The sequence below is a fragment of the Nerophis lumbriciformis genome, linkage group LG35 (assembly GCF_033978685.3).
Source record: "Nerophis lumbriciformis linkage group LG35, RoL_Nlum_v2.1, whole genome shotgun sequence".
NCBI classification, from domain to species: domain Eukaryota; kingdom Metazoa; phylum Chordata; class Actinopteri; order Syngnathiformes; family Syngnathidae; genus Nerophis; species Nerophis lumbriciformis.
In genome coordinates, this window is record NC_084582.2 from 18,519,370 (window position 1) to 18,663,548 (window position 144,179).

The 144,179-nt window shown below is 39.5% G+C and overlaps 6 protein-coding genes across 15 annotated transcripts in view; 1 reads left to right on the top strand and 5 right to left on the bottom strand.

Moving 5' to 3' along the window:
• Nucleotides 1-6,159: 6,159 nt before the first annotated feature.
• xiap (X-linked inhibitor of apoptosis) lies at nucleotides 6,160-17,579 on the bottom strand. Its single transcript, XM_061927720.1, has 7 exons — nucleotides 17,434-17,579; nucleotides 15,405-15,675; nucleotides 14,796-15,339; nucleotides 14,620-14,719; nucleotides 14,461-14,539; nucleotides 12,187-12,226; nucleotides 6,160-6,867 (listed from the first exon to the last, which is right to left on the bottom strand). The coding sequence occupies exons 2-7, from the start codon at nucleotides 15,642-15,644 to the stop codon at nucleotides 6,674-6,676; spliced, it is 1,197 nt and encodes a 398-aa protein (XP_061783704.1). The 5' UTR covers nucleotides 15,645-15,675; nucleotides 17,434-17,579; the 3' UTR covers nucleotides 6,160-6,673.
• A 3,816-nt stretch (nucleotides 17,580-21,395) lies between these two features.
• Nucleotides 21,396-43,900, bottom strand: psmd10 (proteasome 26S subunit, non-ATPase 10). The gene is made up of 5 exons (XM_061927854.2): nucleotides 43,633-43,900; nucleotides 43,432-43,530; nucleotides 35,949-36,095; nucleotides 24,221-24,387; nucleotides 21,396-21,774 (listed from the first exon to the last, which is right to left on the bottom strand). Exons 1-5 carry the CDS (start codon nucleotides 43,744-43,746, stop codon nucleotides 21,621-21,623), a joined length of 681 nt encoding a protein of 226 aa, XP_061783838.1. The 5' UTR covers nucleotides 43,747-43,900; the 3' UTR covers nucleotides 21,396-21,620.
• Nucleotides 43,901-44,064: 164 nt separating this feature from the next.
• nxt2 (nuclear transport factor 2-like export factor 2) lies at nucleotides 44,065-55,541 on the top strand. Of its 2 annotated transcripts, XM_061927856.1 has the most exons (4): nucleotides 44,065-44,230; nucleotides 44,327-44,413; nucleotides 52,241-52,385; nucleotides 54,998-55,541. In XM_061927856.1, exons 1-4 carry the CDS (start codon nucleotides 44,216-44,218, stop codon nucleotides 55,180-55,182), a joined length of 432 nt encoding a protein of 143 aa, XP_061783840.1. In that variant the 5' UTR covers nucleotides 44,065-44,215; the 3' UTR covers nucleotides 55,183-55,541. The 2 variants fall into 2 exon arrangements, with proteins under 2 accessions (XP_061783840.1, XP_061783841.1); XM_061927857.2 differs by lacking the exon at nucleotides 44,327-44,413 and having other exon boundaries at nucleotides 44,082-44,230.
• On the bottom strand, nucleotides 55,247-81,279 carry acsl4a (acyl-CoA synthetase long chain family member 4a). Of its 3 annotated transcripts, none has more exons than XM_072912326.1 (15): nucleotides 81,146-81,279; nucleotides 76,078-76,592; nucleotides 75,824-76,001; nucleotides 74,343-74,452; nucleotides 71,026-71,161; nucleotides 66,944-67,094; nucleotides 66,618-66,741; nucleotides 66,465-66,536; nucleotides 66,235-66,374; nucleotides 65,927-66,099; nucleotides 62,410-62,478; nucleotides 62,123-62,311; nucleotides 61,936-62,050; nucleotides 56,247-56,404; nucleotides 55,247-56,162 (listed from the first exon to the last, which is right to left on the bottom strand). In XM_072912326.1, exons 2-15 carry the CDS (start codon nucleotides 76,429-76,431, stop codon nucleotides 56,005-56,007), a joined length of 2,127 nt encoding a protein of 708 aa, XP_072768427.1. In that variant the 5' UTR covers nucleotides 76,432-76,592; nucleotides 81,146-81,279; the 3' UTR covers nucleotides 55,247-56,004. The 3 variants fall into 3 exon arrangements, with proteins under 3 accessions (XP_072768427.1, XP_061783836.1, XP_061783835.1); XM_061927852.1 differs by having other exon boundaries at nucleotides 62,410-62,484; XM_061927851.1 differs by lacking the exon at nucleotides 81,146-81,279 and adding an exon at nucleotides 80,469-80,583 and having other exon boundaries at nucleotides 62,410-62,484.
• A 2,324-nt stretch (nucleotides 81,280-83,603) lies between these two features.
• Nucleotides 83,604-112,993, bottom strand: LOC133575128 (centrosome and spindle pole-associated protein 1-like). Of its 6 annotated transcripts, none has more exons than XM_072912255.1 (28): nucleotides 112,873-112,993; nucleotides 108,524-108,642; nucleotides 106,628-106,700; nucleotides 106,388-106,488; nucleotides 104,760-105,073; nucleotides 104,580-104,680; nucleotides 104,403-104,499; nucleotides 102,366-102,423; nucleotides 99,438-99,709; nucleotides 99,104-99,216; nucleotides 98,891-99,023; nucleotides 95,745-95,856; nucleotides 94,944-94,982; nucleotides 93,978-94,125; nucleotides 93,740-93,883; nucleotides 92,929-93,056; nucleotides 92,502-92,651; nucleotides 92,262-92,432; nucleotides 91,993-92,097; nucleotides 91,792-91,852; nucleotides 91,211-91,343; nucleotides 86,827-86,981; nucleotides 86,649-86,762; nucleotides 86,023-86,063; nucleotides 85,856-85,934; nucleotides 85,504-85,613; nucleotides 84,396-84,531; nucleotides 83,604-84,319 (listed from the first exon to the last, which is right to left on the bottom strand). In XM_072912255.1, exons 2-28 carry the CDS (start codon nucleotides 108,629-108,631, stop codon nucleotides 84,132-84,134), a joined length of 3,384 nt encoding a protein of 1,127 aa, XP_072768356.1. In that variant the 5' UTR covers nucleotides 108,632-108,642; nucleotides 112,873-112,993; the 3' UTR covers nucleotides 83,604-84,131. The 6 variants fall into 6 exon arrangements, with proteins under 6 accessions (XP_072768356.1, XP_072768357.1, XP_072768355.1 ...); XM_072912256.1 differs by having other exon boundaries at nucleotides 86,845-86,981; nucleotides 106,388-106,491; XM_072912254.1 differs by having other exon boundaries at nucleotides 106,388-106,491.
• Nucleotides 112,994-114,393: 1,400 nt separating this feature from the next.
• snx25 (sorting nexin 25) overlaps nucleotides 114,394-144,179 on the bottom strand; it is a 33,131-nt gene continuing 3,345 nt past the window's right edge. For both annotated transcript variants that reach the window (XM_061928135.2, XM_061928134.2), the window contains 21 exons: nucleotides 137,699-137,783; nucleotides 130,737-130,953; nucleotides 130,128-130,300; nucleotides 127,165-127,351; nucleotides 126,685-126,755; nucleotides 125,926-126,116; nucleotides 124,497-124,628; nucleotides 124,267-124,416; nucleotides 124,049-124,174; nucleotides 123,770-123,934; nucleotides 122,687-122,818; nucleotides 120,326-120,466; nucleotides 120,091-120,204; nucleotides 118,177-118,254; nucleotides 118,005-118,088; nucleotides 117,809-117,926; nucleotides 117,637-117,703; nucleotides 117,373-117,554; nucleotides 117,181-117,281; nucleotides 115,394-115,463; nucleotides 114,394-115,313 (listed from right to left, as the gene is read on the bottom strand). In XM_061928135.2, the coding sequence (XP_061784119.1) occupies nucleotides 115,398-115,463; nucleotides 117,181-117,281; nucleotides 117,373-117,554; nucleotides 117,637-117,703; nucleotides 117,809-117,926; nucleotides 118,005-118,088; nucleotides 118,177-118,254; nucleotides 120,091-120,204; nucleotides 120,326-120,466; nucleotides 122,687-122,818; nucleotides 123,770-123,934; nucleotides 124,049-124,174; nucleotides 124,267-124,416; nucleotides 124,497-124,628; nucleotides 125,926-126,116; nucleotides 126,685-126,755; nucleotides 127,165-127,351; nucleotides 130,128-130,300; nucleotides 130,737-130,953; nucleotides 137,699-137,783 (2,580 nt within the window). In that variant the 3' untranslated portion in view covers nucleotides 114,394-115,313; nucleotides 115,394-115,397. The remainder of the gene's footprint in view (nucleotides 115,314-115,393; nucleotides 115,464-117,180; nucleotides 117,282-117,372; nucleotides 117,555-117,636; nucleotides 117,704-117,808; nucleotides 117,927-118,004; nucleotides 118,089-118,176; nucleotides 118,255-120,090; nucleotides 120,205-120,325; nucleotides 120,467-122,686; nucleotides 122,819-123,769; nucleotides 123,935-124,048; nucleotides 124,175-124,266; nucleotides 124,417-124,496; nucleotides 124,629-125,925; nucleotides 126,117-126,684; nucleotides 126,756-127,164; nucleotides 127,352-130,127; nucleotides 130,301-130,736; nucleotides 130,954-137,698; nucleotides 137,784-144,179) is intronic.

Consider the following 144,179-nt stretch of genomic DNA (forward strand, 5'->3'; position numbering starts at 1 on the left):
ATGGTATTTCTGTTCTAAATTGGCCCGCCAACTCCCCTGACCTTAGCCCCATAGAAAATCTGTGGGGTATTGTGAAAAGGAAGATGCAGAATGCCAGACCCAAAAACGCAGAAGAGTTGAAGGCCACTATCAGAGCAACCTGGGCTCTCATAACACCTGACACCAGCAGATGACATGGCACCCCAAACCATCACTGATGGTGGAAACTTTACACTAGACTTCAGGCAACGTGGATCCTGTCCCTCTCCTGTCTTCCTCCAGACTCTGGGACCTCGATTTCCAAAGGAAATGCAAAATTTGCATGGTTGGGTGATGGTTTGGGGTGCCATGTCATCTGCTGGTGTCGGTCCACTCTGTTTCCTGAGATCCAGGGTCAACGCAGCCGTCTACCAGCAAGTTTTAGAGCACTTCATGCTTCCTGCTGCTGACCTGCTCTATGGAGATGGAGATTTCAAGTTCCAACAGGACTTGGCGCCTGCACACAGCGCAAAATCTACCCGTGCCTGGTTTACGGACCATGGTATTTCTGTTCTAAATTGGCCCGCCAACTCCCCTGACCTTAGCCCCATAGAAAATCTGTGGGGTATTGTGAAAAGGAAGATGCAGAATGCCAGACCCAAAAACGCAGAAGAGTTGAAGGCCACTATCAGAGCAACCTGGGCTCTCATAACACCTGAGCAGTGCCAGAAACTCATCGACTCCATGCCACGCCGCATTAACGCAGTAATTGAGGCAAAAGGAGCTCCAACCAAGTCTTGAGTATTGTACATGCTCATATTTTTCATTTTCATACTTTTCAGTTGGCCAACTTTTCTAAAAATCCCTTTTTTGTATTAGCCTTAAGTAATATTCTAATTTTGTGACACACGGAATTTTGGATTTTCATTTGTTGCCACTTCAAATCATCAAAATTAAATGAAATAAACATTTGAATGCATCAGTCTGTGTGCAATGAATAAATATAATGTAAAAGTTACACCTTTTGAATGCAATTACTGAAATAAATCAAGTTTTTCAAAATATTCTAATTTACTGGCTTTTACCTGTATATATATATCCCCAGGTGCATGTCTTTGGAAGTGGGAGGAAGCCGGAGTACCCGGAGGGAACACACATATATATATATATATATATATATATATATATATATATATATATATATATATATATATATATATGTATATATATATATATATATATATATATATATATATATATATATATATATATATATATATATATATATATATATGTACTCCGGCTTCCTCCCACTTACAAATACATGCACCTTGGGATAGGTTGATTGGCAACACTAAATTGGCCCTAGTGTGTGAATGTGAGTGTGAATGTTGTCTGTCTATCTGTGTTGGCCCTGCGATGAGGTGGCGATTTGTCCAGGGTGTACCCCGCCTTCCGCCCAAATGCAGCTGAGATAGGCTCCAGCACCCCCCGCGACCTATATATATATATATATATATATATATATATATATATATAATACAGGCCAAATGTGTGAACACACCTTCTCCTCATTCAATGTGTTTTCTTTATTTTCATGACTATTTACATTGTAGATTGTCACTGAAGGCATCACAACTATGAATGAACACATGAGGAGTTACTATGTAACAAAAAAAGGTTAACAACTGAAAACATGTTTTATATTCTAGTTTCTTCAAAATAGCCACCCTTTGCTGTGATTACTGCTTTCCTCACTGTTGGTTTTCACTTCACAGGTGTGCTTGAAGCTCATCGAAAGAATGCCAAGAGTGTGCAATACTCCTCCTCCTCCTGCACTTTGCCGCTCACTGTTAAAGACAACAGATGCCTAACACGTACCACCTGTGAAATCTAATCACCTGCCAGCTGTGTCTTGCCGTCAGCACATGCCCCGCCTCTATCCGATGGTGCTCGTCCTCAGCACCATAGACAGCGGCGGTGACCTTTGCTCCTGCAAGCACGCTGGCCACACCTCCCTCCACACCCTCCTTTTTGGGACCACCCTAATTTTGATAGATTTCACCACCAGGGGTGCTAATGAGATCTCTATTTTTTGTTTTTGTAATTTGCTTAAGGCCGATGACAAACGAGTCACGGACCACAAATGACCCGTGTGCCGCACTTTGGGCAACCCAGCTGTAGAAGCTAACTGTTAATGGCCACTATAGTCTTCGTAGCGTAGTGTATTTTTCCTTCTTTGGTCCCATATGGGACGCGGGTTGTCTTACGTTAGCACCGGAAGTCGTAAAATCAGCTGTTTACCTGCTGGGTTTTTTCGGGGATGAATAGGGAAGTTCTTCTTTAGCTGTCGTCTTGTTTTATCATATATTGCTGCCTTTGCACCTGTCAATGTTTACTTTTGTATGCACATTAAATCAACAAAAAAATCCTAACTTTGGAGCAATGTTCACAGACTCTAGTATTTGGCTCTCTATTAGATGCAATGATTTCGGTCCTAACTTGGTCACCAGCCCTCATATGGAAGGCACTTTTTCTTGTGGATGTCTCAAGAAGGGTAGAAATACAAGAACACACACACACACACACACACACACACATACGCACAGTGTATAAATGTCAGAGAGGAGTAAAGTGCAAAGTATGATAGGTGTGTGTATTATTTGGAAGTACTTTGGTTCCCTCCCACACATGCATGGATACTAACCATGTGTGAATGATTATGTTTATGATATCTGTCCCGTGATTGGCTGACGACCAGTTTGGGCTGTACTGTATCCAAGTCAGCTGGGATAGGCTCCAGGACAAGATAGGCAGCAGAAAATGCATGAATGATTGTCATTCTTATTTTAGGGTTGCAGTTTAGATAAAGTCTCAAATATGATTTTATGGACAGTAAAAGTGGATTTCTCTCAAAGTTTGTTAACCAAAGTCTAAATGTGTGTTAGTGGCCACGTCTCCTTTGCTGAGATAATCTATGCACCTAAATATCGATACTTATGATACTTAAGTTCCTTTGCCACCAAAAGGCTGCATACTAACAAAGTCAAAGTTTGCGGGGGCCATATTGATATTGTTTTTATTTAAAAAAATGCTAAAAACAGATATTGTGTCAGCTTTGTATTATAGGTGACTCATTATATTATTTTTATTATTTAGAACATTCCAGCTTTCTCTCATTACATACCATTGTTTTCCCTCTTTTTTCTTACATTTGTACTGTTGTTTTTGGCCCCATGTAGTAATTGAATAATAATAATAATAGTACAGTTTCTTAACTGCATAACTGAGTCCGTCAAAAATTATATTACCGTAATGTTCAGTGACACATTTACCAGTGTTTATTATGGTTGTTGTAATTTTTCCAATTAATTAATAATTTAGTTTTTTGTTAATTTTATTAACTAACTGAACTTTGTTGATATTTTTATACAAACCCCGTTTCCATATGAGTTGGGAAATTGTGTTAGATGTAAATATAAACGGAATACAATGATTTGCAAATCCTTTTCAACCCATATTCAATTGAATGCACTACAAAGACAACATATTTGATGTTCAAACTCATAAACTTTATTTTTTTTTTTGCAAATAATAATTATCTTAGAATTTCATGGCTGCAACACGTGCCAAAGTAGTTGGGAAAGGGCATGTTCACCACTGTGTTACATCACCTTTTCTTTTAACAACACTCAATAAACGATTGGGAACTGAGGAAACTAATTGTTGAAGCTTTGAAAGTGGAATTCTTTCCCATTCTTGTTTTATGTAGAGCTTCAGTCGTTCAACAGTCTGGGGTCTCCGCTGTCGTATTTTACGCTTCATAATGCGCCACACATTTTTGATGGGAGACAGGTCTGGACTGCAGGCGGTCCAGGAAAGTACCCGCACTCTTTTTTTTACGAAGCCATGCTGTTGTAACACGTGCTGAATGTGGCTTGGCATTGTCTTGCTGAAATAAGCAGGGGCGTCCATGAAAAAGACGGCGCTTAGGTGGCAGCATATGTTGTTCCAAAACTCATCTCCATAGAGCTTTTCAACAGATGGAAGCACTTAGTGCACTAAAATCTCTAGAAGCGTCTGACTGGGGCTTTGGAAAAGAAGCACTGGACAGTTGCAGAGTGGTCCAGAGTCCTGTTTTCAGACGAAAGCAAGTTTTGTATTTCAGTTGGAAGTCAGGGCGCTAGAGTCTGGAGGAAGGCTGGAGAGGAGCAAAATCCAAGTTGCTTGAAATCCAGTGTGAAGTTCCCACAGTCAGCAATGGTTTGGGGAGCCATGTCAGCTGCTGGTGTTGGTCCACTGTGTTTCATCAAGTCCAGAGTCAATGCAGCTGTGTACCAAGAGATTTTAGAGCACATGCTCCCATCTGTTGAAAAGCTCTATGGAGATGATGATTTCATTATCCAGCATGATCTGGCACCTGCCCACAGTGCCAAAACCACCAGTAACTGGTGTACTGACCATGGCATTACTGTGCTCGATTGGCCTGCCAACCCCCCTGACCTGAACCCCATAGAGAATTTGTGGGGTATAGTGAAGAAGAAGCTGAAAGACACCAGACCCAATAATGCAAATGAGCTAAAGGCCGCTATTGAAGCATCCTGGGCATCCATAACACCTCAGCAATGCCACAGGCTGATTGCCTCCATGCCACGCCGCATTGATGCAGTAATCCGTGCAAAAGGATTCCCAACCAAGTACTGAGTGCATTAATTGACATTTTCAAATGTTTGATTTTGTTTTGCTGTTATAAATCTTTTTTTTTAACTTGGTCTGAGGAAATATTCACATTTTTTGAGATGGGATTTTTGAGTTTTCTTAAGCTGTATGCCATAATCAGCAATATTAAAATACAAGGCTTGCAATATTTCAGTTGATGTGTAATGAATCCAGATTGTATGCCATTTTTGTTTTTTTAGTTGCATTACAGAAAATAAAGGACTTTATCACAATATTCTAATTTTCTGAGACAGTCCTGTATATATATATATATATATATATATATATATATATATATACATATATACATATATATATATATATATACATATATACATATATATATACATATATATATACACATATATATATACATACATATATACATACATATATACGTACATATATATATATATATACGTACATATATACATACATATATATATACATACATATATATACATATATATGTATATATACATACATATATATATACATATATATGTATATATACATATATATGTATATAAACTGTATATAATATATACAATATATATACATATATATGTATATATACTGTATATACATACATACATATATATATGTATCAGTGACGTGCGGTGAGGTTGATGGCTGGTGAGGCACTGACTTCATCACAGTCAGATTTACAAACATATGAACCCTAAAGAGTATCTTATTCACCATTTGATTGGCAGCAGTTAACAGGTTATGTTTAAAAGCTCATACCAGCATTCTTCCCTGCTTGGCACTCAGCATCAAGGGTTGGAATTGGGGTTAAATCACCAAAAATTATTCCCGGGCGCGGCGCCGCTGCTGCCCACTGCTCCCCTCACCTCTCAGGGGGTGATTAAGGGATGGGTCGAATGCAGAGGACAAATTTCACCACACCTAGTGTGTGTGTGACAATCATTGGTACTTTATATATATATATAATATATCCATCCATTTTCTACCGCTTGTCCCGTACACACATATATATATCCATCCATTTTCTACCGCTTGTCCCGTACACACGTGTGTGTGTGTGTGTATATATATATATACATATATATATATATATATATACACACACACACACATATATATGTATATACATACACATTTCTTTGAGACTCTCCAATCAATTTGGTTAGACATGTAGTTTATTTTTTTTAGATATAATCAAAATATGCATTTTATTTTTTTAGACTCTCCAATCAATTAGGTTTGACATTTAGTTTGTTACTTTTTAGATATAATCAAAATATGCAACATAGAAATACATGCATGATTGAACTGGCAGCTGGTTGCATCAGCTCTGTCCTTTGTGTTCTTTAATGGTTCGCTCCTTTTCACCTTATTTGTTGTGTACTTCTTAAATGTGAAATGCAACCACGTAATTTCCACATTGTGGGATAAATAAAGTGTGTCCTATTTTATCCTAATTGTGTGTGCACATGTATAAACAATCAAGCAAACATGTTTGATGATCAAATAGTACGATTTATTGCTGAAACAAAATTTACATCACACAGATAACTAAAAGTTGATTTCTTTCCCCCTCTGCGATAGCGTGGATTGATTATTTACCACCTATTTAAACACAAAATAGCTGCTTGAGTAAGAAATTAAATCTTAAATATATCCTGTATTCAGTACCTAATAAATGTATGATAATATTAGTGCTTATTATATATATCCCATTACCAGTTAATTTAAGCAATCCTAAACACATCAAATAAAATCTATGGTAAAAGTCTGAAACGAAAATGGGCAAAGTAATTAGTGTTTCTGCACTGTTAACCTATAAACAAATGTCATCTTTGAATAATATACTTTTGATCGGATTTTAATGTGATGACGCGACATTCCTTTTTTAGTCTGACATACAATATAGTCCTGTGTAATCTTACAGCCTATCTACACTTAATATTAAAATACAATTTGAGAGAGAAAAGCAGTAGGGAAAAGCTGGATTGTCAAATGTCAGTCCATCTTAAGCAATATAAGTTTTGACCTTTTGTGAAATGGCCCCACAACAGATTGGACACTTGTTGAGTGCCTGCGAACATTTCTCACAAGTGGCCAGATGACCACACGGGATAAAGACAACGCTAGTATCTCTGTCCATACACACTTTGCACTGTTTCTCCCTCTGCAGCTTCCTTAGTGTCTCCAGTGGATCCTCATCTGAAAAGTAAAAACAACAAATAATGTTGGATTTCTCTATTCAAATGCCATGTTTGTACTTGACTTTGTAATAGTGGCACTGTTTTTGTCAGACTAGAAGAAAATATAGTTATGTTGCACTATTTATGCGCTATTGCCGTTTTTACTTAACTTCAATGATGCTGCTAAAGAGAGACTATCAAATGTATTGGTTGTTTTACCCCTATCACAGCATCGCCACAACAGGATATTACTGTTACTGTGACCCATCTATTGCATTGTGTATCCTATCATGAGGTAGTCTGAGATTTTCAGCCCTAATCCATAGTCTCAATACCAAGTTTCTTTACGTTTGCTGTTGTGTTGTTCATACTGTTTCATTGTTGACATGATCTTTAGAGGAATATCAATGTAAATTTGATAAGGCATGTGAAAAAACACATGTGATTAATGAAATATTCCATAAAAAGGTATAAATGCAGATCACCCATTTTATTTAGACCGCACATGCTTTCAATTTTGCAAGCAAACAGGCACTGCGATTAATCGAGATTTATCAAAATTCCAAAGTGTTATTAATCTGATTTTGAAAATGTCTTAAACAGTAGTTTATAAATATAGGGAATACATTGTTGGACACAGGAGGGCTTTTAGGTGGTGGAGGAAGGGTATCCAAAGGATGATAAATATCAGATCAATATGAGGAGTTATGAGGTCATACTCCGGGTGGATGAGATCCGCCCGGAGTTCCTTAAGGCTCTGAATGCTGTGGGGCTGTCTTGGTTGACAAGACTCTGCAGCATCGCGTGGACATCGGGGGCAGTGCCTCTGGATTGGCAGACCAGGGTGGTGGTTCCTCTCTTTAAAAAGGGGAACCGGAGGGTGTATTCTAACTATCGTGGGATCACACTCCTCAGCCTTCCCGGTAAGGTCTATTCAGGTGTACTGGAGAGGAGGCTACGCCGGATAGTCGAACCTCGGATTCAGGAGGAACAGTGTGGTTTTCGTCCTGGTCGTGGAACTGTGGACCAGCTTTATACTCTCGGCAGGGTCCTTGAGGGTGCATGGGAGTTTGCCCAACCAGTCTACATGTGCTTTGTGGACTTGGAGAAGGCATTCGACCGTGTCCCTCGGGAAGTCCTGTGGGGAGTGCTCAGAGAGTATGGGGTTTCGGACTGTCTGATTGTGGCGGTCCGCTCCCTGTATGATCAGTGTCAGAGCTTGGTTCGCATTGCCGGCAGTAAGTCGGACACGTTTCCGGTGAGGGTTGGACTCCGCCAGGGCTGCCCTTTGTCACCGATTCTGTTCATAACTTTTATGGACAGAATTTCTAGGCGCAGTCAAGGCGTTGAGGGGATCTGGTTTGGTGGCTGCAGGATTAGGTCTCTGCTTTTTGCAGATGATGTGGTCCTGATGGCTTCATCTGGCCAGGATCTTCGGCTCTCACTGGATCGGTTCGCAGCTGAGTGTGAAGCGACTGGGATGAGAATCAGCACCTCCAAGTCCGAGTCCATGGTTCTCGCCCGGAAAAGGGTGGAGTGCCATCTCCGGGTTGGGGAGGAGATCTTGCCCCAAGTGGAGGAGTTCAAGTACCTCGGAGTCTTGTTCACGAGTGAGGGAAGAGTGGATCGTGAGATCGACAGGCGGATCGGTGCGGCGTCTTCAGTAATGCGGACGTTGTATCGATCCGTTGTGGTGAAGAAGGAGCTGAGCCGGAAGGCAAAGCTCTCAATTTACCGGTCGATCTACGTTCCCATCCTCACCTATGGTCATGAGCTTTGGGTTATGACCGAAAGGACAAGATCACGGGTACAAGCGGTCGAAATTAGTTTCCTCCGCCGGGTGGCGGGGCTCTCCCTTAGAGATAGGGTGAGAAGCTCTGTCATCCGGGGGGAGCTCAAAGTAAAGCCGCTGCTCCTCCACATCGAGAGGAGCCAGATGAGGTGGTTCGGGCATCTGGTCAGGATACCACCCGAGCGCCTCCCTAGGGAGGTGTTTAGGGCACGTCCGACTGGTAGGAGGCCACGAGGAAGACCCAGGACACGTTGGGAAGACTATGTCTCCCGGCTGGCCTGGGAACGCCTCGGGATCCGCCGGGAGGAGCTGGACGAAGTGGCTGGGGAGAGGGAAGTCTGGGCTTCCCTGCTTAGGCTGCTGCCCCCGCGACCCGACCTCGGATAAGCGGAAGAAGATGGATGGATGGATGAGGTCATACAATAAATCCGATAACAAAAATAAAACACACTCTAATGAGGCGAGATTACTCTAACTGTGCTGGAGGTGGGTAAGGGTGAGCGAATCAAGCGCTCCTCTCCTCTTAAGTACTGTGCTGTAAGCCTCCTCTGAGCTTGTTGCAAACAAACATGGCATCAATCATGTGGGCCCTCTTCACTGTTTCAGAGGAATTATTTTCACCAAATGTTATGCAAAAATTCCCCAAGGAGGGACAAAAACATTGAGCTTCAACAAATCTTGTCAGCCACCTGAAGAAACGCCAGCATCACTACAACAGTGTTTTGAAAGCCTACCAAGATGCCTGCTGCTAAAGAATCTGCCCCAAAGACAGCCACAAAGAAAGGCAGGAACTTGTTATCACAACAGCGTTTGAAAAGTGCAAAAAGTTTACCAGTGACGACCTAAAGGCTAAAGTGATCTATTTTTTCATCATGGAAATGATGGCGCTGTATAACCAGCCCTTTACCATAATTGAATATATCGTCAGGACAAATCTATGGTTTGTCAAATCCATATTTAAATGAGTATTTCTTACTTCCATATGTGCACAAACTACAGTTGAATCTAAATAAAAAAATAATAGATATTTTAAATAAGTTATCGGTTTTGAAAAGCAGGAAGTTTTTGGTATTGGTATTGGCTTTAAAACAAAAATGGTGCGCATGCCCAATTACATGAGAGCAAATAGTAGTTTTTGCTCTTCTTTACATATTTAAAACATGGACATAGCGCAGGCACCAGGACGCTACGCCTCACCTCTTGAAAATGGTAATGATCCTTCCACAGGTTCACATGAAAAAACTTTGTGACAACTTTTACTTCCTAGATTTAGTCAAGTTTAAAGTCTTCTTAGCGCTGCGCCAAAGCCGAGGTCCTCAAACTGTGGTTTAGCCTTTATTTGAGTTGGAAAACATTGCAAATGAGATCTTTCACTTTAATGAAAGACAGCATGGCATGCCTTTCATAAGTACCTTTTAATTACCTTTACAATATTCACATATACTCTATGTGTTACAGCACTTCCACGTGACATTACTTACGCTTAAATCTAACAGATTAGATAGATAGATAGTACTTTATTAGATTCGACAATAATGATCTTGATGACAGCCGTGATTAAAATGATCATCAACACACTTAAATCTAACAGATTAGATTCAACTATGACAATCTTGATGACAGCCGTGATTAAAATTATAATCAACAAATCAGTGGCAAAATAATGAAATCATTAAAACAAAATCTTGAAAAATGTTCACCTCAAAAAGTATAGTATCTGTATCAGTATTGTTTTGTTAAGGTATATTATGAACATGTTGGTTTGCTTCACATGGTTCTGTTTGAAGAAAATGTTTTTGTAGTCCCTTCTTCAGCTACCTACAGTAATGGTGGTTATCTTCTATCTAAGATACTCATTATTTGACAATCACTGTGTTGCTGTTATTGTAACATGTCCACCCTCATTACCTCCACCCGGAGGTATATGTCATTGATGGGGTTTGTCTGTCTGTCAGTCGGTCGGTAAAGTGACTCAAAAAGTAGATTTTAGTCAAATATTCAGGACTTGTCTGAGATGGGGTAAGGAACAAGGAATAAGCTTTTGGGGGTGATCTGACTCATTTTTCATGTTACCTTACGTTCACGTTACGAGGCTCAGCTTCTCTGTCTGTGTACAATTTAATTTTCCTGAGGGAACTCTCCTGAAGAAATCAATAAAGTACTATCTATCTATGCTAGCGGCCCCGTCTCCACCCACAGAGACAAAGACAATGGATGAATGACAAAATGGTTCGCTCCATTTATTTCAGCAACATAACAGTTGAAGTTGGAAGTTATCCAGAAAAGTCAAAAATTGGATTAAAAAAAACAAGTGATTGAACTACGGCTGCACGATTTTGAGAAAAAACCTCATTGCGATTTTTCTTTCTAAAATTGGGATTGAGATTCGATTTTTATATTTTATACATAAAAATGCATAAAACTGCTAAAACAACAAGTGAAAGACGACATGTTAATTTTAGACTGAACATATTTTTGTCTCCTGGTGCCACACATTAGAACACTATCCCATTTATTACCCAGAGCTTTTGCCTACGCCATGCTCTTTAACTGAAGAAATAATCAATAAAAAACTATACCGTGTTTATAATGTAATGTAATCAAAATATGTAATAATAATGCAAGTAAACATTAAAATTATATACATTTTTATTTCTCATTACTGTAGAATTGTTTGTCATTGTACTGTCTTTGGAAAGTAAATAACTTTGTTATCCTAAATAAAAAAATTAAATGGACTCATTTCTGTAAGCAAAAATTCAACCTAAAAAGATATTAAACATCTTAAAGTGCATTTTTGTTCCCAGTTGAAAAAATGACTTTGGACGTAGTCTTTTTGTTTATAGTCGTCATCTGATCACAGCATTTTTGCCTGTTCGTCCGTGTTGATGGGCTCATATTGCCCATCCGATTTGAAGCTGAAATATTCCCACAATTGGAAAATCGGCTTTATAATCTTATTTTTACCTCCTAATGTGTGTTACTTTGCAACACTTCTCACTGGGGTGTCACAAAGCCCTCTGTACTGTGACTGTGTAGGCGGGGACGCCCCGCACTAGTGTCTGCTGAGACAAAGATTGTAAATGTCTGAAAAGAGGGTCACTCTGTTCAGCTATTTCTACTCTTAGATAAACACACTGAGGTGCTGAGAGCGATACACAAAGTAAGACCTCTTTCTTCCTGTTTGAAGCGACAGACGAACAAACGTGAGGCTGAACAATTTTAATTGACAATCATGACTGTTACTCAAATGCCGGTGACGACGGAGAAAGAAAAAAACCACCTCAGCCTCTTGTGGTTATCTACTGCACTAAATAAAACCTCAAGGTCGATTCGATTTCTATTCATTGTGCAACCATAGATTACATTTTGGGGGAGATTTGAATCCCTTGATTTTTCAAAAGGATTTTTAGGCAATAGGGCCTGGCAAAAGTATTTGCTCTCCGAATGCTTTTCTAGTTTCTACTGTGAGTAACCCGCTGTCTAAAAGAACATTTAGATTGACAAACAATGTAAAAAAAAAAACACTCCATAAATGTATTTTACCATTTTGGTCAGCTGTCAATCCATTCTGATGACTTGATGTCTGAAAGCACATGTGTTTATAGTTAAAAACAAAAACAAAAAAATGCACAATTCTGCACATCTCAGAAAAGAAATCTGCACATCTTACAAAGAGAGGAGTTGGATAAAGAACACATTTTCAATTGATCTGCTTCTTTACCCTGCTAGTATCCTTTCACTGAGTTTGCTGTAACAAGTCCCGATATACATCTGCATTTTATTAAATCAGAATATCATGCAAATATTTAATTCTAAGAGTTCAATTCAGACAAAGAGAGCAATGAAAAACTCAGGACATTATTCACTTGTTAACAGCATAAACCATTCGTTTACTATAGTAAACTTTTTCTTTACCATGTTTCACATTTTGTGACACCATACATTTAGTGTTTAAATGAGCTTTTAAACTATTACCATACATGTTATTTAAAAAAATACATTCTTGAAATACTTCACTCTGTGTCGTCAATGTATAGTTTATAGGATTTTCACTTTTTGAATAACTACTGAAATACAATTCCCTTCTAAAAATATTCTAATTGATTGAGATGCACCAGTATTAGGAATGAATATTGCTACATTTTAACTGATACAAGTACACAATCAGTACTTTAAAAACGGTGCAGGCGTGTAAATGAAAATGAAAAACAATTTTTTTTTTGGTATTTATGAAATTTTTTGACATTCAAATTGAACATACTAGTAATGTAAATACTTCAATGATATACATAAAATAGTTAATACATTAAAAATAAGGAATAAAATCCACAACAACTTATTTTACTGCATAATTATTGCAGTAAAATGTGCAAAAAAATTATTGCTTTTGTTGTAATGTTGATGCTCATAAATCCGAGGTTTTGTGAATGTAACCTCTCTTGTTATGACTGTCGTTGGTGTATAAGGAGGCAGTTGCAGTTTAATAAAGATGTGACATTCGCAAACGAGTCTTTTGGATGACTCTTTCAAGTGGATGGCTCTTTCAAGTGAACAATGAGAACCGATTCGCAGTTGTAATTTGTTGGTTTGAGAGTCGTTCTTTATACAAATTGCCCATGCTGCCCTCTAAGAATTAGAATGAGAATAAGAATCAGAATTAAAAGCTTTATTGGCTTTATTTATTGAAGAAGTAATGACATCAATGAGTTAGTCGTCCCAGAAGGCTCTATTAATGTGAAAGTTATCATGCGCATGTGCTCATGCAGGCAGTTACAAACCTACTTGAGCCTTTTAGCTGCTGTATTCGCAATTAGAAAAATATATTAGCAACTGGCAAAGAAAACAAAATGAACAAAAGTCAAAGGAAACGTAGCGTTTGGATGCACTTCTATGCAATAAGCGGGGGTGATGACAAGCAAGGTAAAGCGTTACATAGTGACGTCACTGTCAAAAAAGGGATAAGGAACCATCTTGTGGAATGTTTACAATGGAAAACAAAAATCCCAATTAGATTATCAATATTTCAAAATAATTCTCTCCTATAGTGTCTATATTGGTGTAATGTATACATTTTGATTTATTGACAAAACTTTTTATCTTATTACGGCCACGAGTGATTGTTTCCTTGATGAAAAAAACGTACTTTAAAAAAATATATACAAGAAGAGCCAGTCATTTCAACAGCTCTTTTAAACGAATGGCTCCATAAAATCAGGATATCTTCAAAGAGCCATAAATCCCATCTCTAAAGTTTAGCTATTTATATTGAGGGCTGCTGTTGTGGCATATCAAAGTTGGCAATAAAATTAAAGAAACAAAACCGCCAGGCTGTGTGCTTCTGTCAGGACGCTACATGACTTACAAGATGTTACTTGTACAATATCACTGCCAAGCTCTTGTTGCATTCATTTAGCACCGAAATTGAAGCACTGATCGCTACTTGTGTTTTCTGTATGTTTACTACCGTTTACGATGGCATCGGCGCCATTATGGTATATATATCCAGGGGCGCCGCTAGGGATTTTGGGCCCCATGAAAATAATCTTTACAGGGCCCCCAACACAGTGTCATTATTTTTTCTGTATTATAATTTCATCATCATTAGGGGCCTCTCTGGGCCCCCCTCCATCATGGGCCCCTAGAATCCGTCTCCTTTACCCCCCCTTTTCGGCGCCCTTGTATATATCCATCCCTAACCAGTACTTTTTTTTATAAAATACTATAATTGCACAAACTTTGGCGATTCATTTTTAATGTTAATTGTGTTTTTGACCGAATATTATTAGTAGTGAAAATAAAAAAGTACTGTTGTCTTACTGCTCTGTTTCGTTGGGGATCTTGCAGCTGGATGCTGTTGATAAATTCTTGTCCTTTTTCTTCCAGCAAGAAACTGCATCTAGAATAAAAATAATGTTGTTAACGCCAAGGAAAGGATAAATTGTCATGTGTCGGGATTATTAATAATTCTGCTGTTACCCAGGGTAGTTTTTGGCGTGTTCTTCCCATGGGTCTTCATCAGGCTGCCAGCCTTTTAACCCTCCACCACAACAAAAACACAACACCCTGTCTCCTGCCCCTGCACACACAGCATGTAAGACATTTAGGCACTCATTCAAAATACTGTGATATTAAAATGTAATACAATGATCTACCCATGCTGTAGAAGCCAGCCCTTGCAAGCCTTGCATGATCTACAGGGTGCTGGATCTCTGCAAAGCTAGACAGCCTCTCTTCAAAACTCGCCATGAGCCCACGAGTGTTCACTTGTGGTCGACTACCACTGCGGGTATCCTCTGCCATACCTTCCTGGCATGGGATGTTACCCACATCATGGCCAAGGATGAAGAAGCAGTAGGGGAAATGCTTGGTGTGTTCTCCCCAGGGCGTGTCCCCCGTTTCCCAGCCGCCCAGCATGCCCCCGCAGCAAAAACACTGCACACGGTCGCCCTGGTTCAAGTAGTAGAGGCCGGCTTCAGCTAGGTCTCTAGGTATCACGGGAGAAGACGATGGCCAAGTTGAGAACGTCTGACGCCTGGCCTCCTCTCTCCGCATGTGAGGGACCATTGGGTAGGTGGTCTCGTCAACAACCTCGCCTGTCCTTAATCGATACTCCATATCTTCTGCCTCTTCGTTGTACCTTGATGTGCTGTAATCAGTGCGATGGGTGCAGCTGAGGAACTTGCATGATGGAGAAACCTATAAAACAGAGAAAATATGTTAAAGCGTAAGCTGAGAAGAACTGTGTCTCACAATTCTGTTACCTCCTTATGCCTCTCGACAGGTGTGTCTCCCTTGCACCAGTTTTCCACCGTCGTCTCACAGCTGAAACAGCGGACACGGTCGGCATGGCCGGTGAAGTAGAAGCCGGCCCGGGCCAGTCTCTCTGCTGGCACCTGCGTGGCCACACTGGATCCATGGAATGACCCCAGGCGGTTGTCCATCAGGGAGAAGTCAGCGGCGCGGTCTGTTTCCAATTCGCTGTCTTCTCTGAAGTCGGACATGATGGCAGCTGGCGGGAGATTGCGGAGTCAACTGAAGGAAAGAATTAAGAAAGGTTAGAAAACTGGTCCACAAAAAACACATGTTAGGTTAACCAGAGACTCTATAAATTGTATATAGATGTGTACCAGACAGGTGACACAACTAGTATGTATAAGCGTCAATAGTTACGTCAGAACTTGATGCTGCCCATGAGCTTTGTTGACTGTATCCAAGTATTAAAAATGTTGCTTCTATTTACAGTACCTGTCAATAAATTTTAAAATACATAATTCTAACCCAAACAATGAGCAACTGTGTTTATCCAGCCATCCATTTTCTACCGCTTGTCTCTTACGGGGTCGCTGGAGCCTATCTCAGCTGCACACGGGCGGTAGGCGGTGTACACTCTGGACAAGTCGCCACCTCATTGCAGGGTCAACACAGTTAAACAGACAACATTCACACTCACATTCACACACTAGGGCCAATTTAGTGTTGCCAATCAACCTATCCCCAGGTGCATGTCTTTGGAGGAAGACGGAGTACCCGGATGGAACCCACGCAGTCACAAGGAGAACATGCAAACTCCACACAGAAAGATCCAGAGCCCAAGATCGAACCCTAAACCTTCTTATTGTGAGGCACACGTACTAACCCCTGTTCCACCGTGCTGCCCAACTGTGTTTAAATTTGCAGTAAATATACGACAGATACCGAAGGTAAAATTGATTTAAAGTAAGCTTATGTGTGCAGTCTATTGTTGTTAAGAAGTTGTCACACGGAGGTGTTTGTACATGACATACAAAGTATTGTATGTGGGATGGGCATGGGCGAGGCAGAGTTTCAGTACACACAGCAGATTCATTTATAATTGACTGGATTCTTTAGCTATCTAGGAACACATCATGTCAACAATAATCAACTAAACAAAATAATATATATAATAACAGAATAATGGAGACCTATTGCAGTTGTAGCTTGGAGATTTTTTTTAAGAAATAAAAACAAGAAATTAGCTCTGCTTGGTTACAGACTACTAGACTTTTGCATAGTTAATCACTGGATACAACGCAGACACTTATCACTGCGTAAAATATTAGTAGTTAATAGAAAATTAATGGATGGACATTATTTCTTTGTCTATGTCCTGCATTATTTACACATTAAAAGTATGTGTGTTTGTTTTCATGATTTGCCTTTGCATATTTCCTATTTTATAAAGAAAATTATATATTAAACCCAGCCCAAGAAGTGAAGAAAATATCAATACTCGAATTGAATATGCTCGGTTTCTTCCTCCTCCTTTTCGAACACATGATATGTTAAATTGTGCAAGGGTGAATCACAAGCACGTTTGAAACAAACAAGTACAATCGATTAACAAGTGATCTTTGCACTTTCGTTGTATAAGAACTGATATGCGAGCTAAATTAAAGTTTGTGTAGATTGCGTTAGGGTTATTATAGTTGACATTAAACGCTTCAATGTGTGGAACTTGAAAGCTACACACAGCATGTGTTTCACTATACAGTCTAATCTGATTGAAATAACACGAAGCGACTTTTGGTATAAGTAACCAAAACTACTCCCCTGTAAAGAGTTACACAATAAATGGTTGTTAAACATACAATCAGACATAAGGTCGTGTTTCTGAGCAGAACAGAGCTGTAAATATACCGGAAGGGCGAAGAAAGGAACGAAATGACATTCACCTTATCGGCTTCGAGCTAACTGAAACCATTCAGCTCGTTTAGCTATACTACATATTGTTTAGTATCACCGCTAAATGTTAAATACTTTTTCTTTTACCTTTAATGGTCCAGTACTTGACGCATTACATCCACAACTTTAAAGCTAGTAAGCCAGCACGCAGTGACATTAAAATAGGTGTTTCCTCTGACGTTTCTTTAGCCCGGAAGTGGGTGATTGTGCGCAGTGAGGTCTGCGCATAACCACGTGACCTCTTGAAAGAGCGAAAACGTAATAAAGACAACAGAAACTAAACTGTCGTTTTTAAAGGGGAACATTATCACAATTTCAGAATTGTTGAAACCATTAAAAATCAGTTCCCAGTGGCTTATTATATTTTTCGAAGTTTTTTTCAAAATTTTACCCATCACGCAATATCCCTAAAAAAAAGCTTCAAAGTGCCTGATTTTAACCATCGTTATAAACACCCGTCCATTTTCCTGTGACGTCACATAGTGAAGCCAACACAAACAAACATGGCGGATAGAACAGCAAGCTATAGCGACATTAGCTCGGATTCAGACTCGGATTTCAGCGGCTTAAGCGATTTAACAGATTACGAATGTATTGAAACGGATGGTTGTAGTGTGGAGGCAGGTAGCGAAAACAAAATTGAAGAAGAAACTGAAGCTATTGAGCCATATCGGTTTGAACCGTATGCAAGCGAAACCGACGAAAACGACACGACAGCCAGCGACACGGGAGAAAGCGAGGACGAATTCGGCGATCGCCTTCTAACCAACGATTGGTATGTGTTTGTTTGGCATTAAAGGAAACTAACAACTATGAACTAGGTCTACAGCATATGAAATACATTTGGCAACAACATGCACTTTGAGAGTGCAGACAGCCCAATTTTCATCAATCAATATATTCTGTAGACATACCCTCATCCGTGCTCTTTTCCTGAAAGCTGATCTGTCCAGTTTTGGAGTTGATGTCAGCAGGCCGGGGAAGCTAGGGTCGATACAGGGTTTAGCTCGCTCGTCTGCGGGAACAAACTGCCGCCATTGCTTGCCGTGCTACCGAGGTCCTTTGTCCCTGAATTGCTCACACACTCCGGCAGATTCAATGGGGGTCTGGCGGCAGATTTCTTTGACTTTATCGTTGGAAATGCATCTGCTTTGAGTGTCGCAGGATATCCACACATTCTTGCCATCTCTGTCGTAGCATAGCTTTCTTCGGTAAAGTGTGCGGAACAAACGTCCAATTTCTTGCCACTTTCGCATCTTTGGGCCACTGGTGCAACTTGAATCCGTCCCTGTTCGTGTTGTTACACCCTCCGACAACACACCGACGAGGCATGATGTCTCCAAGATACAGAAAACAGTTGAAAAAACGGAAAATAACAGAGCTGATTTGACTCGGTGTTTGAGAAAATGGCGGATTGCTTCCCGATGTGACGTCACAACGTGACGTCATCGCTCCGAGAGCGAATATTAGAAAGGCGTTTAATTCGCCAAAATTTACCCATTTAGAGTTCGGAAATCGGTTAAAAAAATATATGGTCTTTTTTCTGCAACATCAAGGTATATATTGACGCTTACATAGGTCTGGTGATAATGTTCCCCTTTAACGGCTTTGAAACGAAACAAGAGCATGGCCATGTTGTTGAAAATGTATTTATGTTTTGCTAACCCTTTAACTGTTACTTATTAACATTTATTTTGAAACGCTTTTTCATGTCTCATTTTACCATAACAAAGGCGATAATAAAGCCTGCAACAAAATAGCACTGTATAATCAGAATTATTGGCCAAGTATGTTAACACACAATGAATTCGACTTGGTTCAATGCAAGAAACAAAGAAAATTGCAACCACTAAAAGAGAAGCGAGCACAGTACAGTGGAGGCCATCCGCGGCACTAAGTTAGTATTGCGGATGAAGAGACAGGGCTGCGGAGCTGGCGCTGAGCGTCGGGAGGGACAAGCTTCACAGTGTCTTGGCTGAATGAGCAGGTATCGGACACCTCGGTCTCCTTGGATGTATCCTCGCTCATCCATGCAGACTGGACACTGGCCGAGAGTTGGTGGGCGGCCGAGGGTGGAGTCAGCTCTCTTGGTTGCTTTGTTGGGTCTGCTCCTGTCTCTGGTCATGTGTTGTTGTTTTTCTCACCCACCCTGGCCCCCCTTCCCAGCGTTTACCTGTTTCTCACCTTTTTTGTAAGGGGCGCCGGAAGTTGGCAAACCCGTCAGCGATCCTGTTCTGTCTTCCTGTAATGTTTGTCTGATCTTGAATGGGATTGTGCTGAAAATCTTAATGTCCCCTCGGGGATTATTAACGTATTTCGGATTCTGATTGTTCAGGAGAGACGTTTTCAGCTATACATTGCAAAACTACTATCCAGTTATTTTTAATGTCATGCTAGTTAAAGAACCTCTACGGTGGACAGGCGGCTCGGAACCAAATATTTTGTAATATCAACACCAAGGATACTGGATAGTATCACTATTGATTCGACACAAGCAATATAAGTTCAAAATGTTTTAGTACAGGCCTATGTTTATTTGGTTGAATATCAATATCAATATTTACCATGAATTGTCGATCTACGTTCCCATCCTCACCTATGGTCATGAGCTTTGGGTTATGACCGAAAGGACAAGATCACGGGTACAAGCGGCCGAATTGAGTTTCCTCCGCCGAGTAGCGGGGCTCTCCCTTAGAGATAGGGTGAGAAGCTCTGTCATTCGGGGGGAGCTCAAAGTAAAGCCGCTGCTCCTCCACATCGAGAGGAGCCAGATGAGGTGGTTCGGGCATCTGGTCAGGATGCCACCCGAACGCCTCCCTAGGAAGGTGTTTCGGGCACGTCCGACCGGTAGGAGGCCACGGGGAAGACCCAGGACACGCTGAGAAGACTATCTCTCCCGGCTGGCCTGGGAACGCCTCGGGATCCCCCGGGAGGAGCTGGACGAAGTGGCTGGGGAGAGGGAAGTCTGGGCTTCCCTGCTTAAGCTGCTGCCCCCGCGACCCGACCTCGGATAAGCGGAAGAAGATGGATGGATGGATGGATGGATGATTAACGTGTACCCCGACTTAAACAAGTTGAAAAACTTATTCGGGTGTTACCATTTAGTGGTCAATTGTACGCAATATGTACTGTACTGTGCAATCTACTAATAAAAGTTTCAATCAATCAATCAAAGCTTTCTTGTTCATTTTGTTGCATCGTTCATACTGTCGTAGTGTTTACAAACTCAGCACTGTTTGATCCTACTTATTTTCTGACACATGGAATAATAATATAATTCACGAGAACAATTAATTGTCTTATTATATTGTCTTTGTAATGTTATATTTTTCACAAATAAGTTAGATATACCCTCCTTCTGCCCGAATGCAGCTGAGATAGGCTCCAGCACCCCCCGCGACCCCAAAAGGGACAAGTGGTGGAAAATGGATGGATGGATGAAGTTTGATATATTTTTTAATATTAAGCCCGTTGTTTTTTTCGGATTCTAACAATGATCAACAAATTAAAGGCAAAATCATTTACAGAGCTTGAAAATTTGTTAAATAAAATGATTTTTTATTGAGTACAGCTGCAAAATAAGCCACTGTGGGGTCAAAGAAAGTTGTGAGTGCCAGCACTTTGATAAATGTGAGAAATATTATGTTTAGTAACTTGTAATGCACAACGGTGGGTCGGCATTGTTTTTCTCTCATCGCTGTCTTTCCCAAAAGGAATCTACATTAAATGTATAAGTGATGTATAATGTTATTTTATCCAATCATTTATTTATGCTTCACATTGCTTTCTGCATGTAAAACTATTAGTATTTTCTATATAATGTGTTGTGTTCATATTTGTGGATGTCTTTAACGGATTAATTGGAATTACATTATTTCTTAAGGGAAAATACATACGATTTTCGTACCATTCTGTCTTTGTTGGAGCTTTTGGAATGGATTACTGAGGTACTCCTGTAGTGTATAATTACAATTGTTTTATGATGGTGGCAGTTTGAGGCTGTAACAAATAAAGTTACATGATTTCAGACGTAAACAGAAACAAGTAAACACAATGCACACATTTTATTAGGTTTTGTGCAACAATTCAAACTTCACAGAAGATGGGCTGCAGTTCAGACCAGAATGTGTCAGTGTTTTGCCAACAATAATGCAGCTGGTGAGGAAGCTGAACACTTCCACTTCCTCTGCACACGGTCACATCATCCACCCGCCACTAGTCTTGTGACCAGTCATGTTCCGGCGAGAACCACACTTTAGGGTTTTGGTACCGCATCATCCTTCCACAATTCGACGAAGCATGTTGCCCAGACTACCCTTGGCTATCTGGAGAGGGGTTTTCTCCTCCTTGTTCTCAATGTAGATGCTGGCCCCGTGTTCCACCAACAACTTGGCCGCTTCGACGCGCTCCTCATCACACGCTAGGTGGCTGGATTGACAAAAATGTAGTTGCAAATTCAAAAAAATCCTTGTCATTTTACACTTCCACGTATTTGACTTTAAAAGGGACACATTAGAATAAACTTGTTAATCGCTAGTACAGTTTGCACCATATTACAGTATACACCAAATTAAGGCCTGCACAAAAGTTAAAGTATGAAATGACCCAACAGAGTAATTTTAGTCATTTGTAGCAGGGCGTTCTAACCACAGGGCAGTACCAAGTAGTGGAGCAGTTATCGAGGAATAAATCGATTAGTTTGATTAATCAAGTAATCGGACAAAAAACACTTTAAAGCCTCAATGCATACTTTAGGGCAGGGGTCACAACGTGGTGCCCGCGGGCACCAGGTCGCCCGTAAGGACCAGATGAGTAGCCCGCTGGCCTGTTCTAAAAATAGCTCAAATAGCAGCACTTACCAGTGAGCTGCCTCTAGTTTTTAAATTTTATTTATTTACTAGCAAGCTGGTCTCGCTTTGCTCTAAATTTTTAATTCTAAGAGAGACAAAACTCAAATAGAATTTGAAAATCCAAGAAAATATTTTAAAGACTTGGTCTTCACGAACTGACAAAGAAACAGACAACAGATTTGGTGTCCAGTTCAAAGTGTGACATGATTTATTTAAAAATTTGAGAGTTGACTTTTGTATTTTACATGAGTTATTATTTGTACAAACATGGTGCAAAGTAATTCATGATTTGTTAAAAAATGTTAGTGGCTAGCTAGTTAAAATGGGATATTGTGATTTCACAAGACTGTCTTAGAAGTGATCATTCGAAAATGTTCAATTTGAAAAATGTGCACTTAGAGAAAATATAAAAATAAAGTGTTGCATATTGATATTTATCTGTTTCTATATATATTTATTGTGAGAAATCATTAAGATGATCAGTGTTTCCACAAAGATAAATATCATTAATTATTAATAATAACATAGAGTTAAAGGTAAATTGAGCAAATTGGCTATTTCTGGCAAGTGTGTATCAAACTGGTAGCCCCTGCGATGAGGTGGCGACTTGTCTAGGGTGTACCCCGCCTTCCGCCCGATTGTAGCTGAGATAGGCTCCAGCGCCCCCCGCGACCCCAAAGGGAATAAGCGGTAGAAAATGGATGGATGGAAACTGGTAGCCCTTCGCATTAATCAGTACCCAAGAAGTAGCTCTTGGTTTCAAAAAGGTTGGTGACCCCAGCTTTAGGGAATTTAGTTTTTTTGCTTGACATAACTTTCATTTTTTTCTTTAAAAGTGCACATGATCTACATTAAAATTGCACTTTTAACATTATATGTGCAAATTTTTGAGGCACTTGTGATTTACAGCTATATAAATAAACATTGATAGATTGAATTGTGCATACATACAAAAAAAACGAACATATTTGCCAACACACAGATCAGGGCCCCCACACATCACCGCTCTCATGTGCGTTCTATTGCAACAGCCGTGTAGAAACTATGTAGACATATTTAAACTTCTGGGCACTCCAAGCGGTCCAGATGTGATACATTTTTATTAATTACTCTCAAACGAATAATTGAAGTAACAGAAAATGTATCAAACCTTTTTTTCAAACTAAAAATCAATATAATCGGTGAATCATTGCAGCCCTTAAACCAATGGAAACTTTCACAAGCAAAAAATTAAAATATGTTTTTTTAAATAAAAATATCTAATATAATAATACATTTTGGAAATGGAGCCGTTTATTTAATGGAAAACATTTTACGCAAATAAATGTATTTTACTCTGACGTCTCATTGGGGTTAAAGTTGGGCACGCACCAGCATGTCCCTTCTGTGCTAAAGTAGAGGGAAGTGGGTTGTTTTGTCTTTCAGCATTAAAATGAATTTAGGAAGTACCCAGAACATTCCACAATGCCAAGTCTCCACCTCATCGCAGGGCCAACACAGAGAGACAACATTCACACTCACATTCACACAAGAGGAACAATTTAGTGTTCCCAATTAACCTATCTCCAGTTGCATGTCTTTGGAGGTGGAAGGAAGCCGTAGTACCCGGAGGGAATCCACGCAGTCTCGGGGAGAACATGCATACTCCACACAGAAAGACCCAGAGCCCAGGGATCGAACCCAGGAACTTTGTATTGTGAGGCACATCCACCGTGCTGCCCCAAATAAACAACTCGATACTTGAAATCGTTTAAGTTCTGGGGCCTGAATCAATAATGTGTCTGTAATCTATGGAAGTTTAATGTTTTGAATGGAATTATGGAAATAAACTTTTCCATGATATTCAAATTTTTTGGAAAGGGTCTGTATATGTACTTTTTTTTCCACTTTACTGATACTTTAAAGACGTTAAGAGGGTAAAAACATGCGGTGCCTGTCACCCACACACATAAAACAAAGCAGAATATGTCCCCTTTAAAGTTGAACAACTGTGGTGCTATGGCTGCATGTTGCTTCATACGTACAGTGCTGTGTTGCCCTGCGAGTCCTGGATGTTGGTCGAGGCACACTGTTTGAGAAGCAGCTGGATTAGGCGATAGTTTCCTTTTGCGGATGCACGGTGAAGGGGAGTGGAATCAAGTTTGTCCGTGACATTTGGGTCAGCTCCATTTTCAAGCAACAGCACGGCTATCTGTAAGAAAAAACAAGTACGACAAATCAAATCAAATCAAATCAACTTTATTTATAAAGCACATTTAAAATTTACCACAGGGGTAGCCAAAGTGCTGTACAATGAGCAGGTTAAAAGATAAAACGAGTACCGAGCAAACACAACACAACACAAACAGAACATGATAAAAAATAAATAATTAAAATAGAATTAATAAAAACATAAAAACATAAAAACAGGATCACAGCAGGTGTATTATGGGGCGCCATTGCAGGATGGATATCACTCAGTGTTAAAAGCCATGGAATAAAAGTATGTTTTTAAGAGGGATTTAAAAACAGGAAGAGAGGAGGCTTGTCTAACACTCAGGGGTAGGTCGTTCCAGAGCTTGGGAGCAGCAACGGCGAAAGCTCTGTCACCTCTAAGCTTCAGCCTTGTGTCAGGGACCGTCAACAGCAGCTGATCGGCTGATCTTAAGGATCGGGTGGGGCAGTAAGGCTGAAGGAGGTCGGAGAGATAGGTTGGCGCGAGGTTGTTTAGACATTTAAAAACAAATAAAAGGAGTTTAAAATGTATTCGGTAACGCACAGGGAGCCAGTGAAGGGACGCTAAAATAGGGGTGATGTGCTCACGTCTGCGGGTCTGTGTTAGCAGACGAGCAGCAGAGTTCTGTACGAGCTGCAGGCGGGCGAGGGAGGCCTGGCTAATGCCAACATACAGGGCATTACAGTAATCAAGACGAGTCGAGATAAAAGCGTGGATTAATTTCTCAAGATCATGTCTTGATAAAAGCGGTTTCACTTTCGCTATTTGGCGTAATTGATAAAAGCTTTTTTGAACGACGCTGCTGATTTGTTTTTCGAATTTAAAATCTGAGTCAAACTTTACCCCCAGGTTTGTGACAGAGTCGCTGAGATACGGGGTCAGAGTGCCGAGGTCAACGTTGGGGGAGGGAGAGCGACTTGGACCGAACAACATAACTTCTGTTTTGTCTTCATTTAGGCTCAGGAAGTTAGCTGAAAGCCAGACTTTGATGTCGTGCAGGCAGTCAATAAGACTTTGAACCGTGTTATTTTGTGCCATGGGAAAATAAATCTGGCAATCATCGGCATAAAAATGAAATGCAATACTGTACTTCCTAAAAATAGAACCAAGGGGGAGAAGGTAAAGCGCAAATAAAATTGGGGCAAGGATTGAACCCTGGGGGACCCCATGTGGTAAAGGAGCTGTGGACGACATAAAACTGTCTACTTTTACACAAAAACTCCTGTCGGTTAGGTACGACCGGAACCAGTTGAGGGCGGCGCCCTTAATGCCCACACAGTTCTCAAGACGAGTGATTAAGGTGGTGTGGTCGACGGTGTCGAACGCAGCAGACAGATCTAAAAGCACCAGGACAACATATTTACCAGAATCAGTGGACAGGAGGATATCGTTAAAAACTTTTAGAAGCGCTGACTCTGTGCTGTGGAGGGCTTTAAAACCGGACTGGAACAGCTCAGTGATACCATTATCCTCTAAGAAGGGCAGCAACTGACTGTAGACAACCTTCTCTAATATTTTGGAAATGTATGGAAGATTAGAGATAGGTCTGAAGTTAGAGAGGAGAGAGGGGTCGAGGCTGGGTTTTTTAAGTAGAGGTCGTACCACTGCATGTTTAAACTCTACTGGAACTATTCCAGAAGAGAGGCTACTATTGATAATGTTAAGGACACTTGATCCAATAGTAGCAAGTACCTCCTTAAACAGGCGAGGTGGGAGGGCATCTGCAGGAGAACCAGAGGGCTTCATATGACTAACTGTGTCACTTAAAAAAGAAAAGGACACCGGCTCAAACTGATGGAAAACAGAAGAGAAATGCAGGGGAACAGAAGGGTCATATGAAGGCTGAGATAGACTGGCTCTAGTTGACACAATTTTGTCAGTGAAAAAATGGAGACAATTTTCACAGAATTCAAAAGAAGCATCAAAACCAGCAGATTTGGGAGCATCAATGACAGTGTTAATAGTTTTAAACAGAACTCTGGGGTTGTTACAGTTAGAAGATATAATCTGAGATAGATATATATTCATTTCTGCTTTTACAGTCATCTGAAAGGAAAACAGGCTTTCTTTAAAAATGGCAAAGGACACATGCAGCCTGTCTTTCGATCAACATATGAATAATCTACTTAAAGAAGAAAACATCTTTTCATTAAATACTGCAAATCCAGTTTGAGTTTTTATTTAAATGTTTATGTTTATCCTAATGTATGATTTCGGATCAGAAACTTTTAATTTACTAATTAGTGAATGGTGGTGTAGTTGTAAGTGCATAAGAAAGTCACAACGTATAATGCTGCTCCGCCAAAATGATACTGAATTTGAATCATTTTCTTTTTATACAAGCAATTTCACAAAAAAAATATCCTTTAGAATTAGTTTTCTTTTCAAAGTACCTTTAATAGGTTTAATTGGACAATTGACAGAATCTCTGAGGCTAATTAGCCAGCTGCTGTCCAATACAATTTACACAGACAATAGTGTGAAAATAATATCAGGTATTGGACAGCTAACAATTTTAAGTCCACATGAAAGTCTTGATGTGAGCAAAAAAACACCCTGACTAATTTCAAACACAAAGATACCTACAAGAATCCAAGCAAAAGTGTCAGAATACTTTCCTCCGTAAAAAAACCAACAACACACACACACACAACACAGGTGTTCGTCTCCCGGGTAGTAAGCCAAATCCATCCCGGGGAGGTATTTAATCGAGCCATTTGAAAATGATCGTGTATCCGTCCCGCACAGTTAAATTCAGCAACATTGACACTATAGGCCACAGTGTATTAATAAAATGCATCGCACAAACCATTGTTACTAAAGGTGTCAGATTAACATCAAAAGTAAAACTAATTTAACTTAGCGTGACTAAAAACAACAATACTTTAACTAATAAACCATGTCCGTACACAATGACACATTAAAGATGCATGATAATGCAGTCAAAAGTGATCATTTTAACACAGACATGGACAATTATATTGACTCGGGGGCCACATTGGTTGGTAAAATTGCGTCTGGGGGCCTGTGTGTGTGTGAGTGTGCGTATATATATATATATATATATATATATATATATATATATATATATATATATATATATACACACACACACACACACACACACACACACATACAGTACACATATATATATACATACATATATATGTAAAATACTTAATTTTGAGGAACAGACAGCATGCAGATGTACAATTTTTTCAGAAATGATTACTGTTACGATATACTGTATGATGCTAATATGATTTTTTTAAACTCTTTATAACTTAGGTCCACCAGCTTTAAGTTGCGACTTTATGGTTTGTTACTTACATACAAAATACTAAACAGTTTAGCACCATCTTATCTTGCTGATTGTATTGTACCTTATGTTTCCGTCCGTTCAAAAAACACTGGCTTATTATTATTTATTAGTGACCCCCAGATCCCCAAAAAAGTCTGCAGGCTCTGGAGCGTTTTCCATTCAGGCTTCAGTACTCTGGAATGCCACACCAGCAACAGTTAGGGATGCTACCTCAGCAGAAGCATTAAAACTCATTTATATATGCTAGCCTTTATATACACCTATTATCTACCAGTTTATCTGCTCTGTCCCCCTTCTCCTGCTTTAAGAAAGTAGCAGGTGGTCAAGGTTAAATTCTGGAGAGGGACCAGTTTGGAGAAGGTGCTAGCTGACCAGAATTGAGACCCAAGATTGACCACTCATTGGACCACTCTTCTATGCCGAGCTATAGATATCTCTGCATAGCTGACTGGCTGAAGCTGGAAGAAGATAACTCCCCATCCCCATGATTATCTGCTGGTTTCCCGACAGACTGGACTCCCACTTCATCTAACAAATTAACAACTAATTAATTTACCAATATTAATTTAACAATTCAATAACTGTTCCCACTTGACAACCATTACAGCTGGTGTTAGAATAATTATAAATGTTAGAATAATTATGTATATATTATCACACTGACTTTAGTATGCTTAAAGTCCGTTGCTTCAGTTATTTAGCTATTGTGCTCAAGTTGGACTTTTCTAATCTGTGCAAGGACAAAGACTTCTTGTCTGAGGGGTGGCCTCAGCCGTAGATGTTATCTTTGTTTTAGCCCGCTAACAGCCAAGGACTTCAACGACCTCAACAGAGATAAGATGACAGCACGCAGACGAAGCAGAGACTTCAAGGACCTCAACGAAGATAAGATGACAACACGCAGACGAAGCGGGGACAAGGCGAAATCACAAGGCCCCCAGCACATTCCGTCACGTATCGTGCGTCCTGGACCTGCTTTGCATAATATATGTGACCACTCCTTTTAGAGGCGGCCTTAATATTGTTGACTGTGGAACTCCTGAATAAATAGAGTGACGCAGGAGCTGAACCTTAGAGCGTAGGGTGAGACTGTGACTAAGTGTGCAGCTCCATGCGTTCTCCTCATGAGCTAAATTGAACTCTGTCTCTGCATGATTCCTTGCTTCCTGTCTGATTAATAGATGTCATCAGTGTTTGAACCTGGCAATGGTCAACCTGAAAGGGGGGTCCCTACATACGCAATCCTATCTCACGGTTTCCTTATTTTTTCTCATCTGGGGTTTTTGAGTTTTTCCTTGCCCAAATGTGGGTTTACAACTAAAGCTGTCATTGTGAGTTTGTGAAGCTCTTTGAGGCAGTCATGATTAAGGGCTATACAAATAAAATTTTATTGATTGATAAATGGTACGCGTCCTTTTATTGTGAAAACCTCTTAAACTAAAGCTAAAAGATGAGAGACACTATTCATTGTGGATCCATTTTGTGTTGCTCTGAATGTGTATATTACAGAAATGCAACAATAGCAGTCTGTCAGTGTCAGAGGCATTTGACACAGTCAGCATCTATCAGACCATTGTTTGGTGGCCACCTCCCAAAGCTGCAGTTTGGGGTGACTCAACAATCACAACCAATCATGTACTCAATTCCTGGGAAACCTAAAGTGAATTGCTTACCTGCTCCGCACTGAAAAACAAAATGAAAGGTCTAATTAGCGAGACGACACACTATCTGGATAACTGTGTGAAATCAACATTGAAGAACATAGTTTTGCAAACCCACTATTACTACTACTAACCACAACAATTGTCTAAAATATATATTTTTAAAAGATTTATGCGGAAATAAAGTGTGTGGTCCAACTCCTGATTTATACAGTGATTAGGACGAGTGCTAGTATACTAGAACTGCATGATTCTGGAAAAACACACAGATTTTCGGTTTTCAAACTGAGTTTAAAATTCTCTAGAATTAATTTTTTTTCCACCCGTGCACACACATCATGTTCTTACTTTTCAAAGAAATCACACTTTTTTTTTTTAAACAATATTTTTCGACTCGTCATTGTCTGTTTTCGCCTTATAGAAATTTCCAATGATTTATCTAAATACCTTCATGGGAAGTCCCAGAAGGTCCACTGACCAGGGACTTTTTAAAATTAGAATAGAAAGTAGTCTCACGATACCAAAAAATTAATTCTAGAGTTTAAGATTCTCTAGAATTGATTTTTTTCCCCCACCTGTACACACACATAATGTTCTTTCTTTTCAAAGAAATAACACTTTCTTTAAACAATATTTTTCGAATAGTGATTGTCTTTGTCTGCCTTTTAGAAGCTTCCAATGATCTATCTGAAGACCTTCATGGGAAGTCCCTGAAGGTCCACTGACAGGGGGACTTTTTTTTTTAGAATACCAAGTAGTCTCACGATACCAGAATCTCAGAAGTCAATACCGATACCGGTGGATTACCATGATTCTAAATACTTATTTGATAACTTACCTGTTTCGGCTTGTTTGCCGCTTTTAAATGTGAAATAATATGAAACGTGAAGGTAAAAAAAACGAACCCGTGTACTTTTAAATCGACTACTTTATTGAAAACTATCAAGTATGTAAGATTGTTGTGCTTCAACATATTTTGGCACAGGATTTAAATTGCAGTAGCAGCTTCCAAGAGGGAACTAATAGGGTTGGCTATTGGCAACGACTTCAAGATACAATACGTATCCCCATACTTGAGTCATTATACAACACAGTATTGGGATCTTGTACTACGACAATATATTGCGATATACTACATACTGTAGTTCACTGAACTGCATTCACTGAATGCAGCTTAAAATTCATGCAACTGTGGTTCGTATGGGCATTAAAGGTAGCAGTTGTAATACACTTTTTCACCACAAACAGAAGACCTCTGGCGCTTAAAGGGAAGTGCACTTTTTGGGGGGAATTTTGCCTATCTTTCACAATCATTACAAAATACATTACGATTGAGGGATTTTTTTTAATGCATTCTAATTTAAATACATGTAAATAAAAACCAATGGGAGGTCTACTATTTTGCCCATAAAATCCAATAAATAACCATTCAAAAACCGCCAACAATACTCCATTTATATTTTGTGACTTGAATATTAACCAAGTATGAGTGATGTTGTTATTATAAGTTCTAACGCAGACACACTATTTCTAGCGGCAACGTGATCACTACCGTGTGTGCCTATGGTTACATCTTTGAGTGATCTAATGCTTTCTCGCTTCCTTGCTCCATGGAAGTTTATTGTAGATCATAAATCATGCATCTCACCTGGACAGCCAAAGTCTGAGGAGGTAATCCGACAAGTTGGTACACTTTCACAGCCATTCAGGGTCCAAAAATGGCGAGAAAGACACGAAAAGACGTTTGCATGATGCGCTTTTTAAATTAATGCGCCGCGTATGCTTAAAAATGATCAAAATACGTAAATATTAAATGTAATTATAAATGTGCCCATTACTACATTACATATATACTTACATCATGTACAAACCCCGTTTCCATATGAGTCGGGAAATTGTGTTAGATGTAAATATAAACGGAATACAATGATTTGCAAATCATTTTTAACCCATATTCAGTTGAATTATGCTACAAAGACAAGATATTTGATGTTCAAACTGATAAACATTTTTTTGTGTGTGCAAATAATCATTAACTTTAGAATTTGATGCCAGCAACACGTGACAAAGAAGTTCGGAAAGGTGGCAATAAATACTGATAAAGTTGAGGAATGCTCATCAAACACTTATTTGGAACATCCCACAGGTGAACAGGCAAATTGGGAACAGGTGGGTGCCATGACTGGGTATAAAAGTAGATTCCATGAAATGCTCAGTCATTCACAAACAAGGATGGGGCGAGGGTCACCACTTTGTCAACAAATGCGTGAGCAAATTGTTGAACAGTTTAAGAAAAACCTTTCTTAACCAGCTATTGCAAGGAATTTAGGGATTTCACCATCTACGGTCCGTAGTATCATCAAAGGGTTCAGAGAATCTGGAGAAATCACTGCACGTAAGCAGCTAAGCCCGTGACCTTCGATCCCTCAGGCTGTACTGCATCAACAAGCGACATCAGTGTGTAAAGGATATCACCACATGGGCTCAGGAACACTTCAGAAACCCACTGTCAGTAACTACAGTTGGTCGCTACATCTGTAAGTGCAAGTTAAAACTCTCCTATGCAAGGCGAAAACTGTATCAACAACACCCAGAAACGCCGTCGGCTTCGCTGGGCCTGAGCTCATCTAAGATGGACAGATAAAAAGTGGAAAAGTGTTCTGTGGTCTGACGAGTCTACATTTCAAATTGGTTTTGGAAACCGTGGACGTCGTGTCCTCCGGACCAAAGAGGAAAAGAACCATCCGGATTGTTATAGGCGCAAAGTTGAAAAGCCAGCATCTGTGATGGTATGGGGGTGTATTAGTGCCCAAGATTTGGGTAACTTACACATCTGTGAAGGCGCCATTAATGCTGAAACATACATACAGGTTTTGGAGCAACATATGTTGCCATCCAAGCAACGTTACCATGGACGCCCCAGCTTATTTCAGCAAGACAATGCCAAGCCACGTGATACATCAACGTGGCTTCATAGTAAAAGAGTGCGGGTACTAGACTGGCCTGCCTGTAGTCCAGACCTGTCTCCCCTTGAAAATGTGTGGCGCATTATGAAGCCTAAAATACCACAACGAAGACCCCGGACTGTTGAACAACTTAAGCTGTACATCAAGCAAGAATGGGAAAGAATTCCACCTGAGAAGCTTAAAAAATGTGTCTCCTCAGTTCCCAAACATTTACTGAGTGTTGTTAAAAGGAAAGGCCATGTAACACAGTGGTGAACATGCCCTTTCCCAACTACTTTGGCACGTGTTGCAGCCATGAAATTCTAAGTTAATTATTATTTGCAAAAAAAAAATAAAGTTTATGAGTTTGAACATCAAATATCTTGTCTTTGTAGTGCATTCAATTGAATATGGGTTGAAAGGGATATGCAAATCATTGTATTCCGTTTATATTTACATCTAACACAATTTCCCAACCCATATGGAAACAGGGTTTGTACATAAAACCTCAATGGACGTGTTTGGATATTTAAGGGGAACTGCAGCTTGTCGTTCATAATCATTATGAAAGACAAGAAGACAAAAGTTTTTTTGTTTTTTTTTGCAGTCTAACATGTAAAAATTGTCTCGTTCTAGGTAGCTACCAATGCAGCTAATGGGAGAGATCAATTCTACCTCTAAATTACTTTTAAAATGCATTTAAAAACCGTCACCAATTCTTAATTTACGTCCTGTAACCTGTATAATAAACAAAGAGCAAACACTGAGGAATACTTTTGCTATTGTAATAACACATTGGCGTGCTTCGGTATTAGCCGTAAAAACTAACTACAGCAAGAGATAAGCTAGTTTCTACGACAACTCGAAACACGTTTGAGTTTGTAATGCACAACACAATGAGATAGGACACCAATCTGTACTGGCTGAAAAACATGAACAATCATATAATAGTATCTGTAAAGTATTATCCCATATTTCATGTTTTGTTTGTACACAGCTAGCCAAATATCATGATACACGCATGATGTGCTGCGTGTATTATGATCAATATAAAGTGTGATTTACTTGATGGACAATTGTCTCTTTAGTCCATTGTCTCCATATTCCACAACTGCAACTTTCACCTCACTCTATCAGCTTCCATCTGCTCCAACGTTTCACCCTCTTCTTTGTGCTCGCTTATAGAAGCAGCAATTCATCTTCTGTTCATTCAGGTAAAAAACAAACACGGTTGTGAATCCTCATTTGTCCAAAAATAGTCATCTACGTTGTTTGTTTGTAAGTCTGCTATGATTAGAACACACACAAGCGTTTTGTAACTGGAAGTATGACCCAGCAGAATTGGTCACATTTTCAGTAGACCCATAATAAATTCATTAAAAAAATAAACTTCATTAATGTTTTTTGTGACAAACAAGTATGTGCTCCAATCACTCTATCACAAAAAAATAAGAGTTGTTGAAATTATTGGAAACTCAAGACAGCCATGACATTATGTCCTTCACAAGAAAAGGTGAGGCCTTTAATCCCAAGAACACCTGACCTACCGTCAAGCATGGTGGTGGTAGTATTATGCTCTGGGCCTGTTTTGCTGCCAATGGAAATGGTGCTTTACAGAGAGTAAATGGGACAATGAAAAAGGAGGATTATCTCCAAATTCTTCAGGACAACCTAAAATCATCAGCCCGGAGGTTGGATCTGGGGCGCAGTTGGGTGTTCCAACAGGACAATGACCTCAAAAAACGTCAAAAGTGGTAAAGGAATGGCTAAATCAGGCTAGAATTAAGGTTTTAGAATGGCCTTCCCAAAGTCCTGACTTAAACCCCATTGAGAACATGTGGACAATGCTGAAGAAACAAGAGAGAAAACCAACAAATTTAGCTGAACTGCACCAATTTTGTCAAGAGGAGTGGTCAAAAATTCAACCAGAAGCTTGCCAGAAGCTCCTGGATGGCTACCAAAAGCGCCTTATTGCAGTGAAACTTGCCAAGGGACATGTAACCAAATATTAACATTGCTGTATGTATACTTTTGACCCAGCAGATTTGGTCACATTCATAAAAGAACCAAACTTCATGAATGTTTTTTGTGACCAACAAGTATGTGCTCCAATCACTCCATCACAAAAAAATAAGAGTTGTAGAAATTATTGGAAACTCAAGACAGCTATGACATTATGTTCTTTACAAGTGTATGTAAACTTTTGACCAAGACTGTATATGTATATATTCATATTATATTAATGTTATACACGTGCATGATACACAACACACATACGAATGTATTGATACAGTTCTGAAGTACGTGCACTTATGTAGACATTAAATATATGTGTAATGTAATTAAATGAGCATCTAAATGAACTTGATATCAAAATCACTACACTAACTTCAGTTGTTTTTTTTTATCAATATTTATGACAATTGTGTGTCCGGCACACAGCAGAGCGTTGATTGTAACGTAACAACAATCATTTGTACCAAAATAACAGTTCAGTTTGCATTGATTAAAGCAAGTTATAACAGGCTGAACAACAACACATAACTTCAACAACTTCAACACTCCCCCCACATCAGACCATGACAATACAATATGAAGTATAAACGATAAAACATTGAACATTAAGTATGTAAAAGTTCAACTCCTACCTTGTTTTTTTCCCTGACAACCTCCTTAAAGTTCTGCATGTTCTGCCAAACATGCAGAAGTGTGGATAGAATGTTTTGCATATCAACCATCATGCACTGTAATAGATAATAATGTATAATTTAAAATTATATATACATGTTTTATAATGTCCACAAAGTTCAATGAGCAGGAGGTGTGACCGTGTGTTGACTTTATTTGTTGGTTATAGGTCATTTACACCATGAGTGAGGAATGTGGTTTGGATCGGGTAATATAAATTGATGCTGTGCTCAAAAGACTTTCAAATAAAATTAATGGTCATTGACCATCAATTCTAACTTTGCCCACAAAATGGCGGCTATATCATTCTAACTAAATCTACATGGGGACTAAATTTGGGCAAAAACATACCGTACTTTTGATGTCTTGTGGGCCGCACTGAAGACACCGGCGGGCCACACTTGCCTTAGTTTGGACACACCGATCTAAAGATTCACAGCTGATTCTTATCGATTGAGGTGGCTACTACTGGCGCAACCGAAACGCTCACTTGTCAAACCGGATATCCGGTTGCATCGGTTTAGCGTTCACAATCCTAGTATTTGGTAATTATGATACTGAAAAAAGGCAGGTATCAATGTATTTTTTGCATGTTAGTATCGAAATATTGGTATTTTGATTGGTATCACTGACCAGGGCAAGTTGTCTCTGCTGTCCTGGCCAGTGAGGATAGCTGACAATTATTCAATCCTTCATCAGCTCGCAGGAGAAGCGATCGGATTCATTCATGGACTTTTTTTTGTGATTGTTTGCAATGCAGCTCCTTCAGTAGATAGTCAAAAAAGATCCTTGTCATTTAAAACAAAAGTGCAAATGGAGCTTTTTGTACATTCCTACTAGAAACGTTGGTCTTTTAAATGGAAACGTTAGTGGAAAAACAATTAAGATTGAGTGATACAATTCAGACAGTTGTAGCATTACCTCGTATCTGTCCTTGGAGGCAGCATAATGGAGGGGAGTGCATCCATTTTGATTGACAGAGTTCAGCTGAGCCCCTTTGGAGATGAGTGCTCTTACAATGTCCTCTCTACCTGCAGAAGCTGCAATGTGAAGAGGGGTCCATAAAGCCTGGAAATAACATGTGGCAATGATCATGACCATGATAAACATGTTACATTAAATCAAAGCTGTGATAAATAAACCATCCATCCATCCATTTTCTATCACTTGTGACTCTCGGGGTCGCAGGGGTTTGGAGCCTATCCCAGCTGCACTGCGGTGGAAGGCGGGTAGCCTCTAATAGCTACTGCTGTGTTTCTATATTTCTATTGGCTTAGAGCAACTGATATTCGCATTACTGTTGTTCTACTGCAGGCGCCTGCTAGCCATGCATTTTCCAAACTGATTGTCCTCATTACAGTCACAGGTAAGCTGGAGCCTATGCCAGCTGATTTCAGACAAAAGGTTACAGCCTTTCTATCACAGGATATAAAAACAACTATTCACACTCACATATACGGACAATTAAGAGCAGTGGTGCTCGAGTGGCTCCCAGGGGCCAAATTGAACCCACCAAGTAGTTTCGCCAAAGGGTGGTTCCAGAGAACAAAGAAATAGGATAAAACTGCTATGGTATAAAAAGGAGTAAGACTAATTAAGCTTTGCTTCTTCCTACTCCTTTTCAGACATGGTAATGAAACAACTGGAAATATGTGATGCATTGCATTGTAATTGTATTGTATGCATGTTCAAAATAAACTGAACTGAACTGTCTATATGTGTGTGAGTGTGTGTGTGTGTGTGTCAATGTGCGCGTGCACATCCATATAGCAGCGTATTAACGATTGCCCTTGAAAATATGGCTTTACCGCAGTTTGCACTTTGGCAAGCGTGCCTCTTCAATTTGGTATTAAATAATATGCATATATAAATCATTGCTATCACAGATTACAGCTGCTTAAGTAAACGTAAACACAGAACACTCTGAGATAGAGGCGTGGCTCGGTTGATACAAGCGGCCGTGCCAGCAATTTGAGGGTTCCAGGTTCCATCCCAGCTGCTGCCATCCTAGCCACTGCCGTTGCGCCCAGTGCCCCCCACACTGGTTTAAATGTAACTTATATAATGGGTTTCACTATGCAAAGCACTCTGAGTCACTAGAGAAAAGCGCTATTTACATATAATTGCACTCTTTAATATTTACATGCTGCCGCTAGGCGACATCATACGCAAATACGGTGTTAGCTTTCACTGTTATGCTGATGACACCCAATGCCCCTAAAGCTGACCAACACGCCGGATTGTAGTCAGCTGGAGGCGTGTCTGAATGAAATTAAGCAATGGATGTCCGCTAACTTCTTGCAACTCAACGCCAAGAAAACAGAAATGCTGATTATCGGTCCTGCTAGACACCGACATTTGTTTAATAATACCACCTTAACATTTGACAACCAAACAATTAAGCAAGGCGACTCGGTAAAGAATCTGGGTATTATCTTCGACCCAACTCTCTCGTTTGAGTCACACATTAAGAGTGTTACTAAAACGGCCTTCTTTCATCTCCGTAATATCGCAAAAATTCGTTCTATTTTATCCACTAGCGACGCTGAGATCATTATTCATGCGTTCGTTACGTCTCGTCTCGACTACTGTAACGTATTATTTTCGGGTCTCCCTATGTCTAGCATTAAAAGATTACAGTTGATACAAAATGCGGCTGCTAGACTTTTGACAAGAACAAGAAAATTTGATCATATTACGCCTATACTGGCTCACCTGCACTGGCTTCCTGTGCACTTAAGATGTGACTTTAAGGTTTTACTACTTACGTATAAAATACTACACGGTCTAGCTCCATCCTATCTTGCCGATTGTATTGTACCATATGTCCCGGCAAGAAATCTGCGTTCAAAGAACTATGCCTTTTTAGTGATTCCCAGAGCCCAAAAAAAGTCTGCAGCCTATAGAGCATTTTCTATTCGGGCTCCAGTACTATGGAATGCCCTCCCGGTAACAGTTAGAGATGCTACCTCAGTAGACGCATTTAAGTCCCATCTTAAAACTCATTTGTATACTCTAGCCTTTAAATAGCCCCCCTGTTAGACCAGTTGATCTGCCGTTTCTTTTGTTTTCTCCTCTGCTCCCCCCTATTCCTTGTGGAGGGGGAGACACACAGGTCCGGTGGCCATGGATGAAGTGCTGGCTGTCCAGAGTCGAGACCCGGGGTGGACCGCTCGCCTGTGCATCGGTTGGGAACATCTCTGCGCTGCTGACCCGTCTCCGCTCGGGATGGTTTCCTGCTGACCCCACTATGGACTGGACTCTCACTATTATGTTGGATCCACTATGGACTGGAATCTCACAATTTTATGTCAGACCCACTCGACATCCATTGCATTCGGTCTCCCCTAGAGGGGGGGGGGTTACCCACATATGCGGTCCTCTCCAAGGTTTCTCATAGTCATTCACATTGACGTCCCACTGGGGTGAGTTTTTCCTTGCCCTTATGTGGGCTCTGTACCGAGGATGTCGTTGTGGGTTGTGCAGCCCTTTGAGACACTTGTGATTTAGGGCTATATAAATAAACATTGATTGATTGATAATTAATTTCACTTCACACATAGTTGTAATAAATAATAAAAATACAACTGACATTAGAGTAATGTTTCTGATATCAAATGTATTTAGATGCTTTTTAAATTACATTACACATATATTTAATATAGGTTGATTGGCAACCCTAATTGGCCCTAGTGTGTGAATGTGAGTGTGAATGTTGTCTGTCTATCTGTGTTGGCCCGGTGATGAGATGGCGACTTGTCCAGGGTGCACCCCGCCTTCCGCCCGAATGCAGCTGAGATAGGCTCCAGCACCCCCTGCGACCCCAAAAGGGACAAGCGGTACAAACTGGATGGATGGAGATATATATATATATATATATATATATATATATATATATATATATATATATATATATATATATATATATATATATATATATATATATATATATATATATATATAAATGTATCACGTGTACACATATAGGCTATATAGTAGATATGTGTGTATACATATTGTTACGTTACATGCAGTCGACTTTCAGCCCCCGGCCAAATTGTTTAAGTCCAATGCGGCCCCCGAATTAAAAAAGTTTGGACACCCCTGCCTTAGAAGGTAAAAGTTGTGGTACCCCTGATTTAGAGTCTCCAATTAACATGACATAACAGACGCCTGCTAGCTAGATCACATGTTATTTTAGTTGTACAGGCCATCTGGAAAGTATTCACAGCACTTCACTTGTTCCACATTTTGTTATGTTACAGCCTAATTCCAAAATGGAATAAATTATTTTTTGTCCTCAAAACTCTACACTCAATGTTAACTTTTTTTTTTTTTTAGAGATTTTTGTAAATTCACTAAAAATAGAAAAAATAAGACATAATGATAAATAAATGGGTTGTACTTGTAGAGCGCTTTTCTACCTTCAAGGTACTCAAAGCGCTTTGACACTACTTCCACATTTACCCATTCACACACTGATGGAGGGAGCTGCCATGCAAGGCGCTAACCAGCACCCATCAGGAGCAAGGGTGAAGTGTCTTGCTCAGGACACAACGGACATGACGAGGTTGGTACTAGGTGGGGATTGAACCAGGGACCCTCGGGTCGCGCACGGCCATTCTTCCACCGCGCCACGCCGTCCCTGACATCACATTTACCTAAGTATTTACAGCCTTTGCACAACACTTTGTTGATGCATCTTTAGCAGCAATTTCAGCCTCAAGTCTTTTTGAATACAATACCACAAACTTGCCACACCTATAATTCCTCTTTGCAGCACCTCTCAAGCTCCATCACGTTGTATGGAAAGCATCGATGCACAGCCATTTTCAGATCTCTTCTGACATGTCGGATTCAAGTCTGGGCTCTGGCTGGGCCACTCAAGAACATTTACGGTGTTGTCTTGAAGCCATTCCTTTAATATCTTGGTTTTGTGTTAAGGGTCGTTGTCCTGCTGAAAGATGAACCATCGCCCCGGTCTGTGTTCAAAAGTGCTATGGAGCAGGCTTTTATCAAGGATGTCTCTGTACATTGCTGCATTCATCTTTCCCTCTATCTAGACTAGTCTCACAGTTCCTGCTTGTGAAAAACATCCCCACAGCATGATGCTGCCACCACCAGGCTTCACTGTATGGATGGTATTGGCCTGGCGATGAGCGGTGCCTGGTTTCCTCCAAACATGACGCCTGGTATTCACTCCAAATAATTAAATATTTGTCTCATCAGACCAGAGAATGTTTTTCTCATGGTCTGAGAGTCTTTCAGGTGCATTTGGGCAAACTACAGGCGGGCTGCCATGTGCTTTTTATTAAGGAATGGCTTCCGTCTGGTCACTCTACCATAAGGCCTGATTGGGTTGGATTACAGCAGAAATGTTTGTCCTTCTGGAAGGTTCTCCTCTCTCCACAGAGGCATGCTGTAGCACTGACATAGAGACCATCGGGTTCTTGGTAACCTCCCTGACTACGGCCCTTCTCCCTCGATCGTTCAGTGTAGATGGCCGGTCAGCTCTCGGAAGAGTCCTGGTGGTTCCAAACTTCTTCCATTTGCGAATGACGAAGGCCACCGTGCTCATTGGGAACTTCAAGGTAGCTGATATGTACTGTCCTCTTCCCCAGATTTGTGCCTTGAGGCAATCCTGTCATGGAGGTCTAGAAAAGATTCCTCCGACATCATGCTTGGTTTGTGCACCGCCATGCTCTGTCAAGTGTGAGACTGTACATTTACACAGGTGTGTGTCTTTCCATAAAATGTCCAAACAACTGAATTTATCACAGGTGCACTCCAATTAAGCTGTAGGAACATCTCAAGGATGATCAATTGAAACAGGATGCCCCTGGTCTCACTTTTGACCTTCATGACAAATGCTGTGACTACTTGTGTACATATGATTTATTATTTTTAGTAGATTTGCAAAAAACTCTAAAGAAATTTTCATTATGGGGTATTGTGTGTAGAATTTTGAAGATAAAATGTATGTATTCAATATTGGAATAAGGCTGTAACATAAAAAGTGAAGCTCTGTGAATACTTTGCGGATGCACTGTATATTTTTGTAATCAAATATATGTCAGTGGTGTACAGAACTAACTTTGTTGAGCGATGACCAGGTGCTTTAAAATCAAAGGATGTCTAGGCATTTTAATACTTTTTTTTTTTTAAATATAATAAAGACATAATCCATATTTTTAGGGACAAAACGTTGGGCGGTTTCTTTGATGTGCCAAACAAATCATTATTAGTCTTAGTAGTAACAAACTTTTTCTTATTGGATTACGCCTCTGTTCCTATTTTTCAGTTTTACTTGGCTTTTTTTCAGTTTCTCATTGATTGCTTTGCTTAGTTTTAGTTATTCAAATGTGCTCCAGAGCAATAATAACTGTGCTTTAGTGTTAAGAGCTTAGTATTATAAACTACTGGTTAACACCCTGACAACAAATGCAAGTGCAAAAACCTACAGAGAAACTGTCTAACATTCATTCTTAAAATCAAATAACTTTTGCACTAGAGGTTTATCAAATTCATGTATTCATGTTCATATCCAACGCAGCTGTACTGAACCGAAAGCTCCCTATCGCTAGGGATGATGCTCGAAACCGGTTTTCCCGGTTGTTCGATAAGAAAAGAACCGAGTCCTCGGACTCAAATCCCTTTTTGAGAACCTGTACCCGTTATCGAGACCACTATAGTAAAGAAAAAGAGTTGGTTCTTTATTCAAATCCCTTCCCACAGTAAATGCCCTGTGGGACGCAATGTTATGCCCATTTGATTGTAGACTCTTACTGACATCTTGTGGCGATATGCAAATACTACGCGTCATTAGTTTGGGCACTTCCGGGTTGAGACAATTGAGAAGTAGACAAGTTGTGTTAGCTTCTACAAGCCTTGGAAAAGATAAGTCTGTAAGTAAACTGTTTAACTTGTTTATATAACTCAATATTAATGTGGAAAGTGTTTCAATTTGATAGTAAGATGCCTATTGAAAAACTATTTTTGTGCACGGTTTCAATGGATGTTTTGAGGACTTAAAATGGCTGCCAGTCGTGTATTTCCACCATCAAAATAGTTTCAACACTCAGAAGTATTTGTTTGATGATAGTACTGTATATTTGTGTGAAGCTAATATTTACACATTGTGTATTACATTTCAGTATGTTAATTGAATCACAAAGCTTATACATTTGTCATTGTGTGTATTTCAGTTTAAAAAAAAATAACATAACAGTCAAGACAAAAGTAAAGATAAGAAAAGACAAAGCAAGATCAACAACAATTAAGAGCCTAAATGGATTAATCTGCTTTGGAACTTTATTAGACGTCTTGGATTGTTTGTTAGCTGTCTGCCAATCTGTATAACCTCAACACGTATAGTGAGGGCAGAACAGGCAATATGCAATTATTGCCAGGCTTCGCTCTCATGTAAGGGAAGAAGAATTGTTGATTGATGACTGTGGTGTTCTTAGTGTCATAGTGTGTGTAGTTAGTATGTTCCAATAGCAGCAGAAGTACACTTTTTGGAGAGCTGTATCATTTTCAGTTTTGTGCCCAAGGGACTGATTTTATTTAACACTATATTATTATTTATACACATACAGTGATCACAGAGACAGGTTGTTTTTGTGTTACTGTACATATTTGTTTTTCTGAAAAATCCCACTTAATATACTTTGGGTAACAACAGTCAATATTTTTATTTTTTTAGGGGGGTAACAGTCAATATTTATTTTTATTTTTTATTTTTTTCTTATAAAATAAAAGTGAGCTTTTGTTAAACCAAATATTGTGTTTTTTCCCCATATACAACAACCTATCTGGAATCGATAAGGAATCGGGTTCGAGAAGAGGATTCGATAATGGGCTCGAACTCGATAATTTCTTATCAAACATTATCCCTACCTATCGCTTTACAATGTGTTGTCTATTTGTGCTGTTTAGTGTATGTACAATACATTTGGTATTAGATTGTAGTTTTAGCTGGTACAATACTAGGTAAATGGTTCTCAAACTGTGGTATGTGTATTGCTAGTGGTGCTCGGGCTCCATCTCGTGGTATGCCAAAAAAACACTTGATTAAAGTACACTGTTTTAATTTTCCTATATTCAAAAACAGTTCAAACTGTTTGTAATGTTACAGTGGCCAAACATATTCAATATTATTTGTTAAATAAATCATCTGTATTTTTAATGAATACTTAGGCCTACTACGCGACTGTATTTCAATGTTGGTCATTATGGTGTTACTTGGAGAGCCAAGTTTTTCTGAGGAGGTGCTTTATGAAAAGTTTGACTACCGTAGCAGAGGATATTATTGTTTAGTATATATAAATGTGTTGCAACCTGTTACCATTCTTGTCATTACAGTAAGTTAGCATGAGTGTTTTACTGTGTTTATGATCCATACATCATCTTGCAGGTTGACTTCAACTCCTAGGTCAAGTAGAAAGGAAACAATGTCGGTATGTCCAGCCGAACATGCCCAATGCAGTGCAGTTCTGTGATCCTGAAATCATGTTTAAAAATATACATTCTTAATAATGAGCACAGGGTTTAGCAGTGTTATTGACATGTCAACAAAACGACTTGCTGTGTCATGAATTCTTACCTGGTCCGTTTTGCAAGCAAGAGTTTTGTCTGACAATATGGACTGTTTTAACTTCTCGAAATGCCCCATGTAAGCTAAATTACAAACATCTACGTTTGACACGGAGCCCTCCATTCTTTAAAAAAAAACTGTCAAATAATATTAGAATAGAATAGAATAAGAGAATATGCGTTGCGTGCTGGATTTGAACTGTAGCAGCAATGACTCAGGAAATATTTATTGTACTTCCGCCTTGTATATTTCGCCTCGTTTGAACTTTTCACAACAAAACATCCCGCGTAAAATCTCAACGCTGCAACATTGAAATGCTTTATATTTTTGGTCTTTTTTACTTTTTTTTTTAAAGTAATATTTAAATGTAAACAACTGTATGGAACCACCAGAGCACCAATCTAAATCACAAATATCACACAGTTGTTTTATTTTGGTAGGTCGAGTTTCTAACGCAGGAAGTAAAATATCCACACTTCTACTTGCTAAGCAACTGTTGAAAAATAAGCAGTTCCAGATAACACGTTCAATGTACAATATTCCAATTATAATACTTCAACGTTTCCTGACTAGTTAAGTACAAGTGTTGCTAATGGCAGCTGCAGTGGTAAGTTACAATTTAAACTGGCTTCTATGACCGATGAAAATGTGGTTGGTTAGCTTGTGGCTAGTTTTTAATGAAGGACAATGTTTACCGTCGCAGGATTTTCGAAGCCATGTTGACCAGTCGTGCAGATATTCGGAGGAGTTTGTCAACATTTACTATGATTGCGTAGATAAGAAGAGAAGGGTGAGTACTGAGTCGGATATTTTGCGAGAACTCATTGAGCTTTAAATTCAATGTATTATGTGGTCATGGCAGCTGTTTTGGTTTGATTGATTGATTGAAACTTTTATTAGTAGATTGCACAGTACAGTACATATTCCGTACAATTGACCACTAAATGGTAACACCCGAATACGTTTTTCAACTTGTTTAAGTCGGGGTCCACGTTAATCAATTCATGGTAAATGTAAGGGTTATGTCAGGAAACATTATTCAGTTTGTTTAACTAGTTTTTGTTTCGATTTTTCTTTTCAAAGAGGAGTGCACTACTTGGCGGTAACCAGCAGAGGCGCTGTTGGTTCAGTCTCAGCAAGTTTTATCTAAAGGAGAACATGATTAGGCTATGTTTAAAATGGAACACATAAACTTCGAATTTTGAGTACCAAGGTGCATTTGCAACTAGAGATGTCCGATAATATCGGACTGCCGATATTATCGGCCGATTAATGCTTCGGTTTCATAAAGTAAAAATTATGACTTTTTAAAACGCCGCTGTACGGAGTGGTACACGGACATAGAGAGAAGTACAGAGTGCCAATAAACCTTAAAAGCACTGCCTTTGCGTGCCGGTCCAATCACATAATATCTACGGCTTTTCACACACACAAGTGAATTCCAGACATACTTGGTCAATAGCCATACAGGTCACACTGAGGGTGGCCGTATAAACAACTTTAACACTGTTACAAATATGCGCCACACTGTGAACCCACACCAAACAAGAATGACAAACACATTTTGGGAGAACATCCGTACCGTAACACAACATAAACACAACAGAACAAATACCCAGAACCCCTTGCAGCACTAACTCTTCCGGGACGCTACAATATATACCCCCTACACCCCCCACCTCAACCCCGCCCACCTCAACCTCCTCATGCTCTCTCAAGGAGAGCATGTCCCAAATTCCAAGCTGCTGTTTTGAGGCATGTTAAAAAAAATAATGCACTTTGTGACTTCAATAATAAATTTGGCAGTGCCATGTTGGCATTTTCTTCCATAACTTGAGTTGATTTATTTTGGAAAACCTTGTTACATTGTTTAATGCATCACAACAAAATTAGGCATCATAATGTGTTAATTCCACGACTGTATGTATCGGTATCGGTTGATATCGGAATCGGTAATTAAGAGTTGGACAATATCGGAATATCGGCAAAAAAGCCATTATCGGACATCTGTATTTGCAACCAAACTTTTTATTTATTCAACAAGCTGCATCACAAGCAAACACATTGACTAAGTGTGCAGTGTACATAATTGAAGTGTACCATAAATATCCTTAGCTATGTCACGCCCCTTTAAAGTACCAGTAGAGTGGAAAAACAAGTTGCCTCTACATTGAAGCTATTATCATTTATATTTGATGTATGACACTGAAAGACTGACAAAGTTTGAGAGTAAATAGATCAAAATAGTATCAATCTCACAGAGATTCCCGAGACACTTTGAGCTAGTGATCGCGTGATGTAGAGGTAGGAACCACAGATCCTTTCATCACCAACAACAATGCAAATCATGCAGACTTTTTGAGAGCCAATAACGATTACTTTGGGACAAATAATTTTCCAGAAACGTATATTGTTGATCCTGAATATAGGAAGGATGAGCTACAAGTTTTAGAGGCTCTGCTAAACCGATCCAGCTTTAGTAAAACACTAAGCATTAATGTAGCAGTATAGCTAAGTGCTATACATGAAATATAAACTACAAACATAATAAAACGATCGCTTACTGTACAATGTCTGCTCTCATTGTGACGGCAACTGATAGGATGGCCATATGTTCTCGTTGAGATTAATATTAGGGGTGTGGGAAAAAATCGATTCAAATTCGAATCGCGATTCTCACGTTGTGCGATTCAGAATCGATTCTCATTTTAAAAAAATTGATTTATTTTATTTATTTATATTTTTTTTCATTTTTTATTTTTTTCATTTTTTTAAATTAATCAATCCAACAAAACAATACACAGCAATACCATAACAATGCAATCCAATTCCAAAACCAAACCCAACCCAGCAACACTCAGAACTGCAATAAACAGAGCAATTGAGAGGAGACACAAACACGACACAGAACAAACTAAAAGTAGTGAAACAAAAATGAATATTATCAATATTAGTTACAATTTCAACATAGCAGTGATTAAAAATCCCTCATTGACATTATCATTAGACATTTATAAAAAAATAAAATAAAAAAGAACAATAGTGTCACAGTGGCTTACACTTGCATCGCATCTCATAAGCTTGACAACACACTGTGTCCAATATTTTCACAAAGATAAAATAAGTCATATTTTTGGTTCATTTAATAGTTAAAACAAATTTACATTATTGCAATCAGTTGTCCTTTACAATTATAAAAGCTTTTTACAAAAATCTACTACTCTGCTTGCATGTCAGCAGACTGGGGTAGATCCTGCTGAAATCCTATGTATTGAATGAATAGAGAATCGTTTTGAATCGAATCGTGACCCCAAGAATCGATATTGAATCGAATCGTGGGACACCCAAAGATTTGCAGCCCTAATTAATAATACATTTTATGCCACACGACAAAGGATTAAAAAGGTTGCTGCATCAAATCAAATCAATCTCTGGCTATATTCTTAAAATGATAAAAGACTATTTTTGTTATATTTTTTACCTGTGGTGTAAAAGGTCAGAGTCGAAAACGACGCCCAGATTTTTCACTTGTAGTGATGGAGTTAAAGACAATGATTGTAGTTTTGATATGTGTTTCTCTCTCAGGGTCTCAGGGCCGATGACCAAGACTTCGGTCTTGTCCTGGCTAAGCTGTAAAAAGTTATCTGCCATCCAGGACTTAATATCTGAAATGCAATTAAAAAGAGTATCAATTGGTCTTGTGTCATCAGGAGACATGGAAATATACAACTGTGTGTCGTCAGCATAACCGTGGAAATTAATTCCATGTCTTCTGATTACACTGCTAAGTGGAATCATGTAAATATTAAAAAGAATAGGACCTAAATTGAACCTTGAGGCACACCACATGTGATTTCATAGGTATTTGAGCAGCATGTATCCATACTTACTAAAAATGTTCTGTCTGACAGATAGGAAGTGAACCATTTGTGAACAGTACCAGAGAGGCCCACCAGGTGTTTCAGTCTATTTAGAACAGTGGTTCTTAACCTTGTTGGAGGTACCGAACCCCATTAGTTTCATATGCGCATTCACCGAACCCTTCTTTAGTGAAAAATACAATGGTTTTTTTTCAAATTCAAGACAAAATTATATGTTTTTGGTAACACTTTAGTAAGGGGAACATATTCTAAGTAACAAAGACTTAATTTAGAGTTATTTGGTTAGGGTTAGGGTTATTTGGTTAGGGTCAGGGTTAGATGATTAGGGTTATAATAAGGCCATGCCGAATAAGGCATTAATAAGTACTTAATAGTGACTAGTTAAGAGCCAATATGTTACTAATTTGCATGTTAATAAGCAACTAATTAATGGTGAATATGTTCCCCATACTAAAGTGTTACCATGTTTTTTTACTGGTGCACAAAATGAACCGTGCATGAACATCACCTTGTTCAAACAACAAAACCAACACAGTGCATAAACTCACAACAAATTGCACACCTGCAAATCAGTGTGACTTCTGCTGTTGCCGTATCCGTAATACGCCGATAGGGAGAAGTTTTTATTTACACGATGAGTCGGGTGTGTTTTGACCTCCGCCGAACCCCTGAGCCCGACTCACCGAACCCCTAGGGTTCGACCGAACCCAGGTTAAGAACCACTGATTTAGAAGACTGAGGTGATCTACTGTATCAAAGGCAGCACTAAGATCCAGTAGAACCAAGACTGACAGTTTTTGAGGGGTCAGCACTCAACCTGAGATCGCTCACGATCTTTAAAAGGGCTGTGTCTGTACTGTGGTTCACCCTAAAACCAGACTCAAACTTCTCTAAAATATTGCGATTACTTAAAACATCATGTAATTGTTTGAAAACAAGTTTTTCTAAAATTGTTCTTAAAAATGGCAAGTTTGATACTGGTATGTAATTATTTAAATTGTCAGCATCTAAATTGCTTTTCTTTAGCAGGGGCCTCACCACCGCTTTTTTAAAAGCAGCAGGAAAGACCCCCGTTTGAAGTGAGCAATTTAAGATGTTTAAAATCTCCTCTCTCAAAGAACCATAAAATATTCCACAAAATTTGGTTGGAATTGAATCTAAAAGACATGTGGTGGGTTTTATTGTAGAAAAAACCCTGTCAAGCATCTCAGCATTAACCAGGACAAAACTGTCCAATTCAAGATTGTTTATTGTCATATGCACAGTTAAACAGACAGTTTGCCGTACAATGAAAATCTTACTTTGCTAGTCCACCCTTCAACATGTCACACGGTACTTAGCTAAAAAATAAAAACAAAAATGTATATACAAGGCACAGTAAGTAACATAACATTATTATGTTATTATACATAACAAATATGGAGGTGACATTGGGTCACAGCAGCAGTTAAAGTGTCTTTAGTGATCAAAGGTGAAAAGTGTCTACAGTGATGGTTCACAGTTCGGGAGTGGTCATGGTAGCTGTCTTTTGTTCAAAAAGAGAAAAGTAAAACGAGGGGGGGGGGGGAGCTAGCATTCACAAGTTAGCATTCACAAGCCTGATGGCCTGTGGGTAGAAACTGTTTGTCAGTCTCGTAGTCCTGGATTTCAGGCTCCTGTATCGTCTGCCTGATGGTAGGAGGCTGAAGAGACTGTGCTGGGGGTGTGTACTGTCCTTTATGATGTTGTGTGCTCTCCTGGTGGCCCTGGTAGAGTACATGTCCTGTAGTGAGGGGAAGGCTGCTCCTGATATGTACTGAGCAGTTTTAATCACTCGCTGGAGTGCCTTCCTGTCCTTAGCAGTGCAGTTTCCATACCAGACCGTGATTGAGCTGGTAAGGACTCTCTCAACCGTACTTCTATAGAAGTTGCTGAGAATTTTGGGTGGCATGCCAAATTTTCTCAGCCTTCTTAGGAAGTACAGTCGCTGCTGGGCTCTCTTTATTGTTTGTTGGGTGTTATGATCCCAGGTGAGGTCCTCGCTGATGTGGGTCTCGAGGAATTTAAAGGTTTTCACCCTGTCCACCTTTGTCCCCCCTAAGTACAGAGGTGTGTAGTGGGTACTCCTTCTCCGTGGGTCAATAATCATCTCCTTGGTCTTGTCTGTGTTTAAGGAGAGATTATTTTCCAATGTTTCCTCAGGTAAAAACAGACACTAATAGCAGTGTGAGAAGATAACATATCACATCTGATGGTGTTTATTTTATCTCTGAAGTGGTCTGCAAACTGCTCACAAAGGGAGTCTGTAAGTGTGTGGGGTATATTATTAAAATCAGGGTTAAACAAATGGTTAATTATTGCAAAAAGGACTACGGGGTTATTCCTTTTGTTTGCAATTACTATGGAGAAAAAAGTGTTTCTTGCGTACTTAACCGCCGTGTTGTATATTTTTTGCTGTTCATGTAATATTTGATGGTTAATTATTAGTTTATTTTTCCTCCATTTCCTTTCTGCTATCCTGCAATTTCTTTTTAGTTTTTTGATTTCCTCATCCTTTCTCCATGACTGCAGACCCAGTCTTCTGTTGTAGTGCGTTAGTCTCTTACGTGAATGAGCTAAATAATATTATTTGATATTTTACGGTAATGTGTTAATCATTTCACACATAAGTCGCTCCTGAGTATAAGTCGCACCCCCGGCCAAACTATGAAAAAAACTGCATATCTAAAAATCATATATTTTGATACTTGGTGCCATTTTAGAAGTATTCTAACATCATGCTATCGTTTTATGCTAGCTTTTTAGCTAATTTTGCATGTTTAAACCTAAAAATCATGGATTTGAATACTTAGTGCGAGAGATGCGCCGATAGGCAATTATTTCATCCGCAACCGCATCACAAAAGTCGTCATCCATCCGCATCCACCCGAACCAACATTTTATCAAAACCACACCCGCCCGCCATCCGCCAGTTGTTATATATCTAATATAGACGATGCAAGCATATTAGTGAGGTTATAAAGCTTTTGCCTGTTAAAGAAATGAGACTGATCCAATGCAGCAGAGACTGCGTGCCACGTATTAATATCTCTTGGCCACGCATTAGTGGCTAAGATATATTAATGCGTGATAATATTATTTATCATTATTATAGTATTATTGTCATTTCCATTAAGAAAGTGTTGACTATCGTTGCCAATGCCCTCAGATCAGGAGTGCGTTCCTCACACTTTGTGTGCGCAGTTCTAGCAAGCAGAACGAGGCTTTTAAGAAGTTAAAACAATGTTTTAGAAAGACTAGGCCTATATTTTCGTTAGGTAAAAAAATGTTCTGAATTTATTTCAATGAATATTAACTTGTTAACGTTATAATGCTCAAATAGGGACCAGGGCGGGGTGCACAGTGAAGCAGTGAACAATTTCGCGACAAAGATGAACCTTTATTGATTGATCTGCAGCCATGACAAAATATCAGACAATCTCCATTGTCAACGACAGGCAGGAAAATAAAGATAAACACATAGCCTATGTTGTAGGCATAGGCATAGGCTCATACGTTTTTAAGTTGAAATAAAAAAATAAATAAAAAATGTGCGTCATAAGCCTTAGGCTGTCAATCACGCGCACAAACTTAAATTATACAATAACATATGTATGTCATCTCTATTTAAACAAAAATAAATTAAATAAATAATAATAATAAATTACCTGCAACTTATTGGCCAAGGCAAATAGCTGAAGGGGGGAAATCAAACCCATCAGACTGCACTTTATCATCAAACTTGAATTATAATGAAAATAGACGGTCGCGACAAACAAAGCAGGCTAAATAGCCTTACATTGTAGCCAATCAGAGATGCGCTTCACTTGAAAGCGAGGCCAAATAATTATTCACACATAGTAGTATATCTCGAATAGAAAAAAAACACAATAAACAACGCAATTGCCTTAATTCCTTTGCATTGTAGTGCGCCCAAACAACACGTAACCATCAAAATTATTTAGCTGACCGAACTCAATATAGGTTAGACATGGGCTTATTTGGTATAGCCTATAGGTAACGTAGACTAATTCGTTTAACATATCCAACCGTATGTCTACTTACTTTTTTTTTTGTTAGCACTATGCAGGAATAAAATGGCATCTACAGTGCCAGGATTCAGGCGAGAGCGCCTGGCCTCTAAAATGCGCCCTGCTGCGCTGAAGGAGCGCTCACTTGCGCCACTTGTTGCTGGGACGCATAGGATTCTCTTGGCAAGGTGTTGTAGTCGTGGGAATGATTGTCCTTGTTTCCCCCAAAAGGAAAGTAGATTTTCCTCTGCTGATCCGTCGAGATGGAAGTTTGTAGAGGAATAATCCTCTACTTCATCAACAAGCACAGGTGTATCCTCCTCCCATTCTGTGAAGTCAATCCTTTTCTTTTTCGGTGATGCACCATCAGCTCCACCTAAAGGACCGATAAAATCTATACGTTTTTCGTATGTGGGTAACAACATTTAACTATGTATATATATTTCTGAATTGGTTCAACTGCCAACCGCCCGAATCTATTTACAATCAATTTTTTTCGTCATGTCACCCGCCCGACCCGCGGATTATCCGCGGACTCCGCGGTTGTGTCCGCAAACCGCGCATCTCTACTTGGTGCCATCTTATAAGCTTTGATCGAGCGGGCCAGATGTTCAGGGCACAGATAGCAGGCCAATCAATATTCCCTTGGGTATTTTCTAGTTTGCACATTTGTTGTGTTTGTTTCAGAACCTGACTCGACTGTACTTGGACAAGGCAACCCTGGTGTGGAATGGAAACACTGTGTCAGGACTCGATGCCCTGGGCGAGTTTTTCGAGGCACTGCCTTCGAGCGAGTTCCAAGTTCATACATTGGATTGTCAACCAGTTCACGGTAAGTCGAGCGCGCAAAGAAAGATTATGGCAGAAATGGCAACTAAGTTTATCAGTGGGATGACGTTCTATTTGTGGTGGTGGTATGTGTAAATATGTGACACTGACACATTAAAAATAGCAAGCTGGGCTCACCGTTGGTTTAGGTCATTAATTGGGAAGACGACAAGTGACTTCTAGGCACACGAGTCAATGGCTGGGCTGCTCACTTATTAAAGGGGAACTGCACTTTTTGCCTATCATTCACAATCCTTATGTAAGACAAGAACACGTTATTTTTTTATGCAATCTAAATAGTAAATAAATGCGATCACAAGTCTGCTTACAATGGAGCCTATAGGAGTCGCTCTTAAGATTCTCTATCATCGTTTTATATACAAGCTGTAAGTGTATATGTAACGTAGTAACTGGCACATTCATAACATTTACATATTTTTCTCATTTTAAGCATATGGTGGTGCTTAATTTCACATATGCATCACGTTTGCTTTTTCCTTCAACTACATCACTCAATGCAAACTTCATGAGAGCCAACAAACATAACACCTACTGTACAAGGTCTGCGGTCACTGGGATGCCGACTGTTAGGATGTTCTTATATCACCGTTTAGAGCAGTGGTTCTTAACCGGGGTTTGATCAAACCCTCGGGGTTCGGTGAGTCGGCCTTAGGGGTTCGGCGGAGGTCAAGGCACACCCGACTCATCGTGTAAATAAAAACTTCTCCCTATCGGCGTATTACGGATACGGCAACAGCAGAAGTCACACTGATTTGCAGGTGTGTAACTTGTTGTGAGTTTATGCACTGTGTTGGTTTTGTTCTTTGAACAAGGTGATGTTCATGCACGGTTCATTTTGTGTACCAGTAATAAAAAATGGTAACACTTTAGTATGGGGAACATATTCACCATTAATTAGTTGCTTATTAACATGCAAATTAGTAACATATTGGCTCTTAACTAGTCATTATTAAGTACTTATTAATGCCTTATTCGGCATGGCCTTATTATAACCCTAACCCTCTAACCCTGACCCAAACCAAAAAACTCTAAATTAAGTCTTTGTTACTTAGAATATGTTCCCCATACTAAAGTGTTACCAAAAACATAACTTTGTCTTGCATTTGGAAAAAAAAAATATATATATTTTTCACTAAAGAAGGGTTCGGTGAATGCGCATATGAAGCTGGTGGGGTTCGGTACCTCCAACAAGGTTAAGAACCACTGCTTTAGATGAATGGCTCAGTCCTTGCAAAGGGTTAAAAGGAGCAAGGGTTACAAAACTAGCATCTTTCACATGTTTCTCGCCATCTGCGGGTAGAAGTTGGCTTGTCATTGACCAACTCTCAGTCAATGTCCGCATCATTTTACTATGAATGTGAGTTATTTAGTATCTAGAATTAACTTTCACCGCTGCTGCTCCCAAGCTCTGGAACGACTTACCTTTGAGTGTTAGACAGGCCTCCTCTCTTCCTGCTTTTAAATTGCTCATAAAAACACTTTTATTCCCTGGCCTTTAACACTCTGTGATCTCCATCCTGCTATGGCGTCCTGTAATACACCTGCTGTGAACCTGTTTCTATGTTTTATTTATTTTTATCGAGCTCTATTTGTGTTTGCTCATTTTTCTTGTGTTATCTTTTAACCTGCCTATTGTACAGCACTTTGGATACCCCTGTGGTAAATTTTAAATGTGCTTTATAAATAAAGTTTATTTGATTTGATTTCACGAGCACCGAGGCGAGAAAAGCAGCTCACCAGCTGAGAATACAGCAGCAGCAGGACGCTGCCTCGCTCCGATCAATGCACTACTAAATGAAAGTCCTTACCGCTAAGACTTGGTTATTATTCAAGTCACAAAATGTAGTATTGTTGGCGCTTTCTCCATGGTTTTTTGTTAGGAATACACACAAGACGCAATGTCATCATGGCTCCAATGTTACTTTTATTTACATATATTTTAGATTGCATTAAATAAATTAAAAGATGTGTTCTTGTCTCTCAAGGATTGTGAATGACCCCCAGAAAGTGCAGTCCCCTTTTGTAGAGGTGCTTTGCATGTCAGGATCTCCTCTCCCTTGCCCAATATTTTGCCTTTCCTCACTGCTTGTTTGATTAGTGAGTAAATGCATGACGCAAGGAACACTTGGCAGTCTTTTAATGTGTAGCACGTGGCAATTTTTTTAGATGCCTGTAGCTAACTGAAGACTGCGTACAGACACCTCCGGATACATTTAGTAACATCCCCAGTGTCTAAATACAGTACTTAATATAGCAACATTTGCAACAGATTCCTGTGTTAAGCAAAATGATGAGGTGGCAGTCCAGATATTAGTGATGGGCTGCAACAAATTAAAATGTATAAAAACCTATTAAAGTAAACCTGCAACTGTGTGACTGCTGCACATTTAATTACAACATTGCATTTGTTAAATGTGTGAAAATGAATTGCAACAGTTGACCGCTAATCATAGTCTGGCTTTTTACGGACGTGTGCATTCTTCAGTTTTCCGCCATTCACTGTGATCTCGCCTCCATGAATATCAAGATCAATGCCTGGTGTCAAGGCACCACGCACAGAAATGATCAAAGTCTAAACTCCAACGTCTTTCACAGATCAAGCAACCCGAGGCCAGATGACTTTGCTGGTAGTGACCTGCGGTACCGTCAAGTTTGAGGGCAACAAGCTGCATTTCTTCAACCAGAACTTTCTTTTAACGGCTCAAGCGTCGCCTAACAACGAGCAGCCTGTGTGGAAGATTGCAAGCGATTGTTTCCGTTTCCAAGACTGGAACAGCTGAGAGTCTCGGCTAAATTGTCAAGTTAGCATCTTTTTTTTTTAATAAAGTGAAAAATACACAAACATTGAATATGAAAAGATATTTATTCTCAGGAAAGGCTTGACAAGTGCGTGATCATAGTGGAGTGATAATGTACAGAAGTATACAAACAAGTTCATGAATGAGTGTTTCCTCAAGGATGAGCACATAGAAAACACTAATGATATTAACATAATCATGTTCCCCTTTTACCAAAATGTTCCTAAGCCTGGTATATTACAGTCAGCTTAAAGCACGTCCACGATCCACCTTGAAGTAAGCTGCTGCAAGAGAAGCACCTTGAAGTGGCAGTTTCATTTAATAAATGTGTGCTGATCTTCCTGAGTCTCCTGTGGTTCCACAGTTGGTCTTACTTTCAGCATGACTTGACTTAAATAGCATGGGAAAAAAAACGACTTTAGCCAGAATAAATTAAGTGACCGTTGTCAAGCATGACTCCGTATAGTGACCATGTAAACTTCTCATATGGCAGTTTTAAACAGTGTAACTGGTAGTTATGGAGAGCTGCAGACTGAAGGCACAGTAACATCAGCAGTACTCAAACTACAAAAGCATTAATATTTCCATAACACGGCATTAGTAACACAAAGTACCAACACACCTTTTCAAAAAGCAGCTACTTCCACACGTCTTTAGACGAGTCTATTCTACTCATGACGGCTACAACCATTTACAACTTTCCCCGCTGTGCATGTTTTCATTTATGTGCTTTTGGAAGCCGACATAAGTTAACAAGAAAACTATTTACAGACAAGTGAAGGCTGCACTAAGCGCATGGAGGTGCTACTTGCCGCCGTACATTCTCTCGATGTGGTGGAGATAGTGGTTCTTTAGCTCTTTACGCTTCAGCTTGAATGCGTCCGTGACCAAACCGGTCTCGGGCGTCCATGGCTCGGGACTCAGGTGGACCTTCGCGGGAATCTCAAACCGCTGGAGTTTAACTACGTGGAAGAAAAGAAGAGTGGATTTGTTTCACTTTTGTACATTCATGGCATGACAAACGGGGGATGGTAGAATTGTCTTACTGTTGGCGGCAACTTGCTTGATCTCCCCGAGAACTTCTTTCTCCATGTCAGGGTGGGTGCACAGCTCTTCCCACGGAGCGGCTAATCCTCTCCGCTTTGCCATTTCCATCAGACGCTTCTGGTTAGGAACCACAAAGCTGATGACGTAGTTCTGGTCACTGCAAAAGAACGGATACAACACAACAGCTTTTTTTTTTTAACAATATTTGAAACAGCAATATTTTACAAGCATTCTAGCCAACAGTACAAGTGGAAGTCTGGTAAGGTCAAGCAAGAATTGTACTAAATGTGGTGAGACTCAATATTGGAGGCATATTTCAGTAAAAAGTCTTATTTATGATTAATGTAGCGCTACACCTTAGTGACTTTTTGGTATGATTCACTTTATGATGCCAAAATTCTGAGGCCAAAATTATTCAGTTTACCCATGAAATAAAGAATCACACATGGTGCAGGGCTGTGCTAATAATAGAATAGATATTTATTGTCAATGTACAATGAAATTGTAAGCAAAAGTAATTTAGTGCAAATTCATAATAACACATAAAAACATAACAGATAAATACATAAAAATACCAAGCTCACATGCAGTCATTCTTGTCTTGTGTTCAGCGACACTATTGCTCTCGGGTAAAAAGTGTTCTTAAATCTGTTTGTCCGGCATTTTATTGTCCTGTATCTCCTGCCCGAGGGCAGCAGTTCAAACAGTTTATGTCCGGGGTGAGATATAAGCATCGCTTTATTTGGTGGCTCAGGTTGGAAGAAAGTGAAAGTAATTGCAACTAGCGGTACACAACAATGAGGTGCTACATGCATTGTCTACTAACACTACTTTAAAATGGTTCTGATCAGTGTCAATCAAATATTTCCATTCATCTCCACAACCAATGCTCTAGACCAGGTGTCCCCAAACTTTGACTTGGGGGCCTCATTGGGTTAAAGAATGTTTGGCTGGGGGCCGGGCTGTCTATATTCCAAACGCGTGCATGTCACGTTATCGATGGGAAAATGCATTTTTAGACAAAATGATTTGCCTGAGCGGCTAGGAGACATTGAGAGTAACAAGCAGTAGAAAATGGATTAGAAAGGACAGATTAAAAAAATATTTTTAATTAAAAAAAAAAAAAAAAAAAAAAAATTTAAACTTGGGACTTCCCTTGGGCCGGGTTTTGGACGCTGGCGGGCCTGATCCGGGCCGTAGTTTGGGGACCCCTGCTCTAGACAGACAAGCCATCACTTCCTTTTATCATTTATAAACACGTTTGAAATATATTCCAATTTTATTTATAGGGATGATGTTTGATAAGTAATTATCGAGTTCGAGCCCATTATCGAACAGATTCCTTATCGAATCCAGATAGTGTTTTTTTCCATATACAACAACCTATTTGGTTTAACAAAAGCTCACTTTTATTTTATGAGGAAAAAAAAATATATATATATTGACTGTTACCTCCTAAATTTTTATTTTTTTATTTTTTTTTGACTGTTACCCAAAGTATATTAAGTGGGATTTTTCAGAAAAACAAATATATACAGTAACACAAAAACAACCTGTCTCTGTGATCACTATAGGTGTATAAATAATAATAGTGTTAAATAAAATCAGTCCCTTGGGCACAAAACTGAAAATACAGCTCTCCAAAAAGTGCACTTCTGCTGCTATTGTAACATACTAACTACATACACTATGACACTAAGAACACCACAGTCATCAATCAACAATTCTTCCCCCCTTACATGAGTGAAGCCTGGCAATGATTGCATATTGCCTGTTCTGCCCTCACTATACGTGTTGAGGTTATACAGATTGGCAGACAGCGAACAATCCAAAGCAGCTCTTTATTGTTGTGGATCTTGCTTTGTCTTTTCCTATCTTTACTTTTGTCTTGCACTGGACTGTTTTTTGTTTTTTTTGTTTTTTAAACTGAAATACACACAATGACAAATGTATAAGCTGTGATTCAATTAATATACTGAAATGTAATACACAATTTGTAAATATTAGCTTCACACAAATATACAGTACTATCAAACAAATACTTCTGAGTGTTGAAACTACTTCGATGGTGGAAATATACGACTGGCAGCCATTTTAAGTCCTCAAAACATCCATTGAGACAGTGCACAAAAATGGTTTTTCAATAAACATCTTAGTATCAAACCACTTTCCACCTTAATATTGAGTTACATAAACAAGTTAAACAGCTTACTTACAGACTTATCTTTTCCAAGGCTTGTAAGAGCTAACTTGTGTACTTCTCAATTGTCTCAACCCGGAAGTGCCCAAACTAATGCTGCGTAGTATTTTCATATCGCCACAAGGTGTCAGTAAGAGTCTACAATCAAATGGGCATAACATTGCAGGTCCCACGGGGCATTTACTGTAAGTGGGGAAGGGATTCGAATAAAGAACCAACTCTTTTTCTTTACTATAGTGGCCTCGATAACGGGAACCAGTTCTCAAAAAGGGATTCGAGTCCATGGAATCGGTTCTTTTCTTATCGAACAACCTGGAGAACTGATTTAGATCATCCCTGGTTATTTATCACTTTTATTTTGTTAGTTCATTTTTGTAACGACCTCTAAAGCTTACCCTGGATTTTCACTGGATGCTCTGTTTCCATTCAAGTCTTTGTGTCGGTGCAGACGAGCACCGCCATGGCGTTTCCGTTCCACATTCTAGTGCTAAATATACACAAGGTTTCTATTTTCCATCGGTCGCTGCTACACAGCAGTTCAATTTAGCCGAAATCTGCTTGTGTCGGACATAAAGTCACACACAAACACCAAATAAATACTTTACTCCAGTGGTTCTTAACCTTGTTGGAGGTACCGAACCCCACCAGTTTCATATGCGCATTCACAGAACCCTTTAGTGAAAAATATATATATATATAAGTTGATTGGCAACACTAAATTGGCCCTAGTGTGTGGATGTGAGTGTGAATGTTGTCTGTCTATCTGTGTTGGCCCTGCGATGAGGTGGCGACTTGTCCAGGGTGTACCTCGCCTTCCGCCCGATTGTAGCTGAGATAGGCTCCAGCGCCCCCCGCGACCCCAAAGGGAATAAGCGGTAGAAAATGGATGGATGGATATTTTTTTTTTTTTTCAAATTCAAGACAAAGTTATATGTTTTTGAAAACACTTTAGTTGGGGGAACATATTCTAAGTAACAAAGACTTAATTTAGAGTTAATTGGTTAGGGTTAGATGGTTAGGGTTATAATAAGGCCATGCCGAATAAAGCATTAATAAGTACTTAATAATGACTAGTTAAGAGCCAATATGTTACTAATTTGCATGTTAATAAGCAACTAATTAATGGTGAATATGTTCCCCATACTAAAGTGTTGCCATGTTTTATTACTGGTGCACAAAATGAACCGTGCATGAACATCACCTTGTTCAAAGAACAAAACCAACACAGTGCATAAACTCATAACAAATTACACACCTGCAAATCAGTGTGACTTCTGCTGTTGTCGTATCCGTAATACGTTGATAGGGAGAAGTTTTTATTTACACGATGAGCCGGGTGTGTTTTGACCTCCGCCGAACCCGACTCACCGAACCCCTAGGGTTCGATCGAACCCAGGTTAAGAACCACTGCTTTACTCAAAAGAAAATAGTCCGTCTTCAAGGCAGATGGTGTTTTGCACTTTGGAAAACGTTCTAATGGGCGGGTATGGTGAACTTGTCAAAAGATTTCAGACTTAATTTCACTTCGTAGACAAAAATGGAGAACATGCCGGTTCTGGAGGTTTGAAATTCAAACCCAGGCAGCTATATGGGGTCTTGTGTCAAATACCAACTGATACAAGGGAGTGGTTGGTATGAGTTAAATGAAATGTGTGTTTACTCACAACACTTACAAGGGACGACATCACTGTTGTGTGGTTACTTGCTACAAAAAATAGTTCTGCAAGGCAAAACAGTCAGCTTTTCCACGAGTCAAGTAAATTCTTGTGGGTATGGATGGACGACAAAGCTTGAGACGTTCCGCTGTGTTTATTCAAATCACGTGATTATGTGCGAATTCGCGAGATCTCGTTAAAGTCCACGCTATTTCGATGCACGGCGAACCGCAACAGAAGAGTAGTGGGAACTGAGATGCATTTCGCTGCCATTACACGCATCCAGTGCAAATCAGGGATTAGAAAGTAGCATTGACACTACTGCCACCTGCTGGTAAGAATCACATCCAATTTCCAGTAATTTTGTGAGAAATGCTATAGTTTGGCTTAGGGATGATGTTTGATAAGAAATTATCGAGTTTGAGCCTATTATCGAATCCTCTTATCGAACAGATTCCTTATCGATTCTCTTATCGAGTCCAGATAGGTTGTTGTATATGGAAAAAAACAATATTTGGTTTCAAAAAAGCTCACTTTTATTATATAAGAAAAAAATAAAATCTAATAAATACATATTGACTGTTGCCCCCCTAAAAAAATAAAAAAATAAATAAATATTGACTGTTACCCAAAGTATATTAAGTGGGATTTTTCAGAAAAATAAATATATACAGTAACACAAAAACAACCTGTCTCTGTGATCACTATAGGTGTATAAATAATAATAGTGTTGAATAAAATCAGTCCCTTGGGCACAAAACGGAAAATAATACAGTTCTCCAAAAAGTGCACTTCTGCTGCTATTTGACATACGGTAACTGTTTGTTATGATGCTTTGGCATTTTTGCACTTTATTTCTTTATTGAAAGAAAATTCTATGAAGAGAAAAGTTCTTTGCAAATGTGGTTACAATGCTAAAAAATGAAAAGTTAAAGCTAAAAAAATAAATACACTTTATTGAGTTAACATTATTTCTTTATAGAGGGAATGTGATGTTATGAGCTAGGAATATAACTACACTACCCAGCATGCAACGAGAGTGACGAGCATGCGCGATAGCCCCGAAAAGTGTTGTTGCATGTCGCCACCCGGCAGCTGAGAATGAGGTTATGAGCACGCTGTGAAAGTAAACGTCAAGAACTCAGCCAACAAGCCTCGTCTACATTATTTATAATTAGACAGACAACACATATACCATGTGATTTTGTTTTGTTTACAAGGAAAGAAAAACAAAAAGTTAAAAAAGGGAGATGTCATATATGTATGCGCTGCGGTTGCTTTAAGAACGCTGCGACAGCTGCCATAAGGGAGGTGCGTTGCTAGCCTGGTTGCTATGTTTCCGGTTGGTCGTAAAGGTGTTCGTCATGTGTTTGTACCCTACTCAAATCTCTCAGTAAAGTTATTCATTGGATTATACCTTTTGTTTTGAACTATATTACACCTTGGAGCGCTTTTTCCGGTCCATTGTTTTTCCTGCTTTCCTTATCTGCGCCTAATGACTGAACTACGTGACGTCATTTCTTGTGATGTCTCACGGGGCATTTCTGGTCGGGACAGGATTCGTTCCGAGGGATTCGAATAAAGAACCAACTCTTTTTCTTTACTATAGTGGTCTCCATAACGAGTACCAGTTCTCAAAAAGGGATTAGAGTCCGAGGACTCGGTTCTTTTCTTATCGAACAAACGGGAAAACCGGTTTCGATTATCATCCCTAGTTTGGCTTCTAAGAAGGCGCCATGGCCCTCATTTGACTATGGACTTGTGCCTCTGGTTTGTTACCAAAGAAACGTGACAAAATGAGCAAGAATCAGCAGAATGTGTCATGTGACTCACCTGTTGGCGTAAACACAGATGTTGTCGATGAGGGAGCTGTTCTTCAGAGCAGACTCCACCTTACCGAGAGACACGTACTCCCCCGCCTGCAGTTTGACCAAGTCCTTCTTACGGTCTGAACAAAAAAAGGAAAGGATTAAGAAGAGGATACAAGTCATGTCTGTGTGAAGACTGAAGTGACACACACCGACTATCTGCAGACATCCATCTGGGTAAACCTCGCCAACATCTCCTGTACAAAACCATCGCTGACCGCTCTCGTCCACAAAGAAGTCCTCCTCTTTGCTCTCGTACTTGAAGTAGCCCATGGTCACGTTGGGGCCGCCAACCAGGATCTCGCCTCTTGGGTTGGGCTCATCTTTGCTGGTGTAGCCACCTGATAAAAGCAGCAAATGTGGAAAAAAAAAAGCAAATCCATGAAGGCTTCTCATATTGGAATGTGAACAAGAGGCAACAAGTCTGACAAGGACGTACCCTCAGCCCAGTCCCGCAGTCTGATCTCACAGCAAATGAGTGGTGCTCCGACACGACCCGTGCTGTTGTCTGCAACTGGCATGCAATAAAGTCAGAAACATGCTCAAGTTGACTGCTCTTTTCAAGTCTTAGCCCACATTTTTATCAAATTAAAACTAGTCAACATGAAAACTCAACTGGTGGCTGTAAAAGTATGTTCAGCCTGATAATAAATCAGTGACAGTTTCTGTGGTTGCACAATCTGGATTAGTTACATCTCCACATATAGTCACAATCCAAAAACACTTCTAAACATGTTTAACATCAGCACTTGAATTTAAGGAATGTTAGGGAACATCTTTCTACAGTTAAGACAAAGTACAAGGCAATGCAAAGACCATGTCTGCGGTTTCCCCCCTCCCAACAATTTCCACAACACTGTAGCTGATTTATGAACTTTAACCCTTGTGTAATGTTCATATTGTTGTTACTCAGACAAACGTTTGTGGGTCTGATGGACCCGTTGCATTTTGTGGCTTTTAATGCCTCACAAACACTTTTATGTTTGTGAGCCATTAAAAGCCACAAAATCAAACACTTTTATGTTAAAATACTGAACAGATGTTTATTGGGATAAGGTAAACATCTATTGCTGAGTAACAATATGAACGTTGCACGGAGAATTTCTCTAGCCAGTTTCTGCATCACACAGGGTTTATTATTTTTTGCTTCTTGCACCTTCCGTTCCCACACAAGGTTGCAACACTGTCTGCTCTCATTTTCTCGCACATTTGACCCTCTGATGTTCTGTGTACCTACACTCTGTCCTCCTCTTCCTGTCTAGGCCTGCTGTGTGTGTGTGTGTGTGTGTGTGTGTGTGTGTGTGTGTGGTACACAGAACATTAATTTCCACACTTCTATTAGCCCCGCGTCCATTGGACCCGGACATCTTATATGTAATAGGAATGTGTGTGGGGGGGGGGATGTGTATGGTGTGTGGTCATTAAATATGTATTCTGATATGTTCTTCACAGAAAATGAGCCAAAGTGAGCCAGTCTCAGTTTGAAAAATTGTATCATTTTTCTTTTAATAAAAAATGAACGGTTCCCACAGACCCGAACACCACACAAGGGTTAAGGGTTCATGCCGCCAATTAATTGTAGCCTTGTTACATCAGACCAAAATAAAATTGTTTACATTAAATACACAATTATTCAATGAGCGAAAGCAATCAACCCGGCCATCGAAAAAGTAAAAAAAGTGTTGGTGCACGAAAAGGAAATCCACCAACGGGCCCCAACAAGCTGGACAAAGCTATATGCTGTGTTATAGGCACTGTCTTTTGTTAAATTTGAGTGAACACAAACATATTGTGTTAATAGTTCATGTGTCAGTGTGTACACACAGACGTGTGCAGTCATATGTACAAAATAAAAATTTGTCCGAGTGACCATCAGGTTCTTGGTCACCTCCCTGACTAGACTCAAGATGAATGCAGCAATGTCCAGAGACACCTGGATGAAAACCAACACTTCTATCAAACCTGATGGAGCTTGAGAGGTGCTGAGCAGGGGAATGGGTGAAACTGCCCAAAGATAGGTGTGCCAAGATTGTGGCATCTTATTCAAAAAGACTTGAGGCTGTAATTGCTGCCAAAGGTGGATCAAGAAAGTATTGAGCAAAGGCTGTGAATACATATGTACATGTGATTTATTTAGTTTATTTTTAATTAATTTGCAAAATAAATCATTATGGGGTATTGTCTGTAGAATTGTGAGGACAAAAATTAATTTATTCCATTTTGGAATAAGGCTGTGTAACAAAGTGTGAAAAAAGTGAAGCACTGAATACTTTCCGAGTGCATTGTACACTAAGTCTGGATATTATGGTTTTACACAGCAAGACTCATTTTCTACACCACTTGTCCTCATTAGGGTTACAGGTAAGCTGAAGCCTATCCCAGCTGAGGTTGGGCAAGAGGCGGAGTACATTCTTGACTGGTCACCAGCCAATCACATGACCTAAACAACCTTTGACAGCCAGTCACATTCACACCTGTTGACAATTCATAGTGTCCAGTTACGCTAACAAGCATGAAACCCGATAAAACAACACGGAGAACATTCACACTCAACACGGTGATGCCCTAATGCAGTGATTTTCAACTAGTGTGCCGTGAGATATTGTCTGGTGTGCCGTGGGAAATTATGCAACTTCACCTAATTGGTCCAAAGAATATTTTTTGCAAATCAATAATCATAATGTGCCGTTGTCTAGTGCCTGTGCAGTGTAGAGCTTGGCAGGGTAATCTTGTAATACCGTATTTTTCGGAGTATAAGTGGCTCCGGAGTATAAGTCGCACCGGCTGAAAATGCATAATAAAGAAGTAAAAAAACATAAGTCGCACTGGAGTATAAGTCGCATTTTTTGGGGAAATGTATTTGATAAAACCCAAAAACAAGAATAGACATTTGAAAGGCAATTTAAAATAAATAAAGAATAGTGAACAACAGGCTGAATAAGTGTACGTTATATGACGCATAAATAACCAACTGAGAACGTGCCTGGTATGTTAGCGTAACATATTATGGTAAGAGTCATTCAAATAACTATAACATTTAGAACATGATATACGTTAACCAAACAATCGGTCACTCCTAATCGCTAAATCCGATGAAATCTTATACGTCTAGTCTCTTACATGAATGAGCTAAATAGTATTTGATATTTTACGGTAATGTGTTAATAATTTCACACATAGGTCGCTCCAGAGTAAGTCGCACCTATGAAAAAAACTGCGACTTATAGTCCGAAAAATACGGTAGTCCATATCAGTAGGTGGCAGCAGGTACTTCATGTAGAAGTCGGAACGCGTCGAGGATGGTTTGTCGTGATCCCAATATGCAGAGCACAGCGGGAAACAGCGTGCAGATAAAAAGGTAACGCTTAAACCAAAAAGTAACAAAAGGCAAGTGCCGCTAGGAAAAGGCACTGAAGCATAGAGATGGCTATGTAAAACAAAAGTAAAACTGAACTGGCTACAAAGTCAACAAAAACAGAATGCTGGACGGCAGCAAAAACTTACAGCGTGTGGAGCAAAGACGGCGTCCACAAAGCACATCCGTACACAACATGACAATCAACAATGTCCCCACAAAGAAGGATAGCGTACACGCAACTTAAATAGTCTTGATTGAGAAAACAAAGCAGGTGCGGGCAATAGCACTCAAAGAAAGGCGTGAAGCTGCATGACAACCTGGTGGAGTTTAATTTTTTAACCTTTTCTACTGGTGGTGTGCCTCCGTATTTTTTTAATGAAAATAATGTGCCTTGGCTCAAAAAAGGTTGAAAAACACTGCCCTAATGTGTGATCTTATATGCAATATCAGTTTTCATCATACCAACTAGCTTTCTGGGCTGAAATGACAGGCTTGATTTGCTTCAGGGAAACAAGGCGCGTCATATTTGACGCTAATCTTGTGGTTTTTAAGCAGCCAATAAATGGATATTCCAAGTGTTGTTGGGACATGGTCTCACCCTCGCTGATGGTGCCTGCTCCACAGGTTTCAGTGAGGCCGTATCCTTGTCCCACAGGGCAGCAGAAGCAGACGTTCATGAACCTCTGTGTGGCAGGGGACAGAGGAGCGCCTCCCGACAGCATCAGGCGCACCCGCCCTCCCAGAATACTCCTCACTTTCTTGAACAACAGGCTGCACAAAGATGCATGTCCGTGAGAACGAGTTCCACCCCTCCAGGCATTTTAATGAAGTAGCAGTTAAACCTGCTGCTGTTTTGATTATACGAGGGAGCAACATAATTGAGGATGTAGAAGAGCTCTTCCTTACGTATTGCAGAGCGGCGCGTCGTAGCCTTGCCTGATCTGCTTCAGTTTGTATTGGTAGCCAAGGTTGAACAGCATCCTCTGTACATAACTCATCTCCTGCACTTTGCTCATCACGTTCTTGTTGATGCGATCCAAAATTTCCTTTACGAGGGAGGGGGAAAAAAAGATCAACTAAATAACGCAGAGGAGTGTGAATGAGTGTCATACTAAATACAACAGCATGATTCTTACTGGCACAGCTGCCATCAATGTTGGTTGCAGCACAGTGGCGTCACCTTTACTTCCTCTCTTTATCTTGGAGGACTAAAAAAAAAAAAAAAAACAGGAAGAACACAAAGGTTGGTCCAAACCTGTATATCATTACACACTGTGCAGGGTGTTTACCTGATCAGACAGTGTGTGTGGGGAAGAGTAGCCAATCCGACATCCATAAGTAACACAGGAGATCTCGGCAGTCATTTCCAGCACATGGGCCAAAGGCAAGTAGGCGATGTAGATGTCATTAGGGCTGACAAGACACAGCAAAGAAAGGATATGATTCTGCGGCTATGCAACTACATTGTTATTCGCAAGTCCTTATTAAATAAACATGATCTGCCACAAAGTAACCTTTTCAGATCTCGGGTATGACAGACACGCTTTAACTTTATAGACCTTTTTTTCCCCCCCCAACAGCTTTGCCTGAATGTTTTCTTCATATAAAAGCCTACCCAAGTCCTGGGATGCGTTCACACTGGCCAGTCATTCCGGCGATAAGGTTACTGTGGACAATCATGACTCCTTTGGGTCGGCCAGTGGAACCGCTGGTGTACATGATCACCGCCAGGTCCGAGGGCTGCGGTTTCACAAGCTCCTGCCCCACTGCAAAACACCGTGTTTTAGTTACTGTGCTTAAGACTCCTCCCTATTAAGTCAACATACCCTGAAAAACATTGCGCATATTTAAACACAGTACATTTTCAAACATTAAAAATTAATTGACACAAAATTTGTGTCTCCCTTCCAATAGACTTGAATGTTTTGGCACTAACCCAAAGCCCCAACAAACCACACTATTAACTTGGCAACTAATTAAGAGTCATTGTGAAGCATGGTGGTGATATCAGGTTGTGGGAGTGCTGAGCTAGAATTGAGGCAAAATGTGAGGGTTACTGGTTGAAACCTGCATTGTTCACCGGTCACGAGACAATTGATTGGAACTGATGGCCAAAATATGAATTACGTTTGTGTGTGTTTCCTGCGCGCGCTCCGAGGTCCGAGAGCCAGCTCCAGCTCGTGGTGCCCAAAACCAGACTTAAAACCAGGGGAGACAGGGCCTTCTCTGTGGTCGGCCCTAAGCTCTGGAACACTCTGCCCCTCCATGTTCGAACTGCTCCCACAGTGGAGTGTTTTAAGTCTCGTCTTAAGACCCACTTTTATTCTCCGGCTTTTAACACTACGTGAGTTGTGGGGTCCTCTGTTGTCCTGTGTTTTTAAAATTTAGATTTCTATTTACTGTTTTAATTGGTTTTACCCTTTAAAATCGTTTTTAATCATTATTTTATATTGGTTTTATATGTATTTATTTTTTGTTTTTATTCAGTCTTTGGTGGAGCTAAGGATAATATTTGAATATTGTTTTTAATATTGTTGTGCAGCACTTTGGAAACATTTTGTTGTTTAAATGTGCTATATAAATAAAGTGGATTGGATTGTTTGAAGGGGTCGGAAAGTCAAACAGTGAATTATTATTAGGATTATTTGGTACGGCGTATCGAGGTGTACCAGCATGAGTTGTGGCCGACAGAAGATCTTGAAATAGTGTGTTCACTGTGCGTTTTTTCCCCATTTTTATAAAGCAATTTAAAGTGCATCAGCGGCTGTGGCTCTTCTTGACCACAAGCCAAAACAGAGGAAGTGTTTCTTGTGTCATGCATGCTCTCGTCAATAAGGATGTAACAATGTCAAAATCTCACAGTACAATATTGTCATTGTAAAGGCTGGTACGGTATTGTTGTGGTTTTGTCCCCGCTTAAAAAAAGATGACCAAATTTTTTTTTTTTTTTTTTTTTTTTTTTTTTTTTTTTTTTTAAGTACAAACACTGGCGCAGGAACATAATATTTAAAGGAAGCAAATGTTAAAAACTTTGACAACTTTTGACAATGTAAATATCCAGTGTAACAAGTGTAAAACAATATTGTTAATTTTAGTCCTTCATTGTTTAATATTAATTTGGAGAATAATGATTCCGAAAAGATAACTGCCAATTTAACTTTTAATAATGTGAACACCTCAAAAATTGATGTGTGGCATTGCTGGCTTCAAAGATCTTTCCCAGGTGAGTGTTCTTTAAGTAGCTTCTCATATTACTAGGGCTGGGCGATTAAACGATCGTGATTGTTGATCGCGTTTAATTTGACTTTGATCACCGTGACCAACTGTTGGCATATTTCCTCGATCAAATATGGAAATCTCTCTTAAGTTACAGTAGTAGTAATCAGCAGGGAAGCCACGATGCTTGGTATAATCCTGCACAGAACAATCCACCTTTATTGACCGCGACCCTGTGTGTGTCTGTGAATGTGTGCAAGTTGGTGTATGTTGCCGTGTTTATGTGAAAATGTTTATGTTGGGGTGTGCGCGACCATCTAGTTCCACCGTCGCGAAAGTCAGTCTCGTCACGACATAATTAATGTTGGATTAACGTTGTGCCTCTTCCACAGCTTAAGTGCAGCCCAGATGAACAGAATAAATAAATATGACTAACACTAGTATAGAAGTTGAAACATTTAAAATGAGTAGTGACTATAGTGACCAACTTTACCATCTGCTGCAGCTCACTAGTAATCATGCCCTGAACGGCTTGCAGGCACTCACAGAATGTCTATATGAATGTATTTGTCCTGAGTGGGAGAATCAACACACCCACTAATTTAAATCAGAAAAGGCACTTTTATACCTAAATATTTTTAATCAGACTTTTTGTTTGTGTCTACATAAATTCCACTTCTGATATAAAAAATTTACTAAAATTCTTTACACAATGTACTAAACAAATTCTGCAGGTGTTTTTGTTGATAGAAAAACATTTTGTCCCTGACAATCATTAAACTTGTTTTGTGTTGGTACACTTTTACAGTACAGTAATGTACTCTTATTAAACAAAAGATACAGTACTTGAGTTTAAAAAAAAAACTCCTTTAAAAAAAACTCCAATCTGGGTCACCACTTACCGTTTGCCAAAACACAAGTGAGAAGCACTGTGTACAAGTAATTATAGAATACAAATAAAAATGTACCATTTGAAAAATATTGTTTAGTAAATGTTAACTTGAAATATAAGACTTATGGTTTCACTACACCTTATACTTTGTTTACTGCAGAATGTTTGCGATGACAAGGAAAAAAAACCCCAAAATGACAGGAAAAAAATGTGTTCTCTTCACTCCCACAAAATGTACTGAAAAAGAGGAAAAACCGTGGCCCTAAACCCAGGTATGGACAGGAGCGTGGGTTACCTGTACATTTGCACTACTAGTAAACACTAATATACATATGAACAAAATGACAATTGTCAGCTGTTAGCATTAATTACCTCGATCAAACATGGTGGAAATGTCTGTTACAAGATGCTGCAGTAGTAAAGAGTAAGGATGCGGTACTCTGTATAATGTGGTACTCGGTATAATCCTGCACGGGACAATCCGCTTTAAAAAAATAAACAATTGTGATATTAATCGAGATCGAATGATATGAAAAATTAATCGTGATCATTTGCCATATTGCTCAGCCCTACTTGGCAGTGTAAGCAAACCTTTTTTTGTCCACGCTTCTGTGTAGGCTTTAGAACTCTTGAGACGAAGGTGGCGCGCTTTGCAATACGCAGACTTCTTTACTTCGGTCTAACATGGCAGTTTCAGGCACAGAACACCTTCACGAGCAACAACAATCCTGCTCTACTACCAACACACCTTCCTCTTTTTCTCCCCTTTATAGCGTCCCATGCCTGGACTGCACAAGGGATTCTGAGACATGTAGTTTACTTCTCAGACTGGCCAAATCAACAGCACCAGAAAAAACTTCACTGACAGTTTTTTTTTTTTTAACTGTCACACATCACGCCATTATTGTGAGAACTTTGAAACCACAACAGCGTGGTATTTACAATGCCATTAAACCCCTACTCGATCAAATGCAAGTGGTCACAAAAGGCAAAGTGTTCGTTGCAGGTGCAGAGATACAAAAATTTACTTAACAGCGATGTGATACGCAAACTAAAAGGCATCCAAAGTGCAACCCTGGGGGCCAATTGTGTACCGCGGCTCGTGTTTTAAAAAGGGGTCTGCGGCACATTGTAGAATGAAAAGGGAAAAAAAGGCCTAATGTAACAAGAACAGGCTAAAAGTTGACTGAAATAAAATTCCAAATCTTAACCACATTCAGTATGTCACCCTTGGTGGAAAAAGTTTAGACAGCTGTGACGTAAACAGACAAGGAGAAAATTCAAAAGCAGTGAGCTGTTTGGTTAAAAGCTGACACTATCAACGCTGCACTTCAGCTAATAATGAACTTACATTTACTAAAAATAATCATTCACGGTTCTTACTTGCATGCATCACTTTCTTAGCGCGATACGTACCCAGCCAAGATGATGCCGTACTATTTATAGTACATACCTAATTAAGTTGTGAAATTTATAAAGAACTGTGTAAGTATTTCAGGTTGTTGTGAAATGAATACGACAATTAAACTGGTATGATGTCTCAAGGCATTGCATGTACAAACAAGGTGTGACAGTAGGCGGAGACGTACTTTCAGGAAGTGCGCCAAGATCTTGCACAGCTTGCATGCTGTGGATTTGGAGTCCTGCTGGATAGTCCTCTGTGGTCACCTTCTTCTTGTCCACATAAATAATGTGTTTAAGTTTTGGGATCTGTGGAAGCACATTCTAGAAAACAAGAACACAAAGGTGGTGTCAACACAATGCTTTATGCATGCAATGATATCTCGGTATAAGACGGCAGATTGTCTATGTGGTTGGATAATTAGCAATACTCGGAAATAATGTCAAGACAAAAAGGACAAAGTTGAAGACATGTCTGAGCTTGGATATTTAGAAATACTAAGAACTAATGTCAAGAAAAAAAATTAAGGACGAAATTGAATACAAAGGATAACTACATCACAGCATATCCTGACCATCCCCCGATAAATGGAAATGTGCTACTTAGGGTTTTGCAGGAACGTGTCGTCATATTGCTTTGCTGTCCAACATCAGATAAAGTTCACTAACAAAGACCAAAAAAAAATTGCCGCTCACTAATCTGAAACAAAGAAGCCTGTTTTGTTCTTTGACAGGACGTTCGTCCATTCTTTATCATTTAATGCATTACTGTTCTTCTATCCATTATCACCTCTATTGCATTTCCTCAAACAATTATGGCAGATCTTCACTCAATCACTGAGTACCAACCAGGCATCTACAGTACTCGGTATTATATTAGGTGGAGAGTCTGAGCCTTTCAATTATTAAAATATAAAGAAGCAATTGCAATAGTCGTCTGCATTGTACGCATGCCTGTGTGCGTGTGTCGGGCGGATGAATGTCAGAGCCCTGCATAATCTACTTGTTAGTTAAATATACACAATGACAAGAATAGAAAAAGCATTGTGCGTTCACCAGATTATCAGTTGATATGCCAACCATCAACAGGACAATAAGCAGCAACAATTGAAAGAGCAAAACGATTGTTTTAAATGTATGTATTATGTTTTTGCCTCTAAAGAAAATATATCAAATGTTATGATAATTGTATGCACCATAAATTAATAATTACACAAGCTTTTTTATGATTGTTGCTGCCTAAAATAAATAAATTTGTGGCTACATTTGCAGAAAGTTGCAATGTTTTGAGGCTTTTTTTTTTTATACTAATAGCACTGCATTGTGTTCAATCTTTTAATATTTCCATGTAACTTTAACCTATAAAAAAGCACATACCACTCCTTGCAAATAATTTGAGCTCTTTGTCATATTACTGTACCGCTTTTTAATAATAACGAAGGCTGGGTAAAGTATTTAATTTGATTGATATCTTAAAAATTGTACAGTACCGATTCACAAGGCATAATATCGATTACCGCAATCCCCCTGGTAGTCTTGTGTAAAAAACCACAGCAGCAGTGTCTCAATGACTATGCGCTAGGTGCCAACCAGCTGTGAACCACACTAAGTTATGATCACGCAACGTAAACATCTGACTGAAACAGTCATTGCTGCTGATTATATTTGTAACCAAGTCTCTTGTAAGAAAAGATCGGCAGTTGTACTTGGTAGGTACTTTACATCTACATTTCCCTGCATGGAGCACTGTCAGAAAAACCAAGCGCACAGTCAAATTGCTGTGCATTACATCATGTCTGACTGCACAAAATAAGAGTCCCAGAAGAATCTTACATATTTACTATTATTTTGTATTTAAATAAACAATATCATGCAATGTTTGAACACAAATACTTGCAGTTCTTTTATGTCAAAATTGCCCTTTTGAAACTTTTAGGAAAGTTTAAACTGATCAAAGATGTTTATGATGGGAGAAAATGGAGCATTTCAAATATTTAGGTGTAGATCACTTCATAATAACTTATTTAGGACACTATGAATCAAAATGTAATCAATTCGGGAAATTAGCTATGATACCCAGTCTTACTTAGAACTAATCACAGTTCAAATGCATTATAAATCAAAAGGAAACACCAAAGGCTTCCTTATTGTCCATTGTCTGCTCTGTCATCCACAAGTTGCAACATTTTATTTAAGATATAAAACATTTACCACCGCACGTTACGAGCATTTGTGAACTGTTGAAAGCTCTAATATTTATTGGTATGACACAATGGCAAATTATCATCACATTACACTACTGTGCACAAATAAAAGCAGTTTGCATGTATATAAATTAGGGCTAACAAGGTAACTCATGTGATTAATTACAAAAAGATAGACCATTAATCATGAACACACTTAGAATATTTCATGCACTTTATTTTGACCATACAAGCTTTTTTACCTTAACCGCTATACAGTCAACTATCAGATCAATGCATAAGTCAGTACAAAAATTAGTGAGGAGGTTCCAACTGGTGTGCTCGCTGGCAAATTTCACTCCAAAATACAGCCTGAAAGAACTTCAGATAAACTTACAATTTTTGTGCAAATAAATGACATGCAATCAAGTAAAACGATTAAAAATGTTCCTTAATGATATGCTGACAATAAAATAGAATTTGTGTACAAATCTTATGCAAATTTTAATTACGGTTAAGTTAGTAATCACATGTGATTAATCATTATTCGAATTCCAAAATGTGATTAATCTTGTTTAAAAAATAATAATTTGGCGGACCTGATAAACGCATGTAAAGTAGAAATGAGATAGAAAAAAAACAAAAAAAATTAAATTAATTAAAATTACACACACGCACGCACGTTAGTTTTGCAGACAAAAACAAGTAGTTCTGAGCTATGCGGGAGGACAACAATTGTATCGTTTGAGCAATAAAGAGTTGATATATTGTTACACGTTGCTGTTCCTTGTTGAATTGGCGGAAATGATGCAGTTTGACCATAAAAGGCGGATAAGTAGTGAAAACTTGTGGAGATTGGTTGAATTTGGATAAATTGGTGTAATCGCGACATCACAAAATCCTAGAAAGACTGATTTAATATAGTGCAGCCATGGTCAATAAGGAAGTTTGTACAATAAGACCATGCCAAAGATATTTGGTCACGTTTTACTGTGCTTTTTTAAACTTCTAAAGAATTGATTTGTCTAAAAAAACTACAGCCTCATTTTTAATTGAAAACCTCTGGGCTTTGTGAACCAAAACAAAAATGTTAAAGGACACCATATTTAAATGTTTTTCTTTTTTTAAATAAAATGTCCTCAAAACAGCATCTTTTTTTTCTTTAACTTTCTAACTATCTAAAATTCCACAAGTGAATAAAAGGTTCCATGCGGTCCTGCTGCTATGACATCATAATCAGTGTTATGTCCACAAATGCGCAGTGGAAAACGTGAGAAATGGCGATGCAGATGGTAATCCTGTGTTGTAAGGGATAAACTCACTTTCAGCTTGGACTCCAGCAGTTCCACACTAGTAACAAGATGTGAAACTCCGGTTTCATTCAGTCCAAAGGCAATCGCATCCTCGCCCAACGTGGCGTAGAAGGTCACCACTGTTGTGAAAACAAAAGAATATAAAAATGTATATACGACTGTGTATATAATACAACGCTTGTTTTATCATCAGGCATGGAAACCATTGCATTTGGACGGTTCAGAATGTTTTAGAAGATGTTTTGTTTTTCATCCATCCATCTTCTACCGCTTATTCCCTTTGGGGTCGCTGGAGCCTATTTCATCAGTTAGGTAAAACAGCTCGAGTCTGAGAGGACGGTGGTTTCTTAACTGTTGTTCAGCATCACAATAAAGCAAAAACATCCTTGTTTGGGCATTTCCCTACTTACAAAGTATAAATGCTGTTGGATCCAGCCCCATCCTCTCAGACTAGAGCTGTCCTACGAAAGTCTGTGAGCATTAACTAATGAAGCCTGCTCAGATAAGAAAAAAAACATATTTGAAGACAATCTGAACAGTCCAGTTGCAATCAACTTAATGCCCTGAGAGTAGAATAATCTGAAGAGTGGTGGGCCGTGGGGGCCAGCAAGGTCTTTTGTGCTGGCCTCACATAAATCATGATTATAAATTGATTAGTTTATCTAATTTTTTATTTACTTTCTCTGAATATATAAAAGTCTTCATCATATTCTCTTCATGTCATATAAGGCTCCAGTGTTGCCATCCTGTGATTGCATACTCACTTGTGAAAGCAGGCAGTGCCACACCCGGCTGGCAGAGAAATCTAGATATCCCAGAGCCACACCCGGCTAGCAGCGAAATCTAGATATCCCAGAGCCACACCCGGCTAGCAGAAAAATGTAGATATCTACTCACTTTTTTTAACCCACAATGTCCAAAAGAGCAAAATGATTTGGTTGCAGAAATACTTGCAAGGCCATTTTAAGAGAAGCTAAATCTCGTGAGACGAGGTCAGTCAACCCCGGAGCTAGCTAACCTTTTCCAGCCAGTGAAATGGTTTGCCTCCCACTATCAATCCAATCAACCAACCATGAGGGGTACCCCTGGCTTCTGCAAATTGTGGGTTAAAAAATAGTTTCTGTATTTTTTCATGTTTAATATGCTTCTACAAATATTTTAATTGACAATACCCCAAAGAGATGTTTTAATTGTCGATGCGGATTTATTGATATTTAAATGCGTCAGAAAATAGCCCGTTTTGTAGACTATTGAGGTGATTAAATTCCCAGTAGTGCACAGGTGTGTTTCTGTATTGTATTTCTCCGGGCGTGGTCATGTGGTGACATAAATTATGGTATTATGAGAGGTATTTATTAACGTCGGACATCACTGAAGCCCAAGATGTCAAATTCACGGCACGCCACTGAGCCTGAATGAATGAAAATATTACATTGCATAGAACTTGTTGCATTTTCCAAACAATAGACCAGACAACCTTAAATACATACATGGGAAGTTGTGCCTAAAGCATGTTTGGGCTGTTATCATCCACTCTGCTCGGGTCTCACAGAAGATAGCAACTGTGTTTTTTGGCTTCTGGCCAAGGGCAGCAAGTCCTCTTCCGAACTGACTGACAAGAGAATCCACTTGATTGTAGGATAGCCATTTATAATCACCGAGAATCAGCTGGTAGGAGCAAAATCACACATTTTAGTCTTAAGTACACACTTAATCTCTATGAATACATTATTTCCATTCTTACCTTTTGGAAAACTTTCCCACTGCGCTGTATCTCGTTTTCCTGACTCAGTACTTCTCTGGTGCCGAGACAGGGAGCTTCTCCAAAGCGCTCCACAGCAAAATCAAACAACTTATCCAGTGTGTCTTTGCCGGGACAGTCCACCTTGGCCAGCGTGTCAAAGTGGTCCACAGAGCGGTATGGTCCCTCCGCATGGCCTGATTTGGAGCGGGCCTTGACCCGCTTGGCCAGAGTATTCCTTTGGCCAGCCCCAGTGATATAGTACCATGGTAAGAAGGAAAGGATGGAGTACAGCCACACCAGTAGGTGGATTGGAAAAAGGATGATAGATTGGACAGTGTTTGACTGATGACCCATACTGCTACTAGAGGTAGGAGGGTAGGGGTGGAGAGTAAGTGATGCACAAGTCCAGCTTCAGTGTGCTGGTCTTTTTAAAAAGTAATGAGTAGAACCGTCAGAGCAGGAAATGTACTGAATTAAATAGAAGGTCCACTGTCCGCCAGATGTTAAGTCTTGAACTGAAATAAAACAGGAAACACTGTTACAAATGTATAGATGTCCCACGTACACTTGACACATATCTTCAATTATATTGCATTTATATGATAAGTATTCCTATACAGTAGAAGTGTAATGTCAATACCTGCCAGCATACCACAAAAGGACACTCAAAGCAGTAAGACTGGCCTAATCACGTGCATTATCACTTGTATTAGTATTAGCTATTTTTAGACCTGTGCGAAAACTAAGAATGTTAAAAATGAGTTGCATGAGAAGCAGATGTGATGCAAATTACCTCCAGAGCCAGCCTTTGTCCTTAAAGTTAACAATATGTGTATTAAACACGTTTACACATGACTCAAAAAATGTTACTTCAGTTTTTGAGTTTGACGTTAAATGATACCGTTACTGCATTTGGAGAACCACAACCAAAGAAACTGTACCGTTTGTATCAACCAAACCTTAAAAATGAACCAGGTATGGGGTAGGAAGAAAGCATTTGAATAACAAAAAAGAATGAATGAATATACAAAAACATTTGAATGAATACAGATGTTTTAAATAAATCAGTGTAAAAACATTCTTGGCAGCTTTTTAAAAAGGGCAGAGCACATTGATTAGAGATAAAATTATATTCAGTGTTTCCCACAGGAATGCACTCTTTTGGCAAGAGCGAGTTGCAGGTGGGTGATGTAATGGTCATATTTGCATAATTGTCTGTGATATGACGCATGTTAAAAAAAGTGAGTAAACATGTTAAAAAGTGAAACACATTTTTACAACTACAAACAAACTTTCCCACGTTGCTTGACATTTTTGATGTCACAAGATGGAGCCGCCTATGAGTACTGTTAGGTGCAGGAGGGGCTTACGGCAGCACCCTGTGCTCATTGAGAAGAATGATACGTTCGTGTCTTAAAAGTTTCCATTAGATTTGTTGAACATTTTAAGAGGACCGACCACGAATACATTTGAACTTAACATACAGATTGTGGAAGCACTGAGTCATACTGACATCATGTTGGTAGTTACATTACCTTTCTACTGTAAATATTCTGCTGTTCTGCATTCATTCACTAAAAAAATTGTGAGGTTAAAAGTACCTTGATAAATGGCAAATATGCGTTCCAACATTCTATGTGTGTGAATTGTATATATTGCAAATGTTTCCTTTGAAATTGAGTTGAATGATTTCTTTCTCTTCAAAGATTGTTGGTTAAACATGTTGTCATTACTTAAAAGTATCAAATACAAACAGTTGTGTTGATATTGTCAAGCCAGTGTACCCCCAGGGGTGACAGACAGGCCTTGGCCAACAACACATTTTGCTGCAGGAAACATATATTGTCCTACAATTTTTTTATGATAAACATTAACAGCTTTATTTTGAGGCCAAATTAAGCACCAATATAAAAAGGACAAGCTGTAGAAAATGGATGGATGGATAAAAATATATAATAATAATAATAATGCCCAACGTGGTCCCAATGTAGACAGATAGATATTTATGGATTCCTTCAGGAGAGTTCCCTCAGGAAAATTAAACGTTGCTTCTACGTGACTTTCATGTGCTGTTCGATAAAGGGAAAAACAAAGTTCACCAGATTCCGTAAACGAATAAGTCGCTACTACAGGAGAAAACATGGACGCCACAGATCAGCGTGTTGGTGGGTTTTTGCTGTGGCTGGTTTGTAGAGGACATAGGCAGATGATGTAAAACAACTGTAGGAGGAGGAAGAAGAAAATAGCAAAAAAGGAAAGTACCGGTAATTGTGCTGCACACACGAATGACATAGCTCGACCAAAGATGACATAAAAGTCACATTGCCGTTTAGAGTGCAGTCACATTTGAAAAGATCAGATTCCAAACGGATTCGGACTGCCTCCTGATGTGACCCAAATCTAATACTAAAAGATCAGATTTGAGGGACTTTCGCACATTTAGACTGGCAAAAAATATCCGATCTGTGTCACATGAGGGCAAAAAAAAATAAAATCGGATTTGCTGTCCAGTGTAAACGGAGCCACAGACAACGTTTGACCAACGTTTACTCCACTTTCCATCCATCCATTTTCTACCGCTTGTCCCTTTTGGGGTCGCTGGAGCCCATCTCAGCTGCATCCGGGCGGTAGGCGGGGTACACCCTGGACAAGTCGCCACCTCATCGCAGGGCCAACACAGAGACAACATTCACACACTAGGGCCAATTTAGTATTGCCAATCAACCTATCCCCAGGTGCATGTCTTTACTCTATCTAATTGAACGAATATGCTCAGGTGCTGAGAGCAAAACAGAGTGAACCCTCTTACACCCTGTTTGGAAGCAAAAAGACACACGGACATGGCAATGTTTCAAGTGCATTTTCATTTATCGTTTAATTAACCGGCCTATAGATCATCGGCCCAGGCATAGGGTGCAAAAATTATAGAAAAGGACTTTGATCTATTACAGATGTTAAAACCGATCATATGCTCACCTATCTGAATTAAACCTCCACATTTAGTTTTTTTGTGATTACTGAGGGCAACAAATCAAATTTGTCTAATATCTAACAATATGTCTAAATAATGTTATGCCATGTTTACAATATGTCAAAAGACAATGAAAAAAAAACTGTAGGCTGAAGATGGTAACCTGACTCTCGCCAGATCCTTGGAGTTCGCTGAGCTCCACACAAGGATTTGGGCTCGAGGGCAATGCAAACTCCTTCAAAATAGCAAAAAAAATTAACCAATCAGGATCGCCGGGCGGGATTTCATAGATGTGACATAGCGCCGAAGCAACTGTTTGATTCAAACAAGCGAGGAGTCATGTGCTAACATTGATTCTGCTATTTCAACTGTTTTGGGTCATCGATCGTCTATTGACATTGCTGCGCTGTTTCAGTAAAAGTTCTAACTTTTCGCTCTGTCGTTATCGAATATGTTGGCTCTTGTTTCGGATTTCCCAGCTTCGCTCTCATCAGCGTCACGGGTTGATTTCGATGCGTGTGGTTGAAGTAGCACGTCATTCAAGATAACGGACAAGTGGTTTATCCAATCACATACAATGATTGGTTTACAATGCCCTGCCTTCTGAAATACATCTATTGAGAAGTCCCAGATCCTTGTGTGGAGCTCAGCGAACTACAAGGATCTGGCAAGAGTCAGGTTATGAAGATGGCCCATGGTCCAAAAATTTGAACAACAAAACATTGGAGGTCAGCACAAAGTGGTAGTTGTCCAAAACAGTTTGATATTGTTTTGTTTAACATGAAAGCGGCCACACAAACAAATAAGAGCGACTTACCGAAGGAGATTTTATCAAATAAATAAAAGTACCGTATTTTTTGGACTATAAGTCGCAGTTTTTTTTTCATAGTTTGGCCAGGGGTGCGACTTATACTCAGGAGCGACTTATGTGTGCCACTGGGCAAGAAAGCATTTAGGTTTTCAGAACCAAAGGCTTGGAATAACCTACAATCGAATATTGAACTTCAAACCCTTGTTACATTGAATGAGTTTAAAGCTTCTGTGAAAGGACTGCAGTCTACCTGGTCTGTATGCACATGTGTCATGTGAGCAAGTTTTAATGTTGGAAATGTGATGTTTTATGTGTTGTTTACTGTAACCTTGCTGCTGCCCTCTTGGCCAGGTCTCCCTTGGAAAAGAGATCCTTGATCTCAATGGCATTTTTACCTGGTTAAATAAAGGCTAAATAAAAAAAAAATTAACACATTACCGTAAAATGTCAAAAAATATTATTTAGCTCATTAACGTACGAGACGAGACGTATAAGATTTCATCGGATGTAGCGATTAGGAGTGTTATTTGTATCAGCTAGTCATCCCTTCAATAATGACAGCATGAAGACCCCCAGCAGACAACCAATGGCAGCACACCACACACTCACCCCACCCGGTCAAGTTCAAGCTCTGCTCGCTGATGCTGGTAACCTCTTTTAGATGAAGCTCCTCACTTTGAATGGAAGATTATATGAACTAATACCTCCCTCAATATGGCATATGACGACCATGACGTGTGTTACTACACACAAGAGGCCAGCGTCTTCATCATAGGGTACAAGTAAGCCCACGCAACGTGGCGTATTATGAATAAAAAAGCGCCGTTGTGTTGCGAAACAGTGGCTGACTAATGTTCCCGAATGTATAGTCTATCGTGAATCATAATGTAGTTAACAAGAAAACATGCTGAATTTGTGTGACGACATTGTTTAATAGCAGGGTGCCGTAATCTACTCACGTGCGTCAGGGAAATCAAACCCTGCCATCTTGAGTCATAAAAGTCACTTTTTTGTTGCTATTTTTTATAAAAGATAGAAGCAAGCGGCACGATGGGGGAAATATGTCAAAAGCGGCTGTAGCTCCTTTTATGTGTCAGCTTGTGTTCGAACGACCGTTAATACCCGCCGACAACGGAGGAATAGTAAGTTTGATTAAACCGACTGTACGCTGCCCTTTCAAATTAACCCCAAGATAAATGTACAAACGGATAAAGTCGGTAATAAGATTAGTGTGGCCGGCAGGCGAGTGATACTTAGCTTAATTGGCAGGCTAGCGGCATTCTTACCTTGTGCAGTTGAGACCCGGCCAGTCGTGTCTCCATTCACAATGACCGACAGTTACCTCTTCTTAACTCACACAAACCCGGAACTAATACGTCATCTGATTCCATTTCTCTTGACCAATCAGCAAGCCGAATCCTCTCAACACCTCCGCCTCCCACAAGCCCCCAAAATACGTTTCATACGCGCATGCGCAATAGCAATAAACGCTCCCCCCCCCCTATGTTCGAGTCGTTTCACAATAAAACGCCTTTGTTTTGGGTTTGATATTATAAAGTAATGTTTCATGTCGGGAACGGAACGATAAATATACCGTTTTAATGTATTTAAAATTCAAGTGATGAGAGATTAGTCTAATGAAATCCAAACTTCGATTTATAACTATTTGATTTACTGCATACCTGTTAATTTACTCAATACACCAGCACTGCTTATTTATTAACTGCACTTTAACTGATAATTTATTCAGTCCACGATTACTAACCTTCCACTGCAATTCAACTGTTTATTTATCCACTGCAAACTAACCTATCTTTTTGATTGAAACTTTTATTAGTAGATTGCACAGTACAGTACATATTCCGTACAATTGACCACTAAATGGTAACACCCGAATACGTTTTTCAACTTGTTTAAGTCGGGGTCCACGTTAATCAATTCATTGATTGATTGATTGAAACTTTTATTAGTAGATTGCACAGTACAGCATATTCCGTACTATTGACCACTAAATGGTAACACCCGAACAAGTTTTTCAACTTGATTAAGTCGGGGTCCACGTTAATCAATTCGTGGTCTATTCCCTGCCACTTTAACCGTTCATTCATCCACTATATTACTGTTTTTTATTCATCGCCATATCTATCATCTATCCACTGATAACTTGCCTTTTTGATTGATTGATTGAGACTTTTATTAGTAGATTGCACAGTGAAGTAAATATATTCCGTACAATTGACCTAAATGGTAAGACCCGAATAAGTTTTTCAATTTGTTTAAGTCGTGGCCGGTCCACTTAAATTGATTCATGATACAGATATATACTATCAGATATATACTATCATCATAATACAGTCATCACACAAGATAATCATCATTAGAGTATATACATTGAATTATTTACATTATTTACAATCCGGGGTGTGGGATGTGAAGGGGGGTGGGTAGGCTTGGTTGTTATCATCACTTCAGTCATCAACAATTGTATCATCAGAGAAATGGACATTGAAACAGTGTAGGTCTGACTTGGTAGGATATGTACAGCAAGTAGTGGACAGAGAGAGAGAGAGAGAGAGAGAAAGAGAGAGAGAGAGAGAGAGGGAGAGGGAGAGGGAGGGAGAGGGAGGGAGGGAGGGAGAGATCAGAAAGATGCTGTTGTATAGGATTGCTCAACAAAGTTTTGTTGTGTTGCAAATACAATGACAATAAAGCACCTCTCCTATCCTTATAGTGTGCAATACTGAACAATATTAAAGATGCTCCATTCTCAGTGATTGTTGCTGAAACGAGGTGCCTTGTGTTTAACAAAAATTCTATTTCAGTTTTATGCTCCAAAAATCTGGAACACTTCCAGATGTAAAGACAGGCCTCAACGTTGGCAATGTTCGAATCTAGGCTGAAAACATTTTTATTTAATTGTGCGTGACACTTAAAAGATTTTATATACCTCTTTGACTTTAATATGATTGTTCTTATGATTTTAATTTAAATCATGATTATTTTTATGATTTTATTTTTGCCTTGTAATTTTCTGTAAAGCACTTCGAAATGCCTTGTGTACCAATTAAACTTGCTGGCCTTGCCTAAAATAGTGTTCTATCATACAATGAATGTTGCTCATCAGATGACATCCTTGTGATGACATCTTTTAATTTGTAGACCCAGTGCCGCCCCACCCCAAGTTGGGGCCCGAAGCAGAATTGTATTTGGAGCCCGCACCATTACAATTTTTTCCCACACTTTTTTAAATGATATGAAACAATGTTAATATTTTTTAAATCAAACTTAGATTACATTTGATACATATTTTGTATTAAAAACAAATAGGAAGAAATAGTAAAAAAAAATGTGTGCAAAATAATTTAAACACAATTATAAACAATACAATTCAAACGTCAGGAAAACATTTATGTGTAAACCTTACCATCTCAGCTGTGACCTAGATTTGAAATACATTCCGCATTTCAAGACACACTAATGTTCACTATGAAAGCCACTGGGACTGAATGGGGAAATGTTCTATGATATGCCTATCAGTGATGGAGCAGGAAGAGGGTAGGATTACGCTTGCGGTAAAAAAGCTTCCTGTCAGTCGTCATTTTACAAGTGCTTCTTTATGCAAAACGGGGACCCCATGAGTCGCATGTTTTATGGGGTCGTGTTACACGTTTAGGGTGGGGCGGCCCTGGGTACATAATTTGATCATCACTCAAATAATAAAGAAAGAACACATCAATCATAAGACAAAGATTTATTTAACATCTCTCTAGTCAATAAACTATCATATAAATTATTAAATACAAAGCTGCCCATATAAAACTATGAATTCATTGAACATTGGCACTGAAGCTCTTGATAACATAGACCAGGGGTGCCAAAGTAAAAATGTGCCCACCAGAGATTTTAAGTGTACAGCATCACCATGAATGAGTTTAGCCCTATACTTCCATATATATAAGGTAGTGGAGATGTTGAGAACTAGGTAGTTTCTTTGCAGACATGTCATCAATGATTGTGTGATCTTAAAACAGGTCAGTACGATTATGTAAAATATTTGAGAGGCCACCCTTTGGCGGGCTAAACGAAACAACCCAGTGGCCCAAATTTGGCCCATTGGATCCAATTGGGTACCGGTGACATATACAATAGCAAATAAAGTAGTAACATCAGTCACATTCATCTGTCACATTTTCAACAGAAAAATCATCTACAATGTGACACCTCAAAGATCTGGATCAAACGAAGAGTGAAGTTGGAAAACTTCTGCAACATTCAACGGACCGTCTCCTGCGTTGTTAATGGCTCCCTCCTCAATGGGCGCTCTAAACACTTAAGAGTTTCTGAAGTACCTGGTCGCATCCAGGGATCAGTTGAGAATGATTCTACTGAACTTTGACGATTGTGAGTGAGGGGGCAAAACGGGGGAGGTAATGAGTCATCATCAGACAGATCTACAGTTCCTGCAGAATGGGATAGAGAGATCATTTTAATCACATGAAGCTTTTAATGCACAGAAATTAATCAGTCAAGCTGTACCGGCTGTATTTCCACGACAAATGGGGTCTTTCAAATCGAATATCCTGTCCTGGTCCTTTTCTTCAATGCTGGACTCCGCTACTCTCTGCTTCCTGCTACTTATGTGAAATGGGTTGTCATAGGAGGACTCTTCTTCCTGAACCATTCAGAAGACATGATACAAAAGTCCCATGTAAACTGTTATGTAATGTGTAACTCAGAAAGAAACATTTAGACTAATGACATTACCAAAGTACAGTTGTACCTCAGTTTTCATAGGCCCTACTTTTTGTACATTTTTGTTTTTGACAAAAAAGTTGCCCCAGTTTTCGTATACCATCTCGGTTGTCATAGGACCAGACATTGCACAAACAAATTAGATTTTTTGCTCATGTATCATTTAATGGAATCGAGTGCTAAAACAAAGAATTCCATGCATCGATGACGCAATGTTTTAGAAGAATGGTTCGTGGTTCCTTTACAGTTGGGAAACAATGGACAGATTCCGTCCAGGGAATCCTTCGATGATCTTTATTATGTGTGTGGGGTTTATTTGTTCATAGAACGCACTTAGAACGATGAACAATCGTTGCCGAAACAAGTTCTTTCAAGCACTGTGTTGCCTGAGCTGTCCATGCACTGTTCACGTGATAAGGTGTTCAAGAATACTGTGTTAAAGTCTTTTTATTGAATACTGCACAATTGAGCTGCAAACTATGTGGCCAAAGAAAGTTTGATAAAGAAGATGAGAAACATTACTAAGAAAGAACTAGTAGCAGAGTACAAAAGTGGCCTTAGTGTGGCACCCTCCTCTCCGCTCATCACTTTGGTCTTTACTACAAAGAGTCTTCAATAAAAAGGTAAAAATTATGTCAAAAGTTAAATTATCCATTTTGTTTGTCTTTTATATGTATTATCACATTGTTTTCTGCATAAAACTATTTCATTTTCTATAAAATGTGTTAATATTTTTGGGTGTCTGGAATGGATTCATTTTATTTACATTATTTCTTATGGGAATAAATGCTCTGGTTTTGGTACAATTTGGTATTTGTGAGACCTTTTTGATTACAATTGAAAACCCACGTAACACTATACTAATATGTAAGCATTTTGTACAACTGAGCACCTGTGGGTATGGGCACCGTCTGGTCAGCCTCCTCCTTTCCCGGGCTGAGGGTTGGTGTGTCATGTTAACGTCTGGGGAGCTTGGTACTGGAAAATCTTCTCCCAAAGTGGCTGAACACACAAATAATCAGCCACTCATTGACAATACTATCAATCAAACACTATACTACCACGATCAATGTGCACTACCCTTTAGGTTACAGACAACATTCAAATTAACAAATACTAGTTTAGGTTAATATTTGGGCTTTAATATGGAACAGGTGCAACAACAAAAAAGATAGCACATTGCGTAATGATAACGGTAAACACGTGTGACTTTAACGTGATCAGTTCTATCACAGCACTCTTACCAAGGAAGGCACTCTCTGACTCCAGCAGAGATCCTCGTGGAAGTCGGCCCATCTCGCTTCCCTTCAACACAGACAAGTCCTTTCACACGGCACTCATCAGAGTTCTCAGTAAGGTAATTTGGGAAACTTTCTTGATAACAAAGCAACCAACATTTCTTTTAACTCACCAGATAGTGGTTTTGATCTGGAGGCGATATGTCAAAACAATCTGCAACACAAGATATTTGACTGCGTACACAAAAAGTATCAATTGCTAATTGATTACTTTTACACACGGCACCGAAGCATTGGCTGACATCTTTTGCTTAGCAGAATATTGAGAGTTTCTTTGAGGAGGTACTTTTATGATAACAGGAAAAGCAGCATGTTTGTTCGTACATTTGTTTGTTTTTGTCAGTCGTTTACTTTATTAGTCCGCGAGGGGAAATTCAGATTTTCAGCACAAACCCATTCAAGAGCAAACACACATTACAGGGAGACAGAACAGGAACGCTGACGGGTCAGCCAACTTTCAGCGGCCCTTAGAAGGGTGGGCAAAAGGTAAACGCTGGGTATGGGGCTGTGTTGGATGAGTAAAAAAAAGGTTCGGTCTGAGACTGGGCTCTTGGGGAGGGGGTCCAGACTGAGGCCAAGAAAAAAAAAACTCAAATAGCCATAAGCACACATAAACATGTTACATAAAATCCAGAAAACTTGCAACAGAGGGAAGGGAGTGGGGGCTACATGAACTAATATTACTAATAGTACTAATATTAACATTTACTAAATAAATCGTTTAAGTGTTTTTTTTTACCATCCTGGTGTGTTGACCTCTGACGCGGTTCCATGTCGTCCCACCTACTCCGACTGATTACGCCCCCTGTCTTCTCTGTTTGGACCTCAGTGGAGCTGAGCCTGGACTCACCATCTGAGTCACATACACAAACTAGTCACGTTACGTTATTTTAAACTTTTAGTAGAGTACAATTTACAGTTTAAGAGTTCATCACCGGAGTGATCGAGTTGAAGTAAGTCATGAATTCGCAGCAGAGTACTAGGTTGCAGTTTCCTGGAGTTGTGCCTTCGAACTGGAGCTTGGGGCCGCCGCCTCGCCATTTCAAACACATCCACTTGCTGGTGCGCTTGTCTGTGTAAACAAATACAAGTTTCATTGTTTTTGTTAACAAATAGCAACAGTGGAACCCTTTTATGTCGACCCTCGAACTGGCTGACTGACATCGACGGTTGTCGACATAACCAAGATCGAATCTCAAACTAACCATTGCCTGCACATTCACTTGTGATGTTAGCAATTTTTTAAAATGGTTGTCCTCTAATAGGGTTTAATTTTCCCAGGTTTTTACACATTGCTTATTTGTATTCTCCCATCCAGCCTGTGGTTACGCTCACTCCGCGTAAGTTGGGCAAAGTGTGCTTAAGTCGTGATTGAAAATGAAATCATTACTAATTAGGCGGACTTTGCCATGAAGCCTTTTTTCGGCGCCGTGAAAACCATGGAACATGGAGTTTTCCTAACACTTGTGAACGTCACACTTCAAATTTGAAAAGGTCGTATTAATCCAGGCCGAGTTAGATGTTGTATGTGTGTTGCCATGGTGATGTAGTGCGTGTATGCTCGCTAGAACAGCGTCACTTTCCTGGCTGGATGTGAGCAATATTCCATAGAACAAACTTTGTTTCACTTGTTATTAAAACCACCCTAATGTTATTAGTAGAGATGTCCGATAATGGCTTTTTTGCCGATATCCGATATTCCGATATTGTCCAACTCTTAATTACCGATTCCGATATCAACCGATACCGATATATACAGTCGTGGAATTAACACATTATTATGCCTAATTTTGTTGTGATGCCCCGCTGGATGCATTAAACAATGTAACAAGGTTTTCCAAAATAAATCACCTCAAGTTATGGAAAAAAATGCCAACATGGCACTGCCATATTGATTAATGAAGTCACAAAGTTCATTATTTTTTTTAACATGCCTCAAAACAGAAGCTTGGAATTTGGGACATGCTCTCCCTGAGAGAGCATGAGGAGGTTGAAGTGGGCGGGGTTGGGGGGGGGGGGGGGGGGGGGCAGAGGGTAGAGGGGGTGTATATTGTGGCGTCCCGGAATAATTAGTGCTGCAAGGGGTTCTGGGTATTTGTTCTGTTGTGTTACGGTGCGGATGTTCTCCCGAAATGTGTTTGTCATTCTTGTTTGGTGAGGGTTCACAGTGTGGCGCATATTTGTAACAGTGTTAAAGTTGTTTATACGGCAACCCTCAGTGTGACCTGTATGGCTGTTGATCAAGTATGCCTTGCGTTCACTTGTGTGTGAAAAGCCGTAGATATTATGTGACTGGGCCGGCACGCAAAGGCAGTGCCTTTAAGGAAGGGTTATTGGCGCTCTGTACTTCTCCCTACGTCCGTGTACACAGCGGCGTTTTAAAAAGTCATACATTTTACTTTTTGAAACCGATACCGATAATTTTGAAACCGATACCGATAATTTCCGATATTACATTTTAAAGCATTTATCGGCCGATAATATCGGCAGTCCGATATTATCGGACATCTCTACTTATTAGTGATGTCAAGAGTCGTGTTTAGTAAAACTGTTTGTGAAGGTGTGATACGTCAGGATGAGCTTACACAGCTGTTTGTGAGTGTGTGTTCTCTGTGCGTGTGCTTGCAATTGGGGAGTGTGACTGTAAAATAAACAAATCAGTTGATATATCCTACATTATATATCTATCCATCCATACATCCATCCATTTATCTTCTTCCGCTTATCCGAGGTCGGGTCGCGGGGGGAGCAGCCTAAGCAGATAAACCCAGACCTCCCTCTCCAGTCACCTCGTCCAGCTCCTCCTGGGGCATCCCGAGGCGTTCCCAGGCCAGCTGGAAAACAGTCTCTTCACCGTGTCCTGGGTCTTTCCTGTATCATCCTATCGGTCGGACGTGCCCTAAACACCTCCCCAGAGAGGCGTCCGGCGGACATCCTGACCAGATGCCTGAATCGCCTCATCTGGCTACGCTTGATGTAGAGGAGCAGTGGCTTTATTCTGGAATTCCTCCCGAACGATGAAGCTTCTCAGAACCAGAACCATGGACTCTGAGGTTCTTATTCTCATTTCAGTTGCTTGACAGTCGGCTGCGAATCAATCCAGTGAGAGCTGAAGATCCTGGACATATGAAGCCAGCAAGACCACATCATCCGCAAAAAACAGAGATCTAATCTTGCAGCTACCAAACTGGATCCCCTAAATGCCCTGACAGAGCCTAAAAAGTCTGTCCATAAAAGTTATGAACAAAATCTGTGACAAAAGGCAGCCCTGGCGGAGTCCAACCCTCACTGGAAACGGGTCTAACTTACTGCCAGCAATGCTGACCAAGCTGTGACACTGATCATACAGGGAACGGACCGCCACAATCAGGCAGTCCATTACCCCATACTCTCTGAGCACTCCCCACATTACTTCCCGAGAGACACGGTTGAATGCCTTCTACAAGTTTACAAATCACATGGCAAACTCCCATGCACCCTCGAGGACCCTGCCAAGAGCTGGTCCACAGTTCCAAGACCAGAAAGAAAACCACGATGCTCCTCCTGAATTCGAGGTTCGACTATCCGACACAGCCTCCAATGTCCATGCAATGCTGCAGAGTCTTGTCAACCAAGACACCGCCACAGAATCCAGAGCCTTAAGGAACTCTGGGCCGATCTCATCCATCCCCTGGGCTCCGCCACCGAGGGACTTTTTAACTACTTCAGCAACCTCTCCCCAAGAAGTAAGAGAGCGCACCAGATTCCCCAGGCACTGTTTCCTCATAGGAAGATGTGTGGGTGGAATTGAGGTCTCTGAAGTATTCCCTCCATCGATCCACAACATCCCAAGTCGAGGTCAGCAGCACACCGTTCCCACTATACACGGTGTTGACAGTGCACTGCTTCCCCTTCCTGAGGCGGCGGATAGTGGCCCAGAATTGATTTGAAGCCGCTCGGAAGTCGTTTAACAAGGCTTCCCCGAACTCCCCCCCCCCCCATGTCCAAGTTTTTGCCTCTGTGACCGCCAAATCCACGCACCGCTTGCCTGTTGGTACCAGTTTGCTGCCTCTGGAGTAGATAGCCAGGAATCCTTTTTTCAGCTTGACGGCATCCCTCAACACTGGTGTGTATATGTAATGTAGTAACAGGCACATTAATAATAATTGTATTGTTATCATTAATAAAATAATATTAACATTAATAACATTATTATTAGTAATAATAAAATCATGTTTACATAGTTTGCTCATTTTAAGCATACCGCAACATATTAATTTCACAGACACATCACAATGTTCAGGTTACAATTTTACTCATGGCAGACTTCATGAGAGACAATGACTACTTTGAGACAAATGATGAACCAGAACCTTACATTTTTGAGCCTGAATGTACGCACGGGCACAAAAACACACGCAAATGCACACTCCACACAGAAACATCCAAACGGAAGATCAGTTAGACCTTATTGTCTGTAATAATGTCAAAAGATTTAGGGTAGTTTACACTGGCTTGAACAAGAAATGCATTAATTAGATTAAAATACCGTTTTCTTCAGGTTTCTCCCTTAATGCTGCCAGGTGTCAGCTCGTTTAGGTGCGCGACCAGCTGACGCGCTTTTGACAGGCGATTTAGATGGACTTTTGTTTGTTTCTTTCAAAATAAAGCAATGAGGAACGTTTTATGATATTTGAGCTTTTTTCAAACTTATTATAGCCAACGGTATGTAAATAATACACTATATACGGTATATCCTTTCATACAATATATCACTTAAATTAGTTTTCATGTTAAAAAAAAAATATATATATATACATATATATTTTAAAGGTGTGGCGGCAGTTATCTTGCCGTGGCATGGCGCCATGATCATTAACATGTAGGGGAAACCCTGCAGTAATACTGCAACATAACGCACCGATCCCCCCCCCCCCAAAAAAATACCCCTTCAGGTTTTACATTTTGGAGTGGGATTTGTTTAACACAGAAGGGTTGTTGACATAAGCGGGTTCCATTTTAACTCATGTCTCTAAATTAAAAAAACAATATGCTTCTATAAATAATAGGTCCTGGGTTAAGACTCCCAGTCAGGGTTGAGTCAGAAAAGGCCAGATAAGCATTAAAAACTAAGACAAGCATTAATGTAATTGCATTGCTGTGGCGACCCCTGAAAGGAAAACCCGAAAGTAAATCAGTGATTCCACAGTTTGTACAGTATTGTATGGTATCAACATTATATACTTAAAACACAGTAAAAAAACAATTGTTTAGGTTAGTTCAAGTAAGTTTGTACATGTTCACAGTTGATCTAGTCAGTACCTTCGAGCAAAAAGGGAGTCCATTTCATCCCAATCTTCATACTGTAGATTGACTTCTGGCTCCATTCGTTTTAGCCTTCGGTGAAGCTGCTGACGCAATGCTGACAATTTGCTGTACACCTCCCGTTGCTCAGCTGTAAACATACACCGTAAACACTGTTCAGTTTAGTCTGCTATCCATTGTCTTGTATGTCAATTCTTAGAAGCTGCAGAAGGTATTACAATTAATTGCTTCCAACTCAAGTCAGACCACCACATCTCAAAAAGGTAGAGAATGAGACAGGTGGCTCGAGATGTAGATTGTGGAGCATTGCAGAAGAGACTGAGTAAAGGCACTAAACCCCTAAGTGCCTCCTGGCATGTCACTGAATGTGAATGTAAACAAACACCAAAAGGAATTTCCCACTGAGGGGATACAATAAAGAGGATTGTTATGAATACTGTTCCAAACTTGTACCCGTGGGCAGCTGAAGATAACCATAACACAACTAAGGCAATTGATTGGAAGTTTTTTTTTCAGAAAGATACAAGCACATTGCTCAATTGAAAGAGCTTGATTGCTTTTTCTGAGTGCGCACACACCTGCAGATCGAAGTTCATTCCTACAAGCAGGTGGAGAATGGGGGATAGACAGAGATTGTTCCTAAAAAGATTAAAAGCACAAGGGTTAAGAACACATTTCCAAACAGAAAGAGAAAAACTAAGAAATAAAATACAAGGTAGGAAACTGGTACAACACACGATCATTGCCTTGTGTGTTTTAGAGTGTGTTGTTAGACTCACAGAAAGGGGAGCAGTGGATTGTCGGCTCTCAATGGTGGGAGGCCTAGAGCTGCACTGCTGTTTCCTCTCCAAGGTGGACTTTGATGGGGGCAATTCCCTGTGAACCTAAGTCCCCCCCAATAATTATACATAATATGATCATGTGCACACCTGCATAGAAGTAGTACAATATTTTCAAAAGATCACAGCTTTAGTGATCAATACTAATGTTATTCCACTTAAAATTAGACACTCAATTCAAGCAGCAGCGGAAACTAGACAGTACGCACCATTTCTATTTGGGCTTCCCTCTCTTGTTCACACTGCTTCTCCTGTGCCGCTTTCTTCTTTTCGTCTGCCTTTTTACTTTCTGCTTCCTTCTTCTCCTCTGCCTTCTTACTTTCTATTTCCTTCCTTTTCTGTTCTGCCAGCAGATGTTGTTTCTCGACTCTGGCCTTAACCTGAGGCAGAATCCCTATTTCATTTGTTTGTTGTACTTTGATAAGAAAAACTCGTTTTTGGTCAATCACCTCCATCTCCTTTCGTTTCTTCTTCTCTTGTTCTTCTTCGTAGTCCTTCTGGATGCGAGCCATGTCCTCTGCCACCTTCTTATCTAACTTTTCTTCCTCAAGCCTGATCTGTTCCCTTTCCTCTGCCTGTTTACGCTGCTTCTCCTCTATCTGCAAACACATACAAGCTTTTAGGTCAACTGGACACTTTAATGAGCAATTTTGGGTGTACACTTTAAAAGCCTTCACCTGAATTTCTGTTTAAGCAGTTTCTATGGGATAGTCTAAATGCCTGCTACTACGTCCCACAACAACACCTTTAACCACTGGTACCACCTGACCAAGCATTAGCTTAAAGACAAAGACTTTTTGCATTCGCCTTTATCTACAAGACTGGTCAATAAACTCTGTCATTTCAAGCTCTTGAGGCCAACAGGGTTTGAGGTACCTGCAGTTTGAGTTCAGCTTTGTACTTCTCGTTGTCACGGAGCTGCTGCTGTGTGAACTGCTCCTGTATGAGCTGGTTGTCAAACATATTGCCCACTACCAACTGGGGCGTTTGGACATGGGTGAAGCCTATAAAAAAAAAGTAATAGGACTGAAATGTCTGCTCATAAAATTACAGTGTAAAACTTTATAGATGACAGAGATAGAGCATTCATTCAGGTTGTATCTGTGCAGCACAGTAACATGTTGTAATACTCCTGTTACCCATGTCAACAACTCTAGAGTCAGCGCTTTTTGTATGCTTTTGTGTGTATGTAAATTCTAGACATGATGAGCTGCCGACCTGTCCTGGGTGTACACTGCCTTCCGCCCGAATGCATATGGGATAGGCCCCAGCCCCAACATGTTATTAGTACAGATATTATTTGGTTATAGTTCATGTATTTTCTAACCCACTCCTGTTACTTTCAATCCTATCACTGAAATGAGTCATCTTTACCATAGGAATCTTGCACCAAAATAAATTAACCTTAACTGAGATGGGCCAATACACATTTAGAGTAGTTTAATGTGTGTTATCAGATTTAGATTTAAGTTTATTTTTAAAGAGTTACAACAGGCAAATAGCAGCAATTTAGTGGTGTGGCTCATTGAATGTTAGTGTAATTCCTTCATTTTAATGTATTCTCTTAAATGTTTACATATTTCAAACAAATTAATTAACTATATTCTTAACTTCTGTCACATAAATCGGTTTGACTGTAAGGCTGCAGTGTTTAAAGTAAAGTATATGATCAAAGTGTGTTACATACCAGGGAGCCGGTCACTAGTGTCAGTGCAACTGCTCTCTGCTACAGTACCAGAGACCCTGTTGTTGGCTGTCATCACAGCTGCTCTCCTTCGATCTGGGTGGCTCTTGGCCTCTTCATTCAGCTTGTGCATCTGGCTAAGGTCAGCTGGCCGGTAGTATCATAGTTGCATAAAAAGAGCATGTGGCAATCAAAGAAGTGTATTAAAACAAAATCTTGGGAGGATAACTGTGTGACACACCAATGAGATGTCCTGTACTGTCTCTGAGTGGGGCTCCGCCTCCACCTCGACCCCAAGGTTGATGTCTTCTCATGTCGTCCTTCAATTTTGCCTCGTAACGCTCCTGCTCCTCCCTCTCCACACGCTTTCGCTCCTGCTGCTCTTGAATCTGTAACACAACACTACTATAGTCACATGAAGATCGCTTTGTTCCCCATACATTAATTTACTTGTTGCTTGTCGTTACAACTCCTTATAGTAAGTGGCAGTATGCATCGTTTCCCACATCTTAACACACCTCATACGCACTCGGTCAGCCCAAGAATAAGACACAGCAGGAGGGATTTGTGTTACAACTTATATCTAACAAGTAATCAGACCAGTCTGTTTTATTTGTGACGTTAAAAAAGGACAAAAAGAAACGACAGAAGACAGCTAATTTGTAGTTCCTAATATATTTTTCTGTCTCTCACATTATTCCTCTTTCCTACAGTGCTTATTACAATAAATGCCAATGCATCACAGACACTTGTGTAAAAAGGGCATGACATTATACCGGAGACGATGATGTGAAAATAATAGCAACAACAGACCTTTGTAATGAGTACTTTTGGATTTACACTGAAAAATGGTCCAATTAAAAAATAAACGTTACAGACTAGTTGTCCCTTTAGTAGTATGCATAACACAAAAGTAACCAGAAAATATACTTCCAGCTTTTTATTTTTTTCATTCCTGAAAATGCAGTAATGTTGTGGCCAAATACCTGTGTCAATACACAGTTGAGTGTAACGATCTTGCAGGAAAAGTAGGCAAGGGGTAAACATTCTCGATTGAATACGACAGCAACAATAAGCACTATTGGCAAGACGAGAAGAGGTGGAGGGACAGGAAGGGATTGGTGTGGCACGGGGGTATTCAATACAGTGGAGATCCAAGGATTGGAAAGGGTTTGCACTATTTGAGTCCCAAAGTTTGCTATTTTACCTTGTTGAAAAGCTGGATGTCCCCTTTCCTGGCATCGCCCTGCCAACATATCACAAACTAAGATGCAGTGAATGAATCCCACCCAACCTCTTGATTTTCAGGATAGTTTGTGCATACTTCAGCATATATATAATCATTCCTGTGTATTGGCACTACAACAGAGGTCTGTCTGATCTGAATCGGATTGGGATGAAGAGGTGTTCATGAAATCAACTTACAAGTAGACAACTCAACAGTAATGCTTTGAATTTCTCAGAAACATTTTGATGACGTTCAGTCTGATGATAGTAAATTATTTCATTTAACAACGTGGCCGTTGTGTTTTATAAAGAGCCCCTGTGTAATTGTCATGGTAATTTTGATTCTGTGACGCTGCAACAGTTATCATGGTCTTAGAATTTGCTCAAACTAAATTGTTACGGCACCTTAACTTCTAATAAAATGAATCAAGGGAGACTTCACAAGAGTTGCATGATTTCTACGTGATTACATAAATTCCACCTAGGGTCTGGTAATTAAAAACTCTACCACTCATAGGTGGTAAGTCGGTCGATAAGAGATAAAACAGAGGTGTATGCGGCCCTAAGTATTTCTGTCAATCTATAACCCTGCATAGGAGCTGTATACAACACTGATGGATTATTGATTTAGAGTGGAGTTTTGATTCAAACATCAGCCTTCTGTAGATGAATGCAAAATCTTATTTTAAATTTAATCCAGATGAAGTCAGGGTACATCCTGGATAAGTCGGGTCGATAATACATCATAGACTAAAAGAGACACGAGATGACTCCAACATACCTGTTTGTGTAGGCCCTCTAGGTAGTCCAAATTTGTTTGCTTGGTTGATCGGGAACTCTCTGGGGGAAAAAGCCCAGTAAGGGGGGCCGAAGTACCAGGCTTAGTCTTGGACCTGTCAGAAAAAGAAACACTGTACCACTACTTGGACCAATTTTTGCTTTTACTATGATAACAAATAAACTATTCAGTCCACTGAAACAATTTGAGTTATCTTGAGTTACGACCTATACGTTACTTAATCCCTTATCTGTGATTATGAATTTTATCAAATGTTTGTTGAAAGAGTAATAGGATCACAAAGTATAGTAATAACATTCATTTGCTTCTCATGCTATCTATGTTTAATTAAACAAAGAAGCTGTCCTGTTGCACGTGAAAAGTCTAAATGTGGTTCGGACATTTTCTGCCAACCTCCTTTTTGGATCCACTGCATTTTAGTGAGCATTGTCTCAGCAGCACCATTGTATTTTTAAACTTAAGTGACACATATGCTTTTGAGTTGCGCTGCTTCTTACTCGCTCCTCGTGATACAATAAAATACATTATTGTTTGAATCAATTGTATGTCTCCAAATACTGAGGTAACGCTACAAATTACAATAGCAAAATGTTGACAGAAGAAAAAGTATATTTACTGCTGTGGAGGCTGAGCAAGCCTGCTTCCACTGTGGGGCCTCATATCACCAAACTGACTGAGCACAGCGCCTCCTGGTGGTATGGTGGTATAAGGGGAAAGCCCAGCCTGGGCGGCTGTATTAACAGTACCGGTATTAGTATTGGACCTGTCAGGACAAGAAAAAGTACCACTGCTAAAACAAAAGGCAATTTCTGCTTCTCCTATATTGTTTTATGCAATATTCAAAATGTTCCAGTCTACTGAGCAATAATATCAATTATCTTGAGTTAGTGTTCTTATCATGTATCTGTGATTTTACTCTTGTCAACTGTTTGTTTAAAGGGTAATAGTTAGGCATCAAGCAATTAACAAGATATTAAGTTGCTTCTTATGCTATTTAAGCTGAGTGAAACAAAGAATCAAGCATGTTTACTGCTGTGGGGGTTCAGCAAGCCTGTTTCCACTGTGGGGTTTCATATCACCAAACTGACTGGGTACAGCTCCGCCTGGTGGTATACTAGTATGGGGGGGAAACCCAGTATGGGGGGTCATAGTAACAGGCATAGTATTGGACCTGTCAGGACAAAAAAACACTGCAAAGAAAGGACATTTTTGCTTCTCCTATCTTGTTTTATTGCGGTAATATTCAAAACTACAGCCGTCCCTCACTACATCACCCTTCAAATATCGTGGTCTCACTAAATTGCGGATTTATAGAAACTTTTTTTTTTAAAGCATAATCTGCATGTTTTGTTGTCTAAGTGTTAAGTGAACTTGTATGTATTTATTTATTTTAGTTTCATATGTATCACAGGGCAGTATTTGTCTAACTTTCTATTATCATGTTGTGGTGATTGATAAACATATTCCCCCAAGCGGGACTTTTGCGTCAACAAAACAACATGTGGCCAATCCTGGCAATATCTTCACCGCTGCAATCTCATGTTGACCAACTTTGACTTTATCTTCAATTCCTGCCTCATCAATAACAAATCTCTACATTGGTGAGACTTTGACGTGAATAATGTCAAAAACCAGACAGACCAGACTCGAAGCGCCATATTTGCTAAGAAATCTGCTCTTAACAATCAGCAGTCTGGGCAATGCGAAGTGGAGATGAACTCATATCATCTTCGACATCAATATCACAGCTTTGACGTGATCGATGCGGAATGACAACGCAGGACGCGCATTGCTAACAAGACGGAATGCCAACATCACAGCTAATGACGCGTAGCTGCGACGGTTTACCAAAGTTTACGCCCGTGGTTTCAGCACATGGTAGCCTAGTTATAACTTAAAGGAATTACCGAGGATGTTATAAGTATTTGATGCTTGGAGGATCCTCCGTGTTATTGGTGCATAATGTAATGTTAACCAATTGATTAAACTGTTTTATTTACTAAGAATAATCCTACGTCACATAAATTAGTTTAGGCAAGGCAAGGCAAGGCAACTTTATTTGCATAGCACTCTTCATACACAAGGCAGACTCAAAGTGCTTCACAGACAACAAAGTGAAATGAAAGAAAATAAAAGCAAAATTAAAATGCAGACAATAAAAATAAAAACAGTGCGGACGTTAATAGTTAAAATATTAAAAGATTTAGCTGAAAGCTAAGGTGAACATAAAAGTTTTCAGTCTAGTTTTAAAAGTAGTCAGAGTTGGGGAAAGTCTGACATCTTCAGGAAGTTTATTCCAGCTATTTGTTGCATAGTGACTGAATGATGCTCTCCCTTGATTTGAGTTTACTCTGGGAACCGCTAACAGATTGGTCTCAGAAGATCTTAGTGATCTAGAGGGCTTATATAGTGGGAGCATATCGGTGATATACTTTCGGCCCTAGACCATGTAGTGATTTATATGTGAGCAGGAGGATTTTGAAATCAGTTCTCTGATGTACAGGGAGCCAATGTAAGGATTCAAGAATTGGTGTAATGTGCTCACATTTTTTGGTCTTTGTTAGAACTCTAGCAGCAGCGTTCTGAACAAGCTCTAGCTGCCTGACAGTTTTTTGGGAAGACCTGCAAGGAGACCATTACAATAGTCTAGCCTACTGGTAATAAAGGCATGTACAAGTTTTTCTAAGTCTTGAGCTGACATGAGCCCTCTAAGTCTTAGTCTTAGTAGGCCGATTTTGTTACTGATTTGATGTGACTGTCGAAATGTAAATCAGAATCTAAAATAACCCCAAGATTTCTGGCTTTATTTGAGGTTTTCAGGGACAGTGATTGAAGGTGTTGGATGACTTTAAACCTTTCTTTTTTAGCACCAAAAACAACAGATTACTGCAATCATGTCCAGTACTTATTAACCACGATACATGAGGGACGACTGTATCCAGTCTACTAGGACATAATTTCAATTCTTATGAGTTACTACTATTCTTGTCACTTATCTGTGATTTTACTCTTGTCAAAAGTTTGTTTAAAGGGTAATAATTGGATTTCACCAAGTAGTAATTACCAAGATATCCCTTTGCTTCTTATGCTATCTAAGTAGAGTAAAACAAATAAGCAAGAATATTTACTGTGGTGGGAGCTCAGGAAGCCTGTTTCCACTATGGGGTCTCCCATCACCCAAATGACTGGGCACAGCTCCTCCTGGTGGTATGTTGTAGTAAACCATGGGAAGACCCATAGAAGGGTAAGGCAAATGACCATCTAGGCAGAGATGGAACATTAAAATAGTTAAATAACAAGTTTCAATGTGGATGAAGAGAACAAAAGAGATCAGAGCTTACAGTAGGCAATGTTTGGGTCAACCATGTTTCTATAGTAGTGATGAGGCTCGCCATAGTTGCCTCGGGAGGGGTCCATGACATTAAGAGGCGGGTGAGGAAGCACCCAGGGAATTCTGTAGAGTGAAACACAATAATACAAATACAAAAATACAAATTATTTCTTGACGTTACTAAGCCATTAGATACACAGTGAAATGTCAGTCAAACTTAAAAGAACTCACAGTCTTAGAACACGAGTTCTCCTAATTTCAACCCTTCTGATTGTTAAAATTATAACCAACATTTAATACTAAAAGAGTTGATGGCAGATGATTTTTCAGTCACCAAAGTATACCTGGGAGTATCCATAGCTCTTTGGAAGAAGGTAGCAGGCTGGCTATTAGAAGACAGTCCACCTTCCACCAGGTCCATGGTGGAGCTGCCCTCCATCACTGGAGACTGAAAAGCCAAACGGGGCTGATCGGGTGGAGGCGTCAGCCTGCCACCACTGCCAGTTTTGTCTTTATTAGATAAACTTCTGGATGAAGATTCTCTCTCTCCCAACGCTGAAGGCTGCAGGAAGTTAAGGTCCCTTCTCTTGTTCAGTCCAAACTGCTCAACTTGGTGCTAATGTGTGGATGGACAGATAAACATCAAACTAAAGTGCTTTGTGTATCACACAATAATCAATGAATAAAAAAAAATATATAGGACAGACACTTTACAGAAATGTGTGGAAATATTATATTTTTCGATCAAATGCACAGTGTTCTCGCCCCCCATTATACCATTCATCCGATAGTTTTGCTCTATTGCGTTGCAAAATGACAGTTTACAAGTGAGGAAGACACCTACCAGCACAAAAATAGTCACTCGCATTAGCATTCAATTCAGTTGCACACCTGAAACTTTTTTCATAACAAGGCTAATTGACTAACAGGGGCGACTCCTTCGTAACAACTGTTGTGCTGGCAGAGTACTCCCTTTTGCACTAGAATAGAGCAAAACCATCCACGTCTGGGCATGTCACTGCAATTCACTCTATGTCTGAACCAGGCCTCAATCATTCGATAGCAGCTAGTCCAAAATGCTGCTCCTTGCCTTTTAACTGGCACAGAAAAACATGAGCACATTACCCCCATTTTAGCATCCCTTCACTGGCTCCTAGTTCATTTTAGAATTCATTTGAAAATATTATTGTTAGTTTTTAAATTTCTTAACCGATTAGCGCCACAATATATGTCAAACCTTTTAAAAATGTACACTCCAACAAAGTCTCTAAGGTCAACTGATCAGTTTCTTATTGTCGTCCCAAAAATCAGTTTAAAATCCAGAGGGGATTGTGCATTTTCTGCTGTGGCTCTAAAACTTTGGAACATATGATATCCCTTTTGCTATTCGGAAGGCTCCCTCTTGAATTTTTTAAATCACATCTTAAAACATATTTTTACTCCTTGGCTTTTAAACAAGCATGAGGGTTGTGATTTTAGTCTATTAAAAAAATTTTTTTTTTATCTATTTACTCTTTACAATTAAATGTTTTATACAAGTGACTTTCCTTACTTTTATCCTGCTTCTAAATATATGTTTTAACACCTGTGCAGCACTTTGTGTAACTTTTATTGTTTTTTGAAATGTGCGATATAAATAAAGTGGATTGGATTAGATTTTAGAGAATAAATAAACTGTATCCTGCACCATGCCCTCAGACTACAGCTGTCTGGGGCTGAGGTTGTTAACCTCCACGTGGTGAGCCTAGGAAACCAGTGCAAACTAGGCCGACAACAACACAAAACCACTAATCAGAGGTACCATGGTGTCATCCGCTATGGTGTGGCAAACTTTCAGGCTTCAGTCTGATTTTTAAATCTCTGTACCCCAGGCAGGCTTCAGCTCTACACCCTTTTAAGCCACTGTTTACGGAATGAGAATAACAACGTAGCTTTTGTGTCCATGTAACCGCCATTTTATTGCGTGTGGTGGATGGATCTGTAGCTACACGCATTTTGGTAGCTAAGACTTAAGCTACTCAAGTCGAGTTGAAGCTTATTCTGAGCAATATTGCCGTGGCAAAAGTCCTGATTCAACATTTTCAACAACTACAGGTCTGTATGCATTAACTGAGGAAGCCTGCTCAAATGAGAGGCAAAACGTCTAAGACTAAAAAGGAACAGTCCAGCTGCGAAGGATTTAATGCCTTAAGAACTGTGCTGGGTTTAACATATTTTTATACGTATTACATTGTTACTGTATTTACTATACTGTACATATACAGTGCATTTACATTTTTGCAAAGCTTTCTTTAGCTTAAATACTATTTGTAGGATTTGGTTTCCACCAAAATGTTGCAGTTTTTTTGTCACCAACTTGGTTATTGTACGAGATAACGCTATGCATAACAAACAAGTTTCTCTGCATGTGTGCTAGAATCCCAGAAAGAAAGAATCCCACGCATTGGTGACTCAGCCTTGTTGTATTATGTATTATTATTATTACATAGCGTAAGTCCCACTGTGTTCATAACACGTCTTTATTACTGCGCCAGTTCTCTAACCCTCCACCCGGAAGACTATGATGAATCTGTCTATGATGAATATATGATATCATCACTGGTGGATTCTGTAGTTCTTTACTAAGTAACACAGTTAATGCAGTAATACCACAAGTCTCTTTTTTTATGGAGTACGGCTACACAATAAGACACCATGGGGCCAAACAAAGATGCATATGCAAGCACTTTGATATTCAAGAAAGAACTCGTAAAGTACAAAAAAGTATGGTGGCGTCCGCTTCACTCTTCCTTCCTCCCTTTGCGCTCACTTGCCAACAGTCTTCAGTTAAAAGTGATGTTGAAAATACATCATTTATATGAATTTCACGTTGTTTTCTTTATGTATGCCACTATAATTAGTCTCTGTAAAATGTTTTATTTTAATATTTGTGTGTGTCTGAAACAGATTATTGGATATATGTAATTTCTGTGGTTTTTATATGATTCGCTTTTTATCAGCGCTTTTGGAATGGATTGATTAGGAACAAAAAACAGAGGTACCACACTGTATTATTAAAACATTTATACAATTTTTTCATGTGTGTTAAGAGTTTGTAAAGGGGTTACATATAAAGGCTATCATATTGAATAAAGGTTTTCATAACTAAACACTATTCAAATTGAAAGTGGCCGTTTTCCTGAAATGCAAGCCCTACGATGGCACAGAGCACACTGTATTCACATGCTACTGCCTCAAAAACTAATTGGCAATGTTTTGCATCAAATTCTGACCTGATTCTCTGGATCGTTTGCCCTCGTTACAGCAACTCTTAGCTCCAATTTTTTCTCTCTGTAACAGAGTCAAAACATACAGTTTCAAAATAGTTATATAGTCACTTATCAATCTACATTTTCCATTTACTGATGCATTTCCAACCCATTAAGATTCTCAGACAAAAAGATGGTCCCTCCCAATAACAAAATTCCAAGTAATCCACTTGTTTATGCAGTGCAGTGTAGTAGTAAGTCCAATGACCAATACCGGTACATTGGAGAGACCACACAACCCTTACACCACTACATGACAAACATTAGAGGGTAGTCCCCTCAACCAGAGAGTCATGGGTTGAATTGCATTTTTTTTTTTTTTTTTAAAAAGGACATTCCTTTTCGGACAACTATGTCTGAATCTTGGATGGGGGAGTACTGTTGGTCTGAAAAAGGTGTAAAAGAGGCCATCTATGTCAGGGATATTCAAGTTAAGTTTTGAGGGCCACATTTGCGGAAAGCTAAGGACTGGGGTCGGACTTCTCCCTTCACTATTAATCTTATTTTGTACATTCCGAAGAAGCAGCATTCTCTACAGTAGACAGTTGATTTTGGTCTATTTATTTTGTCAGAGTTACATGAGCGGTCTGTGTTTTTAAGGAACTTCTGCAAAAAAAGCTAGTCAAAGATCATCTCTATGAAAGCACTCTCGTGTTTTTAAGAAACATTCAGAATTTTTTTAACTGAACTCGCGGGCCACTAGTTGAATAATCCAAATAATTATAAGGAGAGAACCTAAAATGGAACCTTGAGGAACACTACAAGTATAACTGAAGAAGATAAACAAATTACTGCATCTGAAGTAAACAAGCTGCAGCAACACCTTAGTTAAATAAATCACATTATTAAAAAAAGTGTTACTACAAAAAAGGAGAGAACCTAAAGGAGTGCCTTTAGGAACGCCTCATTTATGTAAATCACAAGTGTGTTTACAGTGGTTCAAGATCCCCTATACAACAGGAGTACTTGTGTTTTTAAGAATTTGCTTCAAAAACATTTGTATTCCAAGTTTTGAATCTAACTCAGGTGTGGTCCTGATTTGGGCCTCAGGCCGCCAGTTGACAAGCCCTGATTTACGTCACAACTAGAGAAGCCTTTACAGAGGATGTGGTTTGCATCACCAGCTGTCGCCTGCCAACAACCATGTCATCTTTCACCCAAAGACTGTTTCGTCACACGGGTGGAGTGACCTCTAACGAGTAAACGAGCTACTGGTAGACAGGACAGTCGTTTATCATCCACCCTGGTCTACAGCAAGTGAAGTGAATTATATTTATATAGCGCTTTTTCTCTAGTGACTCAAAGCGCTTTACATAGTGAAACCCGATATCTAAGTTACATTTAAACCAGTGTGGGTGGCACTGGGAGCAGGTGGGTAAAGTGGCTTGCCCAAGGACACAACGGCAGTGACTGGGGTGGCGGAAGCGGGGATCGAACCTGGAACCTGGAAGTTGCTGGAACGGCCACTCTACCAACCGAGCTATACCGCTCCAAGAACAACTCTATTGTTACCATACACAGAGGACAAACCCATCAAAAACATTAATAGGGAGACACCACACCTAAAATTTTGAGCTGAAGAAGCCTTTTGGGTAAAAGGTGAAAAACCTTCAATAAATTAGAGAAGTCCATTTGCCTTAAATTCAACTTTTTCAGATTACCATGAACTGGATGACAGAGAATCGACACAGACATATTTATATAACTTTTTTTGTTTAACTTGTGAAAAAGAGCACTGAAAGTATGACTCAGGTCAACAGATGTCTTTTGAAATTGCATTTTCAAGGACACATCTACTATGAGTTACATCTCAAATATGCTTTAACTTGTGCATACTTGTACATAATGCAGTGATTGGAGTTTGAGCTTCATGGTCTTTGAAAGTCTTTACAATGATTTGGATAAATTCGTGCAGCAGCTGTATGTTACTGGGTTTCAGAATACATCTCAAAACAATAAAAAACCCAACAATTCAATAAATAAAGATGAATAAAGGCTTGCCTCATCTTGTTTCTTTTCTGCTCGGCTATCTGTTCTTGCAGCTCCTGCCTGTAGCGGTCCTTCTTCTTCTGCACGGCTTCAGCTGTATCAATGGCTCCTAAACATTGTTTGTTTATAATTACTTACTGTGGATCCCAAGGTGTAATTGTGTTGTGCGATTTGAAAAAGGCATATTACCGATTAGAAGGCCGGTAGCAAATTCAGCGTCATCAGTTTTCTTCAGGGCGTTTGATCTCCGGCCTTGTCTGGCAAAACCTGAAGGCATCTCTTCATTCTCCCTAGAAAAAGCAACGAAAGAGCAAACAAAACCTTGCAAATGTCTAACATTTGAAAAGAAAATATATTAATTCCAGCTACCTTGTATCATTCCTTGTAGATTGGGTCTTCTCATAACTGGCATCTAAACCTTGTTGCCTACTACTCCTGGAGCCTGTTAGCTTCACCTTAAAATGCCGATCCTCCTCTGATTCCAGGTCAATGGGCTCATAACGCTTGTCTTTGTGTCTGTGAGATTCCAAAGATGGCTCTTCAGGAAAGGAGGGGATCGTGACCTCAGAAGGGGAAGGAGGCCTATAAGAGTCCCTTCTGGCTTCTGTCAAAGCGGCTGCATCCCTCCATGAAGGTGTTTGCTGTTTGAGAACATCGCTTGTCTTCTTTTCAAGCAGCTTTTGCTGGGATGTAGGAAGTAATGTATGACTGACTATCCTTTGGAAACATGGGTACAAACTTGGAAACAACCACTGTAACATACAGTATATACCCGTACATGTAGTTCTTTCTTGCCCGTGTACAATAGATGGTAAATGGTAAATGGGTCGTACTTGTATAGCGCTTTTCTACCTAGATCCCTATCTATTCACCATTCGCAGCCACACATATACTGTACATAGATTTCTTATTAAGCTAATTCTTTTTTTTAGCAGCCTGTAGGAAAACTCTCATGCCAATTCTATCTAAAATCAGGCAGTTTTTCACAGAAAACACATTTAATTTCCTAGTAAGTGGGCTATACTTTATAAATACATAATAACCAAGTCTAAAAATACACAATAAAAATACTTGAGTTCCCTGCTTCAGGGATTCAGTTTTGGACCCGCCAGCGAATGGCAAAAAATCTGCAAGCAATTGACCGCTATAAAAATGTTTATTTGATCACACTGCTTGCTTACCCTCCTGCCATTGTTTACTCAACACAATCCAGGTGTAATCTTAAATATGTCTTAATAGGGCTGCACGACTAGAGTTGCACAATATATATGATTTAAGTCAATATATAAATTTGGTGGATGGTAGAGATGTTAATAGCATCGTTATATCGTGATTATGCATGTTGATGACGCATTCTAGCTGTGTCCTGCAAATTTGACTGTGACAAGCCTTTTAATGTGATGTTAATCATTTATCATCACAGTGTTTGAGTTTTGAAACTGTAATTTAAAAAAAGGTATGCAGCAATAACTTTTGCATTATTGCTGGTAGAGTAAATACACTGTCGGTAAACGACCAGCTCCAAACTCCATAGAGAATATCCCCTCCACTGAGAGCTGTGTATGAGTGTGTGGTAATAATTGGACACAAGAGAGATGTCAGTGGATGCTATGATGACTTTAACATAAGTATTAAGGGGAAATGGAATCTGCCAAGAATATCAACCTTTGCATCACAAATGTTGGAAATCATATTGGTTGATGCGCTTTGCAAGATTCTATCTCTCGTAAATGCTGTTATTTATTCATATTCCAATTGAAAATAAAAAATGTTCGCAGGCCGACTTAAGGGACACTGTAACGCTGGATTTAGGATAAGCGTACTTGTAATTTATCTGTCTATATGTGTGTGATACTGTATTAGTTACCACAATAGCTTACAAGAGGTGTTCATGTTTAACATCTACATAACAACAATGACACATACAGTGTACTTCAGGGGGTTTAATAATATGACAGGATAATCTTTATTCTACAGTAAAATTTGAATTATGTCACCTGTGCCATGTAGTTTCTGTATTCCATACGACGCTCATGCTGAAGTCTCTTCTTCTTTTTATCGTACTCCACACCAAGGGGAAGACCCACACTGTAGATCTCTTCTGATAAAGCACAACAATTAGTATTTCAAGACATCTTTCCCCTTAACTACCACACCACAAAATACTAGAAATAATGACAATATAGGTACAATACACCAATACACATTTCATTAAGAGTGCATATGTGATCACAAACCTTTCTCTTGTGGAGTCAACTTGGGGGGAATGTTCTCCTTGATCGTGGACCGATAGCTTCTGTGAGGTTTTGCCTGTCAGAAGACAATAAATATTAATTATCCAAATTTACATTAAAGCATATCCAATACGCATTATGTAGATTAAAATCATCATAGGTTCCCTTTAAACACTTGGGGCCTGATTTACTAAGATCCAAAAATCATGTGCTAAACATCATGTGCAATCTATAAAATAACATGTAATATTGGTGGGTGTGTTGCGTGAAATTTACTAACATTGCACATGCTATTCATAAGTGGCGCATTTATTTAAAGGAGGGTTTTTGCATGTACCACGCAGCTTTCATCATGGAGACGTGGCGTTTTGCTATTAAACAAGCAGAAGGCATGTAACACTTTTTTGTGGGCATTCTGGAAGCACTTTTTTGTGCACTGCTGATACGCACATGGCAGAGAGGCTGAATTTACTATGCTCAAAATGCATACTTCAGGGATTATTTTTCATATAGAAGATATTCTATATATAGGCAAGTTTGAATAAACGCGGTTGTGCCATGGACCCCAAATTTTCGCCCGTTTTTTCCCCCCACGAGGGTCAAACGCGTTGTTTTTCACCAAATGATCGACTATCTGCAGTGAATCAACCCACTGGTAGATAGTGCTCGCCCCATTCTGTGACGTGGGAGCACAATCCATCATCCATGTCAGGTCACGTGGGAGGCTATCCATCAAAAATCCTCGTTATCGTCATCAGCACTCTGCGTTTGCCAGCAGTGACATAAAGCAGATGCGACAAATGCTTATTTACTTTCAAGATGTTGTTCATGTTTGGCTTTGCCGGGCTCTTTATTCTTTCGCCTGTCTACATAAAGAAAACAGACATTTTTGTTGTTGTTTCTGAAGCGAATCATTGACGCGTGTCCCCTTTGAAAAAAATGCATCTGTACTATTGCGACGAGAAAGGATTATGCAGTTCCAACACTACAGCAAGTAGGAAGCACAACACAAATGGGAACTCATAAACCTAAACCACTGTGCGTTGGTAGGTCTGCAAACTCCCACTCTTCTCACCACATAACGCTGGATAATTTTTTTGGTATTTTTTAGAAAAAAAAAAAAGGTCAAACTTAAAAAGTTCAATATAACGCACGCTCAAGAATAATGTGATCGGGATTTTATGGACCCCAACGGCCGCGTTATGTCAAACTTTGAGTGTATTCAAAATTAAAAATGAACGGCATTAAAAAACGCCAGCAGACACCTAAACGCTTCAATTGAATTTGTTTTAATCAGCCCCATAACTCACCCAGCATGCAGCAAAAACATTATACAAGGATGTTGCTGTATAGACGACATGTCTAATATTTTTACGTTTTGACAGATTATGCGAAAAGGGTGACACACGCACACATTCTCTGTTCCCCGTCTGGCTGCAGCACCGATACTGCAGGTAACTGTGTCAGTTTGGACATACTTTTCAAAAGTGGTAAATAGTGCTCACAAAACACTGGGTGATGAGCATTGATAAATCACATTGCACATACTGCATAGTATATTTGCATCTTCTAATCCCAGTACTGTGGGCGTATTGCTAATCAGCATACGTTCTGCAAATGAATGAAAACAGAGACGCAAAATGGATTGCGCTCCTTATTCTGCTCACTTAACAGACGCAATCCACTTTTTTTTTTCCGGCAGGCAAGTATACCGGGGAGGTACAAAATACACGCCTGCCTGGAGCGCCAAATGACCTAAGTGCATGATTTTTTATAGCGTTTGTGTTTAGAGCGTTGCTACGCCATTAACCTTGTCGGCCACAATAGATGAGAGTTAGCTCAAATTATGAGGCTTCAGAAGTGTACTGTGTTGCACAGTTTAGTCAATAGCATACGCACCCTGATTTCCATGTAAGGAGCATCTTCCTCTAAACTTGCTCTATCTTGGGCCACTCTTGCCTTACGCTCCCTGATGAAGTTCTCCAGTTCATCGTCCAGTTCCATCATTTACTTGCCACCTGATCACACAGAAATAGCATAAAACATACATTCTTGAATTAGTAGAAAATAAACAAGAACTGCAGGGTGTGATTACTGTCCAACAAAGGTAACATCAAATATAAATTGCTCTATTACTAGTAAATTAATTGCTTAAATGAACACATCAAGGAAGCCTGGCCGATATTGGAGAACATGTTATTTTGATTAACTATTGTCATGATTGTTTAAGAAAATAAATAGGTACAAAAGGAATATGGCATTTCAAAAGAGGTCTGATTTGTTTAATTTGGGTACATTTCCCTACCCCATATCTTGACCTTGTTTGCGGATGCCACTGGCATCAATACTGTCTGGTGGGAAAATTAACTCTTCGAAATGACTGCTAACCATCGCTAGCAAGTCGAGCTAGCCATCGCTAACCTTCCAACTTCAAAGCCTCTGTTTCACCAACAATAAGTGTAGAAAAAGACCTTCTGTGAGAGCGAAAACAGAGGACGAGGAGGAGGAGAGTCAGAAATCAGTAGTCTCTGAGAAGTAACAATGATGTAAAACGACATGGGAGCCAAGATGAATGACATGGGGGCTAGGCTGAACAGTATGAAATACTTCCTCCAAAATACATTAAGGAAATGATGAATGATACTGCATTGATTCGTAAACAAATAAATGGGCTGTAAGGAAAGGTGGTTGGGCTAGAAGAGAACATGAATGTCTTGAAGATTCAAAATGATGAAATTATTACATTACATCACAAATGATTAATCAGATTCTGGATTTTGAACAGTCTGATTAAATGAAAAATATTAGGGGTGCACGATAATCATCGGACCATTCATTATCGGGCTGATATTAGGAATTATGACGTCATACTAATAAATCTGATTATTTATCGGTTATATTATAACCTCAAAAAATTCTCCATTGAGGCAAGATTACCCATATCATGCAGTAAGTGGTTTTCGGTTAACAAATCAAGCGCTCCTACCTCGTAGGAGGTCCTAACTTCCCTTAAACTTACCAGACCTTACAGTATAAACAAACATGGCTTTGGCCGTGTGGGACTTGTTTTTACTCTTTCAAAAGTTTGCAAATGCCCTGCAAACAGTCAACAATGAAATAAAAACCCCAGCTTTAAAACATCTTACCTCACTAGCTACCCCCAAAACTCTGCCAGCATCCATACCCCGAAAACCCATGAAGACCCCGGCAAAGAAGCTTCCCAAAGCCAGCCACAAACAGAAGCCGTTGGCCATTCCCATCGCCACTACGTCCGAAAAGTGCTAAAAGCCGGCCAGAGACAATCCCAGGGCCAAAGAGATCTGCAATTTCCTCATGGAAATGAAATGATGGCGCTGGCAAACAGAGCTAGCCTTGGCATTACCCGCGTCAGCAGGGCCACTCGCCCACTCAGGTCGGCATGGAGGGGGGAGAAGCGCAGCCGCTTTCCCCTATATTTGAATTCCATAGCCAACGCCCTATGCATATGTCCAAGCAGGCTAAATTGTCAATCATGGACGTGTCAGAAAAGCACCCAGACACACTGGATTCCTTCTCCCAGCAGCAAGATGCCAATGAGAGCATCCAAGGCTTAAAACAACACAGTCCAATAAGTAATGTACTTGACAGCTGCGATATCAGAGTTCCCGCCCCCCACCATCGCAAAAACACTGGAGCCGGTTAGCCAGTGGACCACCTGGAGCCATGGTTTGTGCTAGCAGAATCCATAGGTCGGTCGGTCGATAGGTCTTTATTGTCGACGAAACTTTGTTTTCAGCACAAACCCGTTCAAGATTAGACAAACAAACAGTGTACAGGGTTACAGAACAGGCACGCTGATTGGTCGCCACAAGGCGCCCCGTAAAAGATGGGAGAAAGGTCAACGCTGGGGAAGGATGAGTAAAAAAATACAATCTAGACTGGAGTGGGAAAAAACCTCCACAGCAAAGCACATATACATATTACAACATACTGTACATCTCGAGATATCTAGCAACAGAGGGGAGGGAATCGGGACTACGGTGGCAGGCTGCAGCTCTTCAGGGGCTGCCCAGCCATCCATCACCCCTAAGGGATTCGCGTCAAGGGCGTTGGATGGGGGGTGGGGTATGTGTGTGTGTGGCGTATATTTTTTGTGGATGCATGTGTGTGTGTGTAAGCCTGCCGCGTGTCTCTGTTCCGCGGCCTTGGTGTCGTGCAGTCGCTAGTCAGTCCAAAGTCAACAACAACAGGTGTGTGTCCATGAGAGACAAGAAGGGAGTTTGTTGTGTCTTCGCCACACTCCTGCGCACACTAACAGATGGAAATCAGTAACCTGACTCTCACCAGACCCTTGTAGTTCGCTGAGCTCCGCACAAGGATCTGGGCTCGAAGACATTGCAAAGTCCTTCAAGATAACAAAAAATAATGAACCAATCAGGATCGCCGGGCGGGATTTCATAGATGTGACGTAGCGACGAAGCGACTGTTTGATTCAAACAACAATGGCGGCACGCAGCCATCGCTGCATCGTGTGCTGACATCGATTCTGCTATTGCAACTGTTTTGTCGAATCTATCAAATATTCATTATTTAAAAGATGAACAGAGAACGGTTTTGAAGGCATTTATTGGTGGCAAGGATGTTTTGGCTCTTCTTCCGACCGGGTTTGGATTTCCCAGCGTCACGGGTTGATTTCGACGTGAGTGGTTGAAGTAGCACGTCATTCAAGATAACGGACAAGTGGTTTATCCGATCACATACAATGATTTTTTAACAATGCCCCGCCTTCTGAAATACATCTCCTATTGAGAACTCCCAGATCCTTGTGTAAAGCTGAGCGAGAGTAAATCCATCCATCCATCTTCTTCCGCTTATCCGAGGTCGGGTCACGGGGGCAGCAGCCTAAGCAGGGAAGCCCAGACTTCCCTCTACCCAGCCACTTTGTCCAGCTCTTCCCGGGGGATCCCGAGGCGTTTCCAGGCCAGCCGGGGGACATAGTCTTCCCAACGTGTCCTGGGTCTTCCCCGTGGCCTCCTACCGGTCGGACGTGCCCTAAACACCTCCTTAGGGAGACGTTTGGGTGGCATCCTGACCAGATGCCCAAACCACCTCATCTGGCTCCTCTCGATGTGGAGGAGCAGCGGCTTTACTTTGAGCTCCTCCCGGATGGCAGAGCTTCTCACCCTATCTCTAAGGGAGAGCCCCGCCACCCGGCGGAGGAAACTCATTTTGGCCGCTTGTACCCGTGATCTTGTCCTTTCGTTCAAAACCCAAAGCTCATGACCATAGGTGAGGATGGGAACGTAGATCGAACGGTAAATAGAGAGCTTTGCCTTCCGGCTCAGCTCCTTCTTCACAACAACGAATCACTACTGATTTATAAATGTGATGTTAGCTCTACCTCAATAGTGATATTTTGGTTAGAACAAACCTAGTTTTCATATCCACCATTGATTGAGTCTTTCCTAGGCCAAGGAGAGTACAGAGTTCAGTCAAATATACCTTTAAAAAATAATAAATACATTATCGGTTATTGGTACAGGTTCTGCAATATGTATCGAGCATCCCTAAAAAATGTGATTGTGACTGGGCTCCAGATTACACGCAGGTGTTATGCCAGAGCAGAACAAGGTGCTGCTGCTGCTTCATTAGAGCGGCAGGTGGTCAACTTTCTGCAATCAAAGGTTGGTGGATGGTGACGTCATCAACATCGAAACATGCCTTCCCATATCAGGCAGAAACAACAACAACAACAACAACACCACGCCAAAACAAACCAAATGTGCTTGTTGAAGCAGAAAGTCAAGCCGCTAAAGTCTACAATCAGTAATAACTTGACAATAGCAAAGTAGATTATGCCAAATTCCACAATGTTACCATCACCAAAAACCTATAACTTCATCTATATTCAGGGTGTAATTATGAAGTGTGCAATTTAGTAAAGGCAGCTGAATCGAGCGTTGCTAGTGTTACTGTCTCTTTAATTTCCGTTGTTAGGCAACCACAATGCCCCCATAAGTGTCAAATGACGCGAATGTGCTTTAGGAATAATATCTAAACTACACTTCTGGTTGTGCTAATAATGACATATGGGTGATACCATACAGTAGTTTACTGCATGTTTAGCTAGCTTGTTTTTGCTAAAGAAAAGCGTCCAGACGAATACTAACACAAAGGTAGCCACATAATTTGACATACAATAACACGTCTGGATGTCAACATATCTATTTGTAAAACATATGACTGATATTTTATTTAACATTACTTACAAGAAGAAGGTCTGCTCCCTCCCAAACGGATCAGTGGCGCCTCATTTGCTTATTTCCTTTGACGATAATGTTAACGGGGATGTTCCGGTGTAAAAATGTCAAAATAAAAGCCCACTCAAAGCCTAGCTACATTTTGTATAAATGTAGTACACCATTTGGACCACATGTCTGATGGTTAAAACATAAATAGAATTCTAGGCGTCCTACTATGCCACTTTGTTTCATTTAGAGGCAAAATGTTATCGCTATTATCCTGAAATAGTACCTTGGCCGAGGAGAGTCAAACACTTTTTCTTCATCTATCTATCTATCATATATATATATATATATATATATACATATATATATATATATATATATATACATGATATAAATATATATATGCATGATATATACATGATATATATATATAAATGATATATATATATATATATATATATATATATATATATATATATATATATAAATGATATATATACATACAAAAATGATATATATATATGATGTATATATATAGACACACACATAATTATAGTTTATACTTGTTTTATCACAATCAAGGTACAATGGGATTTTATTAAGTTAGAATAAACTAAACTTGGCTCTACAGTACTTTAGAGTAGTCTGTGTAAAGCTTGTCAACGCTTACAACAGCTGTATGGTGGGTTACTCATTGTTTTTAAATAATTCTCATGAAATTTTTAGAAAATAAATCTGATAAACCTTTGTGGTCTTATACCTTTATTTATGAAATCCATGTGCCAAAGCTTTGTTCTTTTGTTGTTAAGTCTTCTTTCTATTCTTTTAATTTGAAAAGTCTCATATACACTTCCTCTCTGTAGTGTAGGGACAAGGGACTGCTCAGCTCACTTCCGCCCCCTTCAGGGTGAGTCGGAATACTGTCTTTCTGTATGAATGGCACTAGTTTAGTACCAGATAGAAATTAATATTTAGTCTCGATGGCCATGCATTCTGCCTTTATTAAATGTTAAAAGCAGTTTAAAAAAAGTATGTTAATGATTTTCCCCCGATTATTTTAGATAATTCTGATTTTATTTTCATCCGTATTTTGATTAAATAATTTATTTATTTATACACAGTACAGGCTATTTAATTTAATTTTAACTTCAATTTACTAATTGAAAATGTCAACACATTAATTTCTTTCCCTCCGGAAATGAAAAAAAATGTGTAATCATGTAAATCACTTGTGTTGCCAGTTATTTAGTCAATAATAGCTATGTGTTTAATTATTTTCAGAGGATGGTAAAACGACACTGCTTACCAACCAAGCTGCACACGGACTACTCAGATAAAAAGTAGAATTTCTTTAGTGTTGTCCTTTGAGACAATATAGTAAAATGGGACACAGTTCTGCTAGGTACTTCATTTCTAAAGACCATTTCAAGAAACGAAATACTCTATATATTTTTTTTCACTTTATTGCTTATATAAACATTCTAAACAATTTCTGGTAAAAATAAAATCTATCAATAATTATCATAAATAAAATAATCACAATGACTTTTACATGGCAGTATATTGCACAATTAAAAGCCTTAACAAGAATCACAGAACACAAGTGTTGTTGCTCAGATTTTGTGTAGCAGGAATGTTGTGAGGTTTAGAGTGTCACACAATTGTCACCTTTGAAAGGCAACAAACAATCGGAACCTCATTTGTCTTTGCTGCATTTAACAAAGGTTTATAGATGATCTTTTGTGAATATGACTCAACAAACATGGCCTTTACCTTTACAACATGCCTTCTGGTCTTTAGACCGACATACAAAAAAATAATCTTTCAGCTGGTTGTGGTACAGAAATGCTGCTTTTACTGCTAATAATATCAAATAAAAAGGAGAAGTGAATGAAATGACACAATGAAAGTAATATTTGTTCTGTGTGCATGTGAGCCTGTTGGAACAAATGTGAACGATGTCTTCTCATTTTACAGGCCAGTTTTACCAGCCGTGTTGTTGTGCAGATCAACATGACTGCTTTGTCTTCATCCAGCTCGGTAGGTTAGAACCCGTTCACTACAGAAAAGCTAAGTTTGTGCCCACAGGGCACACCGTTCATTCTTCAAATTTGTTATGCCACCATTAAAAGAATGTAGAACAGAAATTCTTGCAAAACTTCATAACCACGCCAGTATTGTGACTGTCACTAGCAACAAAATGACACTTTTTAAATAATGTTCACAATGCTCAGCTGGTCAGAGTTGTCCTTCAACAATGCCAGAGCACTACTGTAAGTGTGGTACCACTTGTGCAAACAATATAAATGTTTATGCTGCGCCTAGGCTTTAAAAAGGGTGTTCATGATACTTGAGGAAATAATAGATGAATAAAGTGGCAATGCTTGAATGTTGTCATCGGAACTAAATCCAACTCTGGGATCCCTCCTTCCCAGCATCCCGACAGTACTTTCCTGGAAATGCTGGGACAAAAACACATTATGTTGACAAAATAAGAAATAAAAAAAAAATTACGTCCCAGGATAAAGTGTGTAACATGTACCTGTTCACATGTTGTCAACTTCTATGCGGAGTTCAGAACACAGTTCTTTGAGTAACATTTCCATCAACACCTACAAAAAAAGACAGAGACTAAAATGTTATGTTTGAACCTGCAAAAAGATTGTATGTACAGCAGGGCTGTCCAATTTCTTTAGCACACGGATCGTTATTTTTCTGGCCCTCTGAATAGCGTAAAAAAACAATGCATTATTAATGGGATATTTGTTGGGTGATATTACAGTAATCAATTCCTCCAAGATGTATTTTTTGGGACTGCTTTAGCCTTAAAATTTCAGATTTTGTAGCAGTTTTTTCAAAAGGCTGGGTTGTTTTGAAGCTTTTTTTTTAATATTACATCAGCTTGTAATATTTTTAAATGTATCATCAATATTTTAAGTGTTTTTGTAAGTCTAACACACTTTAAAGTGTGGTCACATTAAGTAATGTACTTGTTTTTAAGAGCCTTCATATTTTATTTAATGGGTATTTATGCTTGTAGTTGTACCTCCCTTTTATCATTAGTGGGCAATACCACCTCAGTGAGTCCAGAGAGAGTATGTCTAGACAATCTCTTAAATGATTGGTCAAAAGTCCCTCACATGACTACAGGTCTGAAACAGAGTTGGCCACACTCTCTAAAGACAGCTTTGAGTGAGTCGATTGGTAAAGCAGGCTCTGTGCTTGACAAATGGGATTTCTGTGTCCTTCATAGGACAACCCATAATCTATCTATAGGCTCCTTACTTTTGGGTTCTGTTACATGTTGCATCCCCTGGCATTTTTGCACATGTAACCATGGTGCAACTATGTTTTTTTCTGACATGCTTTTATTATGAAGGCCTGACTTTAGTGAAGTGAATTGAATTGTATTATATAGCGTTTTTTCTTCAAAGTACTTTACATAGTGATACCTATTATCAACATGTAAGCTACATTTAAACCAGTGTGGGTGGCACTGGGAGCAAGGGTAAAGTGTCTTGCCCAAAAACACAACGGCAGTGATGGCGGAAACCGTCAAGTTACTGGCACAGCCGCTCTACCCAATGAGCCACGCCGCCCCCAACTTTACCTGCGACAGGGTGTGTTACGCAAATTTGCCTGCTTGAAAATTGCTTGACTGTCCATCGTAAACTAGCGTCTATATTCCAACACATTGCATGCAGTTTAGCCATGTTTTCATTGACAAAATTGAGGAACCAATGAGAGCAATGGAGAGTGGTGATTTTTGTTGGTAAATGAAAGACGTTGAGAGATCATCAACACATATAAACATCTCTGGTAATGGAAACAAGAAAGTGAGGACGTAAGTGGTGATGCAGAAATACATTTGATTAATGGTTAGACAATTGACAAATTGAATTGTTAAATGACTGACTGGTCAAAATGTGCAGTGAAGGTGCAGAGATTGAACAAAGTTGTGACGCTGTGCACATCTATCCATCCATGTTTTGCTGGTTGTCCCTCTTGGGGTCGCGGGGGCGGGGGGCTGGAGCCTATCCCAGTTGCACTCGGGCGGAAGGCAAGGTACACCCTGGACAACTCATCGCAGGGCCATCATAGACAGACAACCATTCACACTCGCATTCACACACTAGGGCCAATTTACTGTTTTCCAATCAGCCTATCCCCAATTTAAGGAAATTGGTTGAATTTGGGTGAAATATTGTTATTTCAACAAGTAATGCACAAACTGTGTCAAATTGTTGCTTCAATCCGTCAGTACACATCATTAGGTGGATAGTGTTTGGACACCCCTTATGTCCAGTGTGTGAAAGGACATGTTCTTACATAGAGAAGATGTTTGTTGGCACTAGCTTCCTGCAGGGCATTAAAAACCTTGATGACTCCAGAGCGGGCGTTCTGCTGGCCCACTAGATTTGCTAATGCATCTGACACACAAAAAGTAAAAAAGCTTTAAACAATACAATTCGAAAAAAGTAAAATTGTTTACATATTGACCATTTATGTTTTAGTTGCTACCTGGAATATTGTCAAGGAGTTTTTGTTGAGCTCGTTCCTTGGTTTCGGTGCGTTCAGCATCAGTCTGGATTTTGACATGTGGCGCCAGAATCCCGTTGGGCCAGAAAGTGTCCTTGAAGATATTGATATAACAGACCAACATCTGTTCAGAGAATATCCAGTTCACTGTATCCCTGATCTGTCTGGAATAGAAGAGAAATACAGTTCATTACTAACTAGTTATCGATTATTCATACATCACTTGGGAAAAGTGATTGTACTCACTTGTTGATAGTTCGGCCAAATGTCACCTGGACTAGTGCAATAAGAGTTTTTCTCACCCATTTAAACACTGAGTAAAAGGACAGATTTTAATTAAATTCTTATAAACAAAAAGTATGAATTCATAAGAGTTCCATGGACTGTGTGAATACAAAGATTAGAGAGGTGAACTTACTTCCTCGGAGTTCAAAGATCTCTCCAATGAGCATGAAGCAGGGTTCAGCCAGGGCATCTCTCCTTCCATCTGTCTCATCACCGTAATCTGACAGGTCGCTGTCGTCATCTGCCTCCTCCTGTCAGCAGCAATGACAGCGCATGTAACATTCACTGTGTCCGATAAGGAGATAGAAAGTTGGGGCACAGCTGGTTACCTCAGTGTGAGAGAAGAAATCCCCAGGAAGTTTCTCCAGGAAGGAGGCCAGAGAAAAAGATGACTTTTTCTGAATGGACATCACCTTCAAAGATCAGGACAAGGCAACATAAATATACTGAATTGTGGCTGTCATTTCGACCCCAAATGAATACAAACAAAAAGTTGTTGACCTTTAGGTGCTCTGGGGACGGGCTGAGGAATGCGTAGAGCGCCTCTGACTGACACAGTCGCTCATCTGTCAGCAGTCGCTGCAAAGACAGACACATACATACATTGCATGCTACTTCATTTATATACACTGTAATACAATGTAAAACTGTCTTCACATGAATACAAGGTACTTTGTGATTGTTTAGTATTTCCCATACAGTCATTTGTGTGTAGCAGCCCGCTACATATAAATCTGAACTGCCACAAATAGATTGGGCTCTAACTAGAAGATGTAGCAAGAGGGGCCCCTCGGTGCATGGTTGATGTTACGGTAGTCTGTACTTTTGGCACCCTCGCTTTTGTAGCTGTTGGTCGGGGCTTTGCACCGGTCGCGCGCGGCCCGCTCTGTTAGCAACCATAACTCTAATTGGATTATTAGCTTCACGTCGCGGGCAAACAATGGCGGTTGAGGAAAGCAGGAAAGTGTTTTTAATGCTTAACCTGTCACCACAACTCAATAATTTGTTTAAACGTGCACACCAACGCAGCTCTGCCGTGCAATATGTTGTGGCGTTTGTTGGTTTGTACGCGTGGGAACATGTCCGGGTTTGCGGGAACGAGCGGGAGGGTGCCTGGAGAACAGTAAGGCGTGCGGGCATTTTCTGGGGTTAAAATGTAGGTCACTCTACAGGAAAGAAAGGCACCAATGTAATAATGGATTTATTTTTCCTAATATTTTCGGGAGCTACGGGCGATCAACTGTCAAGTCTCCCTCTCACTCACTCTTACTCGCTCTCACGAGTCCACTGTCTGTCGGTCGCCCCCTGGTGGTTGGCTGACTGTTGGTTATGAAAGTGATTGAATTGATATGCAGCGGAGTCTACTTTTTAAATGTTAATATCACTGCCGATCACCCTCATTTAATCGTAGCGGCCAAAATTGTGATCACGACTAAAATGTTATTAATTGTGCAGACCTAATCAGTGTCGCAAACTGTGTCATGGAATTTAGCGGCTATTCAGACTCTCCTAGTAGATACAAGGGGTATAGCGGTAAATATATTTGTATTCAGATTTTTAGGTACGGAGCCTTCGGTTTGGTACTGAAGTGTATCAAAATTTCCCATGGGCTATATTAAAAGTAAAAGATGGGATGTCTTTCTTCTGTCACTCATGTACTCTGTAATAAAATACAAGCACAATCACCAACGATCTTGACATAAATAATATATGCAGCCGAGCACCTCCACAAGTCTGAAAAGTGTGCATTACCGCCGTTGTAAAAGGCGAGGTGTTGAAACGTGCAAAGCACCTTTACGAGTGTGCAGCCTCGCCTTTAACTTACAAGAGTCATGACTAAAATAGTGGTGCAAAGACAGATCTTGGAGAGTCTTCCTTCTCTGTGACTTTGTCTTCCCAATAAATACGTAAAAAAAGAGGTGTTCAATAATCTGGCCGAGGTGCCATTTGTGGACTTCGGTGTGTTTTGTTATAGGCATGTGGCATATTGTAGACCGAAAAGAAACAAAAAAACACAATAGCCAATCAGGCTCAGAGCTATTATATGGGCAAGCCCATAAAAGTAAGTTCGGCAGTCATCGACGTCAATACGACCAATTTATTTTTTTATTTTTTAAAGACTGCAAAAAAGACTGCTTGGACAGCCCATTTCTAAATGCATGAACTTTGACACTTGGGCATCATTCAACACAAGTATCCACCCTGGTAACACCATTCATAGGTCAAAAACATGAAACGCAATATAGGTCCCCTTTAAAGACACATCTTTTAAAACGTGTTGCTTTATGATGAGACTGAAACTGCACTTGCAACATTAAAGAAAACACAATTACGTACAAAAAACAAACACAGGTCATGCCACATTTGTGCTTTTAGTACCACATAAGCAGTATTTTAGTTAGTGTTCTCGTTTACCTGTAGAAAGATATTGAGTTGAGTTTTGCTCTTGTCTAAGAACTTTTGGTCAATGGATTTGAAGGGAAGTTTGCTGAGTGATGGTAACTGGAGTTTCTTGAGGGATGGAAAACACTGAGAGAGAAACATTTAAATGATCAGCAAGATGTTTTATATCAGGTTACAGCCAAAAGTATGAAGTGCTTTGCAATATATTTCCAACCAGTAACTAATTAACAGGTGTGATGTTGCCTACCTCGGTCAGTTTGCGGTGTAACATTTGGAATTCAGTAAGTTTCCTTTGCACACTCCAGTGACTGTTACCCATCTCCTCACCCTCCAGCAGGCTCACGCACACAATGTAACACGCTACGGTCTCCCCACCTTCCTCTGCCGCCTGAAACAAATATACACACTTTAAGTTGGAAACAATTACCATGTAAACTATTTTTGCTACAAATAAACTATTGGTCACATATCCAACAATCCCATTATTTAAAGAAATACCATAATGTAGGAACATTTTGAGCCCTTCAATACATGGATGTAAGCAAACACAAACAGGATACATGTTGCACATTGTCTCACGTGACTCTTTAAAGCTATTTGGGGACACAGTACTGCCAGGTGCCGCTTTTTTAACAGTGCTGTATGTTTATTTAAAAAGGTGAAACTGCATCACTATACACATTTTGTGGTAGTGTTTTACTGTCGCAGATGATCCTGAGCAACATCCAATCGGGTATGGATGATCATTTTAAGCTTTTGGTATGATAATTTGTCATTTCTCATGCCCGGTATCAGGCTACAACTTATTAGTAACCCTAATGAGGGCAAACGGTATAGGAAGTGGATGGATAGGATAAATACATACTGCGAAAATAAGAATTGCATTCATAAATAGAATATTAATTACATTAAAATAAAGTTACAAAACCCAAAACCAGTGAAGATGGCACGTTGTGTAATTCGTAAATAAAAACCAAATACAATGATTTGCAAAACTTTTTCAACTTATATTCAGTTGAATAGACTGCAAAGACAAGATATTTAATACAATTTAATTCAAACTGTTAAACTTAATTTTTTGGGGGAAATAATCATTCATTTTGAATTTAATGGCAGCAACACATTGCAAAAAAGTTGGTACAGGGGCAATTTTACCACTGTGTTACATGGCCTTTCCTTTTAACAACAGTCAGTAAACATTTGGGAACTGAGGAGACCAATTTTTGAAGCTTCTCAGGTGGAATTATTTCCCATTCTTGCTTTATGTACAGCTTAAGTTGTTCAACAGTCTGTTGTGGTATTTTTGGCTTCATATTGGGAGACAGGTCTGGACTACAGGAAGGCCAGTCTAGTACCCGCACTCTTTTACTATGAAGCCACGCTGTTGTAACACGTGGCTTGGCATTGTCTTGCTGAAATAAGCAGTGGCGTCCATGATAACGTTGCTTGGATGTCAACATATGTTGTTCCAAAACCTGTATGTACCTTTCAGCATTAATGGTCCCTTCACAGCTGTGTAAGTTACCCATGCCTTGGGCACTAATACACCCCCATACCATCCCAGATGCTGGCTTTTGAACTTTGCGCCTATTTTTATTATATATACCGTATATATATATTTTTTATAGCGCTTTTCTCTCGTGACTCAAAGCGCTTTTACATAGTGAAACCCAATATCTAAGTTACATTTAAACCAGTGGGGGTGGTACTGGGAGCAAGTGGGTAAAGTGCTTGCCCAAGGACACAACGGCAATGACTCGGATGGCGGAAGCGGGGATCGAACTTGGAACCCTCAAGTTGCTGGCACGGCCACTCTACCAATGGACCTATAACGATCCAGATGTTTTTTTCCTCTTTGTTCTGGAAGACACGATGTCCACCGTTTCCAAAAACAATTTGAATTGTGGACTTGTCAGACCACAGAACACTTTTCCACTTTGCATCAGTCCATTTTAGATGAGATCAGGCCCAGCGAAGCCGGCGGCGTTTGTGGGTGTTGTTGATAAATGGATTTCGCTTTGCATAGTAGAGTTTTAACTTGCACTTACAAATGTAGCGACGAACTGTAGTTACTGACAGTGGTTTTCTGAAGTGTTCCTGAGCCCATGTGGTGAGATCCTTTACACACTGATGTCGGTTTATGATGCAGTACCGCCTGAAGAATCGAAGGTCACAGGCATTCAATGTTGGTTTTCAACCTTGCAGTGATTTCTCCAGATTCTCTGAACCTTTTGATGATATTACGGACCGTAGAAGGTGAAATCCCTAAATTCCTTGCAATAGCTCTTGTGCCAGCTTTTTTAAAACATGATGCAGGCAGCAAATTCCAAATGAGCTAATATTTGCAAAAAATAAAGTTTTCCAGTTCGAACGTTAAGTATCTTGTTTTTGCAGTCTATTCAATTGAACATAGGTTGAAAAGGATTTGCAAATCATTGTATTCTGTTTTTATTTACGATTTACACAACGTGCCAACTTCGGAATGTGTCTAGCAAATGTTTTTTTCCTACCAAACATGTAATATGCGACACCATTAGAATTTATAGGACAAAGGACGATTATGTATTATAAATTACACAATAAATAAATGACATCAAATAAATATTACTTCAGCTGTAGTAATGGTAGCCCTCCAGTGGCCCAGGTTTTCACACCACCAGTCAGTCCTGATAATGTGTTGCTGGAGTTCACGATGTTCTTTTTCCATGGTTCCTATTTCTTCCTTTAGTTTGCTCACAATCTATAAACACAAAAACAACAACAGGGAACCTCATGACCAATTATTAATTAATAATCATTAAAGGGGACCTCGGCTGAATTTCATCTTTTCTAACTTACAAATATTGTTACAATGTTAGATTCTTGTGTTACACGATGCCAAAGCGTTAAATCATTGGTGTGAGTTTGCATGCAGTTGTGGATGCGTCTGTTTGCGAGGGTTTTGCAGTTTGGCTACATTGTGACATCACAGTAAGGTGGACGTAATTATTTGGACATTAAGTCAAGCTCTCAGAAAAGATAAGAAGGAGCTGCTCCTCCTCTGCTTCAGGCTTTGAGGAAGCAAAAGAAGGTAATATAAAGTATTATTTTCATCTAATCTTGGCATGAGCATAAGAACACTGACGTGCAGTGACATTAATGCTCTTAAAAGCTGCTTTTTTATGCAGCTCTGAAGCGATTGGCGAGCATGTAAGTTTACCTAAAGTTGTGACCGAGTGAATCCACTGTATACAATGTTTATGAAGTTTATTTTTGACCATGTCTGGAAAAAAAGCAGTGACAAATTCAAGATATAATTTAAACAGTGTACATTTTCAAATGATACTTTTGGAGAGGGTGGGGCGTGGTTTATTTTGCAATCTGGGAACACCTTCAAATCAAACATCTTGCTCACAGAATCAAAAAACAGGTTATAACAGTGACCGTGGGGCAAAATATACGGTACCCAGAATTCTTAACAAAGAATATCCAATAAGTATTATCTGGACAACACAGAAGTGTTTTAAATGTAGATTAAAAAAAATCATCAAAGGTCCCCTTTAAAACATGATTGAAATTCTAAAAATATGCACTTACAAATTCACTCAGATACAAAATCCTTTTATAGAATTTGTACTTTTCGGTTCTGTCAAATTTGAGCAACAACCTCAGAGAGTGCAGTATAAGAGATTATATGTCTTCATTTCCTTACCCTTTTATCTGGTTTGGGGGCATTCTGAATAGAGCCCAGGGCCTGTCTCTTGTACTCCAATTTGTCATAGAGCTGGCGGAGTTTAGTGGCGGCATAGCTTGCCTGTTCGTTGATTCCTTTACTGCCCTCATCACACACCTTCTCTACAGCATCTAGGCCCTGACACTGCAACAAAACAATTACACATTTCTATGATGTATACAAAGTAAGAATTATCTAAACAACAATGCTTAAACAGATATTGTGCACGCATGTTATAAAGGTGTGACTGTATTTGACCCCTTCTTCTTTTTCTTCAGTGCTACACTGTGATTGGCTATGCTGCTCGTCTCGTCTGATCAGCCTCTCATACAGATCAGAAACCAGGAAAGAGGGGTAGTAACTCTCTCTCATTGTCTCAGCCACCTAGAAAATGACAAGTAGGGACATTTTAGAACATCTTGAGAGTGACTACTATTCAGGCAACATTTTTTATGTGGGCTGACAGACATAGTGACCTGTTCCTGTAGTCTCACAAAGACTTGAGTTCCTCTGTTCCCCACCAAACTTTGTTGGATCTCCTTAAGCAAAATCTTCTCCACTGGAATTTCCCTGCTCTCCACAAAAAACTTCTGGTAGATTTCCCCGACGATTTGGGGCACCTCATTCTGTTAAACAAGAATAAATAACACAAACCCACATGCATTATACTGTAGTCAACATTTCATTGAGTTAGAACATGGGTGACCTTGTTGGCAGTTTTCAGGGTTTCCACCAATTCCCAGAAGCTTATCAGTGATCTCTTATCTACTCTCTCCATGTAATCTCTGAAATGTTCCCTGTAACCTGGATTGCACATGATGTCATCAAACAGGAGAATCTGGAAGCAAGGAGAAAAGATAAAGATACAGACTGCATCTTAAGCATAGCCAGAATTATCATAATATAGAAGGCTGTCGGCAGCAGTGTGAAAGAAACTTATTGATCAATATTAGGCATTTTTTTCTTTATGCAGTGGTACCCTGGTTTTTGTACACCCCACTTTTCATATGATCTGAATTTTGATTTATATTTTCGCCCAAGGTTTACCCCGGTTTGAGCCCAACAAACTAGCCCGTCTGCCAGTATATTATTCTGTGGAATTGAGGGCCCAAAAACAGAATCCGACGTGTTGGTGGTGACTCAGTCTATGTACCTTTTATTGAGTAGGGCGGCAACATAAGCCACAAAAGAAAGTTGGGAGTCAAAGCACACTGCTGTGGGATTGTGGCATCACTACAGTGTGACGCCACTGCAGACTAACAAAATGGGACCCATTAACCTCCCTGCTTGGCACTCAGCATCAAGGGTTGGAATTGGGGGTTAAATCACCAAAAATGATTCCCGGGCGTGGCACCGCTGCTGCTCACTGCTCCCCTCACCTCCCAGGGGATGAACAAGGGGATGGGTCAAATGCAGAGGACAAATTTCACCAATGATTGTGTGACAATCATTGGTACTTTAACTTTAACTTTAACATGTATTGTAAAGGGCTGTCTTGGGCATGTGTGTGACGTCAATAAAGTTGTGTGGGCACACAGTCATTGTTCGTGCATTTTTAGATACATCTCCAGTGCCAGCACTTTAATAAAAAAAGGTGATAAACACAATTTAATACAAGAAAGAACGACAACGGGTTGTAATGTAAAAGTTTCTAGTGAGTTTTAAGAAAGTCACAATACAGAGAGTGAGCTTGGCTAGTGTGTGTAATGATTGTACTTGCTGCTGAGATTTACAATACAATTCAAGCAAACAAGTAAACCGCTCTAAACTGCCAATCTTTAAGGTTAATAGAGTGAAACAGCAACCACATGGCTCTCAACTTCCCTCTCCACTCTGTGTTCACAACAAATTTTCAATAAAGAGTAAAAGTGATTTTTATCCATTTCATTTGTCATCTGTATGTATTTCACATTGTGAACATAAAACTATAATTCTTCTGTATAAAATCTATTTTGTGATAATTCTTTTGGGTGTTTGGAACAAATTGATTGGATTTATATTATTTTTGATGTGAAAAATTGCTTGGCTTTCTGACAGAACGTTTTGGAAGAGATCACTACAGAAAACCGAGGTACCACTAGTTATTTTAGAATAAGTCATTTTCAGCCAACAATTAGAGTATGTCAAAAGAGTACCCTCTGGCTTTGAGGATCATCACTGTCATCAGTTCCTCCACCTTCATTGTTCTCATAGTTTGGTCCACCGAGCAGACGGATCCGTTTCTCGCATTGTTTCTTAGCAACAGTCAGCTGATTGATATATCGTTTCATATCTCGGGCTCTCAGCAGGTCTGCTTTCATGGCTGCAGATTCTTTTCCTTTTCGCTCTGAGAGAGATGGAGAAAACCAGACAACACAATTACTTGGTGTGAAGGCATTAAGTCACTGCTTTTTTGCATTCAGAAGGGTAAGCCAGGTTCAGAACATATTGCTTTTTGGAACTTTGATAAAGTACCGTATTTTTCGGACTATAAGTCGCAGTTTTTTTCATAGTTTGGCCGGGCTCCAGTGCGATTTATATATGTTTTTTTCCTTCTTTATTATGCATTTTCGGCAGGTGCGACTTATACTCCGGTGCGACTTATACTCCGAAAAATACGGTACTGTAAAATAGACTCTTGCTATCCTATATTATTTAGACCAGGGGGCTCCAACAAGTAACTTAGCATTGAGAGAATGGCTGCACTTTTTGAGTGGAAATCTGATTTGTAAATAAAGTACAACTTAAATGTTGTCAGTCATATAAATAAAACAAAGAGTTTAACTAAGTTAGCAAATAATTTTGTAAAGCTGAGACAGAAAAAGAACAAACCAACAAAGAGAAAGCCCAAAAGTTTGATTACCGTGGAAAAAGGATGTGAAATTAATGAAAAAAATATAAATATTTTAAGGTACCTTTCTGTTTCTTGAGCTGAGGCAGGTTGCTGATGGTGGTGGCATGAATAATTTCTACCACTATTTGATACCTGCAGAGAGGAAAATACATGTGGAAAGGTTTGTCTTTAAATGTAGCAATAAATAAAGTATTATGTCATAATGTAAAACTAGTATAACAAGCATATTTGTTACGCATTTTAAAAAAACAGCATTGCAAAGAAATGATTCATGTATCTGCAACATGTCCAAACCAAGTAAATAGCCACACTAATGAGACATAGCAGTAGGACATCGGTTCTGCATCAAGGTGGCTCATAATGCCATAGAGGCACTGTCTGCTCCCATGGTAACCCCCACAGCAGCAAAAAGATGTGTCATTAACACTGTTTGCTAAACAAGCTTGTGTACATGGCACATCTCAGACGGACGCATCCTGTTTAGCCGTGCTATGCCATAGAACATATTGTGCACATCTTGAGCATGTTTTAAATGTCATACCTGAGTTGTTTGAGGAAAAGGACATCTGTGGAGGTTGATATCAGCTTGATAAAGTCTTCATAAGAGGCAGCGTAGGTGTAAGCTTTCTTCTGCTGCTCAGTCTGATGCTCCCGCTGCTCCAGTTGAGCCAACAGCATCCTGTTTATGGAGTCAGGGTCGCTGAGCACTTCCACCAAAGGCTTCAACACTGCAATGCATATGCAACACAAATGACATAAAGCAATTATTCTGTTCTACAGTCAGTGGACATTGGAATACACATGTGTTCATACATATCGCTAATACAAACCATGTAATACAAACATAAATATGTTGTTTTCGCACCCATGGAAGACAGTGGTACCCACATTCAAATATAAATTAGAAGAGCATAATTCAAAAAGATGTAAACAGTTTTGAATGAAATTGTGCTACAATATGACTAAAAATGTATTTATTATCTTATCTATGGATAAGATGGATTCACAATGGTGCATAGTAAATAGGGGTGTTGCCCAAAAATATTTGATTCATATTCAAATCACAATTTGTATTTGTTGCAATTCTGAGAGAATTCTACATTTTCAAAACTTTACCTTTAAGAACACGTTTTTAAGGCCAACTTTAAGCTTACTCGCTGTGCGTGTACGTCATACATCACCAGCCAAAAGGAGGAGATTTTATAACCTGTAACCTGTTTTGATAACACATTGTGAGAATCAGTTTGAATTGAGAATTGATTCTGCATCAAACCAACAAACCTAGTATCAAAATCAAATTGAATCATGAGTTGTTGTAAGATTCACATCCCTCATAGTAAACATCGGAAATATATGCAAAAAATGGATAAAGATTATATGTACAGTAGATCCCTGCATTTTACGCAAATCAGCATTTGTCACCAAGCAAATTTTCCAATTGTTGGTGAAAACATTTGTTTGTTAATCTTTTCTCCTCTTTTTTTACAGCACAGGGTAGCTAAATACAGCGTAATGAGGTGATGTCAGAGGGAGATAGTCCCCTCAACATACAAAAGCGTGGTTGAAGGGCTAGACTGTAGCTGCATTTCCAGTGCAATTTTTTGCAAAATAAAAGCGATATTTCAAAAATTTTGACAACGTACCTGTTGGTGTTACCATTAAAGGGTGTTTTGCGTCATGAGTCGTAATTTTTCGAAAATCTCATCCTGCAAGACTCCACTTTGGGGAAGATATTGCAGTCACCACTGTTGACGTGATGTCAGTAGTAGACAAAGGCAGCGGGTGTCCTTCCACCCCCTTGACATCTTTCGGACATCTGAGTCTCACCGAGCCTGCGGGTCAGCCTCTATTCCTGGGAAGCGACCCATGAGACATCCCCCCTCCCGACCCACCAATCTGAAGTGAGACCACAACGAGCCTGCGGGTCAGCCTCTATTCCTGGGAAGGGACCCGTGAGACGTCCCCCCTCTCGACCAACCAATCTGAAGTGAGACCAAGATGACCCGTCTGCCCGAGTTGTCCTGCATTGGCGCCCCGCCGGTTCGGTCTTAAGTGACCTCTAAATATCGAAATGTCTCAAATACTACCTCATAAGAGCGCAAAAACGTTTTAGCAATATTTGGGTGTTTGAAATATAAATATGGGTTTCCATTACCAGTTTCTTATTGCGATATTTAGGGGCGGTGGTTCCTCTCTTTAAGAAGGGGAACAGGAGGATGTTTTCCAACTATTGTGGGATCACACCCTTCAGCCTTGCTGGTAAGGTCTATTTAGGTGTACTGCAGAGGAGGCTACACCGGATAGTCAAACCTCGGATTAATGAGGAGCAGTGTGGTTTTCGTCCTGGTCATGAAACTGTGGGCAGGATCCTCGAGGGTGAATGGGAGTTTGCTTGAAAAGTCTATATGTGCTTTGTAGACTTGGAGAAGGAATTTGACCGTGTCCCTCGGGAAGTCCTGTGAGGAATCGCACCACCTGATTGTGGCGGTATGTTCCCTGTATGACTGGTGCCAGAGCTTTGTCCGCATTGCTGGCAGTAAGTGGAAACCGTTTCCAGTGAAGGTTGGACTCTGCCAGGGATGCCCTTTGTCACCTGTTCTGTTCATAACTTTTATGGACAGAATGTGTAGGTGCAGTCAGGGCATTGAGGGGATCTGGTTTGGTAGCTGCAGGATAAGGTCTCTGCTTTTTGAACATGTGGTCCTGCTGGCTTGTCCTGGCCAGGATCTTCAGCTCTCATAGGATTGGTTCACGGCTGGGGTGAGAACCAGCACCTCCAAGTCAGAGTCCCTGCAGACTGTATTGATCTATATTGATTGTGGGTTGTGGAGGAGATCTTGCCCCAAGTGGAGGAGTTCAAGTACCTCGGAGTCTTGCTGACAAGTGAGGGAAGAGTGGATCGTGAGATCGACAGGCGGATTGGTGCAGCTTCTGCAGTGATACGGACCCTGTATCGATCCGTCATAGTGAAGAAGGAACTGAGTTGGAAGGCAGAGTTCTCAATTTACCGGTCAATTTGCGTCCCTATCCTCACCAATGGTCATGAGCTTTGGTTTGTGACTGAAAGGACAAGATCACGAGTACAAGCGGCCGAAATTAGTTTGCTCCATCGGGTGGCAGGGCGCTCCTTTAGAGACAGGGTGAGAAGCTCTGTCATTCGGAAGGAGCTCAGAGTAAAGCCACTGCTCTTCCACATCGAGAGGAGCCAGATGAGGTGGTTTGGGCATCTGGCCAGGATGCCATCCTAACGCCTCCCTTTAGGGCACGTTTGACCGGTAAGTTACTCAAGTTAGTTTGTGACAGATCTGTATGAATTATACTTGCTTACATTTAAAAGGAAAAAGTTATGTTTTTTTATATGTGTCATTATTCCCAATTGAACATGTTTTACTGTTTTGTTTTTTTACATGGGGGTGTGAACTTGAACATCTGCAATTTCTAAAGGTACTGACACACAATCACACAGAGTGACCCAAAAAAACAAGCTCATGATTCTGTCAATACCTTTAGTTGTGATGACTTCTGTGAGGCAGCAGCGTAGTGTGTGAGACTTGGCATCCTTTTGTGGCAGTAGACATAGCAGCAGTATTCTGGCTACACAGCGCAGGAAGGCCAGCTCTGACTCAGGACTGACCAAACTCGAATGGAGAGGAAACGGCCGAGCTCCTTCATCCGGTCTGCATTAGAAAGACACACAGTGAAGGTATGCTGTCAATTTGATGGTTGCTGCTAAAAGTCTTCTTGATGTTATCCAAAGCACTATATTATATCTTTCAAGGGACACATTTGTTTTCAAAGCACATACTGTAGACAAATGGGAAGACTGATCTCATTAAACATGTCTCGATTGGTTTGCTAAGATAAAACTAGTTAATGAGTGAATGCTTGCACTTGTGAGTGAGAGTGTTAGTAAGCAGAACGTGAGTGCAAATGATGTAAATATTTCCATTTAAACAAACAAAAAGGGCAGAGAGTGGACATAGTGAGTCAGAGCTCTGTGCAAAAGTTGTCCTCACTCACAGAGGTGACATCATTACATGAGTAAACTACACCACATCGTTAACCATTCATTATTTCAACGGTTGTTATGGGTGTAATTGTGTGTGTGTGTACCTTGCAGATGCAGCTTTGAGGGCAGTGAAGTGTCTATGTAAAATCCGGATTGTGTCATAACACACCACGTTAACAAGATCTATATCAGCAAGTCGGAATCTCAACTGCCCAATCATCTGCCACCAATCCTCCGACAACATGGTGTACAACTGGCCCTCATCACGGCTCAAAGGAATGTACCAAGACAGGATGTAGTCTCTGTAGGCATAGTCCAACACTGTGGAGACAACAAATTTCGAAGTAGATTATCTTTTTTGGAGGAAGACAATACAGACTGTTATAACAGCAAGAAACACAAGACATCAGAGACAAAGCTAAAAGATATACTGTACATTTTGTGTATACGGGTGCATCTCAATTCAATAGAAACATTTATTTCACTACTCGTTCAATTCAAAAAGTGAAACTCTTTATAGTCTACAGATTCACTACACACAGAGTGAAATATCCCTAGAATATAATTATTCTGAGACTGTCAAACAATAAATATATTTAATTGTGATTATTTGCGTTTTGTCCGTAAGTACCGTATTTTTCGGACTATAAGTCGCTCCGGAGTATAAATCGCACCGGCCGAAAATGCATAATAAAGAAGGAAAAAAACATATATAAGTCGTACGAGTATAAGTCGCATTTTTGGGGGAAATTTATTTGATAAAACCCAACACGAAGAATAGACATTTGAAATGCAATTTAAAATAAATAAAGAATAGTGAACAGGCTGAATAAGTGTACATTATATCAGTGGTCCCCAACCACCGGGACGCGGCCCGGTACCAGTCCGTGGATCGATTGGTACCGGGCCGCACAAGAAATAAAAAAATAAAAAATTTTATTTTTATTTTTATTAAATCAACATAAAAAACACAAGATACACTTACAATTAGTGCACGAACCCAAAAAAACTCCCTCCCCCACTCATTCGCACAAAAGGGTTGTTTCTTTCTGTTATTAATATTTCTGGTTCCTACATTATATATCAATATAGATCAATACAGTCTGCAGGGTCCGTAAGCACACGATTGTATTTTATTCATTCATCCATTTTCTACCGCTTGAGTTAATTGCCAGGTTTGGCTCCAGCTACCTGCAAGGCTTGAGCCAGTCACAGCTACATTTGCTGTGAGTAAAAGCCCACACTTTTCAATCAAATATTTAGCTTTGTAGTTTATGTGAATAAAAGACTTTTGAAAAGAAGATGGCGAAAAGGAAAAAAGATGACGAGTAACGTACATTTTAGGACAAATGGACAGAGCGAAAATATATAAAGAAAATTAATAAACTTCAAGCTAAAGACCTACTGATTGTCAAAACTTGAAAGGAGCTTCCTGTCACATACCACCCACTGTAGCGTGTTAGTATTGCTGTATTGACCATGTTTGGCTATACATGTGCATGTGAGCAGTCTCTCACATCTGAAACACATCAAAACCAAAAATACAGCAACCCCTAACTCACCAACATTGCAAGCTTTCAACTCACAGCAATGTTGATGGAAATAACTGTGACCTGTCAGGGCTTCGAAGCTAAACTTGCCATTCAACATACTTGTTATTTGTCCATTTTTGCACTCTATTAATTTCTGTGACTCAACAAGAGTTGGAACATTGCTGCTTTTCCACCCCTGCGATATGGACTGAGGGTCAGGAAGCACGTTTATTTTGTGATAAAAAAAATAGTGCCGTTAAAGGAAACTTTTGTTAACTCATTGCGTTAACTTTGACAGCCTTAATTTCTTAATCATTTAAATTATTATAGCTTACAGTGGTGGGAAAAACCCAAATTCAGTATCTCATCAAACTGTCAAAAAGTGCAATCAATACAGTGACATTTTCTTCCTCTTATAGGGGAACTGCACTTTTTGGGGAATTTTGCCTATAGTTCACAATCACCATGAGAGACAAGAAGACAAAATGTTTTGTTTTTTTGCAGTCTAACTTGTAAACATTGTCTTGTTCTTGGTGGCTAGCAAAGCAGCTAATAAGAGCAATCAATTCTACCTCTAAATCACTTCAAAAACCGTCTACAATACTTAATTACGTTCCCAAACCCGTATAACAACCAAGCTGTAGCGAAATTGTTATTGTAAAAGCGAACACTGAGGAACTCTTTTTCTAGCTTAGTCGCACACCGCCTTGCTACGGTATTAGCCGTAAAAGCTACCTACAGCAAGAGATAAGATAGCTTCTACGTCAACACAAAACGCGTTTGAGTTTGTAATGCACAACACTGCAATACGACACCAATTTATACTGATTGAAAAACATGAACAATCATTTTACAGTAGCCGTAAAGTGTTAGCCCATATTTCATGTTTTGTTTGTACACAGCTGAGTTAGCCAGACATTGTATGTACTGTAGTTGTACTAACACGCATGGCCGGCTGCATATATTACGATCAATATTAAAGTGACTCACACGGTGTTTGCTTGTTTGGTCCAGCTGACCGGGGACGTTCCCTGTTGATTTCGGGTAAGCAATCCATTTATGTCAAAATAGTTTGGCTCCAAGTTCAATATTTATAGCGTCAATATCGCTTTCACCTCACCCTCCTGGCTTCCGTCTGCTCTAACGTCTCACTCTTCCTTTGTGCTGGCTTCTCGAAGCAGCAGTTCATTCTACGTACATTTAGCTTCAAAAAGATAAGGTTGTGAATCTTCATTTGTCCAAAAATAGTCGTCTTTGTTGTCTGTTACCAAGTCTGCCGTGATTATAAAATACACTTGAGTTTGATTTCGGAAGTAGGATGCAAAATTGTTGCCTGAAGTCATAAGTGCGCTGCTATGTAAACAGAAATTAATGCGTGGAAGAAATCAGTTCCGGAAATGATTAAAATGATCAAAATAAGGTAAATATTGAACATATTACTACATATGTTACGAACAGTGTTGAGACAAACGCGTTACTTTGTAACACGTTACTGTAACGCCGTTATTTTCGGCGGTAACTAGTAGTCTAACGCGTTACTTTTTATATTCAGTAACTCAGTTATCGTTACTGCATGATGCGTTACTGCCTTATTTTTTACGTTATTTTTTATGTAGTATCGGCTAGAAACAGAAGATCTGAGTGTGTTTTATTGGAGCGCTGCGGTGTCGTCCTACTGTGTCACAAGGAAAAGAAGAGGCGCGCTTTATGTGGGTAGGGGCAGGGGGGCGTGTCTGTGTTTACATCATGGTGGAGCCAGAAGTCAAGTTTCTTAACATGGAGATATACTCATTACTTTTCTTTTGTCGAGCACAAAGAAAATAACATTTTAGTTCAATGTAAGTTGTGTCTTGGATCAAAGATCCTATCTACTGTCCAAAACAGCAATTCAAATCTGCTGAAACAGCTACAAAAGCAAAAGGCTTCGACAAATCTAGTAAAGAGAGACACACTTCACCTCCACCTCCAACAGCGGCTGGATTTTAACGGAGCTACAGGTAGGACAGCCAGGACAACATTGATAGAGCCATTGCAGCGTATAGAAAAATAGAATAGAGTAGAATAAAATGGACTTTATTGTCATTATATTTGCATATAACGAGATAAAGGACTCCAATCTAAGGTGCGGTAGTGGGAACAAATATGGGATAAAAATAAATTACACAAGAGGTAATAGAGAAAAAAACAACAACTAAGAATTGAAATAAACAGACTACTATCAAATAAAAATAATAAGCAATCCTGTAGTGTACAATATACAAAACACAAAATACTGTACAATATACAGAGCAAGACAAGAGTACCGGAGTAATAAATACCAATCAGTGTCGGATGTATTGCACTCGAAGGGTAATATTGCACAGTAGGGTATTAGGGTAGGATATTGTATAGGGGTGAATATGCTATATGTGCTAGAAGACCCGCTTGTCCCTTTTTGGGGTTGCTGGAGCCTATCTCAGCTGCATTCGGGCGATAGGCGGGGTACACCCTGGACAAGTCGCCACCTCATCACAGGTGCGAGAAGACATGCAGGCTATTTCTACAGTGGAGTCACCCGCTTTTAGGCAGCTGGACACAGTGGACAGTGAGTACATAAACATGGAAAGCGAGCTAAAGAAAACACTCAAAACTCTGCCTCTGCTCCTCATCCCTCACTGAAGGTACACACACTCTGTCAATTCTCTTATATACTCTTTCATTCTAGACTTCTAGAGTGTTTGATTATTACATCACTCTAAATGTATGGACTATAAAGTTCACAAACATAAAGAGGGATCCTAGTTGGCCAGGCCAATCTTTCCTTATCTCTAAACTAAAACTAGGGAAATGCGTGGAGTGTTCTGGGCTTCAGTACAGTGTTGATCTCATGAAGACATGATTTTATTTCCGAATTCCTTGAGAGAAAAAAAATGCCTGGTTAGGCTTTGTGTATGTCATGTGTGCCTTCCTTGGAGGAAGCCAGCTTTACAGCTATGTTGTGACATGTTGTTATTATGCTGTTTGTTACTTATGTATGTTATGTTGCAGCTATTTAAAATAGTTTTGTCAATTTGTTCTGGCCTGAAATAAATTGGCCCATTGAAACATATCTTTGTCTTTGTGTGTTGTATGTAGACCACATTGCTTAGCAGAGTTCAGTGATGCAAATGCATACCAAGTTGATCAACAGATTGTATTATTCTCTAGTGCAATAACAGTACTGATCTGAAGGCTAAAAGGGCATTAATGGGAGCCTTAAAAAAAGAAAAGAAAAAAAAGTAACTAAATAGTTACTTTTCACAGTAACGCATTACTTTTTGGTGTAAGTAACTGAGTTACTTTTAAAATAAAGTAACTAGTAACTGTAACTGGTTACTGGATTTCAGTAACTAACCCAACACTGGTTACAAAGGTGTCTGTTACTACATTATATATAGACTTGCAGTGTGTACATAAAACGTTGCCGGAGGGTTTTGAAGTTGTTTTATAGGGCTTTGAAAGCTACAATGATGACTCCCATTAGCCGCATCTTTCAAGCGCTTTTTCACCATCTTTAAAATCGTAAAAAAAAGGCGTGTGTTCTTGTCCCTAATAATGATTGTAAAAAAGAAAAGAGCAGTTCCCCTTTAAAGGGGGCCCCGCATAAAAACTTTGACAACCTCTGCCCTAAACTACACAGTGTGTTGTAAGTTTTCAACAAAAACAACACCAGCGTCACCTTGGACAAATAATCAATTTGAATTCATTAAAAAACATTTCTTTTTTCCAAACACATATTTAGCATGTGCAAATATACACCCTCTGTATCAATAAAAGGAGCCATCTGTTTGTTAGTTCCTCTAGCACAGGAGTGCCCAATTTTTTGCCTCCAAAAGCCAAGGTGAAAATGTGCAAAGGGCCAAGGTTCAAACAACAATTTTAAGCGTGAAACATAAATATCGTAACTGTAAATAATAAAGTTCCTTTGATTAGTTTAAATAGCATGGACAAACTAGTTAGCCTTGTGGACATGCCATCAAAAATTGTGTGAGCTTCAAAGGTCAGTATAAATATGTATTACATTTGGGAAGAGACCCTTTTGCGGGCCAAACAAAATAACTCAGGAGGCCTGATCAGTGTCTGTCTCTGGTAACAGGGAAGAACAAATATCTATTTATCAGCCGTTTTTAGGAAACTGAGGTTTTCTTAAATTCAGAAGACATGGTGACACAGCAGGCATTTTCCCAGACTAAAATGTGATTTGTATTCGTAATAGGACAGAAAGTTTTCACAGTCTACTATTCATTGACAGAGTAGATTGACATTTTTGACAAAAAATATTTTGTTTAGTTTGTTTGTTTTGCATTGCCACTGTCTAACAGTATATATCTCATTGTATATTATGTGCATGTTTTTACAATGCCTGCTTAGATTTCCCCCCACAGTCCTAAAATATGTGTATTTGATTAGCTGGTGATTCTAAATTGTTGTATGTGTGAATTATGTTAATTGTTTGTCTTTTGTGACTGGTGACCAGTTGTGGTTGTATCTTGCCTAAAAAACAACTGGGCAAGGCTCCAAGCTCAAAAAACACGCACTCTCCAAAAATCATAATAAAACAAAAATACAGAGGTGCACAGCAAAAAGTGTACTTAAAGAAAAAGCAAGGCCAGCAACACTCGTGTCCTTCTAATAATTGTAATACAAACTGCGCAGGCGCTACCAAACACAGACCGATTTCGAAAATGTGCACACTGACGAAGACATTTTCGAAACCGGTCTATGTTTGGGAGCGCCTGCGCAGTTTGTATTAAAATTATTAGACGGACACGTGTGTTGCTGGCCTTGCTTTTTCTTCAAGGCTTCCAAGCTCACCCCTGACCCTGATCAAGATAAGCAATATCAATTTCTTATTTTCTGTAACAACACAGTGTAATAATCTACAGTATTGTACACAAAATTCAAACTGTCCTTTGGACTACTACAATAAAAGCAATATCTCCAAATGACAATGATGGTGTAATACATCACTTTAAAATAAATGGGATAATTCCACTCATGTGGCAGCAGCCACAAAAGCGGTCAAGACAAATGTGTCAGCAATAACAACAATATAATAGTGTAATGTGGGGGTGTCGAGTCAGGTCTCAGGGCAATTTGCAGCCTACGCTTTCATTCCTTATTGGCTTGCAGCATAATGTACAAATAAAATGAAACACTGCCCGCATCAGACAATTACCAAAGAGAAGTAGGGCCACAATGAAAAGACAAAAAATAGAGACTGTGTTGATTCATATATGTTTAATGAACAAAAAGGTGAATATTATCATAGCTGGCCTTGCATCCTTACATTTTTGTCATTGCGCACCTCAGTATGAAGCTTGGACACCTCATAGTATTATGTTCCCAAAAAGGGACAAGTGGTAGAAAATGGATGGATGGATGATGTATAGTATATTTCATGTCAATATAACATGGAAACAAATCCAACTACAAAACAATTACCAGTAAGTAATGTATTACTACTGTATGCCCATCCTTAGTTAAAATGTATGTCAAAATATGAACTCATTTACCTTCCTTCAGGGCTTTATCCACATTGTGTGATATCACCACCCTCCGACTCTGGCTCGATTCCTGTGCTGGCGCCACAAATTGAGTCTGAAAAGCAGGTATCACAATATTCACTTGAGTGAATCAAATAAAAGTTTGAAAAACAGCAGGAAATGTACAACGTATTTGGAACTGTTAGTCTGGTGAACTTTAAGGAGGTCTTATCCTGCCTATTTCAAGGTTAGTTAAAATGATATTGGATTACCAATGGGGCACTACGATATACAGTCTTCCCTCAATTAATGCTGTTAATTGGTCCGGAACATGACCACAATACTTGTGTTAAAGTTAAAGTACCAATGATTGTCACACACACACTAGGTGTGGCGAAATTAATCTCTGCATTTGACCCATCACCCTTGATCACCCCCTGGGAGTTGAGGGGAGCAGTGGGCAGCAGCGGTGGCCGTTCCCGGGAATCTTTTTTGGGGATTTAACCCCCAATTCCAACCCTTGATGCTAAGTGCCAAGCAAGGAGGTAATGGGTCCCATTTTTATAGTCTTTGGTATGACTCGGCCGGGGTTTGAACTCACAACCTACCGATCTCAGGGCGGACATGAATTTCCGTAAAGTACGTATCATTATAAATCAAATATATTCATAGCTGGAGCATAAAAACATGTTCACAACCTTCTAAATATGTTTTCAACATTTTTAGAGACCTCTAAACATAAAAAAACACAGTTTAATCACTGTTACACTATTTCAATCCAGTATAGTTATGCTGCCTGAGGCTGACCCAATCAGATTGGTTTGGTGGACAATACTATTGCACTTAGTATTGATATTTTTAGTTTGTTTAGCAGTTTTTATGGTTGACAATGCTTAATTTAGGACCAAAATAAAATATCCTTTAAACAATATAAAAATATCTGCAATGTGGTGAAGCCGCAATGTTTGAAGCGCGATGTGGCGAGGGATGACTGAAGTACAATTATTTTAATAAATGTGAAAATGATGCTCCGCGGTTGGCTGCCATGGTACTGTGCTCTCACGTTGCGTTTTTATTGTTTCTTGCATTGAACAAAGAGAACACAGTTTACTAAGTCAAAGTCCTTGTGTGTTAAACATACTTGGCCAATAAAGTTGATTGTGATAAAATTATGTACAGGGTAAATCTGCATTGTTGTCCTCATGGCCAAAATTTGGGATACAGCAGCCTCCTCCTCCTCCAACCACGCCAATCTTTTGCGATTGGTCAGGGGTAGAGTTTGGACTAAAGCCCCTGAAATTCCCGCCACCGCTCACAGCTGCACAGGTTATCAGCAAACAGTAAAAGAGAATTTGATATTGGATATAATTTGATTAATATTGAATAACTGCTTTGTTGACAAAACAGCTGTCCATGAAGTGGCGGGATAAGAAAGCAGTAATCATGAAGTAGGTGTTTAGTTCTAAAGAAAACAAAACTCCTATTGCAGCCTTATGACAGTTTAGATACACAATTTTTACACAAAAAAACACTTCCTGGCTGCCTTTTTACATTGTACATTACATGACCTTCATAAAGTTGTGATGTGAGAAATTCAAAAGATCTTATGGAAATGTTGAAGTTTTCATACCCGACCGACCGTTCAATGTGAAAATGTAAAAAACCCACCACCAACCTTGTGATATGTGCCACTTCCCACCACACCATATAGAACACGAGTACAACATTTTAAACACGTACTGTCAAATACACCTGAAAAGTTGCAAATGTAGGATAGTACCCCTTTAAAAAGGTAGAACAATGCAGCCGATATGTTGACAAGAGAAATGCATGCAACATTGTCAGTGTCAACAGCAATACGCTATCAGAGCATACAGGTGAACACATGCAGATGCAGCTCTGCTTGTTAAAGACAGATTCCCTTGCTACAAGTTGCATGTACGCGTGTTTGCACTTTGTGTCAAGAGTGGACAAATTCAGTGGCATGACTGCTCCTTATCTATTATGAACCAACATTGAGGATGTGAAACAAAGGACAAAGGAGACGGCATGAAAGAGGAAAGAAAAGACATGGGGGGGTTTCTGTTTTGCTCTATTTATTCTGGGGTGCTATTCATACACGTTTCTTCAAAAGGACGTCAATGCTTACCTCATTTACGTTATAAAAAAACGCAGAACAGTGAGGTTTATTCAGGTGTATCCAGTGTTTGTGTTCCCGTGTGTAGCTCCAAAAGATGAACTATATTAGAAAATACATTTGCGTTTCCCCTAAACTTCCAAGATACCTGTGGTGGTAGAGGCGCGGTTCTGGAGTCATGTAAAAAGTCATCACATTTGTCAACAAATTTTACTTCACTATTTATTATTATTTGTCAAGAAATCATGATGTTTTTAATGGAAGTAGTGGAACATTGTTTTGCGCTGGGTGCAACACAAGTGAAAGAAAATTGCTTGACCGCCACTTTTCAACAACAAAACATGCCCGCAAGGTATCTGTACGGGGACAACCGACACGGCATGCGACCCTGATTGAAAATGTTGCAAGTACCGAAAAAAACAAGATAAGTAACTTTAAAATATGCTGCACTGCATGACTATTCAACTGACGGTTCAGTTCACTTTGAAGATCCATTAACATTTTTGCTGCAAGTTATTTATAAATACATGATAAAAACAAAAGAGCGCTTCTGTTACAGATCTCTGCGTTGACATTTTAACCTCCTACAGGGCAGCGTCCACACAACAGGGCTATTTTTTCTGAAATGTGTAACTCTGACACAAAAATAGACCAAACAAAGGCCCCCTTAGAGAATGCTGGTCCTCAAAATAAAAATAATAGTTAGGGGAGAGGTTTGGTCCCCTGATCCTTTGCTTTCTGGAAATGTGGCACCAGGAAACAATTTGGTTGAATGGTCCTGTTCAATTGTAAATGGTGAAAACTAGGCTTGCTTGCTTTTTTCTGTCTCACTCTCAAATGGTGTATGCACGTGAGTGACTAAACATAAATGATGTACTATGTTAAAATGTTAAGAAACTCAAATATATCTTTCACATTAACTGCGTTCACAGTAAAACATTGATAACAAATTTGTAAAATCAAAAGCTGATGCAAAAGAATCCTCAAAACATTGCAACTTTTTGAAAAAGCTTCTGCAATATCAGTAATATCAAACTTTGCAATATTGTCCAAACCTTAATCAAATCAGGGCAACCACAATAATGACAAAGACATGATATAATAAAAGTAGAATTGAGTAGTAATTGAGTAAACTATCGATTAGTTTGTTCTGTTAATCGAGTAAAAAACACACTTCAGAGCTGGGGTAGGGAACCTATGGCTTGTCAGCCAGAAGTGGCTCTTTTGATGACTGCATCTGACTCGCAGAAAAATTTTAGCGCCTTAAAACATTATATCCCTCCATCCATCCATTTTCTACCACTTGAGTTCAGACCTGGGTTTGGCTCCAGCAACCTGTAAGGCTTGAGCCAGTCACAGCTACATTTGTTGTGAGGTCAAGAAGTAAACGCTCCGCATTTCACAACAATATTTAGCTCTGTAGTTTTTGTGGATAAAACCCTTTTGAGAAGGAGATGGCGAAAAGAAAAACATTTGATGAGTAACGTACATTTTAGGACAGTCACATACCACCCAGTGCAGCGTGTGAGTATTGCTGTTTTGGTCACGTTTGTCTGTCCATGTGCATGTGAGCAGTCTTTCTCACATTTTAAACAAATCAAAACTACCCTGAAATCACATTTAACGGATGGAAGCTTCAACACCTGCTGAAGCTTAAATCTCACCATGAAAAGCCACCAACAAAACAGTGCAGTACCAGAAGTTGCATTAAAAAGTATTCAATTTATTATTGGTTCACATGAGTACAACAATGTTACTATATGAAGAATACTGTACAATTAGACCTTTTAAATTGTTTGTCTTAAAGGGGAACTGCACTTTTTTATGGAATTTTACCTACCGTTCACAATAATTATGAAAGTAGCTGAGATAGGCTCCAGCGCCCCCCGCGACCCCAATGGGAATAAGCGGTAGAAAATGGATGGATGGATGAGGAAAATTTCTTTTTTTTAATGCATTCTAACTCGCAAATAAACGTTAATAAAAGTCCGCTTACAGCTTAGCCAATGGGAGGTCCTCTATTCCGTCCATAAAACCCGATAAAAAAACATCCGAAAAGCACCAACAATACTCCATTTACATTTCATGACTTGAATATTAACGTGGGTGGCGTGGCGAAGTTGGTAGAGTGGCCGTGCCAGCAATCGGAAGGTTGCTGGTTACTGCGGTTCAATCCCCACCTTCTACCATCCTAGTCATGTCCATTGTGTCCTTGGGCAAGACACTTCACCCCTTGCTCCTGATGGCTGCTGGTTAGCGCCTTGCATGGCAGCTCCCGCCATCAGTGTGTAAATGTGTGTGTGAATGGGTGAATGTAGGAAATACTGTCAAAGCGCTTTGAGTACCTTGAAGGTAGAAAAGCGCTATACAAGCATAACCCATTTATCATTTATCATTAAAGTATTACTGATATTGTTATTATATGTGGCGACGCACACAAACTATAGTGGCGCTGTGATCAAGCTTGTGTGCAAACGTTGACATGATCGACTGATGAGCTGCTGCTTCCTTGCTCGTCAAACTTTATTGTATATCATAAATCATGCCTCCCACCTGGATAATATAAGGACGAGGACGCATTCCAGCAAGTTGGTACACTTTGACAGCCAATTTAGACCAGGAATGACATGAAAATACGCTTGGTTCAACCCCTCTTTTCTTCACAAGGACTAAGACATTTTTCATCTAAATGGGAATATATGAACATCCTAGCAGTCAGAATCCTATTGACAGCAGACATTGTACAGTAAGTTATGTTTTATTATGTTTGTTGGCTGTCCTGAAGTCTGCAGTGAGCAATACTCAGTGATGTTGTTGAAAAAGAGAACGTTGTGATGATTAAATGAATGTGCCGTGTATCCTTAACATGATCAAAATTAAATGTTATTATTAATGTGCCTCTTACGACACTACATATATACTTCCATCATGTATATAAAACCTTAATGGAGGGCCGTGTTTGGATGTTTTATGGGCTTTATAGGCAGAATAGAACAGCTCTCATAGGCTCTGTCGTAAGCGGACTATTGATCACATTTATTTAGTATTTAGAACGCATTAAAAAAATACATCTGTCCTTGTGTCTTTCAAAAGGATTGAAAATGATAGGCAAAATTCCAAAAGAAGTGCAGTTCCCCTTTAAAACTGCACACACTTGCTTGTATTCATTGATAAAAAAAAAAGAGAATATGGCTCCAACGGAAATGCATTTTAAAATATTTGGGTTTCATGGCTCTCTCAGCCAAAAAGGTTCCCGACCCATGCTTTAGATTAGAACCTCAATGTGTATTTTCAGAAAAATTGCTTAAATAAACAACATATTTTGTTTCCCCCTAACCTTTACCCTTTTTTCTAATAAATGCTCATTATTCAATATTGAAATTGCACTTTCAACATGTGTACTTTCATGAAAAATGTTATAGAAAAAAAATTTGACAGGTCACGGCACACACACACACACCACCGCTACGTCCGCATATCTAAAGTTCCAGGCACTCCATGTCATCCAGATATATTTATTAGTTACAGTCATCCAACAATTACTCAAAGCAACAGAATATGAAGGGAAGCTTTTTCAAAATTGAATGTATCTATACATTCTTGCAGTCCGAATCATTGTTATAGGTTTAGAATACCGACCTTATTAGACCAGTGGTTCTCAAACTATTCTCACCACATACAATCTCAGAAAACACTTATTTTTGGCCACTTTAACATTACACATATGAAATAGGTCTGCACAACTTTGAGAAAAAACCTAATTGCGATTTTTCTCTCCAAAATTGCGATTGCAATTCGATTTGCGATTTTTAACTTTTATAGATAAAAATGCATAAAACCATGAAAATAAGTGAAGGAAGACATGTTACTTTTAGACTGTCAATCAACATTTTGTTGTCTCAAGGTGCCACACATTAGAACAATATGCAATAATTTACTTTAAAAAACGTGTCTTTCTACAGACAGACTCTGAGAATTTGTCTACGTCATGCTCTTAAACTGTATAAAAAATAATCAATAAAAAAATATACAGTGTTTACAATGTAATGTAATCACAACATATAATAATGCAAGTAAGTAACCATTTAAAAGGATATAACCTTGTACTTCTCATTACTGTAGAAATATTTACTATTGTACTGTAATTGGAAGGTAAATAACTTAGTTATCCTAAATTTAAAAAAATAAAAATAAACTAATTTCTATAAGCAAAAATGTAACTTAAATATTGAACATCCTAAAGTGCATTTATTCCCAAACGTAAAAATCCGTTACAGAATCAACTTCAAAATTCTTTTCACCACCTACAACCTCAACAACCTACCTCCACCCCCTATATCTCCGACCTCCTCCACCACAATGTGCCCTCCCGAT

What these genes read in the sequence shown, in the direction of transcription:
- xiap (XM_061927720.1), bottom strand. Translation starts at nt 15,644, where the DNA reads ATGTCCGACTTCAGAGAAGACAGCGAATTGGAAACAGACCGCGCCGCT. An exon ending in GGCTGGCTTCTACAGCATGG is followed by an intron (nt 14,720 to 14,795) that starts GTAGATCATTGT and finishes CTGTGTGTGCAG; the next exon opens with GGGCAGGAGACAGGGTGTTG. An exon ending in ATCCCCAACGAAACAGAGCA is followed by an intron (nt 12,227 to 14,460) that starts GTAAGACAACAG and finishes ATGTGCTTTCAG; the next exon opens with ACATCAAGTCATCAGAATGG.
- psmd10 (XM_061927854.2), bottom strand. Translation starts at nt 43,746, where the DNA reads ATGGAGGGCTCCGTGTCAAACGTAGATGTTTGTAATTTAGCTTACATG. An exon ending in TTGCTTGCAAAACGGACCAG is followed by an intron (nt 43,531 to 43,632) that starts GTAAGAATTCAT and finishes ACATGATTTCAG; the next exon opens with GATCACAGAACTGCACTGCA. An exon ending in CCTCCAAGGACAGATACGAG is followed by an intron (nt 24,388 to 35,948) that starts GTAATGCTACAA and finishes TTTTTCTTACAG; the next exon opens with ATAGCCGTGCTGTTGCTTGA.
- nxt2 (XM_061927856.1), top strand. An exon ending in GCGTAGATAAGAAGAGAAGG is followed by an intron (nt 44,414 to 52,240) that starts GTGAGTACTGAG and finishes TGTTTGTTTCAG; the next exon opens with AACCTGACTCGACTGTACTT. An exon ending in GGATTGTCAACCAGTTCACG is followed by an intron (nt 52,386 to 54,997) that starts GTAAGTCGAGCG and finishes CGTCTTTCACAG; the next exon opens with ATCAAGCAACCCGAGGCCAG.
- acsl4a (XM_061927852.1), bottom strand. Translation starts at nt 76,431, where the DNA reads ATGGGTCATCAGTCAAACACTGTCCAATCTATCATCCTTTTTCCAATC. An exon ending in GTGGGAAAGTTTTCCAAAAG is followed by an intron (nt 76,002 to 76,077) that starts GTAAGAATGGAA and finishes TGCTCCTACCAG; the next exon opens with CTGATTCTCGGTGATTATAA. An exon ending in CATTGATGGCAGCTGTGCCA is followed by an intron (nt 66,375 to 66,464) that starts GTAAGAATCATG and finishes TCCCTCGTAAAG; the next exon opens with GAAATTTTGGATCGCATCAA.
- LOC133575128 (XM_072912254.1), bottom strand. Translation starts at nt 108,631, where the DNA reads ATGATGGAACTGGACGATGAACTGGAGAACTTCATCAGGGAGCGTAAG. An exon ending in GTTGACTCCACAAGAGAAAG is followed by an intron (nt 106,492 to 106,627) that starts GTTTGTGATCAC and finishes GTGCTTTATCAG; the next exon opens with AAGAGATCTACAGTGTGGGT. An exon ending in AATCCACTGCTCCCCTTTCT is followed by an intron (nt 91,853 to 91,992) that starts GTGAGTCTAACA and finishes TAATCTTTTTAG; the next exon opens with GAACAATCTCTGTCTATCCC.